General features: G+C 39.7%; 8 protein-coding genes across 10 annotated transcripts; 7 read left to right on the top strand and 1 right to left on the bottom strand.

The window, feature by feature from the left end:
* The first annotated feature begins 31,986 nt into the window (after positions 1–31,986).
* Positions 31,987–39,859, top strand: LOC144006684 (protocadherin-10-like). The gene is made up of 4 exons (XM_077505670.1): positions 31,987–34,662; positions 37,073–37,134; positions 37,226–37,335; positions 38,915–39,859. The coding sequence occupies exons 1-4, from the start codon at positions 32,146–32,148 to the stop codon at positions 39,223–39,225; spliced, it is 3,000 nt and encodes a 999-aa protein (XP_077361796.1). The 5' UTR covers positions 31,987–32,145; the 3' UTR covers positions 39,226–39,859.
* A 1,862-nt stretch (positions 39,860–41,721) lies between these two features.
* Positions 41,722–48,002, top strand: LOC144006768 (protocadherin alpha-C2-like). 2 transcript variants are annotated; one of them, XM_077505794.1, is made up of 3 exons: positions 41,722–44,340; positions 46,302–46,338; positions 47,439–48,002. In XM_077505794.1, the coding sequence occupies exons 1-2, from the start codon at positions 41,908–41,910 to the stop codon at positions 46,311–46,313; spliced, it is 2,445 nt and encodes an 814-aa protein (XP_077361920.1). In that variant the 5' UTR covers positions 41,722–41,907; the 3' UTR covers positions 46,314–46,338; positions 47,439–48,002. The 2 variants fall into 2 exon arrangements, with proteins under 2 accessions (XP_077361920.1, XP_077361919.1); XM_077505793.1 differs by having other exon boundaries at positions 41,723–44,340; positions 47,436–48,002.
* Positions 48,003–60,176: 12,174 nt separating this feature from the next.
* Positions 60,177–80,953, top strand: LOC144006465 (protocadherin alpha-C2-like). The gene is made up of 4 exons (XM_077505319.1): positions 60,177–62,950; positions 67,435–67,493; positions 73,134–73,219; positions 79,219–80,953. The coding sequence occupies exons 1-4, from the start codon at positions 60,401–60,403 to the stop codon at positions 79,527–79,529; spliced, it is 3,006 nt and encodes a 1,001-aa protein (XP_077361445.1). The 5' UTR covers positions 60,177–60,400; the 3' UTR covers positions 79,530–80,953.
* A 4,232-nt stretch (positions 80,954–85,185) lies between these two features.
* On the top strand, positions 85,186–94,142 carry LOC144006216 (uncharacterized). Its single transcript, XM_077504952.1, has 4 exons — positions 85,186–85,954; positions 88,891–91,831; positions 93,006–93,080; positions 93,692–94,142. The coding sequence occupies exons 2-4, from the start codon at positions 88,956–88,958 to the stop codon at positions 93,909–93,911; spliced, it is 3,171 nt and encodes a 1,056-aa protein (XP_077361078.1). The 5' UTR covers positions 85,186–85,954; positions 88,891–88,955; the 3' UTR covers positions 93,912–94,142.
* Positions 94,143–100,059: 5,917 nt separating this feature from the next.
* hrh2b (histamine receptor H2b) lies at positions 100,060–102,310 on the top strand. Its single transcript, XM_077505428.1, has 2 exons — positions 100,060–100,680; positions 101,761–102,310. Exons 1-2 carry the CDS (start codon positions 100,060–100,062, stop codon positions 102,205–102,207), a joined length of 1,068 nt encoding a protein of 355 aa, XP_077361554.1. The 3' UTR covers positions 102,208–102,310.
* A 3,340-nt stretch (positions 102,311–105,650) lies between these two features.
* Positions 105,651–126,829, top strand: kcnip1b (Kv channel interacting protein 1 b). 2 transcript variants are annotated; one of them, XM_077504232.1, is made up of 8 exons: positions 105,651–106,322; positions 122,631–122,755; positions 122,840–122,909; positions 122,980–123,050; positions 123,137–123,244; positions 125,118–125,222; positions 125,465–125,527; positions 125,645–126,829. In XM_077504232.1, exons 1-8 carry the CDS (start codon positions 106,235–106,237, stop codon positions 125,690–125,692), a joined length of 678 nt encoding a protein of 225 aa, XP_077360358.1. In that variant the 5' UTR covers positions 105,651–106,234; the 3' UTR covers positions 125,693–126,829. The 2 variants fall into 2 exon arrangements, with proteins under 2 accessions (XP_077360358.1, XP_077360359.1); XM_077504233.1 differs by lacking the exon at positions 105,651–106,322 and adding an exon at positions 118,744–119,055.
* Positions 126,830–127,130: 301 nt separating this feature from the next.
* On the top strand, positions 127,131–132,197 carry npm1a (nucleophosmin 1a). The gene is made up of 11 exons (XM_077504231.1): positions 127,131–127,339; positions 128,656–128,735; positions 128,817–128,936; positions 129,652–129,745; positions 129,854–129,975; positions 130,342–130,397; positions 130,505–130,580; positions 130,653–130,721; positions 131,224–131,331; positions 131,412–131,486; positions 131,568–132,197. Exons 1-11 carry the CDS (start codon positions 127,291–127,293, stop codon positions 131,616–131,618), a joined length of 900 nt encoding a protein of 299 aa, XP_077360357.1. The 5' UTR covers positions 127,131–127,290; the 3' UTR covers positions 131,619–132,197.
* A 1,568-nt stretch (positions 132,198–133,765) lies between these two features.
* LOC144005841 (claudin-7-B-like) lies at positions 133,766–136,580 on the bottom strand. The gene is made up of 4 exons (XM_077504234.1): positions 136,104–136,580; positions 134,943–135,107; positions 134,767–134,851; positions 133,766–134,671 (listed from the first exon to the last, which is right to left on the bottom strand). The coding sequence occupies exons 1-4, from the start codon at positions 136,324–136,326 to the stop codon at positions 134,518–134,520; spliced, it is 627 nt and encodes a 208-aa protein (XP_077360360.1). The 5' UTR covers positions 136,327–136,580; the 3' UTR covers positions 133,766–134,517.
* Positions 136,581–144,179: the final 7,599 nt, after the last annotated feature.

Raw genomic sequence — 144,179 nt, 5'->3', positions numbered from 1 at the left:
GTTTTGGGCTGATGTCAAAGTAACAAACAAACTTTATTAAACAAAGTAGCAAAGAAAAAGATGAGCAGATTGGATGCAACAATGGCTGTTAACTCATTAGCTCCCAAAAACGTATAAATACGTCATATTTTAAATGTTTTAAGTGTCCCAAAGACGTATTTATACGTTTTTTTTATAGTAATAGTAATAAATTAATAAATAATAAACTGTGTGAGGAGCCCATCCCTGGAAACAAAAACAAAGACAGGAAACCGAACTGTGACGATTTCAAAATATGAGAGAACCAAAAAAAAAGACTCACAACAGACTTAAGTGTCATAAAGCTTCTAAAATACTATGACTTTTGTACCTTGTAGAATAAAATCAGTTTACACACTCATTTTATTATTATTATTTTTTATTTCATGTTTTTTGTTTGGTTTTGTTTTGTTTTGTTTTTATTGCTGGGGATCAAATACAATCAGGAAACGAGAGAATAAAGATGAATGGAGTCCAAAACTGGTCCACGGCAGTATTGCGAAAGCATTGTTTGATGGTTAATCCTATAAAGTGTTTTTTTTTAACTCTAGAACTATGCCTCCTCATGTTACACTTGGACTTTATTTTATTTATTTATTTAAATATAGATAATACATGTAAAGCTCGAAACGGACCTCACATTGTGTTGTGCTGTTTTATCAGGCTCAGTGTCATAGAGATTTGGACAATAAAAAAAATAAATGGCCCATTATAACCTGTCAAAAAAGTTGACAACAAATTTGGAAGAAGAAAAGTAAGTAAGTAAGTTTTTCTGATAACAGTCTAATGGTACATTAACATAAAACGAACTACTCGTACTACAGAGAATTCCTTCCGGACCTCCCGATCTATGAGACATAGGTTGTGTTGTTGCTTGAAGCTACAACGCAAACTCCCACTGTCCTTCAATTTCTTGGAAATTCACATTGGAGGGGGAAAAAAAAAAAATGAATCACCATCATTGTCCCTTAGCTCGTTCTTTGAAAGGCTTAAAATGTTGCAAGAAAATAGAGACCAGCTATCATCGCAGGACCAAAACATCACTTCAGAGGAACTACACAGAGTGAGGTTTACCTTTATGTATGTACACTGTAGAATTGAGCCTATTCCCTTTAAATTTCCACATCTGGGTCATTTTCAATCAGTATCATTGCCGCAAGCTTTAGTATCAATTAGGGATGTAACGATATCCAAACATCACAATACGATATTATCACGGTATTGTGAGGGGGTTGGCGATATTTAAAAAAGATCACAATATTGTAAAAAAAAAAATAAAAAAAAGAGCTTATACTAAAAAAAAAAAAAACACACACAATATTGTGTTTTTGTACATAACAGCAATGCATGTAAACCACCTAAAATCTCTAATAACAATATTGAGGCACTTACTTGCGAATGCAAGCACACTTTGATCGCTTCACAAGCAAATTAGGTTCCCCTTCATCTGACAATTAGCATAGATTTTAAATACAGAAGGCCAAAACATCCTTAATGAAAATTAAATTGCACTAATAAACTAGCAATTGGAGGGTGCTACAACTGCACAAATTGAAATCAATCTGACTTTTTTTAACAGATGTTAACATGGCGACGACGATATTGTGGCAGTTTTAATATCACGATATCACGATATAGCCCTTATCGTTACATCCTTAGTATCAATATAGGTCTGACCCAAGGCCAATGAAAATGCAACTGATGCATCTCGGTAATATGCAGCATATATGATTTTTCACCAAGACTGAACCCGGAAGCCCCAAACGGGAACAAAAAAGAAAAAGGAAAAAAATCGCCCTTGGTAGCGCCCCATGGAACTGCCCCGAACACTGTTCGGATTCAAGCATCTCAGGGATTATTACGGAACCTGAAAACAAGGTCAAAGACTTGAAGAAGAGCACCAAGCAAGTTAAACTTAACTTCCCACTTTATCCCTGAGGCTCTGAAAATACTTAGAAGATAGTTGAGGCAGGCTCTATTGAAAGCTCCCCCGTTGGCATGCAAAGCTTTACTTTTGATGTTAATTCCTTGAAAGCTGTTTCTTTAGCTGGGGATTAGTGCATGAAGAGCCAGGCTTACCATACTCCGGCTAATAAAGATGAAACATCGACAACACAGGTACTCATACGTGCACTCGCCCAGAAACGCCGTCTATAAGGTTGCCTTAATTATAGGGAGCTCACCTCGCTTCACTAAGTATAAGAAGAGGACGACGACGGCGTTTGAATCCGCTGTCGCGTTAAATGAGGAGGTAAAATAATGGCCGTGCGACACATCACCTTCGTTCATGCGGTAAAGGCTACCTGGGATTGTCGGTACGCGCCAGTTCTTCCCGTCGGTGTCTCGCAACCAAAGCAGATTGACAGTTATGAACTGTGTCCATTTGTCAGGGCTCGGAAGCGTGGTGGTGGACCCAAGTGCAGGAGGTGGAACGAGTCAGGGAGGCAGAGGTGCTCAAAAGGAGTCAATTTAATCAAACAAAAAACTAAAGTGGCAAACAGGCTTGGTGACAAAGAATAACAAAATACCGACAGGAAAAACTATACAAGAGTAGACTTAACTATGGCAAGCAAGAACGTAGGGAAACAGGAAAAATGAACCGACAAGAACTGAAACGAAAACCGATGACTAAGTACACACACTAATTACACACGACGAGACACAGCTGGGCAAGACACAAGTGGAAGGGGGAGCTGATTGGTTGACACATGAGGAAGGGCAGGCAAACACAGGTGGACATGGCAAGGCTTAACGAGACTAGGGAAGACAAGAAAAGCAGAACATAAACATGACAAACTCAAAACCCAACAAAAACAAAGCAAAACCTACCCCAAACAGAACCAAAACATGACAGTACCCCCCCTTCAAGGGACAGCTCCCAGATGTCCCATAAGGTCCATAAACAACAAAAACAGGCGGGAGGGTGCGTGGCCCACTATCGAGGGCAGTCCAAAAAAAACCAAACAAAATGCCAAAAGCCTAGAGGTGGCCAGACGAGGAGTGCCCAGAGGGCCAGTCAGGTGGGCGTCCCGGACGCCAGACGAGGAGTGCCCAGCGGGGCCAGTCTGGTGGACGTCCCGGACGCCAAACGAGGAGTGCCCAGCGGGGCCAGTCTGGTGGACGTCCCGGACGCCAAACGAGGAGTGCCCAGCGGGGCCAGTCTGGTGGACGTCCCGGACGCCAAACGAGGAGTGCCCAGCGGGGCCAGTCAGGTGGGCGTCCCGGACGCCAAACGAGGAGTGCCCAGCGGGGCCAGTCAGGTGGGCGTCCCGGACGCCAAACGAGGAGTGCCCAGCGGGGCCAGTCTGGTGGACGTCCCGGACGCCAAACGAAGAGTGCCCAGCGGGGCCAGTCTGGTGGACGTCCCGGACGCCAAACGAAGAGTGCCCAGAGGGGCCAGTCTGGTGGGCGTCCCGGACGCCAGACGAGAAGGACCCGGCGGGGCCGGTCAGGAGGGCGTCCCTGACGCCCGACGAGGAGGGCCCGGCGGGGCCGGTCAGGAGGGCGTCCCTGACGCCCGACGAGGAGGGCCCGGCGGGGCCGGTCAGGAGGGCGTCCTCGACGCCCGACGAGGAGGGCCCGGCGGGGCCGGTCAGGAGGGCGTCCTCGACGCCCGACGAGGAGGGCCCGGCGGGGCCGGTCAGGAGGGCGTCCTCGACGCCCGACGAGGAGGGCCCGGCGGGGCCGGTCAGGAGGGCGTCCTCGACGCCCGACGAGTAGCAGAGGGGGCGGCGGGATGGTCGCCGCCAGACGAGGAGCTGGAGGCGGCCGCTGGCCGGACGCCGCCGGAACTGGTGCAGGCGATGGCGGCCGCTGGCCGGGCGCCGCCGGAACTGGTGCAGGCGATGACGACCGCTGGCCGGGCGCCGCCGGAACTGGTGCAGGCGATGGCGGCCGCTGGCCGGGCGCCGCCGGAACTGGTGCAGGCGATGGCGGCCGCTGCCCGGGCGCCGCCGGAACTGATGCTGGCGAAGGCGGCCGCTGGCCGGGCGCCGCCGGAACTGGTGGAGAAGGCGGCCGCTGACCGGGCGCCGCCGGAACTGGTGCAGGCGATGGCGGCCGCTGGCCGGGCGCCGCCGGAACTGGTGCAGGCGAAGGCGGCCGCTGGCCGGGCGCCGCCGGAACTGGTGCAGGCGAAGGCGGCCGCTGGCCGGGCGCCGCCAGAACTGGTGCAGGCGAAGGCGGCCGCTGGCCGGGCGCCGCCGGAACTGGTGCAAGCGAAGGCGGCCGCTGGCCAGGCGCCGCCGGTCGAGGAGCAGGAGGCGGCGGCCGCAATCCATGCGCCGCCGGACAAGGAACAGGAGGCGGCGGCCGCAATCCATGCGCCGCCGGACGAGGAACAGGAGGCGGCGGCCGCAATCCATGCGCCGCCGGACGAGGAACAGGAGGCGGCGGCCGCAATCCATGCGCCGCCGGACGAGGAACAGGAGGCGGCGGCCGCAATCCATGCGCCGCCGGACGAGGAACAGGAGGCGGCGGCCGCATTCCATGCGCCGCCGGACGAGGAACAGGAGGCGGCGGCCGCATTCCATGCGCTGCCTGACGAGGAACAGGAGGCGGCGGCCGCAATCCATGCGCCGCCGGACGAGGAACAGGAGGCGGCGGCCGCAATCCATGCGCCGCCGGACGAGGAACAGGAGGTGGCGGCCGCATTCCATGCGCCGCCTGACGAGGAACAGGAGGCGGCGGCCGCATTCCGTGCGCCGCCGGACGAGGAACAGGGGGCGGCGGCCGCATTCCGTGCGCCGCCGGACGAGGAACAGGAGGCGGCGGCCGCAATCCGTGCGCCGCCGGACGAGGAACAGGAGGCGGCGGCCGCATTCCGTGCGCCGCCGGACGAGGAACAGGGGGCGGCGGCCGCATTCCGTGCGCCGCCGGACGAGGAACAGGGGGCGGCGGCCGCATTCCGTGCGCCGCCGGACGAGGAACAGGGGGTGGCGGCCGCATTCCGTGCGCCGCCTGACGAGGAACAGAAGGTGGCGGCCGCATTCCATGCGCCGCCTGACGAGGAACAGAAGGTGGCGGACCGGGCGAAGCGGCCAGGGGCTGCGGCGGCAGCGGCACAGGCGAAGCGGCCAGGGGCTGCGGCGGCAGCGGCACAGGCGAAGCGGCCAGGGGCTGCGGCGGCAGCGGCACAGGCGAAGCGGCCAGGGGCTGCGGCGGCAGCGGCACAGGCGAAGCGGCCAGGGGCTGCGGCGGCAGCGGCACAGGCGAAGCGGCCAGGGGCTGCGGCGGCAGCGGCACAGGCGAAGCGGCCAGGGGCTGCGGCGGCAGCGGCACAGGCTGTGGCTTGGGTCGCCTCTGCCTCCTCCTCTGTCTGCGGGAAGCTGGGGCTGTAGTCACACCAGCCTGTTGACCAAGGGACCGGGGAACTCGAGACAACGGGGAACCAGGTGACGCGGAAACAGGTGCTACTTGACGTGACGGGGAACGTGCAAACAAAAAACTATAAAAGCTTTCACTCGCACTCAAACCAAACTTGGTGTGCTCACTCACTTCACAATCATCCTCTAACTCTGAATCAAAATCAAACTCGGGATCGTGGTCAACAAAAACGTGGGGTGACAAAATCGTGTCATAAGGAAGTGCCCGGGGAGACTCACTAGGTGAACAAAAACTGGTGTCAAAATCAGAAATGTTTAACTCTGTGTCTGTGAGTTCCAAATCAGAATCACTTAAATAACTGTAATGGGAATCATAAGGTGGTGAACTGGATAAATAGGTTTTAACAGGTGAGGGGAACACGGAGACACAAGTACCAGAAGAGAAAGCTGAACCCACATAGAGGGAACGGGGTTGGTCAACAGGCTGATGGCGTCTGGGAGCTGGCCGACGTCGTGCCGGTCGGCACCGGCTCCCTGCTGGGTCCTTTCGTGGTCGGTTCATTCTGTCAGGGCTCGGAAGCGTGGTGGTGGACCCAAGTGCAGGAGGTGGAACGAGTCAGGGAGGCAGAGGTGCTCAAAAGGAGTCAATTTAATCAAACAAAAAACTAAAGTGGCAAACAGGCTTGGTGACAAAGAATAACAAAATACCGACAGGAAAAACTATACAAGAGTAGACTTAACTATGGCAAGCAAGAACGTAGGGAAACAGGAAAAATGAACCGACAAGAACTGAAACGAAAACCGATGACTAAGTACACACACTAATTACACACGACGAGACACAGCTGGGCAAGACACAAGTGGAAGGGGGAGCTGATTGGTTGACACATGAGGAAGGGCAGGCAAACACAGGTGGACATGGCAAGGCTTAACGAGACTAGGGAAGACAAGAAAAGCAGAACATAAACATGACAAACTCAAAACCCAACAAAAACAAAGCAAAACCTACCCCAAACAGAACCAAAACATGACACCATTAGAGCTGCTGATTAGCCGCCATGTATGCTTCAGAGTGAGCGACGGTGGCGGCGGCTAATGATTCTTGTGGAATCGCGACGCTGCGATTCATCCACACAGCTAAAAAAAAAAATCACAGTGATTAACACTTTTACTGCCACACATTATCAAAAAAAAAATTCGATATGACAAAGGCTTTGATTATTCACGAAAAGAGTTAGAATGCTTCCATCTGCTGGCCATAGTTAGTGTTTTTGATCCCACAACGCATTGACCAGGCAGTGCTGCACTTAGACGTTGCACTGAGGAAAAAATAAAAACGAAAAAACTTAGTTGACGTCTTTTAACGTTTATGGCAGCATACGTCCTGATTTTACTAATCGTTATTAAACGTTTTTGGCAGTCAAAGAGTTAATAGGTTTTTCACAAGTACATTCACCCTTTTGAATATTTGAAACGGTTGGCCCCATCACTGAATCCTCTGCTTTGACACTTTAAGAAGTAAATTAATCAATCCAGTCGTTGCAGTCATCCTGCTTCCGTGCACAATGAAAGATTTTCCACTCTTCCCTCACTTGGCTATTTTCCAATAATCAACACCGGAAGGATTGTTTCCAGTAACCTTTATTTGCTGAAAGTACTGTGAAGGTATTATTGGACATGATTCCCAGCTAGCCCTGACTAACCCTTGCCATTTGTGTGCAGGAATATATCCTGTCGACAAGGTATGTTTCAAATGGAAAAAATATATATAAATCTATCTATCTTTATCATGCAATTGATTCAATTAAGAAAATATTGACAACTTGCATCCTGGTATAGCATAACAAGACATTGCATGTCAAACCAACGAGGTCTATAATGGGGTATATGCCACAGAAGAGGCGGGACTTCCGACTTCCGTGATCAGGTTTGGTTCCGGTTCGGTCCCGCCTCTTCCGTGGCATATACCCCATAGAGTAGAAAATTATTAGGGGTGGGAATATTTGACTGTCTCACGATTTGATTGGATTTTTTTTTTTTTTTTTTTTTTTTTTTTACAAGTATGTGCTGCTTTGAAGACCCTCTTTTTCTTTTATCTCTCAGTTCCTTAGACCCCAATATTAGATTTGGCAGAGACATATTTTATAGAATTACAGGTATAATTCTTTCATTTAAAAAATAAAGTATATGTTTCCTCCTTTAAACATTAAGCATATAACTTATACATGTATATAAGGCAAGTCTGAAATTTTCTTGTTTAACACATTTGAAACATCGTAAATCATGCGGTTTCTACTAAGTGCTGTCTCAAATGTTCTCCAGTTTCGATGCTGTAAATGATTAGGATCGTATGCCGAGAAACGTTTCTTGGGAGTGATTTAAATATGGCGGCCTCCCGGCTTCAAAGGTCTTGGACTATGAGCTAGCCAATAGGGCTGCGCCATATTGGAAAAACATGCGATATAGTTGCTGAATATAGCGATATCAATATTATTGTGATATTTAACATTAGGGATGTCACGATAAGGGCAATATCGTGATATCGTGATATTAAAACTGCCACAATATCGTCGTCGCCATGTTCACAATATTTAAAAGGAACACATCTTTTATAAAAGTCAGGTTGGTTTCCATTTGTGCAGTTCTAGCACCCTCTAGGGGCTATTAGTGCAATTTAATTTTCATTAGGGATGTTTTGGCCTTCTATGTTTAAAATCTATGTGTGCTTGCATTAGCAAGTAAGTGCCTCAATATTATTATAGATTGCAGGTGGTTTATATGCATTGTTGTTATTTGTTTTTATTGTTTTTCTTTTTTTACAATATTGTGATCTTTTTTAAATATCGCCAACGCCCCCACAATATCGTGATAATTATCGTATCGTGACCTTCATATCGTGATAATATCGTATCGTGATGTTTGGATATTGTTACATCCCTATTTAACATGTACCTAAAGAAATTACATTTTTTCTATCTAATGAAAGATTTTTTTATGCGGCAAAATAATCCAACTCAATGTATTCTTAATTAATTGTAATTACCTCTTGATTATGTTCAACTATTGGATGTCAGTGCACATTTTCGTTCGTGTTCCAACTATGTTTTACATTTGCATTATTAGGGTTGGAACATCCATGGAACTAGGGGCACGGAAACCAAATAAAACGAGAGGGTGTGGAGGGGATTATTTTCAGAGAGTCATGTTTCATAAAAGTCAAACAGGTAAACCTGACAATCTGACTGGTCAAATTCAGATCAAAGCATAAAATTCCATATCAAACATATTGCATGTCTTTGCGATAATGCATATTGCATGAGCCAATATCGCGATATCGATATTTTTCCGATATATTGTGCAGCCCTACTAGCCAATACAGATCAGTCGTTTCTTCACTCGATTCAGTCTCCCGACCCAAGCAACATGAACTCCTAACAATAGCCGTTTATTACTCCAGTTGAGGTTAACTGTAAATCTAAACACACAAAACAAAGAAAATTACACACTGTATACAATTAAATGCAAACACACTTTGTTTAACTTGTTTCCCGAACGTAGCTATAGCTCAAGGCTAACGCACAAGGGAAAGCGCCACTGAATCGCTCACGCTAATTAGCGTGCTACTCGAAGCACTTTTACCACTCAAGAGAATGGCTATTCATACAAAAAAAAAAAAAAAAAGCTTCAGGGATGTATACAAACAAGCATCTTAACATTACTCACTGACATATGTTCTTCCTACACTGCAAAAAAACAACTCTTACTGGCTCTAAAGTGGCTACAACTTAACAGTGTATCATAACGCGCGGAACCACACTGCCGCTAAGTGGCCAAATCATGTACGACATGAACCGCTTTCAGTTAAGGCACACACAAACAAGGGCAAGACAGTATAAAATAATTTAAATAAAATCGATTTGGGGACATTTTAAATCAGTTCTGAATCGTAGTAAATGAGGATCATGATTATTGTGAAAACTGATTTTATGGCACCCCAAAAAAATTACGTTTCTTTAGATGATGTGGCAACAAACTACATAACCACCTCATCATAGTCTGAATCTTTTTCCATCTTAAAAAGGGCATAATCCAGTTCTAAATCTGCCAAGGAAATTATTAATTCATAATTTTCTTGCTTTACCTGGAGATCAAGTAATCAGGAAGATTTTCTAAGTCTGTCATGATGGTGAGAAATGTGCAGAGGCAAAATCAGCCCAAAACTTTGTGACAAGTGGGTGTGACAATCAAATGAACGAATTTCTTCATTGTTTGTATTGTTCACAATGTAGCCTATCAATACTTTTTATGTAATGTGAGATCACATGACAGTGTATATTAAATGTATTAAGTCTCAACCAGATCTGTGAGCATGGTTCAACTGCTTCTTGGGATCAGCAGGGGAGCAATCAGTGAACGACACTCTCAAGAACATTATTATTTTTTAAGTGCAAAGTACATTAAAAAAAAAAAAAAAAACATTCAAGGGCGGCACAAAACTGCTGACCAGCAAACCAACATTATGTATTGATATAGATTATGCATCTATCACCATCCATAATTGATAATGAATTATTGGCCATACATAACGTATTATAAAACCTGAAGGAAAAAAAAAACAACTATTAGCAGAAGCAGTAAAATACTTCATTCTTTTTGCTGGACACCACACGTTTGCCCGGCCACTTATTGCAGAATTCATCATGCTCAGTCATTACTGCCCTACAGGCCAATTATGCACCCACCAAATAACTTGATCATTTACACAGATAAATACCCAAAAAATAGCAGTATGAGGACATGTCAATTTTCTACTACAATTACCATTCAGTTTTATAAATATAAAAACAATTCTCATTGGAAGCTGAAACACTTCATATATATTATGAAACTATGGATATTTTTTTTCCCTGTTTGCTACTTCTACCAGCTGTCAAGTTTACAAGTTCAATAACCTTCAAGCTATTTTACAGTCTATAACGAATGAACAGTTTCTGAAAGTCCATAAGGTGGTCTATATATCTATAGATGTCATTGAATCTGTTTTCTTTTTTTCACTTTCACAATTCAACCTACTGTTGACATAGGTTAGAAACTCAGAGCCACAGATAAGTTGAATAGACACGCCGATGGAAAAGTTCAATATGTTCCATTGAACGCATTTGTTCAAGGTGATGGTTTTATCATTTTTCGACACCTCTGGAGTCCAATGTCACCCATCTGAGAATAAGGCGCTCCATCACTACATATAAGCAAGCAAATCCAAATATACACAGGAATGCCGAAAGACTGGTCCACGATAATTACCACTTTAAAAAGCGCATATAGATGTTACATAATATCAACTTGTAGTAGAATTTATTATTAAATAATTATAAAATAAAATTAAATAATTATAAAATAATTATATTATAATAAAATTAATAATAAAAAATTATTAGAATAATTATAATAAAATTATAAAATATAATTTATTTAGCATAGACTTTTTTTCTTTTTCTTTTTTTCTTGAAGGTAAGGTCAAATAATATATTTTGAATGAGAAGAAAATTGTCCAGTTGTGACTTTTACCTGCTGTGGCTCCTTGCGATATTTCTTCTTTGTAATTGCATTTATCATATTGCTACAAATTGCATCATCATTTTAGATTAGAATGCATACTTGAGAAAAAAAAAAATGGGAGCCAGCCATTACTCTATGATGACATCAGATATGTCGGCGCTGAAAGGCTTTGTTCAATTGTGGAACGCACGTAGCCGACGCTAACTCGGGGGGGGCAGCGGTCTCATCGTTTTCCCATGACTTGCGCCGTTGAGTCATTTGATCTTGTAAATGGTGCCCATTGTGTCTGTTCAGGATCCAAATCACCATGTTTATGAGTTATAAAAATGTAAAGAGCAAGGCCAAGGCGTCCATTTGACATGAGAAAAATGTCTCTGGGACACGACCTAACAAAATACTTGAATGAAGGTGATCTCATCTCAATTTACTCACAAATGTACCGACTTCCCCGCGACCCTTGTGAGGAATAAGCGGTCAAGAAAATGGATGGATGGATGTACTGACTTGGTGTGAGTTCGAGGCCACAATACTCGCAGGAAGCCATGACACCTTTTATGTCAGGAGGTGTCCAAACTTTTTCATTTGAGGGCCACATCCAGAAAATCCGAAGGACGCAAGGGCCACATAATGCTATGAAGACAAATTGTGTTTAGTCCTAAAAAATGTACAAATAGTTTATTTGTGCTTTTGCATATTTAGAAAAATGCTACGGTGTATATAAACCAATTTATTTGAAATATGGCAGTAGGGTTATTATAGTTTTGGAATTTTTCATTTTAGTTTTTATTTCGTTTTGAGTTTTATTTTGTTTCAAATTAGTTAGTTTTAATTAGTTTTCAGGGTGGTTCTGTTAGTTTTTTATTAGTTTTATTTTTATTTATTTATTTTTTCTATTTGTATTACTCATGCACAATATTTAAAAAACACCATGGGCGTGACGTCATTATTACGGTTTATATCAAAATAAATCTACTAAAAGTCACATTTTAAATCATCCCCAAAGGCTCATGCATTAATTTAATTACCAAAGACATATTACACGTACATTTTTGCTACAATTATAGTTTTATTTTCGTTAGTTTTGTAAACATAAAATGTAGTTTCAGTTAGTTTTCTTAGTTTTTGTTTTATTTCGTTAACGAAATTGTTTTTTTAATTTTAGTTTTTTCGTTCGTTTTAGTTAACTGAAATAACCATTAATAGCACCTGTGTTTTTCGACACCCTCCCTTCTTACTTTGACCATCTCCAAACATTTTTGTTTTTATTTTAATTGAACAGAGTCAAATGGCATTTTTAGCATATGTCGCGGGCCACTAAAAAATGGACGGCGGGCCGCAAATGGCCCCCGGGCCATAGTTTGGACACCCCTGTTTTATGTGAATGGCAGGAAGTGGATAAACAGGTTTATTGTAACTTCTGCCATCTCATGGAAGAGCATTTAATTGTTCTACTTTCTCTATATATAAACAAACTTGTACAATATTTGTCATGAATAAATAATAATTCTCTGATAAATAAAGTGAAATTGGATAATTTCCTGCAATACCCCTGAGGATTTCTCATGGCATGCTCGGGTACTGTGGCACCCAGTTTGAGAACAGCTGAATAGTTTTTTTTGTGTGTTTTTTTTTTCTTTTTCGTGCCAATTTATTGGGCTCACCTTTCAACAAAGAATGGAGCATATTAGCCACCCGACAGCAAAGCTGACCTTCATAATAATAATTGAATTTTGTTTGCGAGAGGTGTATGTTCAGATATAATTCACACGATTCAAAGGGCAGCAGTCATATTAGCAAAGCATCGAACATGATCTTAACCTACAATGCATCCGGAATGTATTCGCAGCGCTTCATTATTTCCACATTTGGTTATGTTGCAGCTGTATTCGAAAAATTCATAAAAAACAGTATTTATACACAGCACAACCGGGAGTGGTTGGAGCGATATTGCTCGACTTGCACATGGCGTTTGACACTGTAAATTGCAATATTCTCCTTTGCAAATTAACACATTTTGTATGAGCGTAAATAGCAATGTGTCCTCTCTCAAAAAATGCTCAATGGGAGTGCCACAAGGCTCCATTCTTGGGCTCTTTTTAGTTTATACATTGTGGCATCACGAGAGGACATGTAGTGGAAGGACGCTACATTCCCTTTCACGAACCAGTGCCTCGCACCAAAATGGACCATCTGGACACGACATCACCCAGGATGCATCACAACAAAACCAGGTGTGCTCACTTAGAACCCTTGATCCTGATTGGAATAAAAACAGAACAAAAAAAGCAGAGGAAGACTAAAGGGACTCGAACTCGGAAACCCACCCGACGTGGAGAAAAGTTGTTTATTTTGAGTAACAAGGACTCCGTTATTTCTTACCTTAAGACAATCTTGTCTCACAAGTCTTCATAAAATGTTTTCACCTTCATGGTTGGCTTGCACTGTGACATGCGCAGTGGGATTTAATATAGACAGGTGTGTGCATCTCCAAGTCATCATGTCCAACCACTGGCAGACTCCAATTAAGCTGGAGAAACATCTCAAGATTGATCAGTGGAAACACTTACACTCTTTTTTTTTTTTTTAACCTCAAAGCTTTCAACATAGAGCCGGGTGATAAATCATTTGGTATCGTGAGAGACACATGATCATTATCAATAGAAAATAGTCAGAAACACTCTGTTTTTGAGAAATGTCATGTGTAATGTCAGGGCAATTAGTGAGGCTGTTTTAGGAATGCAAAGGATACTAATCTGCAACTTGTCGAGATATGTATTTGTCTTAAGTGTGGCACAATCAATGTGTTAATTTTGAGTAAATTCAAAGTTCCTTTAATGCCACTTTTTTTTTTTTTTTTTTTTTTTTAACTTCTAAAGCCTTTACTGGGGGAATTCCAGACAAAATTTAGCAGTAATTAATTTAATAATTTGTGGAGACTGGGGTCAGGTTGTATTTTGCAATTTTAAAAATGTTACTTCATGTCAAAGATTAGCTAGCTCTGAATATGAAAAGAAAAATGCACTGAGCTGTCACCTTCTTACAAATGCAATTATGCCATCTAGTGGCAGAAAAATTACCTCCAACACAAATCAGTATCACACTCGGTTTTTTTTTTACAGCACAGTACATCTTTTTAATTTTTATTCAATTTTATGAATTATGAAATTACTGTATCAATGGCTAAAAGATGCAGCCATATTTCTTTTAGCTTAATATTTTTTTTTTACACTTTTACGTTAACAAGAGTATGAAAACAAAAAACATTTTATTGTACATTTACAACAGATATAACATTTGCGATTAATCGCATGACATCAATAGTTAACTCACGATTAATTACAATTAAAAAATAATAATAATCACCTGACACCCTTAATTTGTATAGTTGGAAAAACGTTAAATAACTGGCATAATTAGCCCTTAATTACTGTAAGACTCGTGTGTTACATATTGGAAAAGCAGATCGTCAGCCATAAAAAAAAAATGCTTATTGATTTTCTCCAGCGGCTTCACGTCAGAACACGCATACATTTGCAACTGAAAGCTTCCACTTGAGAGAAAGAAAAAGAGAGTGAGGGAGTGTCCGTTGTTGTGAGTGTACATCAAGTTGAAAGGCGCAAGATTCATTGAGCTGCAGGTCTTTGAACGTTGCTAAATGCAGAACTCGACTTTTTATCGCGGACACGTGCCTGGCAAGAAGCTACAAATCACTGTTGCAAGCTTATGGCGCTCTGGATTCCAATCGCTTTGATTAAAACTATGGGGGGGGAAAAAACACGCGATGGGTCAGAACTGTACAGAACGGTTACAATCGCGATGCTTATTTGAGAGCAATTCACAATTCACAATTATGTTGACGTCGCTATGATTTTGCATCAAACATAAAGACGCAGTGGCAGCCGATTGAGAGCCCCCGTCGACCTTGTTTTTTTTTTGTTTCATACTGAACAACAAATTGACTTGTTGAGGAAGATGAATACTTTTTCATCTAACCTACTCCTCAGGCTGTTGTGCTTGAACAAAGTTAAAAATAGCTATGGCTATTGATGAGCTGTCAAATGTTCAACATTTAGCAAATGGACACAAATTACACTGCTCAAGGCCAGGGGCAATGTCCCTTTTAGTGCAAAAAAAAAGGCACGGCATTGTTCGTGCAATAATGTAGTTAGATTACGCTCATTTAAATGGACTAAATTGATATTTGACATGCTAAGTGTAAAAAGATGAATGTGCCTGAACTATACAATAATGCATGCAACCCCTTGTAAGTGCGATGTGTCATTTTGCGTCTCCTGAATGCATTTCTTTAACAAGCATTTCTTTTCTGAAAAGGAGACAACACAAAGGTGGAGGATAAAAGCGAGCTAACACCTTCTCGTTGTTTGTGGTTACTGTGCCCAATCAAAATAAGTGCTTCGTATTGATTCGGCAGTATTTTTCAGCCCCTGCCTTTTGATTCCACCCATTAGCTCAATGAGGAAGTTGAACCCATTATCAGCGTACTCCATGCTGATAACCACCATTTATTTTGTCTTCATTGATAAAGCCTGCTGATACGCCAGATTGTTTGTCTGCGCTTGTCGCACAATTCATTAGGTACATCTACATGATCTAATATAAGGATTGTGTCTGAATATCGTCTTTACCAAGACAGTAGTGGTATGCATCTCTCCATTGTCATGTTTCGGTTTTGGTTTCGTTTTGGGTGTTGATGTTGTCTTTTTGTCCGGTTTTGTCTCCCCTAGTCTCGTCATAGTTAACCTCATCCACCTGTGTGTGTCTCCCCTCCACGTATGTGTTGCTAATTGGTGCACTCTGTGTCTTGTTAGTGTCTCGTTAGTGTTGTATTTAGTGAGTGGTGTTTGTTCACGCGTCGTGGGAGCATTGTCTTGTCTTGTCTTGTCTTGTTTTGTCTTGTCTTGTCTTGTCTTGTCTTGTCTTGTCTTGTCTTGTCTTGTCTTGTCTTGTCTTGTTTTGTTCAGTTGAGGTGTGCTAAACCGTGTTAGTAGTCTCAACGTCTGGTCAAGTTTCTCAACGTCTGGTCAAGTTTCTCTACGTCTGGTCAAGTTTCTACTTCATCCCAAAGGACTTTGGTTTGGAATTGGAGGGTCATAACAATCAAGATGCCCTCGAGCAAGGCATCCAAACAAGCTAACCTCCCCTCCACCGAACGCTCAGCTCAAGAATGCTTGCGTGTGTTTTGCTTCTCTTATTGCGCGAAGAAAAATGTAGACTACAGTCAAAATTTAATCGACCCTTGAGGGACTCAAACTTGTACAATGATTTAGTAGGATAGCGGGTATTCCTGATGTTTTATTTTGACAGCTCTCCGTATGGTGCGCTTGAGCTCAAACTACTGCAACCACAACAATGGCCACATTGGAATTACCGTATTTTCCGCACTATAAGGCGCACCTAAAAGCCTTCAATTTTTTTCAAAAGCTGACCATGCGCCTTATAATCAGGTGCGTCTTATATATGGATCAATCTTGAGCCGCAACAGGTCTCGCTGTCAAGACGCTATCGGTGACCCTGCACGATCGTTGACACGCATGCGCAGAAGATCCCGCCATCTTGGATCGCTAGCTAATACTAATATTTTACCTCAGAGAAAATAATAAAACAGCTGTTTATTCATTTTGGGAGTGAATGGAGTTGTCAGAAATGTGGTTTGTAATCTATTAATAAAGTTTGACTGACCTATCTGACTGTTTTGTTGACGTTCCCTTTAGCGCAGCACCATCTAATGGATACATAATGTAACCCCAGCCTCTACTGTAGCGCCTTATATATGAAAAAAAGTTTTAAAATATGTCATTCATTGAAGGTGCGCCTTATAATGCGGTGTGCCTTATTTCAGTCAAACGTGAGCATGATTCCATCTCCAATTTGACGTGTTGCATTTCTTGGGATGTTCTATTACGCGTCCTTAAAGTCTTGGCGAGTCAGTGCATATTCACATTATTGTAGTATGTACAAGTAGGGGGATCACAGACCTTCAAAATGTGACATTTTGACAGCTGCTACATGAGCAAGAATTACGAATGGCCTAATCCATTTTTAATATTGAGTATTAATCCAGTAAACGTTCAAAACTAAACCCAAAGAAGTGTGAGAAGTTGAAAATGAGTACTGTTTTTTTTTTTTTTTTTTTTAAGAAGTTGCATCATAGGCTTAACCAGTGGAAAAGCCTCAATACAGTATGTCATATCATGTAATATTGAAGCTCCAAGATTTGGAGCATCTGTCAAACCCCAGTAGCTCAGTGCAGTCACAATACAGAAGAAAAAAAAAAAGTTTGACGTATTTTTTGACATTGTGTAAATTTTACACACCCCATTGAACATTCTCATTCCGTGCAGGATTATTTCTCTGAGGTATTTGCATATTAATACATCCATCTGGGTATAAATTCAACTGCAATTGGCAGACTGGGAATATAATATGCTCATGTATTTCTAATGTGTACAGCATATGCCTTATTGTGTTTTTAAATTTCTATTAAGGAAAATATATTTGTCTAGGTAGAACAGCAAATAGACTAAACAGAATTCATGGCTAATTGACAATAGCATTGAGAGGGTGATATTATGACGTATCTGAATTGATATGCAAGCAACGCTTCAACTCGAATAAAATATCTATATAATTGCATATGTAAAACAGGCAATAAACAGTCACACAAGGCCACGGGCGCATCCCTATTGTTTGTTCCACGATCCATTTTCTTGCAGCGGGGGGGAAAAACTGCAGTGTGTTTTCTGAATGACAGAGTTATTGTTTGCCAGTAGCTCTCCACTGAACAGTCACCTCACAGCAGAGTAAAGAGGTGGGCAGAAGGGATTGCCTCCAATGCTGCCCACCCAGGCAATCAACTGTTGGAGGACTTGTGGGAGGTGGAATTAGTCCTTCTTCACTGACTCTGCCGACTGCAGTTTCTATAGCCAATACTTGTCCGCCGACTCAGCCAGCCTCCCAAGCTGAAATACATCTTTCAACTGACTGATTCCATTCAAATCGTTTTATGCGCCGCACATAAAGAAGGTGGTCAAAAGTATTAAAACGGTTCTTTGGCTTTTGGCTTTAAATCTGCCACAGCGGTTACAGTGTCGATCAAAGTGTTGAATTTCAGTGGTTGTGGGCATTTAATGGAGTAAGAGAAGCAATCGTTTACTAATGCTGCTGGTGCTCTGTGATCTTAAACTATGATAAAATTGTACTTTTAATTGTAATTTAATTTCATTTTTTTTATTTTATTGTAATTTTTTTTATTTAATTTTAAATGTTTTTTTTATTTTAAAAATTTTATTTTTTATTTTTTTAATTTAGTTTTATTTTAAACGAGACATGAAGCAATCCGGGTTTTTGGGGTGGATCGCCGAACAAAAGGTAAAAAAAAAAAAAATGCCACTCGAGCAGCAATTCAATGACTCAAATTTCTGGTTTGTTCGTACAAAACAAACCTCAAAGTTTCATGCTAAATTATTTGATTTATCTGTACTGCTCACTAGTCGACTTGTGGCTGTTGTGATGGTAAATCGTGTAATTTCTTCATTATTTTAACTCAAAAGAAAGTGGTCTGACGAATATGTGCAATATGAATTAACATGTATGGTGTTCCACAGGGTTCAGTTCTGGAGCTTCTGCTGTTTTCATTTTCTTAATTCAGAAAACTGTGGTGGTTGTTTTAAAGTGCTCTATAAATATAGATTTTTTTTTTTTTTTCAATTGAATGATACCAGTCAGTGTCCTTACTGCATGATTTCCAAAGCAAAGTTGAGCAACTCTAGTCCAGCTCAACTATATATATTCAAACTAACACTAATAGTGGCATTCACCGACATTATTTGGCCCAAATTAGTTTTTTTTTTTTTTTTTTTTTTTTTTTAGCCAAACGTTTTTACCTATTCCATACTGACCAACGGCAATTGTGAATATCAACTTGTTTGCTTTAGATCTATTGTTAATGGAATACTACAGTACATAAGGTTTTGGTGACATGCTGTTGGATCAACGCGCAACACGTTCCTAAAATTCTGCACTGTCATCATCACTTCTGTCATCTGTCAAAATGATAGGTTTTTTTTTTTGGTTTTTTTTTGTTTTTTAAGGTTTAAAACCAAAACACTGTCATTGTGCAGCATGTTCTAAACTGATTTATTCTGCAATTTGTTTGGCTTGCTGATCTGAAAACGGGTGAGTCATTTAGTTATTATTGGAGCCTTGGAAAAAACAAAAAAAACAAAAAAAACTTGGCATTCAGCCACCTAAATATGACCCATTCTGTTGGAAATTAATTTGCAAATTAAATTAGAAAGATTTGATTTATATGTTATAGACTTAACCTGAGGCATTGAGCAGTTATAAATTTAGTCAATAATCCATTTTGGCATGTTGTGACATTGAGGGATTCCAGCTAATTATAATTGGCAAGATAAAGCACTCCCAGAACCTCTCTGAGTGTGGGGGTAGAATTTAAAGAGGAAATAGATTCTCCAAAATAGCATTAATATATACAATTTTTAAAAAAAAATGCATGAGGCCACTGTACAATCAATTTAATCTGGTTATACAAAAGGTGAACTCAGTTTCAAAATGGCAGAATCGCAGAGAGCTCCTGAAATTGAAAGAGTATGTTGTTAAGAAATTCACGATGATGGATGCCCCCATCTCATTTTTCTGACAAACAGTTATATGTATGATTTAACTGCATGTATACACAGTATTATGCTCTGTACCATTTGGTGTTTTAAATCTCTCCATGGCAAACAGCAATGAATGTTATAATGAGAACTGTCATAATTTGACTTTTCATGAGTTTTGAATTATTAACTAGGGTGGATTATTGATTCCTATAATGTGAAGATTTTAAATGACCGTGTTCTGAAATAAGGGAAATGATAAATGGGCAAGGTCACAAAATAAATATGTATTATTTTAGCTTGCAGCAATAAGGCGGGAAAAAAAAAAAAAAAAAAGAAATATGTTAACAGCATTCCGCAATTAGCATTTTAGTCGCAAATACTTCACTAATTCAGGTTATCACTTTTATTTCATCTGAATGTGATGTTTGAATACACTATTCATGCGTCAAATTGATTATTGTGTTTGATTTTTCTCAAGAAGAAAGCAAATAAACGGATGTTTATTATGCTGCACAAAAACATCGCTTCCAGCGCCACACATGTGCTTAAGTATTTCCATTCTGGGTTAGGCAGTGTCAAGCATAATGAGCTTTCTGAATCGACATAATGTAAACAATGACATGTTATGCGGGATTTTCCCAATCACACGCGAGTGAGAGTAGTTGATCGGCTTATTTTAGACAAATAACGTTTTAAAAGGTGCTAATGACGAGGGATCCATTTAAGAATAAGACTGAGACCAGCCTAAGCATTCAATTCAGAGATTCTTGTTTTGTGTGTTGTTTTTATGTATGGTAAGCAAATTGTAATCATGAATAATAATGATATTTAATTTATTCATTTGCTCATTATTATGGGTCGCCGTTTCCTGAGTAAAAAGATGGAGAGTGAATATAGGTTGTCTATACACTATCAATGTTCCATCTTTAAAAAAAAAAGATTAGACATATGCTGACCTCTACAGGTGCATTTCTGCCTTGCATTCATGACAGGAAGCACATCCCAGTGTCTTTTTGAAATGGAAAGATAATATGAAACTCTGCAACGGAAATTCCATCCGCACATGTTTTCACTACAGCACATCTACGGTAAAGCAAATAATAACTTATGGGGTGCAGCTCACATCTAGTTGCTCCCTGGTCGGATGAGTGTCAAACTCATTCGAATGCAGGGGCCACTTTCACCCAAATTTGATCTCAAGTGGGAAGGACCAGTACGTCTGTGACCCGATAATTTATAAATAACAGATCAAAAATATTCGTTTATTTTTTTTTTTTTTTTTTTTTTTTTTTTTCATTCACTCCCAGCCATTTTCACATTTCGTAATCCCGTTCGCTCCCGGCTGTTTTACTAGATTTTGACTGATTTTGCAAGGCCCACAGAATATTGTATTCAATTGCTATAAAAACATGGAACCTATCAAAAGAAAGATTAAAGTCTCTTATTTCATCAGGAAAAAAAAAAGGGCACACAACCAAACAAAAATATCACAAAACGTATAAATACTGAAATAATGCTGACCTTGGTTCAATTAATTGACAAATCTAGTTACACTGACCGATGTACAGTATATAATTTAATAATAATTATTCTTACTATTGCTTGTGAGTCAGTCCCACTTCTGACACTTGGCGCCAATGCAAGTCCATTAAGCTGCATTCTAGCTAACGACCAGCAGGGAGAGACACTTTCACACTGCTACACTATGTAAATTGATGGCCAGCATGTGATACCTCAACAGAGCTCAAATAAATCTTCCTTCTATCTTCCAAAAAGTAAATAATATTTGTTTAGAGCAGATCTTTGCCACCAGTAAATTGACTGTTTTTTTTTTCATTGCTCCATAACAGAGGGAGTATTTACGTTCTATTGTATTCTCACAAACCAAACCTGTGGTTTATAAATGGACACGAGACTTTTAGTGAACAGGATATTGCCAACCACAGCAGAGCGAAGCGGAGCAAAAATGAAAGTACTTGGCTATGCTTGGTTAACAATTGGTTGATGATTATCAAATTTCTGTCCTAGGGGAGTGCTATTTTAATTGGGTGGAAATAATTATAGGTTTCGGTTTAGCGGGTGGAGAGGAGATGCTGAAGGAATTATAGATTTTGATCAAAATCGGACGTTATTAAGATGATCTAGTATATTAAAAACACATAAGCGCACATTGAAATGGTGAAAAAGAATTTAACGCGACAGCTCAACAATTCAAAACTAAAAATAAATAAATAATGTATTTAGAAATAAGTCTCTAAATCCACCGTCCTATACAGGGTTTTTAAGCTAATTTGCGATGGCACCTTGTTTCTATTCTCGAATTGGAAATAATTGTGATTGCATCAGCAGACTCTAAATGACAAACGTTTTATATTTGCAAGCTGTCTGCTAAGGATTGAGGGTTAAAACCGCAGCAAAACGACATTTTCATATGTGCCTCAATCTCAGATTGTACATCACCTTTCCACTGTAGCTACACTAGCAAAGACTATTCAAGGTGACTCAACAAAACATGTGACTATCTCCGTATTTCTTGCTAAATGCTGTTGTTCTTTTTGTTTTGGATTTGGAAAGCTGCGGCAAAATTACCGTTATTCTTCACTTTTACTTATTTTGCATGCGCTAGTTTAATCCTCATTGGACAGCATCTCCTTCAAAAATGTTTATTGTTTAAAATGCACAGTACATAATTGAAATTGTGCATACATACAGTAACTAGACTAAGTGCAATTTCTGGTGAAATTGCGTGGGAATGCTGAAAGCTGAATGCTAAGATTTGAATGCATGTGGAATGCTTACAAACAAAATTGAGAGAGCCATCCGTCCATTTTCTGAACCGCTTGCTCCTCACAAGGGTCGTGGGGGGTGCTGGAGCCTATCCCAGCTGGCTTCGGGCAGTAGGCGGGGTACACCCTGAACTGATTGCCAGCCAATCGCAGGTAAATTGAGAGCTAAAATATGAAATTGTGTTACTGGACAATGTACTTTACCAACTGCGCCACCGAGCAGTGTAAGACACCTGGTAATGATGATAAATTATACGTATGGAAGTGGGCGTGGAAAATGATACTACAATGTCTGTCCCATTGGAAATGAATGGGGAAAAGTTGATATTAAACGTTAAATTGTGCAAATACTGTAAGCAATGTGGAATCAGACAATATATAGCCCCCGGGAGGCGTGAATTTTTGAAGCGAGTTGAAATTTAAACAGTGTAAATTGTAAGTATTATGTGGGAGTAGTTACGCGGAAAAAAAGTAATGCTCCAGCATTCCCACAATAACATGATGAGGTGATTTTACTTGTACATGGTTTTCAGTCATAACGAAAAACCATCATTACATATGTGGGCTGCTACAAAAATGAGTTTGACACCCTGCCTTAGAGTTTCGTCATATCTTAGCTAACTCATTTGCATACATGACAGGGACGGATATATTAAATGCAAACAGCGCAAGTCCTTCCTGCACCACTCTGACCTCATTAATATATCCATCCATCCGTTTTCTAACACGCTTGTTCTCATTACGATCACCAGTGTGCTAACAGCCTCTTCTAGATGAATTTAGGTGAGACAGGCCAACACCCTGGACCGATCAGGGCACAACCAACCAAACACATTGAGTAACCAATAAGCAAGGCAGCTTTATTTATATTACCGTATATGTTTCTTTTTGCTTGATTGCTTTTTTTTACCCTCTTTTTTTCACAAGTGTCGGCTACTCATAATACATTTTCCCCATATTATTTGAGGAATGTTAGAAATGAACTTCTAAAAAGAATTAAAAACAATATATTCCTCATTATTTTATAAATGTTTGAAAAAAATCTAAACAAAAATTAAAATAAAGTAAATAATGACAATGAAAAATCACAGAATATATGCATATCTGTTTTTAGATAATCAGGAAAAATAGTTTCCCAATCAATATGGCTACTATGTTTACGTGGCGGCCATATTGAATGGGGCTCGGCCAGGCTTCTGCAGAGTATCTAGTTTTGTCTTTATTATTCAACTCAGTCAAATCACTACAACTAGGGATGGGCGAGTACCGATACCAGGTATCGGTATTGGGCCGATACCAGCCTTTTTCAAGTACTCGAGTACTCGTAACGCAGACGAGTACAAGCGACCGATGGCAGAGGGGGAAGACGTTAAGTGAGCCCTCCTTGCCTGTAAGTGGCGCTAGCTAGCAGTTTTTCACCAAAACTTTACCGGTTTGGAAATACTTCAAAATTGTGAATCTTAAACTAAAAGAGCATTTTTGTGTTTTATTTTGAGCATTAAGACTATTGAAGAATGACTGTGCGGGTTTTTTTTGTTGTTGTCAAAATTAAAGGAAATATATTTGTTTAAAATGATCTTTTAGTGATTTTTTTTATTTGTCAAAATGTACTACTGGTATCGGCAGTTGGTATCGGTATCGGTGAGTACTGAGGGTCTGAGTATCGGTATCGGTGTGGAAAAAAAAGTGGTATCGAACATCCCTAACTACAACATATTTCAAGAGGAGAACATGGAGCCCAAATTCTAAAAATTCCAGTAGTCGCCTTCGATTTAGGTAGTCTTTTTATTTTTATAGTATACTTTAATTTCATATTATGCACTTTTAATTCCAGTATATTCTGTCTTTAACATCACAACATACTGACATCATACATTATGTCTGAAAAATTGTAAACATTTAGCATAGGGCTAAATCAGAAAAAAAAAAAAAAAAAAAGGAACTCCCTTTTGTGCAGATGGGATCCTCAAGCAAGAGAGGAGAACTTGACAGGCTATAAAGCACTGAAGATCGCCTTAAACTGATACATTTGGCTGGTGTGCCGTATCGCCGAGACATCTGCTTGTCAGCGAGTTAATTGTTTAGCCCCTGCACATCTGCCAGTGACCTCAATTGTGCTGTAATCTCCAAGCAAAGAGCGACTATCATGTGTAAGTGCGTTTTGCATTATCTGCTCTTTATGCGCCGCGCTGCATACTACTACAATTTCAATTCAACTTAACAGGCAAAGCAAACCGGGCATGGATGCGCTGAAACGCTTGTTGAATAGCCAAGAAGATTAAAGGCACATTGTTTTATCTCCTTATAAGGAAATTGTTTTCATGGTAGAGACTGCAAATGCATAAAAACATGGCAGGCAAGAATGGTGAGCGAAGGAGATCGGAACACAAGGACAAACAAGAGAGACTAATAATGAGACAAGTCATGCACAAACTAAGTGGAGCAGCCTAACCAGGAATCAAATAAACATATTGAAGTATTAAAACTTGCAAAATTGAGTCCTTGTCAAAAAGGCAGCAAAGGAAAGTACTGTAAACTTGTTTTTTCAACTTCCACAGATTACATCACAACACCCGAGGGTGACAGTGAAAACAGGGACAAACTTGGAGGAACGTGAACCAGAGAGCGACAAAAAAAAATAAAAAATATTCCCCATCCGTCGCCTGATTGAAGAGAATTGTTGTCGGCAAGAATGATTTATGGCTAATGCATTCTGTCTGGTGCCTGCTTAAAAGCCATCAGCATCTGGCATTCAGAAATTCTCCTTTTAAACTGAAAAAAAAACCACAAAATCCCCAGTTTGTCTACAAGTAAAATGTATTTACTCATTTTTTTTGTATCATTAGCTAATTTTGCATTGTTACTCTGTTCGCAAAATTATGAAAGCTATGGGAAACTTGTTTTGACAGCATACATGTCAAGTTGAATTAGTACTTTAGACTTAGACTTAGACTTAGACTTGACTTTATTGATCCCTTTGGGATGGCTCCCTTCTGGGAAATTTAAATGTCCAGCAGCAATGAGAACAGATAATAAAATAAAAAATAATTCAATCAATCAATAAATAAGGTTATTACACCAGAGATTGAATTAATAATAATATAAGAAGAAGAAGAAGAAGAAGTATACAGCATCTGTGATGGAGTGACACCCTCTAGTGGCAAAATGATGCACGCTCAACCAGTTGGAGCTCACAAATTTTTTTTTAGTAAAACTTGATTTCTTCATTATTTATACGTCCCCATGCCCAAAAACAGGGCATGAGTAAGATGTGTTCTGCTTACCTGTGAAGTCAGGCTGTTTTGGGATATTGGTTGTGATACATTAAAATATTTAATAAAAAAAAAAAAAAAAAAAAAGTAATGATGATAATCATCATGACGTTGAATCGGTAAGACGACCGAATGAACAATTCAGAGCTCTAAAAAAAATAAAAAAAATAAATAAAAAAAAAAAATAATAATAATAATAATAATAATAATAATAATAATAATAAAATGAGAAATAAAAATTCAATCAATCAATCAATAAATAAGGTTATTACACCAAAGATTGAATTAATAATAATAATAATAATAAGAAGAAGAAGAAGAAAAATCAAATAAAAAATAAAAATTCAATCAATCAATAAATAAGGTTTTACACCGGAGATTGAATTAATAATAATAATATAATAATAACAATAAAATGAAAAATAAAAATTCAATCAATCAATAAATAAGGTTATTACACTAGAGATTGAATTAATAATAATAATAATAAGAAGAAGAAGAAGAAGAAGAAAAATAAAAATAAAATAAAAATTCAATCAATCAATAAATAAGGTTATTGCACCGGAGATTGAATTAAATAAATTAAAATACAGTAAAGTGCCATATTTATGAAGTGAAGTGCATGCTCCACCCTTTGACTTCAGTGTAATTTTGTGCACAAGCATCTGTACTTCGACAGTAATTTTGCAACTTCATCATTTGGGGCTCTGTTAAAATATGACTACAAATTCCACTTTAACTTCTGACCAATGTGTTTTCCCCTTCCCTACAAAGAATTCCTGCAATGTTTACTTCCTCAGTGCTCGAAAAAAAAAAAAAGGTTAAGAGTCGCTTGCCCCTGCTCACAATGCGCTGAGCATACAACAATTACTGGTCAAAGATGGGCTGGAGCAGCCTCCTGGCTCTGTGTGAATTCTTTTCAAATTCTTTTCAATTCTGTTTCAAAGACATGAATGAGAAGTTAAGTGATGATGAAGCTGCGGGGGATTGTATAAGCTTTAATAAGCTTAGCATTGTAATGTATGAGTTTTGTATGTATAGTCATACCACAGATCAAACAGAGAAGCCATTCAAAATAAAATTATTATTATTATTAGTATTATTATTTATTTATTTGTATTTTTATTTTTTATATATATTTATGGGGTTTACAATTTGTAATTTTTGGGGGGGCATTTTTTATCCCACCCAAAATGTGAATGTAAACTGTGAGACGACATCAATAAGCGGCATGCAATTTCAAATGGGCAAGTTCATAATAAAACAAAGCATGTTCTTCCAACCATCAGTTTCCCTTCATGGGAAGTAGGAAGGTCAGGATTGTTTACAATGCGCCTGCCGGCAGTGACAAATCACAACGTCATGTTTCACTGACATTGCCTCCAGTGCTTGTGGATTTGCAAATGATAAAAAAAAAAAAAAAGGAAAAGAGAAGAAAAATCGGTGTATTGTATATTCTCATTCTTGACCAGGAAATGAAAAGGAAATAAAAATTCAAGGTAAACTCATTATAGCGATCCTGCGGCTGCAGTTTCGTCAGAGAAGCAGGCAAGGTGAAAGACTCTGGAGGTTATAATAAACGTGCCCCTGAAGGTCCCACAATATGGCAGCTCCGATGATAGATTTACAGCATGAATTTTTTGACAACTTTCATTTGAATTAGATTTCTCTTATGTTGTGTTGCATCAATGTAAAATCATATCATTGCAACTAATAAACAAGAAGGAGTGGTCAGTAGTGGCAATTGTTATTAACCCCAGTCAATCATGTGAAAAGTAACGTTTTGCTTTGTTCCAAGAAGGGAGTGCAGAAAATCTGAACTGTTTTTCCCCTGTGAGGTTAAACCAGGGGTGTCCAAACTTTTTCATTTGAGGGCCACATCCAGAAAATCCGAAGGATGCAAGGGCCAATTATTATGAAGAGAAATTGTGTTTAGTCCTAAAAAATTGTAAAAATAATTTATTTGGGCTTTTGCATATTTAAAAAAAAATGCCACAGTATATAAACAAATTTCTTTGTAATATGGCAGTAGGGTTATTATAGTTTTGGAATTTCCCATTTTAGTTTTTATTTTGTTTTGAGTTTTGTTTTTTTAAATTTAGTTAGTTTTAATTATTTTTTCAGGGTGGTTCTGTTAGTCATTTTTATTAGTTTTAGTCCTTTAATAAATGCTTAGTTTTAGTTTAGCTAGTTTCAGTATTAGTTTTAGGCTTTTGGGGTTTTTTTTTGTTTTTTTTTAATGTGTATTACTCATGCGCAACATAAAAAAAAAAACATGGGTGCGACATCATTATTCTGGTTTGTATTAAAATAAATCTACTAATAATCACATTTCAAATCATCCCCAAAGACTCATGCATTAAATTAATTACCAAAGACTAAAATGAAGGACATTTTTGTTATAATTATAGTTTTATTTTGGTTAGTTTTGTAAACATAAAATGTAGTTTCAGTTAGTTTTCTTTTTTTTTTAAAAAGCATCTTCGTTTTTGTTTTATTTCGTTAACGAAATTGTTTTTTAAATTTTTGTTTTTTTCGTTAGTTTTAGTTAACTAAAATAACCTTTAATAGCACCTGTGTTTTTCGACACCCTCCCTTCTTACTTTGACCATCTCCAAACATTTTTGTTTTTGTTTTATTTGAACCGAGTCAAATGCCAATTTTAGCATATGTCGCGGGCCACTAAAAAAAAATGGACGGCGGGCCGCAAATGGCCCCCGGGCCGTAGTTTGGACACCTCTGGGTTAAACCATCGTTCAAAATAATTAGTAGATCTCAAAACACATGACATGCTTTTTTTTTTAAACCATTTTCGCATAATACACGTCAAACTTTGTTTCATACTAAAAACCGATTAAGACGCTAATGCGGTTTTTAAAGGTTTTAAAGCTGAAAAGCAGTTAAAGACAAAAGGATTGATATTCTGCTTTTGTCCTTGACTGAGCGAAAGGGGGGAGATTGCCAGCGTGCGTTGGAGAGCGAGCGAGAGCGACGGGGAGTTAATCTCTTTTGTATTTTTGATCCCGAAATGTGGCGTTTGTGTCCCCTTATCCTGGCTACTTACTCGTGCAAGTGGGTAAGCGATGCCATGCACTTAGGCTGTTGAAAAGCAGGTCAATATGACCACGGAGAGGAAACCACATGTGCATTACACGGATAGCCTTGGGATTATTTCTCACAAAATGTCTTAATTCCTCTGTTCGCTAATGATCCAGGGAAAATGCCCTCTAATCTCCATTCCATTAATTAAAAAGAGCATGAGCCCGTGGAAAAACCTCGCCATCTGCTGCGGTTTCACTGCTGCAGACAGATTGTGTTTTCAGCTTTCAGCCAGGGTAACTGGGTTTTTTTTGGGTTTTTTTGGAGCAAATGGGTCGAGCGTGCATTGAGTAGATGGTAAACAGATAAAACTGCTCTGTTGAAGTGATAATACTCTCAGAATGTGTTGGAATGTTCTAGATCTTCTCCTTCACTCACAGGACACTCCAAAATGGAGTTTCAATGAAGTTCCGATGAATGCATGTATTTTAAAAAAAAAAATGGTGCCTTTAACTCATTCACTCCCAGCCATTTTCACTGAAGCTCGTTTTACAAGGATTTTGACTGAATGCTTCCTTATATTGCTACCAAAAGAAAGATTTGAATCTCTTCTTATATTATAAAAAAAAAAAAAGGATATTTATATCCATTTCCATTTTGCAGCAATTATTAGAATATAGCTCAATGTCATCCATATTCAACACTGACTGGCTGATCTCTTATAGTCTGCTGCCACCTGCTGTCTTGTTTTTCTTAATAGCTATCATTGCTTTAAGCCACCTCTTCATGTCAGAAGCTGCATCAAAGCCGTCTGTATGCTCTTTAAAAAAAAAAAAAAAACAATAATGTGTAAACACGTTTTTGGGAGTGAAGGACAGTATTAAAAAAAACGTTTTTATATGTTTTTGGGATTGAATTAGTTTTTTTTTTTTTAATAGCACCATCACTCATATAGCAACAAATGTTGAAAATAGTGGTGTCAAAATGAGTGTGTTGATTTTGAGTTAATTCAAAGTTCCTTTAAAGCCACTTCCTGTAACGCATGATTAATGACCGCCCCTTACTTGGAAAGGTCGTACTGGGAGAATTCCAGTCACAACGCAGCAGACACATCCACGTCAAAATTTAGCAGTAATAATAATACATGTTTTTGTGGCGACTGGGGTCAAGTTGTATTTTACAATATTAAATATGTGCAGAATTCACGATAAAGATTAGCTGGCTCTTAATATGAAAAAGAAAAATGCACTGAGCTGTCACCAATGTCTTACAAATGCAATTATGCCATCTAGTGGCATTAAAATGACCTCAACAAAAATCAATATTGCACTAGTTTTTTTTTAACTCAATTTTATGAATTATTATGAAATTACTGTATAAACGACTACAAAAAAATGCAGCTATATTTTTTCCCACTTTTGTTTTAACAAGAGTATGAAAACTTAACATTTTATTGTACATTTAGAACAGATATAAAATGTGTGAATCATCGCGAGTTAACCATTGAAGTCATGCGATGATTTACGATTGATAATTTTGAGTTTGAGTTTGTCATGTTTCTGTTTTTGCTTTCTGGTTTGTCTCCCCTGGCCTCGTTATTGTTAACCTTGTCCACCTGCATGTTTCTTCCCTTCCCAGTGTATCGACCAATCAGCTTCCCCTGCCACTTGTGTCTTGCCCAGCTGTGTCTAATCACTGTCAATTAGCGTGTTTATTTAGTCACCTGTGTTCCGTTCCGTTCTTCTTGGTTCATTGTCGTTGTCTTCTTCCTGTTCATGCTGCTGTTTTTTTTTTTTGTCCTGATTCTTGCCCTGTTTTGTATTTTGTATCTTATGTTTGCACTTCGTTTTTGGTTCAATTAAAACTTATTTAAGAGCACCCCTGCCACGCCTCGTTTGCCTCCCTGCACTTGGGTCCATCTCCACCACACCGAATCTGACACCCCTAGTTAAAATATGAGTAACACTTATCAGAAAAATACTCTTCTACTAGCACAATGATCAACATGTTTTCCCGTTTCTCATCTAATAAATTCGGTGCGCTGATTAGTGAGCCACCAGGCTTCCCGTTCCGTCTCCTTTTGTTAGTCATTGTTATTTTTCATGTTTCTTCAAGCAGGTTGCGACTGTAAAGACAAATTGCTTGTGCGTTTTTATATACATGGGCCAATAAATATGATTCCGATATGTTCCATTAATATTTCTCTGAGTTATTATCTTTCTGAATTGCAGAATGGTTCAAAAGATTCCGATAGTGCAGGTCTGATTTATTTTCACTTGAAGCCTTCTCAAGAGACGTTTCCTTTTTGATACGTCCAACACTTCAAACACAAATTCAAAGAACGACGAAGTCTTTGTAGCACAATTTTGATGTCCCCATGTGTTCTTAAAAAATAACGACAAAGCTGTATAAACATGAACCAAGCCTTCTTTTTGTGTTGAAAGTGAAATGAATGAATGAAAGCCATCACTCCATTATTTATACAATATTGTATTGTTCATTTCAATATCTTGCACTATTGTGATATTATGCAGGGACATCACAATTTTTCCATCTCATAATCAGGATGATTAAAAACTCATTCACTGCCAGTCATTTTAGAAAATTTTAAAATTGTCAATACTCACGTGATATTACATTCAATAATTACATTTCAACCGAATCTACCAAATGACAGAATCGACTCCCTACGTTTTGTCCCGTCCCATTCTTTTATAATTGACAGCAGAAAAATGTAGGTTTGCCAAAATACAGCCATTTCTCCCAATGGACTCTGAAACTGTGTTTATTCCGTATAAAATGGGGCAATGATGTCATCTACCGGTGGTTGGGCATCAGTAAAGTTGTTTCCAAGTTTGATATTTCCAGTGGAGCATGCTCAGATTCGCCCCCATTTAGCACCGCTCTAAAAAATACAATTGACAAGTATACTTGTCAAAGGCAGTGAATGAGTTAAGGTGTTAAAGTTAGACGTTTTGTTGAATATTTTTTCATCAAAAATGGATGTTAAAAAATAGATTCGGCTGCCTATTGAATCGATTCGAGAATTGCGTGCTGTAGTATCGCGATATATTGACAAATTGATATTTTTTTTAACACCCCTAGTAAATACACTTCTTTTTATTTTTTTTATTTTATTTTTTTTTTTTTATAAAATAAAATAACATTAAAAAAAAAATAGTAAATACACTTCAAACCTTGGGACTGTGGCATGAATCGGATCGGGCCAGGCAGCAAAGAGATGCAAGCAGATGTCGTTTTTGTCTCCACACACTAATCTGTGATAGCCCTCATGTGATCCCCCCCCCACCCCCCAAACACACACACACCCTCCTCTTTTCTTTCTCCTTTCTCTCAGGCACACAGGAGCTGCATCAGTCTCACCAATGTCAAGTTTTTTTTTTGTTTTTTTTATTGTTTGCCCTCCAAACTGCATCGTGCGCAATTTTGACCTCTATAAGCGGTCTCAAGTTTTGATGGGGAGTTGAGAGACAGCCTCCAAATGGGCACACAAGGAGCGAAGAGACGAAAAGCGTGCGTAAAATGCTCCACATTTTGCGCTTTGGCGTTGATTGTCTGCTTTTCGGACTCGGCATGTGGACAGATCCGCTACTCCATCCCAGAGGAGCTGGAACATGGCGCCTTCGTGGGCAACATAGCAGAGGACTTGGGTTTGGATTTGGGGGAACTCTCAGCGCGAAGGTTCCGCATCGTTTCCGGCACCAGGAGACAGTACGTGGAGGTCAATTTGGAAAACGGAGTTTTATTTGTAAACGAGAGGCTGGATCGCGAGGAATTGTGCGAGCAGAGTTTGGCGTGCTCTTTCCATTTGCAAGTGGTCATCGAAACCCCTCTGGAGCTGTACAGAGTTGAGGTGGAGATTGTGGACGTGAACGACAACTCCCCGAGCTTCCCTTGGACCGAATTCAATCTGGACATTTCGGAATCTGCAGCACCGGCGTCCCGCTTCCCACTCGAGAGCGCGCAAGATTTGGACGTGGGTTCCAATTCGCTGCGCACTTATTTGCTGAGCGTCAACGAGCATTTCACTTTGGACGTCCAAACGAGGAGCGACGGCAGTAAATTCGCCGAACTCGTCCTGCAAAACCCGTTGGACCGGGAGCGGCAGAGCGCGCACCAAATGGTTCTGACGGCGGTGGATGGAGGTTCTCCGGAGAGGTCCGGAACTGCGCAAATCGACATCACCGTTTTGGACGCCAACGATAACGCGCCGGTGTTCGACCAATCTTTCTATCGAGTCAGGCTGGCGGAAAACGCAGCGAAGGGCGCAGTTGTCATCAAACTCAACGCGTCCGACTCGGACGAGGGCACCAACGCGGACATCACTTACTCGTTCAGCGGGCACGCGCCCCTCCGAGTGCGCCAGCTTTTCCTCGTGGACGCGCGCACGGGGGAAATCAAAGTGAAGGGGCTGATCGATTATGAAAAAGCAAGGATGCATGAAATTTACATCCAGGCGAAGGACAAAGGTCCTTCCGCTGTCGCGGTGCACTGCAAGGTGCTGGTGAACGTCCTGGATCGAAATGACAACCTGCCGGAGGTCATTCTGACCTCCGTGTCCACACCTGTGCACGAGGACGCGCCCCCGGGCACCGTCATTGCTGTCATCAGCGTGACGGACAAAGACTCCGGGGAAAACGGCAACGTCGACTGCGAGATCCCTCATCTGATCCCTTTCCAGCTTCACTCCTCGTTTAAAAACTACTACACGTTGGTGACGAGTGATTTTTTGGACAGGGAGACAGTGGTGGAGTATAACATTACACTCACCGCAAGAGATATGGGTTCCCCGCCTTTATTTACAAGGAAAACGATTGTTGTCCAAGTGTCTGATGTGAATGATAATGCGCCGCTATTCAAACAACCTGCTTATAGTGTGTACTTGACCGAGAATAATGCACCGGGGGCCTCCATCTGCTCCGTGACAGCGCATGACCCGGACTACGGCCAAAATGCTTACATCTCATATTCCATAATGGAAGCTGACATCCGAGAGATGCCTGCCTCGACATACGTCTCCATAAATTCGGACAACGGCAATATTTACGCCCTCAGGTCGTTTGACCACGAGCAGTTGAAAAACTTCCAAATCACAGTGCAGGCCCAAGATGCCGGATTCCCGCCGTTAATGGGCAACGTCACCGTGACGATATTCATCTTGGATCAGAATGACAACGCGCCCGTCATCGTGTCGCCTCTCCCTCGAAACGGGACGCCCCCGATTGAGGCGGTGCCGAGGTCCGTGGACGCCGGCTACCTGGTCGCCAAAATACGAGCGGCGGATGCCGACGCGGGTCAGAACTCGCGCCTTTTCTACCAGATGCTCCAAGCGACTGACCCGAGTTTGTTCAGCGTGGCTTTATACACGGGGGAAATTAGGACGATACGACGGTTGGTCGAGAAAGACCCCACGAGGCACAGATTGGTCGTTCTGGTGAAGGACAACGGCCAACTGCCCCTCTCGGCCACGGTTTCCATCATCCTGTCAGTGGTTGACAGCCTGCCAGAATCTCAGCCCGATTCGGGTGACCTGTCACCGAGCCCCCGTCACAGCTCCAACTTTAGCCTCTACTTAATCGTGTCTCTAGGCGCGATCTCCTTAACCTTCCTCGTGGCCATCATCGTCATTGTTACTGTGAGGAGGCTGAAGGACAGAGCGTCCAACAAAGAGTCCAACTTCCCCTCCGCCACCATGTGCTGCTGCTGCTGCTGTCGCTCGGTTTCGCCCGGCGGCGCCGACGTCTTCAAAAAGTCCAATTTGAACGTCAGGATGTCGACGGACGAGGCGAGCGGCAACGGCGCCGTGCCGCAAGCTTACTGCTACAAAATGTGTCTGACGCCGGAATCCTCCAAAAGCGACTTCATGTTCCTCAAGCCCTGCAGCCCGGTGCTGTCCGTTCGACAGAATAACGCTAAAAGCACCGACTACCTGACGTCCGGTTGGAGCGCGCTGGACCGTAATGAGCTGGCCAACAACATAACTTCAACACAGAAAGAGGTAACAACTGCAGCGCACAAAATGCACTCACTTCATCCAGTAACACAGAATACAAGACATTTTCTACACTGCTTATTCTGTTCAGAGTTATGGTAATGGCTGGTAACTGGTCACCAGTCAGCCTGTGTGTTGAGCAGTGTTGCCACAGTTACCTTGAAAAAGTAACTTAGTTACTTTACTGATTACTTGGTTTTAAAAGTAACTAAATTGCGTTACTGATTACTTGATTTGAAAAGTCACTAAGTTAGATTAAAAGTTACTTTTTTAGTTACTTTCAGCAGCTGCCGATAACACCATCTCAACATAAAACAATGCGATAGAAACGGAGTTCCAAATACTTTATTGAAAGTGCATTTTTAACATGAAAATGATTTTTTTTTTTTATGAAAAACAAAATAGGCAGTCTCTCTTGACTTCTTGTAACATACTTTTTATAAAACAAACAATAAAAATCTATCCAGGTTGAAAATGAAAATCCCCTTAATTCCTCCCTTGTTTGTTCCGCTATTCCAAGTGTGTCCACTTGAGTGGACTCGTGCATGCTGAAAACGTGACTTGTGTGACGTCACTCCCCCTGGCGAGAGGGCAGAGACGACCTCATCCCAGAATGCTTCACGGACCAGTTGAGGATGGAAATAAAAAATTTTTTACCACTTTTATGGTCCATAATGTACACTTTTTTTGTTGCCTGTTGGTTAATAAAACTAGTAGTAAAAGTATCATCACTTTTGTTTTGAATGTGCAAACCATTCACGACCAGACCATGGCTGAATTCAGTGTGGTGATCAATGACTTCCGCCTCATCTTCGTAGTTAGCCGCAGTTGTTTGTGACTGTTACAACAGTGAGATATTTTTGCCTTCTTCAGGAAAATGTGGAGTAACGCATTGACAGTAACTTTAATCAACTACTTTGTAGAATAAAGTAACGCATTAGACTACTAGTTACTTTGAAAAGCAAATTTTTTTGAGTAACGCGTTACTTAGTTACTTAGTAGCGCCGGCAACACTGGTGTTGAGTGGGTATACCAAAACCAAAGTCGCCTATTTTGCCTATTTTGTAACAATACACTACAGCTACCGTATTTTTCGGATTATAAGTCGAACCAGCCAAAAAATGCATAATTAAGAAGGAAAAAACACGTATAAGTCGCACTGGAGTATAAGTCGCATTTTTGGGGGAAATTTATTTGGTAAAATCCAACACCAAAAACATACATGTCATCTTGAAAGGCAATTTAAAATAAAAATAAAAGAGAGAACAACAGGCTGAATAAGTGTACGGTATACTAACGTTACATGACTGACATGCCTGGTAATGTCAGCAACGACGTAACATATTAAGAGTTTGTAGCGAGCAGTGACGGGAGTCGGAGGCGGAGTGTTGAAGCTCGGAGCGTTTTATTGACATCAGCTTCTGAGGTCTTAACAGCAACTCCCCACTCAGCTAGAAGCTAACAGGCTAACTCCCCTTTTCAACATAACGAAACCTTCCCACCCGGAACTCTCCCTTCGTCCCAACGTTCCGTGGGGGAATTAAAGTTAAATACAATTTCTTGTATTTAATATATGTTTTGGTGACACAGGGTTAATTAGAAAATTGTGTTTAGACTAGTGGGGTCACATGCAATATATTATTTTAAATGGTATTTCACTTGTATAAAACTACATAGTGTGCAGCAGCATTACAAAATACAGTATGACTCACACGTGACTGAGAAAACAAAAACAAAAAAGCAGGGCGGAAAAAAATACTTCCTAATTCTTGTTAGATCTGCACGTAACTCACATAAAAAAAAAACTGTGCATGATGAACTGTCATGTGTGTAAATGGCATCAGCAGGATGCATCACATTGTTGAGTTGTCCCTGATTAGCTGCTAACTGCTAAATTTGCAGCAACATTCATTATTCATTCCATTAGTCATTTCATGCACCCCGAGTAGTGTGATACTTCACACTGAATCAATTTGTCCCTCATTACCTCATGATGATCTCATTAGGGTTTGTTTTTTTCCTGACTCCTCAGGCGTCTATGGCAAATTATAAACCTGGAAAAAAGTTTGGGCTTTTTTTTTTTTTTTTTCTCCCCTACCAACTCTGCTGCAGAGCAGATTGCTCAAATTGTAATTTACATATTTGTAGTGGGGAATGCAGCTACAGAATTAATGTTTTTATGATTTAGAAATTCACAATATCATCAACTGAGTATTGAATAATTTCAATTCAATATATTATAGTATTGCATTTGATTGTGCAGGTTGAACGCCATGCAATAAGATACAGACCCACGTAAGCTATTGAATGTCAATATAAACAAAGGAGAAAAAAGTGCTCACCAGTCAAGCAGAAAACACATTTGTTTTACATGAGCAAGTTATTGATTTGCATTCGGTTTGTTTCAATCGTGCAGCTTAAGTGCTCCAGCAAGGACTGGACTTGGACCAAGAATCAACGGAATTCGGCATACAAGAGGTGAATAGGGCGACAGAAAATAAAATAAATAAATAAATCGACATGCCAGCATGTATAAATGTACACTGAATTTGCATTTTTAACTCTTCAGGTACAGTTCTGGAAACATGGAAGGCACGCTATCACGTCCACAGTACGACGCTGATGAGTATTTCTGCTCGGTGGCGCCGCAGTATTGGACCTGGGGAAACCATATGAGTGGTGAGTGTCATTTCTATATGTTATATGTGACCTCACGAGTATAAACATGACATTCTGATTAATATCACATTTGTGGAATATCAAAATCCAGCCGTTTTTACCCATCTCAGGGGTGGCCATTTTGCCACTTGCTGTCGACTGAAGATGACATCACAGTTGCTCAGGCACCGACCAATCACAGCTCACTTGTTTTCTTTTTTTTTTTTTTTTCTTTATTTTTTTTTTTTAGAAAAAGCTCACTTGTTTTCTGAAGCTGGGCTGTGATCGGTTGTTACCCGAGTCCTGAGCAACATTTGTGTCATATTCAGTCGACAGCAAGTGCCAAAATGGCCGCCACCCTGAGTCTTGTGTGCTGAAGGGTTGGATCCCAAGGCGCAGACACAAATAAGATTTTATCTGTTTATTCACATTGAGAGGTACAGAAACTCAGAGAAGCTGTACACAGGAACAGATGGACAATAATCCGGCAACCACATACGTTTCTCAGAAAGCTTATAAAGACAGTAAATCTCATTGGTTAGCCACGTGGGCACCAGTACTGACATGGAATCATCTGATTGGCTGTTGTCTGCTTTCTAACCATATAGAGAGATTAAAGAGTCTTGACATCATCTAGTTTCAAGCCGATTGCATCAGTTCAAATAAAACAAACATTAGACAAATCATCAGTTCACATAAAGTCAACTGTCAAGACATTTGCCGCAAACAAAACAGTCATGTTAGTTTAACCCAGGCGTGACCCCAGACATGAGACAAGACCCAAACGTTACTCCTGCATGACTCGAGTCATGACACTGAGATGGATAAAAACAGCTGGATTTTGCTTCATAACTCATATTCTGTGAGCACAATAGTAACCAGAATGCCATATTTAGAAGGGCTGCATAGAATATAACATTGTCGAAAAAATAATTTCGGGGTTGACTTCCGCTTTAACTCTTTGACTGAACATTATCCAAAAAAAAACAACCCCAACAGTGCGAGCCGATTTCGAGCATTTTCATTCATCTTTCAAGGCAAACAAAATATTGTGCGCTACGACTACATAAACATAAAAAAAAAGTATGTTTCTACCTTATTCCGTTCTTTAATAATCACCATTCGAGAATAGGTAATTTGAGTGACATTGAAAAGATACATTTTTTTGCACAACTGTGACTTAGACAATTTTTTTTTTAGTTTATTGACGCTCTGTGAATTAGATTTAATGTGACAAAGGCTTTGATCATTTCACGTCATCCTTGAAAACGTTCCATTTCATCACATCGGTCGTGTTTCATTGTAAATTCATAGACCGTGAGCCCATTGAAAAGAGATACAATGCTGCCATCTGCTGGACATAGTTAGTGGGTGTTTTGATTCCACAACCCATTGAGCAGGAAGTGCTGCACAAGACATTGCACTGCCTATTGAGAGAGAGAATAAAAAAATTAAATAAAAAACCTTAGTAAACGTTTATGGCGGCATTTATTAGGATTTTAGCATACGTCATGAAACGTTTTTAGTTAAGTCTGTTCCCTCCTGTAAGTGTATATTTGGAGGTCATCGGTGTGAAAACACTCAGTGCCCATTTTTGCAGACTGCAAGATGTCTCTTCAAGACGAAAGCGCCCCGAACTTGGTTTGGACTCCAAAGTACGCACAGCCTCAGTCTGAGGCCCCCGACTACCAGCACAACGTGTACATTCCCTCCGAGGCGGCAGACTACCAGCACAACGTGTACATTCCCGGCACCACGTCTGGCTACAGCACACTCAAGCTCGCGCCTCGAGGTGACCTGGACGTCTACAACACCTTTTCAACTTTCGGCAAGAAAAAGAAATTGATTTCCAAATATGAGCAGCCGTACGACAAAGATGATGGCCTGATAAGCGGCGGTATTTTTACATAAAGATGACGAGCATTCCGTTCGCACTGTGTATGTTGTACAGGATGAGATATTTGTCATTAAAAAGTCCGTTATTGAGAACTTTGTATGGCGCTTCAAAAAGCAGTTAGTGGAAAATAGGCTTATATTGGGGGTTACTTCAAATGTGTTGTTTTCCCAATTAGTATCCAAAATCCTACAGCCCTAATTTCATTGATATTTTGGTCAAATACGTTTATAGTACTTCCACTTTTTTGCATGATTTCCTACTCATTTCTCATGACACATTTATCAACTAAGTCATTCGTTAGTTACTGTTAATTCCTGTGGTAGAAAGGTTGTTTCGTAATTTCGGAGTAGTTTTGACTGTTATTATTTTTATTATTATTTTATATCACATATGGAACTAATGACACATTTCAGATGGACAACAAAGCTTTTAGGCTCGCTAGATTAAATGTGATGATTTAATACAATACAATACATCATTTCTTAAATGTGTTATCAAATCCAGATTTTAATGTGATCTGTACTTATCCATGAGTCATCGTTATTTTAGTACATGTTCATACATGGTAGAAATATTCACTTTGTAAAGTATGTATGTATAGTATATATATATTATATAATAAAATACACATTAAACCTGTTAAACATGTTTTTAGTATTTTATGTTGTTTTCTTTAGACACCAATATGAAGAGTGCAGTGTGTTTTCCGAGGTAAGAATGACAGTATGAGTAGTAGGGATGTCACGATAAGGGCAATATCGTGATATCGTGATATTAAAACTGCCACAATATCGTCGTCGTCATGTTCACAATATTTAAAAGGAACACATTTGTTCAAAAAGTCAGGTTGATTTCCATTTGTGCAGTTCTAGCACCCTCTAGTGGCTAGTTTGTAAGTGCTATTTAATTTTCATTAGGGATGTTTTGGCCTTCTATGTTTAAAATCTATGCTAATTGTCAGATTTAGGGGAATGTAATTTGCTTGTGAAGCGATCAATGTGTGCTTGCATTAAGCCAAGCGCACACGTAACTGCAAAATGCATATTGGCATATCCCGTTTATCCTAAAGTGGCTGAAATTCCTACAGCATTTAATGGCAACTGGAATAACCTCTCACAAATGTTGATGCATTGCAAACATGTACCCTGCCAAATCTTACAGCGAAACGAGGCAAAATTATTATTATTATTATTATTATTATTTATTTTTATTTTTTTTATTTTTAAAAAAAAAAAATTTTAGAGCTCTGAATTGTTCATTCGGTCGTCTTACCGATTCAATGTCTTATCATCATTGCTTTTTTTTTTTTTTTTTTTTTTTTTAATTAAATATTTTAATGTATCACAACCGATATCCCAAAACAGCCTGACTTCACAGGTAAGCAGAACACATCTTACTCATGCCCTGTTTTTGGGCATGGGGACGTATAAATAATGAAGAAATCAAGTTTTACTAAAAAAAAATTTGTGAGCTCCAACTGGTTGAGCGTGCATCATTTTGCCACTAGAGGGTGTCACTCCATCACAGATGCTGTATACTTCTGTTTAACCAAATAGACTGAATAGAAAAACTTTTTGGTGCTTTGTTTTTGCACCAACATACAAGTGCAAATTCCTTGCTTGTGTTGGCAATACAAGTTATTCTGATTCTATTAATTTCAATACAATTTAGCTTCACAGGTCTCCGTGTGATGTGCTGTGGCACAAATTTGCATATATTGTTATAATTGTTATTGTGCTTCCCTGTGGAGCAAGACTATTTTATTTCCTACAACAGATTTGATCTCATTGAAATGTGCAGCAATAGCCTATCGAATGCAGTTCCATATAATTCTGTTGACTTAAACTCACTAATTAATGAGAGAGGAGTGGATAAAGCACATGAGGACAATTGCTCCTTGGGGACTATAAGACTCTAGTACATCAAAGGTGGTACTCCGTGCGCATGTAAAGTAAGTGAGTGAGGAGACAACCGGTTTGATTGAGGACTACGTAACACAGGATGGTCCTGTAATTCTTAAATGTGTCACTAGATGGCGGTAAAATACAGACTAATGGAGGCACAAGCACCCAGAACCTCTCACAAACCATCCCCGTAGTTGCACTCAGTCACTCGTGCATGTACGCTCCACGACAAAGAAATAACGGTTGCTATGGTTACCTCAACAGAAAAATCTATATATTAATTTGTGTGTAATGAGGGGCTACATTTGAGCACTTTTAATACGAAAACAGGCTTTGTAAGAGATGAAACTGTGCAGTTTTGTTGAATTTTTTTTGTTTTTTTTTTCTTACTGTTTTATGCTGGAGTCCTTACAATTTAAGTAATATTTTATTAAATGACTATATCCCCTTTACTTGTCATTTCATAGTTTTTTTAATTTTATTTTATGTATTTTTTGTCATTATTTTTATTTTTTTATTTTTTTATTTTTTTATTTATTTATGGGGGTGTAGAAACTGCCCCCCCCCCCCCCCCCCCCCCCTCATGCGAGCCGGGCCACCCGAGGCCAGCCTACACAGTTGTGCTGCACACGCCCCTGCAGGAAACGGCGCTGCTGCGCGTGCATGGACCGCTTGCTGCAGCTCCCACGCGTGGATGCAAGAATGACACCGGTGCTTCCTCTCATCAAGACAGCCTGAACACTCGGACGCATTTGCTCGATTGCTCTATTTAAAAAAAAAAAAAGCGGCACAATGGCTTCCCTCGTGGCGCATTTACGGACACATCTGCCGATCGCTGCTTTTGCATTCGTTGCATTGTGGAGCTCCGCGCTTTCCATCACCCGCTACTCTATTCCGGAGGAGATGGAAGAGGGTTCCTTTGTCGCCAACCTTGCCACCGATTTGGGTCTTGATGTTCGAAGCATGGTGGAGCGGAAAGCAAAGCTGGACGTCATTCACAGCAAAAATTATCTCGACATCAACAAAGAAACCGGCGAGCTCATCATCCGCGAGAAGATGGACCGCGAAAGCGTCTGCATGACTAAAACAGCCTCATGCTTTCTGAAAATGGACGTCATACTCGAAAACCCGATTCGTATTTTTAACATCGAGTTGGAGATCATGGACATTAATGACAACGCGCCCGTGTTCCGGAGGAAGACCATTTATTTGGATGTTTCCGAGGCAACCCCTCCCGGTGAGCGCTTCTCATTAACGAATGCTGTCGATGCGGATGTCGGTGCTAATTCAATCAAGACTTACTATCTAAGTGAGAGCAAATACTTCAACATTGACATCCAAACTGGCAGCGATGGCTCCAAATACGTCGACTTGGTCCTTAATGGCAATTTGGACCGGGAGACAGATGCGGTGCATCATCTGATTTTAACCGCGGTTGATGGGGGGGTTCCACCCCGATCAGGCACGGCCAGTATTATCATCAACGTCCTGGATATCAACGACAACGCCCCCCAGTTCACTCAGCCGGTATTCGAAGTCAACGTTTCCGAGAATTCAGGCGCAGGGACTGTCGTCATGGTCTTAAACGCAACCGATTTGGATGAAGGCGCAAACGCGCGGCTCTTATATTCGTATACTCTCTACACTTCCGAGAAGACGCAAGAGCTCTTTTCCCTCGACCGACATTCGGGTGAGATCAAGGTGAAGGGTGCGGTTGATTTTGAGGAGAATCGGATTTTTGAGATGCACGTACAAGCTCAGGATGAAGGGGCGACCCCTCTGTTAGGACACTGCAAAGTGATGGTGTCCGTCGCGGATTTGAACGACAACTACCCCGAGCTGACCATCAAGTCCCTGAAAAGCGCCGTGGCCGAGAACACGGCCGTGGGGACGCTGATCGCGGTGGTCAGCGTCGGCGACCGGGATTCCGGAGTCAACGGGGAAGTTGAGCTCACGTTAAGTCAGCAGGAACGCCTCCCCTTCGTCCTCAATCGATCCTCCGAGGGTTACTTTGAGCTCTTGGTTTCAAAGCCACTGGACAGAGAGATCAAGAGCAAATATGAAATCACGCTGAAGGTGACGGACAAAGGGACGCCGCCGTTAACTGAAAGCGAGACCTTCACTTTGGAGATTCACGATCTCAACGACAATGCGCCCACGTTCCCTCAGTCCTTTTACACGATCCACGTTCTCGAGAATAATCTGCCGGGAGCGTTGCTGACGTCTCTCAGTGCGTTTGACCCGGATTTGAACGAAAACCAGTACTTGGTGTACTTCATAATGGAGAAAGAGATCGCCAACACGTCCATGTCAATGCTGTTCTCCATCAACCCGGAAAATGGCGCCCTGTACGCTTTGAAAACGTTTGATTTTGAGCGAGAGAGGGAGTATCTTTTCCACATTGAGGCGAGGGACTCCGGTGTCCCGCCGCTGAGCAGCAACGTCACCGTTCACATCATCATTCTGGACCAAAACGACAACACCCCGGTCATCGTGTCGCCGTGGCGGGCGCAAGGCTCCGTCGTCGAGCAGGTGATCCCGAGGTCAACGGATAAGGGACACCTAGTGGCCAAAGTGATCGCCATCGACGCCGATTCCGAGCAGAACGGCAGGGTCACGTATCAGCTCTTGCAAATCAGCGACAACACCCTCTTCAGTCTCGATCAGTACAACGGCGAGATCCGGACCACCAGGATGTTCAGCTACAGGGACCCGCGGCAGCAGCGTCTCGTCATCGTCGCGAAGGACAACGGCAACCCCGCGCTCTCCACCACCGTCACCATCAAGATATCCACCGTCGAACACGCCATGGCCTTTTCGGAGACGACAGAGTTGCCGCTGGAGTATGACGTCTTCACAGACCTGAACTTATACTTAGTCGTCGGTTTAGGGGCCGTTTCCTTCATGCTGCTCATTACCATATTGGTGATTATCGTGCTCAAGTGTCAAAACCCCAAGCCGAAGCCCCTCAAGATTCCCCCGGCCAATCGGAACAGCGTGATCAGCAGGAATAGCGTGATCAGCCAGCGGAGCTCCACCATCGCAGATTCCACCTTGATCTCCAGCGATGCCTACTGGTACAGTCTCTTCCTGGCAGAAACCAGGAAAGGCAAAGTGGTCGTGAGGCAGCCCATCATCCCCAAAGGTGCCGGCTACTTTGTGTCCAGTATACCCAGGAGCATCGGGCCGAGCGAGACCACAGAGTCCAGAGCATCCACGCTGGAGGTATGTGGTGTGCAAAAGTGTACACAGTCAAATGGCAGATAACTAACATTACGAATAAAAATCATCAACAATAAATGCAGTTTTAATTCATGCTCAAAAGTGACTACAGCAATAAATGCCGTTTTGTTTACTCATTCACTCCCAGACATTTTTACAGAAGCCTTCACTCCCAACTGTTTTACTGGATTTTGACTGATTTTGCAAGGCCCACAGAATATTGTGTTAGATTGCTATGAAAACATGGAAACTACCAAAAGAAAGGGTAGTCTCTTCTTTAATCAGGAAAAAATATATATGTATATATTTCTATCTGTTTCGTTTTGCAGCAATTTGCATTCGAATACAGCTAAGTTTCATCATTATTCACAAATCTATTTAGAATTTTGATTCATTGAGATTTTTTTCAACATGGTCCTGGTTGATCTCCTTTACTCTGCTCCCACCTGCTGGCCGTTTGCGTAATAACTACCATTTCTTCTGTATGCTCTAGCATTAAAAACAAAACAAAAAAACAAACCAAAAAAACGTGTATATACGTCTTTGGGACACTTAAAACATTTGAAATAGAACGTATTTATACGTTTTTGGGAGTAACTATTCCAGCTCAAGATCTATATTAACAGTCCAGCTTTAGTTTTGTAATAATAGCTCATAATAATTCTATATAAGAATATATGGTGCACTGAATCGAGATTTGACATAATTGATAAACAAAGAATGGCAAATTAAAGCCCCAGTTTTGTGATTTTTCGCCAAATTTCCAGCTAAAATACATTTGTGACCATGGAAAAGCAGAGGAAGAAAAAATTCACAAATGATGCAGTGATTTCTTAGTAAATGACGATTAACTAACAGACCTGGCGAGGATTTTAATTATTAGAGTGCTGAAAGAGCCAACAAGCAATCACATTGAATAATTAGGTCAAACAAATACACCAACCCCCTCCCCATCTCGCACATGTTCCACTGTTCGATGTCTCATGTAGTATGTAGGTCATTTATCCCAGATGCATATCACAATAGTGGGTGGCAGAAACGCGGGAATACTTCAAAGAGCGCAAGCACACTTCAAGGACAAGATGAGCCAAATGAGCTGGATCATACCGGGATACGGTTCATGCATATATGTGGAATGGAACTTCGAAGGTCAAACACCACACCTTTCGGAAATTAGAAAAAAATCTTTTTTAACGTATGGATATTTTTATTAGATTAACTCATTTACTCCCAAAGACGTACAAATACGTTCTATTTTAAATATTACCATGCTCCCAAAGATGTAATTATACGTTTTGGCTTTGATGCAACCTCTGAACTGAAGAGAATGCTTGAAGCAATGGTAGTTATTACAAAAACGGCCAGCAGATGGCAGCAGAGTATAAGAGATCAAAAAGCTCTTTTCCCCACTATTTTAAACAGATTTGTGAATAATGATGAAACTTAGCCGTGTTCTAATGCTAATTGATGCAAAATGGAAACAGCTAGAAATACACTTTTTTCTTTCCTGATGAAAGAAGAGACTTTAATCTATCTTTTGGTAGGTTCCATGTTTTTATAGCAATAGGACATAATATGCTATGGGCCTTGCAAAATCAGTCAAAATCCAGTAAAACAGCGAAAATGTCCTGGGAGTGAATGAGTTAATATTTAACATTCATAAGTTTAGTGTGTTGTTAATGATCAACACAAACTCCTTTACTGTATAATTTACATTTGTATAATCTAACTAAAACCCATTGCAAAAAATAAATAAATAAATAATCACCCGTACAACAAAATAAAGCGAAACATATTACCAGAATTAATCTGACAGCTTGCAGACTAAACTAAAGAAATGAACAGGTGAAATATATATATATTGCTATAAATACATACGTGCAGTAAATGTATGGACAGTATTCATGTTTGTGTATTACGTTTGACCTTCACACTAATTGTGCAACTCTTTGTTCTTTATTAAGTTCTCAAAATGAAAAGAAGTCCATTCTACAACTGGAGGTATGTTGGTTGCTATGAATTACATATATATGTCATAAATTTGTTTCAACATTTCTTTATATATGATTCTTTTTTTTTTCACATGTATATTTTGAATGCAAAATTCATTTTCAATTTACTGATTTATTTCGGTTTGGTTTAAAATCCTATGAGTGACATTTTCCTGGACGAACCGTTGCCCATGTTTGTACACATGGGCACAACACTGTGCCAGTTTAAATGCTACATTCAAATTGGCCAGGCTCTGAAGTAAGAAAAAAAAAAAAAAAAAAAAAAAAAAAAACTGTCAGCTTACTGAGAGCACAGATTAGAATGAAATTGGCTGCTGGTCAGGGTCATGTTGTGCACATCTGGCTGCCCTAAATTCTGGCCAAGCCTATGTAATTGCCAAAATTCACATTATCATGCCTGCTTATGCATGCTTGGTCAACAATTATGAGTCTTTTTTTTTTCCATATATATATATATATATATATAGCAGCATAACAAAGTTTTACGAATTCTGAAATGACTGTATCAATGACGCAAAGATGCAGCCATATTTCTATTATCGTTTAACATATTTCCATTGTTTATGTTAAGAGTATGAAAAAATTTTCCTACCCCTCCTAATTTGTCAACCAATCAGCACCCTCTCTGCCACTTGTGTCTTGCCCAGCTGTGTCTCGTTGTGTCAATTAGTGCGTATGTATTTAGTCTCTTGTCTCCTCTCTGACTGCGTCGATTCATTGTCATTTTCCTCCTTTGCTCCACAGCTTGTCTCGTTTTACTTGTTTGGACTTTGTTTTTGTTTCTTAGTTTGTAGCTCATTTTTGCCTCCTCGTTTTTGTTTACAAAACATTTTTTTGACCTCATTCTTTGCCTCCTCGCCCCGCTTCCCTGCATTTGGGTCAATCCTGACAATTCTATTGTACATTTAGAACGATTAATTATGATTAAAAAAAAATTGTAATCACCTGACACCCCTAATGATTTCAATTTTGCCACGTTGACATTGGCACGAACCAGGCAGTCACGGCCCACTGTTGCCTGAGTGAGGACTTTCTGTAATCTTCAGCATGTTCGTGTCAGGACTAATTCTGTGTTCCGTCTCTCAGCAGGCAACCAGAAGAGAACTGCCGTGATCTAATCATCTCTTCCTGGCAGTCATTGACTCGTACGCAGATGTAAAACAGTTTCCTTGAGTCCCTCCAAGCCAACTCTTCTATCCTTCAATCCTCCAAACATTGCCATTAGCTAGATAGGCAGATAGATAACTGTACACTTTATTAATCTCGACCTCGGTTGAATTTAAGCTTCATTCTCCCAGACTTTCTATTTTCAGCATGAATCTGCATGATTCTAAAATGAATCTCATTCGGACAAAGAATTGCCAACATTGTTTTAAACATGAGTTAAGTAGCCTCATGCCATTTCCCTTTCAATGCAACTCAGCGGGTTCCGTAACACGCCTAATCAATAAGAGTCAGGGTGAACGTGATTCTTCCATCGGACTGATTTGCATACAAAAATGTATCAGGTGATCTGTTTCATTCATTTAAATGCTGTGTGGTTGGTTTCCTTTCCTAAATGACATTTTGACTGTTTTATGGGCGGAGCTGTTGTTGGAATAAGGCTGTCACCTGCTAATTGTACTCAATAGTGACAAGTGTGTAAAAATGAACGATCACGGGTGAGGGGGGGGGGGGTTAAGGTTTTGTTGGGGGGGGGGGGGGGGGGGGGTTGTGTCTGTAGTCTACTGTACTTGATAATATTTTGAAAGCTTTGAGTATCGAGTGGATCATTTATTGCAATCGGTTCTGTTCCGGCCATGTGGTAGTTAGTATTCATCTGTATTTAAGGGACAATTTACAATTAGGTTTTAGAAATACTTGGAATGTGGTATTAGGGCACATAACACCTTATAATGTAATAATTTCCTGAAAATGTAATAATACATATTATTATGTATGTTCATTTTCAATACAGTTCTATATTTTGTGTTTTGTTAATCTATGACCGTTATATACATTCATAGTGAACATTTGAGTGTTAAAATGTTTCAGAGTTGATTTTAACCACAAAAAATGTATTTTTAACTCATTCACTCCCAGCAATTTTGACGGACGCAATCCCCTTCTTCGCTGCCGGCTGCTTTGCTGGATTTTTGACTGATTTTGCAAGGCCCACAGAATATTGTTTTCTTTTGCTATAACAACATGGAACCTACCAAAACAAAGATTAGAGTCTCTTCTTTTATCACGAAAAAAAAAAGTAATTTCTATCTGTTTCCGTTTTGCAGCAATTGGCAACATGGCCCTGGTTGATCTCTTATGCTCTTCTGCCACCTGCTGGCCGTTTTTGAAATTACTACAATTTTTTCACCCGTTCTGTCGTTGAGAGGCTGCATCAAAGCCTTCTGTCTAGCATAAAAATAAAAATAAAAAAAAACGTATAAATACGTCTTTGGGAGACTTAATATATTTAAAATAGAATGTATTTATACGTTTGTGGGAGCAAATGAGTTAACATTGTCTAATTTAAATTGAGGTCAGTGGTGGAGTTAATTGACAGAGTTGATTTATTTAGCGTTAAACCAACTCTGCAAAGAGTTAGTCAAGGCAAGCTCCGCCTACTTGATTAGAACTGTTTTGCCGCAAAAACTTCTGAGATGTTATATATCTAATAACGTAATACATTAAAAGGATATCACAAGCAAGATTTTTTTTTTATTATTATTACATTACTGGTGAAATTATTACATTATTGAGTTTTGCTACATTTTTGGTTGAGATAAATGCCAATGTTATTATATTTGCAGGAAATCATTATATTATATGGTACGATAGAAAGCATAGGAAATACGACATTGGGAACTTCAATGTGGTGAAAATGAATTGTACATTCAAACATGCTGACACATACCACTGCTTTAAAAAAAAAAAATGGCTGTTCATCTTTTTTCTATTAAAAATATAAGCTGACAAAACTGGCAATAAAAATGTGATCTAAAAAAATAAATTTAAAATACAGCAAGAAAAAAAAATCTATATTAATATTTCAATTTTAATAATAAAGCTATCAATTTATGTCAAATGAATATTGAAATGTTTTAATCTCAGTCATGATTGAACTGAAGTTCGTACAAGGTTGATTATTTTTCGTTTTATTGCTAGTTTGTGTCTTCAACTTTCAATGCTGCTTCTGTGGGCTTTTTTCAAGGGCATTTTGTGTTGCATATGTGTAGTTTTAGTGGATTTGATGTGTTGATATTCTGTCATTTTTAACTTGACATTCGAAGATGCTGTCCTTTTCTCGACCTTTTTTTTTTTTTCACCTCCAAAATAGCGCTCTCGCGCTCCAGCAAGGCACACGAATTTCATTTCACGGAAACAAGTGACTCATTAAAAGCAACTTATTTGGGTGCTCCGTAATAAGCTAGTTCGAGGATGTGGTTCAAATTGCAGCGCTCAAGTACTCAATTTAATGCACGCACAAATGAGTATTGAGCTAAATACTGCGACGTTTTCAAATATGCACTCTCAACAATGCAACGAAGAGGATGATTTATCCAGAATGATGCTGAGCAAGGCAGCAAAGCCGAAAATGTTTGTTACGTTTGCTTCTATTACAAATTATAGGTGACTATTTGCTGTGGACAACACACATATGTGCAATCAATTTTTAAACCAGTCAAGCGTATAATTGAACATCGAATACGCTTTTTGTGTGCCTTCTGCATTATTACAAATGAAAAAAAAAAGATTTTGCATGTGACATTCTGATCAGTATTGTACACAAAAAGTTGGAAATGGTGTCACTGTGCATCATAAGCACATGGAAAATATGCTGTGAACATTCAACAAAAATTAAAGTGTTATAATTGACCAAAGAAAAGTTTTAGAAATATTATTATGATCGGACTAAATGGTTGTTGGAATTTACTTAGCAAAATTACAGTTCAATTAAGTCAGCCGTTTGTTTTGCAGAACGAGTAGATGCATTTACTGTAAATTGAAACACTTTCTACATGTGTGTTTTTTTTGTTTTTTTTTATATAAATAAAGTTTTGTAAGTTCACTGTGATCTAATAATGGCACAGGGGGTGCTCGTTCTCGCTTGGTGTTGTCGTCCATTTCTCATTTGTGAATCAACTGTAATCACCAGACCGATTGTACAGTATACTTGAGAGTTACATCAGATGTATTCAACTTAATTTTCCACTTTCGTGGATCAAAGAGCGAATGGGAGAGAATGGCCTTGCTTTCTTTTTCAAGTCGGGTTATTTGTCGGGTTTTGATGTTGCTTATTTGGCTTTATTGTGCTGCTTGATCATGATAATTTGAATAAACTTTTTTTTTTTTTATATAATCAGTCTCGCTGTTGTGCCTCTTGATGGATGAGAAAGAAGAAAATCTGAAGCTCGTCGGGTGTCAAAGACATGCACTCTCTGAACTCCCTCTCACGCTCGCATCCTGACCCAGTTTCTCCGTTAAACGCCGCGCGCTCATTCTTAGGAACCGAATAATGGAGTTGTGCTTCCACTTTGACTCGCAGGGGCGCAAATAGATGCTTTGTCAGGTTGGATTAAAGCCGAAAGAGCTGCATATTTGCATAGTTTGATCCTTCATTAACTCATTCACTCCCAGCTATTTTCACTGAAGCAAGTGGATTTTAACTGATTTTGCAAGATCCACAGAATATTGTGTTCTATTGCTATAAAAAAAAATGGAACATACCAAAAGAAAGATTAGAGTCTCTTATTTCATCAGTAAAAAAAAAAAAAAAAAAAAAAAAAGATATATTTTTATCTGTTTCTGTTTTGCAGCAATTAGCATTCGAATATAGCTAAGTTTTATCATTATTCACAAACCTGTTGAAAACACTGGCAAAAACGGCTTATTGCAACATGGCCCTTGCTGATCTCTTATACTCTGCTGTCACCTGATAGCCTTTTTTTGTAATAACGACCATTGCTTTAAGTGACCTCTTCAGGTCAGAAGCTGCATCAAAGTCTTCTGTGTGCTCTTGTATAAAAAACGCAACAAAAAAACTAAACAAAATAAAACGTATAAATACGTTTTTGGGTTTGAATGAGTTAACATACATTAATTTATGTCTTGTCTTGCACAAAAGTGATGCGGGAGGTCTTTCACGTTTTCTGCTATAATTGAGTTCTATAAATTAAACACTAATATGTATTTAAAACCCCGCCTACTGCCCGAAGCCGGCTGGGATTAGTACCTTTACAAACACATTTTGCAAATTGCTGTCGACTGAAAATGACATCACAAGGGCTCAGGTAACCAATCACAGCTCAGCTTGTGAATGTCACATGACCAAACCTAGAAAACAGATCAGCTGTGATTGGTTACCTGAACCCCTGTGATGTCATTTTCAGTCGACAGCAAGTTGCAAAATGCGATTTTAAAGGTGCTAATTGTACGTGAAAAATAATGAAAGTATCAAATTACCGTATTTTCCGCACTATAAGGCGCACCTTCAATGAATGACATATTTTAAAACTTTTTCCATATATAAGGCGCTACAGTAGAGGCTGGGGTTACGTTATGCATCCATTAGATGGTGCTGCGCTAAAGGGAATGTCAACAAAACAGTCAGATAGGTCAGTCAAACTTTATTAATAGATTAAAACCACATTTCTGACAACTCCATTCACTCCCAAAATGAATAAACAGCTGTTTTATTATTTTCTCTGAGGTAAATTATTAGTATTAGCTAGCGATCCAAGATGGCGGGATCTTCTGCGCATGCGCGTCACCGATCGTGCAGGGTCACCGATAGCGTCTTGACAGCGAGACCTGTTGCGGCTCAATATTGATCCATATATAAGGCGCACTGGATTATAAGGCGCATGGTTGAAGGCTTTTAGGTGCGCCTTATAGTGCGGAAAATATGGTAATTATAGACAAAATATTAACTTTTTATTGCTATATTGGGCTCAATAAGTGAAGCATCCCTTGAATACTGCCTAAAACAATCCCTTAAAAATCAAGGAATGACAAAAATGAAATATGAACGACTCTGTTACATGACAAGACTGGGCAGGTATCAAACTTGAAAACGAGAATGTGCCGCGCAAATGGTGAGTAAAACGTTACAGCCCTCAGCTGTACTTTGCTTCCATTCCATCCCCATTTTCTGATCTCGAGTGGGCTGATTTTGTAACCCAGCTGTGAGGAGCCAAGCCACTGACTTTGTCTCGCATGCCAGCCTGGTAGCAAATCCTCAGATGACCCTGCAAGGAGACTCTTTGCTGATCAAACATTAACAAGTAATGTTTAGGATGTACTGTAACCATGTTAGATGGGGGAAGACTTTGGATAAAACTGCTTTGTACTCCTCGTTTGAGGAATTGGCGCAATCACGATGATAAATTCACATTTGTTTATCAGTTGTGGAATAAGGGCATAACTGATCCACTACTAACAAAATGATCAGTGAGACACATCGCGACTTGGCTTCAGTATCGGTTTCACTGTGTTCTCCCCCCCCACACACATGTGGATTAGTTTATTAAAAGATGTAGCTTTTCAGATTTGGATACAAGCGGTTTAGGGGATTTTGAACAGATTATATTTAGTTGCCAAGCTTTTTTTTTTTTTTTTTTTTTTTTTTTTTTTTATTAACAACTATTCGAAAGTGAACAGAGCTATTTCGTCACTAAACGCAATAGTGATTCTTTGTAAAATTGAATTGCACCTCTTACCATATTATATATAAAACTGTTATGAAGTTTACAATTGTCCAGAGTGTCTAGAGCAAGATGTGTCCAAACTACGGCCCGGGGGCCATTTGCGGCCCGCCATCCATTTTTTCAGCGGCCCGCGACGTATGCTAAAAATGGCGTTTGACTCAGTTCAAATCAAATAAAAACAAAAATGTTTGGAGATGGTCAAATTAAGACGGGAGGGTGTTGAAAAAATACAGGTGCTATTAAACATTATTTTAGTTAACTAAAACTAACGAAATAAACTAAAAATCCCAAAACTATTTCGAAAAAAAATGAAAATGCTTTTGAAAAAGATGAAAACTAACTGAAATTCATTTTATGTTTACAAAACTAACTAAAACTATAATTATAGCAAAAATGTTTTTTAAATATTGCGCACAAGTAATACACATTAAAAAAAATAATACTAATACTGAAACTAACTAAAACTAAACTAAAACTAACCATTTATTAAAGAACTAAAACTAATAAAAACAGAACCCTGAAAACTAATAAAAACTAACTAAAATGAAAAATTCCCAAACTATAATAACACTACTGCCATATTACAAATAAAATGCTCGTAGCATTTTTCTAAATATGCAAAAGCACAAATCAATTATTTGTACAATATTTAGGACTAAACACAATTTCTCTTCATAACATTATGTGGCCCTTGCGTCCTTAAATTTTCTGTATGTGGCCCTTCGATGAAAAAGTTTGGACACCCCTGGTGGAGAGAAACACTCCCTTAAGGGTGTAGATGGCATCAAACCATTCAAGCCTTTGCACTGGCTGGCTTTTGAGCGGAAACGTGCTCTCTGGCGCCATCTGTCGGTGTCATTAAACCCTGAGCGTCTGAGATCAGGGTGTTCGTCATTCATCCTCTCGTGTAAGCAAAGAGAGTCTGGCGCCTTCAAATTTAATGCTATTATTACACACGTCAAATATTTAACAATGGGAGGTAAAGATTACATATAATTATGAAAGATCAATTGAGCTGTTTGAAAATAGTTGCAATAATGCGAACTGCTTTGTATTTTATTTTTATTTATTTATTAATTTTACACATTTGTCCTTTATCTAGTGTAAAACAAAACAAAATCATCTGGTTGAGCTGTATTAAGAATAAAGTGTAAAGCAGGACTTGGACATGTGACTCAATTGTACGAGGAAGAACAGCAGGGAGCCCACGCACAATGGGGGCACGAGTTTTTTTTTTTTTTTTTTTAACCTAAAGCCTCGGTTTCCATCATCACTGGAAGGGGCAGTGAAGAGGAATCCAGTTCAGTTCAGCTCTGTGATGCGTTAGCTCGGCCTTAACTCGTAGGAAGAGTGAGTATTTTTTATTTTTTATTTTTTTTCCCCCCCACCTCCCTTTCTTTTGAGGAGGGTCTGTGCGAAGAGATAAGTCAGTGAGTGCAAAGCTGCAGAAACAGATATGAACAGATTGTCACTCCGATTTGAAAACACACAGAGAAGCGAGGCAGGAATACAAATGCGTTAGTGCGTCTGTAAAAAAAAAGAAATGTCATGTGAAACGCCAGACAAATTCTGTCATGTTGCGTTTACGATACGTCAGCAAAAAAAAAAAAAAAAAAAAAAAAGAAGGAATGAGATTAGAGAGAATTTCTATTGTAATTATTGGATTATTCATAAACCCAAGTTTATATTTCAATAAGGAAGATGCCTGATGTTCTCAAAGGAACAAGTGACTGAAGTCGTGTGTTGATCTTGCGGTCAGCCTGATGGAGCACGATGATAGAACTAAGTGCAGTGCAGCTTGGACTCCATCTTGAGTGATGCCTGTGGCAGATTATTTATATATGTCTGCCCTTGCCAAGGGGTCAGTGTTGCATTATGATGTTGGCCATGATGTTTTGTTTTGGGTTTTTTTACCCCCTCAAATAGCCACATCAAAACTAAAATTCAAAGAACATGTCACGTACGCTACCTGCACATTTCACACAGGTATAGATGCGCTGTCATGAAATATTTTAGAAGCTTTCATTTTATTTTTGTTTTTTTTCTTTTGCATTTATTGATATTTTAATTTGAATTATGCACATAATTCTCACCCACAATGGGATACACACAGAGACTCTATTCTGACCAGGTTTTGTATTTTCCCTCATTGTTATTTTTGCAATCACCAGTTGTTTTAATAATTTTTTTTAGAGCACATTTATTTATTTATTTATTTTTGCTTTTTCAAGAGCTCAATATTGTGCATTCGGCAGGCTTACCTATTCAACATGTCATCATCATTGCTGTCTTTTTGTGTGTGGGTGCGTGTGCGTGCAAGCGTGCGGGTGTGTGAGTTTGCGCTCATTAATTCATCTGAAACCCAATTAAAATCCCTCACCCTTCACCTTAACCGGATACTTCAGAGTCTCGACAGAGTCGTGAAGTTCAGAACGTCAGGAGACCAGAAGAAAGATCAAAGGAAAGAAAGATGAAGCAAAGTGAAATCCAGCACCAACCAGACACCACCTGCCACCCACATGGCTGCAAAACCAGAATCTTTCACCAACCCCAGAAACTTCTAAATTCCAACAGATTAGGGAGATCTCGAGAGACCAGAGGAAAAACTAAAGAAAGGAAGTAAGGAAGGAAGGAGGTGAAGCAGTGTGAAGAGTTAAGCTGAAGCTTCCAAATGTCCAGTTTAAAAGGGAAGTCAATAATAATAATAATAATAATAATAATAATAATAATAATAATAATAATAATAATAATAATAATAACCATTGACGTTATATCCAAAAGCACGATATTGTGCTTTTTTTTTTTTTTTTTTTTTACAGTATTGTGACATTTTTTAAATATCGCCAACATCCCCACGATATCGTGATAATTATCGTATCGCGAACTTCATATCGTAATAATATCGTATTGTGACGTTTAGATATCGTTACATCCCTAATACTTAAACAGTGAGGTGCAAAGGTATTTGACACGGTTATATTTGCAACAGAAAATATGCATAAATCTCAAAACATTATGTAAATGTGCTCAGTAACAGGAAGAAATAAAAAGCAATATTGATTCATTAGCCACGCAAGCAACATTGGTGCAGTACCATCGCTCACAATGTAGGAAATAACATGTTGACAGTTCTATGTGGGGGGATGTACGTCAAATTTAGGACAGTGATCACAACTGGCACTGCAACATGCAGCAAACTGCGGTTGTCATGGAAACACAATGTTCTGATCTTATGCAGCCGATCCTAAAATTATTTCTACCGGCAGGAAGGAACACTTAACAATGCACCTTTGAACAGGAGACGACTTACAGCTATTTGAACAACGGCAAGAATGGACGTAATGTGGCTCCCATTTTTTTTTTTTTAGAGTAACGCTGTCCTACTTTGAGTGACATTGCTGATGCTCTAATTGTGATGTGAAATGAACTGGCCCACATCTGCTTATGATCAATTCAAACATTGCACAGTTCATTGACTAATTTTGAAAAAAAAAAAATGTATTTGTTTTTTTTAAGCATTTCTATCCATACATTCAATCAAGTAAGCAAACATTGTTTATTTGTCATTTTCACGATTTATTGCATGATTTCTGTTACTTCACTTATTTAGCCCATTATAGCAATAAAAAGTTAATATTTCGTCTGTAATTAATTTGATACTTTCATTATTTTCCACGTACAATTAGTACATTTAAAAACACATTTTGCAACTTGCTGGCGACTGATGATGACATCACAAGGGCTCAGGTAACCAATCACAGCTGATCTGTTTTCTAGGTTTGGTCATGTGACATTCACAAGCTGAGCTGTGATTGGTTACCTGAGCCCCTGTGATGTCATTTTCAGTCGACAGCAAGTTGCAAAATGTGTTTTTAAAGGCACTGATTGGACACGAAAAATAATGAAAATATCAAATTTATTATAGGCAAAATATTCATGTTTGACTGCCAAAAATGGCTAAATAAATAAAGTATCCCTTTAAAGGTAAAAAAAAGAAAATGTCATCCCAACGTACTTAAATATGCAAATTTATTTAATCGTATTTGCAAATACGTTTGAACGTATGTGCACGTTTTATCGTCTTTGCCAGTCAAAAATGTTTACTCCACTTTGGCAGTGCACTTCCACACAATGTTGCCCTGTTAAAGATACAAACATGTAACAGTCACTACCGGACGGAAGCTGTCCATGGTGCTGAAGGGAATTTTGCCTCCTACTTCCATTCAAGCAGTTCTTCTCAATTATTTTCTGTCATGCCCCCCCCATGTAAAGTAGAAAACATCTCGCGCCAACCCTCCTCCCCGCACCACAATAAATTTAAAGTGCATCTGAAATTAAAAAATACAAATAAATCCTTAATTAATGTCATAATCCTGCTCTCAGTATGTGTTTGGTGTTTTTTCCAGTGGGTGAGTGAAGGGGGCGTGTCCACCTGCGCCACACCTGAGGCCCATTGCCGCAATCAAGAGGTCTTTAACACATTCATTGCCAGACCAGCAAAAAAATGCATCATTTGACGTCTTTTTCCGTCAATGGCAGTGAATGAGTTAAACGTGGTGAAAATCAATGAAGCAATTATAAATTGTTGATATAATGTACAGCAGGGGTGTCCAAACTTTTTCCTCTGAGGGCCACATACAGAAAAATAGAAAGCTGCAAGGGCCACTTTTATTTATTTTTTTAGTTATTTATTAACACATTCATTGCCAGACCAGAAAAAAAAAATGCATCATTTGACATCTTTTTCCGTCAATGGCAGTGAATGAGTTAAAAGGACTCCCGGAGCGACAGATCACTGTCGGATTATTTCTTGCACGCAGCCCTTGCTCAAGACGTTCTCTAGACCTTTTGTTTATGAATCTTAGTCTAGCGTTCTAGTGTAGTCTTGTTTTGATTTGATAAGTTAGTATTTTTCCACGTGTATCTGCCACGCCGCTTTCTGTTTTGTATATAGTTAGATTGTAGTGTGTGTTATTGTGAATAGATATAACTAGCTTGCGTTGTAAGTATTTTTTGTTAACCCCTGTTTTTTTGTTATTAACTTTTCCGAGTATTGTACTCGCGCTTTATGTTTTTTTTTTTTTCCTCCTGGCATCTGAGCCAGCGTTTTGGTGGGTTTGTGAATAAACCTCATCTAAATTGTGTTTTCCTGTCTGGGCCTCCATTTTTTTGGGATCCACTTTTCCACCGACAGCAGTAAGTACGTTACAATTAAACTATAAACATTTTTTGACTGACCATGTCAAACCATATGCTACGGAAAAAAAAAATTACATAAAATCGATAAATAATAATGCATTCAAACTGATCGGCAACATTAACTCAGGATCACAATATTAAAAAAAACAAAAAAAAACTTTAACCTGCAAAACAAAAATAAATAAAATAATTTGTGCTGATTTTTTTTTTGATTTTTTTTGTTTTTTTTGTTTTTGCTGTGGGTAAAGCGCGCATGCTCAGTGCAAACAAAACCCCTACACCACCGAGCGAATTCTCCCTGCGCACACTCTGCCGATAATGAGAGCGCCACTGCCCCCTAATGTAGTGGAGGTGCAATTGCACGTAATTCTTGGACTGTAAAAAAAAATATAAAAATAAAAAATCATGTTCCGAGGTCAAACGCGTCCCCCGGGGGGGGGGGGGGTACAGATTCTACTAAACACTCACTGGCCATAAGATTAAGTACACTTGCACAAACTAATGAAAACCAATTGTTTTTTGCAATATGTTTAATGATTAAAAAAAAAAAGCGACATAGACAACGTAAGCAGAGTTGTCAAAATATCATCTAAAATTCATACTGTACTGCTTTGTGCTTTGAAAATGAAGACGTTTTCAAACAAGTCTCGTAATTGTTATAATTGGAATGTGCCCACTCTTGTGGTGGTTAGTCAATCAGAGTATACATCACTTTCACTTCCAATAGCTGCCTATCTGAACTTACATAATCTTTTTTATTTTTGCAGCAGCAGAGCATCAGACAAAGAAACTCTGTCAGGTTATGATGTAACACAGATAGACAAGCCCATTCACACCTGTAGGCAAGATAAGCAGTCTAACGCATCTCTTTGCACAATGTGATATCCCAGTTTCATTTGAATCTTTTATGATGACAATTTTTTTCTCGCATCTAGTATGCAAATGAGCTCTATCAATTGATGAAGCATTTCATTGCCTTTGGTGACATTTTTCTTTAACCCGTATGCTACCTAATTAGGCTGTTTACGAAATGAGCAGCCAGTCTCGGTATATGTTCAACATATCTCGTTGTTTCCTCCCTGGCAAATGGACCGGAGGGAACATGATGCTTTCTGCTTTCCGGGGGTCCACCACGGGCGTTTTCCAATGCGATGATGTGACCTGACAGTCTGGGGTCTACCACTGACAGTGATCCATGTGGAGGGAAGGTTGTGATTGTCAGTGCAATGTTTTTTCTCCCTTGCTGCGCCTTGCCCAAAATGATCGTCATGCGGTGGGCTGCACCGCACAATCGCTACCGGCAAATGAAGCATATCCTTGTGACTCCGGTGCAGACAATGGGAGGCAAACATAAGCAATGGGAGGCAAACATTCATCACTGTCATTTCTCTTCCACGGACAACACCCCATAACGATCAAATGCACTCAGTCCATTTTGACGTGGTGCTTGTGCGACATTCCGTGTTTACGATTGGACATAATTGTCATTAATATGACTGTAAAGTGAAGATATTTGTTATTTAATAATTGGCCGCGTGCAAAGCAAGAACCCACCCCAGAACCGACATCGCATTGGGTCTTTTGTTGCGCGCAAGGGTGGGATGGAGCACTACAAAAGTCAAGCTAGCTGTAATCTTTACGCTGTCTTCCGGTTATTGTTTTCAAAATAAAACCACATTAGCGTATGTCACACTCTAAGTACACGTTGATGTGACACAAATTAGTCGAACTCTTCCCATTCCAAACAAAATTTACTAGTTTTGATCGTACAACACCTGATCATATTTTTGCGACTTACACAAACAGTGGCGTAATTTTTATTTCGAAAGGATACTTGGGGGGGCATTGCGGCTGCTTTGACAGATCCTCACAGCTCCAGTGGCGAGGAAACACACCCGTCAGCAGCGCGCATTGGAGACAGGAGGAGAAAAAAAAAAAAAAAAAAAAAAAAAAAATAAAAAAAAAAGAGCGCATCACGGACAAAGGAAATATGGGTGAGCTGGAGAGGATTTGCCACCGCCGGGTCCAACAATGGATGAGCGACGTGTGTTTCCTTCAGCCGGAGACCATTTAGCCCACCTTAATGAGGTGCTGGGACGCGTGGTACTGCAAGCTAAAAAGGCGGAAGGCTGCGTTTAATCCGTCTGCGGATCCTATGAGTTTGCGATGGCTGTTGCGGGGATACGCAACCGGCTCGGGAGCAATGTGCCTTTTTATTATTTCGTCATATTCTCCTTATTTTGTGGCCTTTCGTATGGACAGTTGCGCTATTCTGTGACGGAAGAACTGGAAAATGGGGCACTGGTCGGTGATCTGGCGCATGACTTGGGGCTGGATATTCGAAAGCTGCCCAGCCGAAAAATCAAGGTAACCTCCAGCAGCAGCAGTAAACGCTACGTGATTGTCAACCCTAAAAATGGCAAATTGCTTGTTAATGAAAGGATCGACAGGGAGGCGCTGTGCGATCTATCCAGCAGCTGCCTCATCAATCTGGAGGTCCTGGTGGAAAATCCTACCGAGGTGCACCATATTGTGGTGGAGATAGTGGATGTCAATGATAATGCACCACAGTTCCCTCGGGATGAGTATCAAGTTGAGATCACGGAATCGGCGTTACCGGGGTCTCGCTATCCGATTGAGAATGCCCAGGACCCGGACATTGGGTCCAATTCTGTTCGTATATATCAGCTGAGCACAAATGACCACTTTGCGCTGGTATCCAACAAACCCTCTTTAAATACCAAGCACATCGAGCTGGTGCTCAAGAAGCCTCTTGATAGGGAGCAAACGCCTTACCACCAGTTAATTCTAAGTGCTGTTGATGGCGGGACACCTGAGAAAACAGGCACGGCTATTATTAACGTGCGAGTCCTGGACTCGAATGACAACGTTCCCATGTTCGACAACTCTGTGTACAAGGTGAAACTGTTGGAGAATTCGCCCAAAAACACCCTGGTCATCAAACTGAATGCGACGGATTTGGATGAGGGCACCAATGGGGAGGTATATTACTCTTTTAGCAGCTACACCCCTGAGAGAGTGAGACAGATGTTCAGCATGGACACCAACACGGGCGAAATACGAGTAAGCAGCAATGTTGACTACGAAGAGACCAACTCCTATGAGATGTACATCCAAGCAATGGACAAAGGCCCCGGGGCGGTGGCAGCCCACTGCAAGGTGGTGGTCGAAGTGGTGGACGTGAATGACAACGTCCCTCAAATTGTGCTGTCGTCCCTGTCCAGCCCCGTGAGGGAGGACGCCCGCGCCGACACGGTGGTGGCCCTCATTAGCGTCACCGATCGGGACTCGGGCACCAACAAGCAGGTGACTTTAGAGATCCCGGCGGGCCTTCCCTTCAAGATCAAATCCTTCCGGAACTACTACACCCTGGTTACCTCAGCCTTCCTGGACCGCGAGACCACCGATGCCTACAATGTCACTCTGAGTGCCACGGACGGAGGAAAGCCGCCTCTTTCCTCTCAGAAGACCATCCAGGTGGACGTGGCCGACGTCAACGACAACCCGCCGCGATTTGAGCAGACGTCGTATACGGTCTACGTGACCGAGAACAACGCCCCCGGCGCCTCGTTGTGTACCGTGAAAGCTCAAGACGCAGACATCAAGGAAAACGCGCGCATCACCTACACCGTGCTCAACGACAACAACCACGGCATCCCCGTCACGTCGTATGTGTCTGTGAAGGCCGACACCGGGGAGGCTTATGCCCTGCGAGCCTTCGACTATGAGTCACTCCGAGAGTTTCACTTCCAGGTCAAAGCCCAAGACGGGGGCATCCCTCCGCTTAGTCGCGTCGCCACCGTCTACATCTACATAATGGATCAGAATGACCACGCGCCGCTCATCGTCAACCCTCCGGGTAACGGCACCCGCTCCTTGGAGACGGTTCAAAAGAACGCCGACCCCGGCGCTTTGGTGACCAAAGTGGTGGCGTACGACGCGGACGCCGGTCCAAACGCCTGGCTGGTGTACGTACTGGAGACTGCTACGGACCTGGACTTGTTCAAGGTGCACGAACACACGGGTGAGATCAGGACCACTCGGAGGATCCTGGAGGACAACTCCACCTCGTTCGCGCTAACGGTCTTGGTGAAAGACCACGGGCAGCCCGCGCTCTCCTCCACCGCCACCATCAACGTGGCCGTCATGGAGGTGCCCCCCAAGGTCGTGCCGGACCCCAAGAGGATCATCAGACCCCACAGTGCGCTGCTTTTCTCAAACGTCACCCTCTACTTGATCGTCGCTCTGAGCGCCACCACTTTCGTGTTCCTGGTCACGGTGGTGGTGCTGGCCATCGTCCGTTGCCATGCCTACTGCACACAACCCGGCTCCTGCTCCCCTTGCTGCGGGTCACAGAAGCCCCCTCCAGATGGGGGGAACAGTAGCGTGAGTGCCGGCGGAGGCGGGGCCGTTGGCGGAGCCGCGGGGCAACCCAATAACAACGTGGTACTCCGGAGGGACCTAAAAGTTGAGCCTCACTACATTGAAGTGCGCGGGAACGGCTCGCTAACAAAGACTTACTGCTACAAGACCTGCTTGACGGCCACCTCGGGCAGCGACACCTTCATGTTCTACAACACGGGAAGGCCCATCAGTGGCACCTGGGGCAGCGGTGCTGACCGCTTCTTCACGAGCGGAAGCGGATTTGTGCGCAGGCTGAGCATGCCGGATGCCTCGCTTCAAATCTGCCCAGAGGTATGTTTGATTTATATCTATAAATTAGGGGTATCAAAATTATTGTGTTAATTTTTGAGTTCATTTAAAGTTCCTTTAATGCCACTATTTTTTTTTGAGCGCACAATTAAATCAATGACCACCCCTTGGAAAGCCTGTCCCAGAAAAGACATGTCCACGTCAAAATTTAGCATTCAAAAATTGAATAATAATGCATATATTTGTGGAGACTCGGGTCAAGTTGTATTGCACAATTTTAAAAATGTGCAAAATTTCACAAGTTACTTCATGTTAAAGATTAGATAGCTCTTAATATGAAAATGAAAATGCACTGAGCTGTCACCAATGTCTTACTAATGCAATTATGCCATCTAGTGGCAGCAAATTGACCTCAACACAACTCAATATCACACTTGTTTTTTTACAGTATAGTAGATCTTTTTTTTTTTTTACTTTTACTTTTTCAACTCAATTTTATGAATTATTATGAAATTACAGTATCAACGACTAAAAGATGCAGCCACATTTCAATTATTTTCATGTTAACAAGAGCATGAAAAACTTGAGAAAAAAAATATTGTACATTTAGAACAGATATAAAATGTGCGGTTAATTGTGAGTTAACTTACGATTAAACACATTTTAATAGCCTGACACCGCTACTATAAATATATACTACAAACCTTGTATTACATTAGAGCTGTCAAAATGAATCGAGTAATCGACTATTTTAATAATCAAGTAATCGTTTGGAGACATTTTTTTATTTAAAATTGTTCAAATCCTCTGATTTCAGCATATCAACGGTAATTTTTCACTGATTTCTGTAGTCATTGATGAAGGATGACTGATTATCTTGTTTGTTAAATCAAAATAAGACATTTGCAAACATCTGTTTTTACTTTGGAAAAACAATGACTGAACCGGGAACAGTACAACATCAATCTCCCCCTTTTTTTTTTAATCACTATATAAATACAAAGTACAAAACAAACACCGAACACTACAGTACCGAACAGTAATAAAGGAAAAAATGTTTTTGTAATACACGTTAATGGAAAATTGAAAAGAATCATATGAGTCGATTAATCGATTGAATAATCGATTCTAAAAATATTGGATAGTGACAGCACTACTCATTAAGTACGTAGTCAACTTTAGTCCCGATGAAGGCGCAACCGTCCATGACTGGTAAAGCGGCTGTTACGAGTTATTTCATTTTCAATGGCTACTACTACTTCCCTAATTTGAGACACATTCATATTGCTCCCCTCCGGCCTGGAAGCCAACAACCGAATCAGCGCTGGGCGTCGTTGGCTTTGGTTCAGTTCGCCTTTTATACCGTGCAGTCTCTCAGCCGAGCCCAGCTCAGCACTCACACCGCATTAACGTCAGTCCCGATGCTTTTCTCCATCCCTGTGTGATTTCTGATGATTCAGAGATTTGTGTCTCCGTTTGAGGTTGTCATCACATCCACTCTCAGAGCGGGTCATGACGTCTTTTACCTCTTTGCTCTTGATATCTGACCGAGCGGGCTTGAACTAAGCGTGCATGTGTGCGTCTGAATGAGACTTAAAGATTTTACAGTTGGATTGGTACAGTTGATTGACTCAGTAAAAGTTACTGCAAGGCGAGTTGTCAAGCAAAGTTAACGTCAAGCCTTCGGGTTGGGCTAATTTGCACTAAGGATGGAAGAGGCAATTTAAAAACTAATCATGATTACAACAGGCACGTTTTGAAGTTCTGTTTCCGCTGAAAAATTGCATCAACTTTTTCAATTTGATTATGATTAGGGCTGCACAATATTGGAAAAACATGCGATATACTTGCTGAACATAGCGATATCAATATTATTGCGATATTTAACATTTACCTAAAGAAATGACATTTTTATTACCTAATGAAAGAAAATTTTTTTTCATGGGGCAAAATAAGCAACCTTAATGTAATCTTAGTTAATTAATTGTAATTATGTCTTGATAATTTTCAAATATTGGATGGCGATGCACATTTTAGTTAGCATCTGACTCGTCAAAATCATATAAAAAGCATAAAATTCCATATAAAACTTATTGCATGCCTTTGCGATATGCATATTGCAAGGGCCAATATCGCGATATCGATATTTTTTCGATATATTGTGCAGCCCTAATTATGATAATTTACAATTCCTGTAGTCTTTTATGATGTTCATTGTGTTTAGGACAAAATCACCACCAAAGATTAACATAAACCCAGATGTGTAGACTGAGAGAAAGTGAAAGTGTGTACATCCTGTATTTCAAAAGTGCATTTTCCTGAGTGAAACCGGCATACTGGGCCTTTAATGAGATGTTATAAATAGATGTATCATGAATATCCGTATATAAAACAGCTTCCATTTTGGACATTTGGGGTGGTTCAGTTTTTTTAATCTTTTGGCTCGCCATAAAGTTCCATTTCCTTCCCATTTGTGACAAGTTGAGGAAACGTTTCACAGAGTCAAGCGAAGCAAAGGAAATTTGATTAACCCACAACCTCTGTTGCTCAGCCCTGCAAATTAGATTTAGGCGAAGAGGCTGTGTCTATGAGCGCAGAAACACTCCCCTATGAATTGTAGTGACAGAACATTATGGGCCGTCTTTATCTGGGACACTTGCTACTTCCTGAGTAGTGGTATCGCGAAACAATGTGTTCTGTTGCTTAGGGATGTAACGATACCCAAACATCACGATACGGTATGATCACGTTATGAAGCGCACGATACGATAATTATCACGATATTGTGGGGAGGTTTGCGATATTTAACATAGGTCACGTTATTGTAAAAAAAAAAAAAAAAAAAAACTCCAAACACTATATAAAACCACAATATTGTGCTTTTGTACATAACAGCAATGCATAAACAACATAAACATAAACGGGCCAAAACATCACTACTGAAAAATAAATTGCATTAAAAAAAAACTAGCCACCAGAGGGTGCTAGAACTGCACAAATGGAAGTCAACCTGACTTTTTTTAAATAGTGTTGTTCCGATACCGATACTGGTATCGGCAGAGGTGCCAATACTGCATTCAAACAGTGGTATCGGTATCGGTGAGTACTCACAAGTAACATGCCGATACCAATAATTCCAACACATATAGGATTTTGGATGCAGCATCTTGTGTTTTGCTTGTGCACGACATTCACTGATATGTGACATGTTCACTGCATGCCGATCTAAGATATCCTATTGGCCATTGAATGCTCTGAACCAATGGCAGGACAGCTTTTTCATGTTGAGAAAAAAAAAAAAACTTAGGTATCGGTATGGTATCGTATCGGCCGATACTGTATCGGTATCGGTCGACAAAAAACAGTATCGGAACAACACTACTTTTAACTCATTCACTCCCAGCCATTTTCACAGAAGTAGTCCCGTTCGCTCCCGGCTGTTTTACTGGCTTTTGACTGATTTTGCAAGGCCCACAGAATATTGTGTTTTATGGCTATAAAAGCATGGAACCTATCAAAAGAAAGATTAAAGATTCTTTCATCAGGAAAAAAAAAGTATGTTTCTATCTGTTTCCGTTTTGCAGCAATTAGCATTAGAAGAGAGCTAAGTTTCATCAGTTTTCACAAATCTATTTCAAATTGTAAGTAATTGAGCTTTTTTTCGACATGGCCCTGGTTGATCTCCTTTGCTCTGCTGCCACCTGCTGGCCGTTTGTGTAATAACTACCATTTCTGCAACCATTCTTTGCAGTTGAGAGGCTGAATCAAAGTCTTCTCTATGCTCTAGCATTAAAAAAAAAAACAACAAAAAAACGTATAAATACGTCTTTGGGACACTTAGAACATTAAAAAAAAACGTATTTACACATTATTGGGAGCAAATGAGTTAAATATCGTGAACGTGACGACGACGATATTGCGGCAGTTTTGATAGCACAATATCACGATATTTCCCTTATCGTTACATCCCTACTGTTGCTACCACCCTTAATTATCCGTGAAGACAACTTGATAAGTGGCATACAGTCATGAATGTGTACAAGTTCTCACACACAGCTGAAGCACTCTCTTCAGATTAGAGGCAAAAGGGGTGTGGTTACCAGAGCAATAATGGCGCTCGCTTATTAGTTTTATGGGCGATAATTTACCGCAAGTCTGCTGGGAGCTTGACATACTCACAAAAAAAACTGCGAGAGCAGAGCAAGCCCGTCTCTCATTTGTACACTTTGGAGTGGGGAAAATCAAAAACTCCAAACGTCAATCACTAAACTTATTTAGCACATGCGCGCGCGTTAGCGTCTGCGCTCTCGTGGATATCAATATATACGTGTGGCGTGCGCGTGTCTGTATGTGCGCCCCGATCACATCCACAGCAGGGATGCGTATCGTTATTAATTGATGAGGCTGTAGCCTGGCCTGGCTCTGCACTGTATGAGATTCAACTCAACTCTCTTTGGTGTTCTCTCTCTCTCTCCATGTCTCTCGACCGCCTCATCTGCTTTCCCACTCACCTCTTGCACGCTCAGCCAAAAGCCCCGAACGCTGACTGGCGATATTCTGCGTCTTTGAGGGCCGGGGTGCAGAGGTAAGTAACTGTTTTGCAACTTTAGTCAAGACACCTTATATAAGAAGCAGATTTACACAGTTCTCAATAAAATCATCCAATGTGAGTAGATTGTTCCAAAATGACAACAAAGCGTCTATGCCAGGGGATGTCCAAACTTTTTCGTTTGAGGGCCACATAGAGAAAATTAGAAGGATGCAAGGGCCACATAATGTTATGAAGAGAAATTGTGTTTAGTCCTAAAAATTGTACAAATAATTTTTGCATATTTAGAAAAATGCTACACTATATAAACCAATTTATTTGTAATATGGCAGTAGCGTTATTTTGGAATTTTTCATTTTAGTTTTTTTTTTTTTCTTTTTTTTTTCTTAGTTTTAAATAGTTTTCAGGGTGGTTCTGTTTTAAAAAAAAATAGTTTTAGTTCCTTAATAAATGCTTAGTTTTAGTTTCAGTATTAGTTTTTTTTTAGTTTTTTTTTTAGTTTTAAATAGTTTTCAGGGTGGTTCTGTTTTTTTTTAATTAGTTTTAGTTCCTTAATAAATGCTTAGTTTTAGTTTCAGTATTAGTTTTAGTTTTTTTTTTTATGTGTATTACTAGTGCGCAATATTTAAAACACACCATGGGCATGACGTCGTTATTCTGGTTTATATCAAAATAAATTGCAAAAAATGACATTTAAAATAATCCAAAAATGGCTCATGCATTAAATTAAGTACTAAAGACTTAAACGAAGGACATTTTTGCTATAATTATACTTAGTTTTATTTTAGTTAGTTGTGTAAACATAAAATGTAGTTGCAGTTAGTTTTCTCTTTTGTAAAGCATCTTCGTTTTTATTTCATTTTGTTAACGAAATTTTTTTTTAATTTTAGTTTTTCGTTAGTTTTAGTGAACTAAAATAACCTTTAATAGCATCTGTGTTTTTCGACACCTTCCCTTCTTACTTTGACCATCTCCAAACATTTTTGTTTTTATTTTATTTGAACTGAGTCAAATGCCATTTTTAGCATATGTCGCGGGCCACTAAAAAATGGACGGTGGGCCGCAAATGGCCCCCGGGCCGTAGTTTGGACACCACTGGTCTATGCTCACCCAATGCAGTGAATCTTCTCTGCAGTGTAACACTATATAGGCCATTTACATTCTGAGGGTCACATCCCCCACTTTCGGTCTTTAAGCAGGAAGCATGAAGGACAAATGAGTTATGACCTTTTCGCAGATTAGCTGATGTACGCACACATCAGTGTCCGCGCGTACAACTGCCCCGCACGCACCGCGTTTATTTATACACGTTTTTGTCAGGAGGTGTGAAGTTGTTAACGCAGACGACATAGGACGTTTGGGAGTACAGTTATATTTGGTAATTCATTGTATGGACACTTCACCTAAAGGAAGTAAAAAGTGAACAACACAGGATTTCAATTTAAAAAGATTAATTTCAGTGAAATTTCTTAATTCAAGCGAAGATTCAAGTATGTTAAAATAACAAAAATTGAACCACTGTTGTGAGAAAATCATTTGTTGTAGGTCTGACGGCATTTGTTTATTTTGAGTACTCGTATTTGGGAAAATAATAATTATTCACTATGAAAACAGTTGGGTCAAAAATATCCCAAAATGGACTGTTGGAGCCAAATTTCGGTGTTCTTTGTTTTCTTTTTTTTTTTTCTTTTTTTTTTTTTGTGCGGTTGCTGGTGCTGGGTTCTGCCACATGGTGGCACGTGTGCCCCCAGGAATTAATTAAATGGAATTTATGATAATGACGGGCAGGTGTGGGTGGAAAGGTGGAAGGCAAACAGTTTTTTGACCGTTGTCGTTGGACGTGGACGTTGAAAGGTTCGTGTGTTTTTTTGGAACATTGGACTATTGGCATTAAATTGTGTTGATACCGATAACGACACGCGTCCGGAGAGTTGTAGCCGGTTCACCCGACACAAATATAGCGTCTTATAGGAAAGAGACTCTATAGGGACTAACCAAACTTTTTCAGTTTTTCATTTACCCCAAAAAGTTGTGTCAAATGAAGGAAATCTGAACAACCCACCAAAAATCGGTTGTTTTGTACAAAATAAGCTCTGTCAAATGTGTCTGTTTTGTATAAAAACTCGAAAAATTTGGAATGTTTTGTACAAAACCACCCAGAAAATTGGCTTGTTGTGTGGGTTATTCTTTTTCTTACGACTTTTTGTGTTAAATAAACAACCTTAAAAGTTGGGTTGGTTCCTTTTTGATCCAACTGTTTATAGAGTGGGCACCAATAAAACGTCTCGATTCAACTCAACTCAACTTTTTATTATAAAGCGCTTTAAAAACAGGCATTGTTGTGTGCAGAAAACAGAAATCGGTTATGCGGTAAAGAATAAGGTAACAAAACAAGAACAAAGCAAACATTTTGAAGTGCGTATACAAGTTTTTTTTTGTAAATAAATTGTGTGTAAACAAATTTTACATCAATAAATTAATAACAAGTAGGCGAGTGAATAAAGAAATGGATAAATAAATAGAAAAAACATCAAATTCGTACACACCACAAAACACCAAAAACATTAAGTCTCATAGTGTGCCAAAAGCCAAAAAAATACAGATGAGTTTTAAGACATGTTTTAAAAGATGATAAAGAAGTCAAAAATTATGCTGACCTACTAACCTCAATTAATTTAGGGTCAATTTTACCCAATGTTGAATTGTTTTGTACAAAACATTTTGTTTTGGACATTTTTTTTTTTTTTTTTTTTTTTTGTACAAACACCACCTTGCTAGCCCCAAATTTGTTTTTTTTGTTTTTTGTTTTTTTAGTTTGTTGTCGAAAAAATATTGGGTTGTTTTGTACCAAACATGACCCAAAATTTGGTTGTTTTATGGGTTAAATAAACAGCCCCAAAAAAACTTGGGTTGACCCATTTTTAACCCAGGTTGGTTGTTTTTCACCCAACTAATGTTTTTTGGCGTGTACAAACCTAAAACTAGCAATCCAAAATTATACTGACCCACTAAGCTAGATCAATTTTACCCAATTTTGGATCATTTTGTACAAAATAACCCAAGTTTTAGGTTGTTTTGCATACACACGTTAAGTTGTTTTGTACAATAAAAAAAAAAAAAAAAAATGTTGTTTTGTACTAACCTAGTTATTCATTTGACCTTTTTTAGGTTATATCAAAAAGTTGGAGTCACTTGTTTTGACCCAATTTTGGTTTGGGTTACAGCGCGTGTCCTCAATGTTTTGTTTTGTTATGTTTAGTTTTTTCTTATCATGCTTCAGAACTTAAATTCTGGGAGAATTAAGGAACATAGACGAGATTGATGACATGATTGCATCTCAATACTAATTGTTGTCTGCAACAGACATGCTTGTACGCAATTTGATTTTAAAAAAATGTTCTTAGTTTTGCTTTGGAACCTCAACAAATCCCAACACGAGATTAATTAAATACAAGTAGACAAAAAACACTGAGTAGGGCGCAACATCATCAAAATATCTCAACTTAATTAGGCGGTCTTATTTTGAAATAATTTCCACAAACATGATCCCAAGACTGTTGCTATGAGTTTATATAAGGTCTGAATTTAGAACAGGAAATTTTTTTCATCTTTGTCTGAGTAATGAAGGAATTTTCATGGAAGCATGGATCTCATTAGCATTGAACCAAAGCATTTGGAATACAATTCAAGTTGTTTTCATCCGCTGTCTGGCCCTCGAATTTTGTAATAATCAGGTTACAAAAAGATGCCAAAAAAATATACGTAATCAAATGCTGCTCTAGGACAGCTGGAACTTCAGACTAATGAGTTCCTTTCCTCTCCTTTGTACGGAATTTTCATAATTTCACGCTCACAACGCTGACTGCTCTTTTTGCGCGCTCTTCTGCTCCATCCAAGTTTACTTTAATTGGAAATTAGTGTTAATTTCTATGGCGTGGAAGCATCCTAATGTGCATCATGTCACCAGTGACTGTAACATGATGTGGATTAACAGAAAGCATCGCCGCAATTTGCCGCCGCCGTCTGGAAAATGTCACGGCCTGTAATGTTTGCGGACAGAGGAGACGCTCTCATTAACACTTAACCCCGACACAGGCGAACTGTAATCTTCTACTCTTTTACACATTTTGCATGGAGCACCAAATTCACTGACCCACATTCCTGGAATAATCATTAGGGGGGAAAAATACACCAGTTTTGTTGGTGCCATACCCTGACACGGTAAAAGCAGCATTTTAGCAAGTGAAAGAGTCAACGTAGCCATTTTGTATTCATGCCACATCCATCTCCGACATAAGTGTTGCACTTAAGATATACTGCATTGCAGCGGGCCCTGAAAGAGAAGGTCCACTTTACTGATAACTTTACTAATTGTGTCGATGTGGAAGAAAATGTTATTGTTTCATTATGTTTTGACCCCTTTTATCACAGTAAACCTCCTCAACACCGAGTTTGAGCTATTTTATAAAAAAAAAAAAAAAAATCAACAAAACCGATTTTACTGTAAGAACTAGGGGTGTGCTTGAAAAATCGATACGGCAATATATCGATACGCAGGCGTCAGAATCGATATTGCTCGTTAACTTTAAATAGGCAGTTAACGTTTGCCTTTGCTTGCATTGTACCTATAAAAAAAAAAAACAGTTGAAGTTAATTGCCTTCAATTAATGCAAAAATAGCTCACCAGTGATTGGACGCTGTGTCTTGCTAAGAAAAATGAAAGCACAGGAAGAATATCAACATTTATTTACTTATAAACTGAACGTGGCACGTGTCTTAATGTACCAATTTTCGTATATTTTGTTTCAAAACGAAATAGAATGTGTTACATGGGAAAAAAAATGCTGTTTTTATTTCCCCAAATATTTCAAATAAGCACATTTTAGAGCTGTAATTTCAATATTTTTGATATTTTTGCTCATATTGGCTCATGCCTTATTAACTCAAAAGAGATTTCTTTCACAGATCATTTTACTAATGTACAACCGTCAATTTTTTTTTCTTTTTTTTTTGACAGTTTTAACAACGACAAAAAATGATTTTATTTAAAGGTAGTGTCCAACGGACTTCCGTTGTTTGTAAACACAACATTCAAAAGTGATGGTCGAGCAAGCCAAAGACAGCAGCCAACCAGGAACGAGGGTGAAACCAGTCCACCAATCAGGAGCGGGGGTTTCGCACAGCCAAATTTGCATATGCCAGTGATAGCAGCTTGCCTCTGCAGTTCGGCTGGAGGGAAAACGTTGAGTCTCCGCCCACAAACGTCGCAGACAGGCCAAAACAAATCCGTCCGACAGTATTTTTAACATACAAACATCTCCTTTAAATTGTGATTAATTAAAGGAAGTTAAATACAAATGATTCCGAAATACTCTTGAATGCAATTCTCTTGTAGTTAAAAATTAAATACAGCTCTACCATACTTAACAAATGTACTGTGCTGTTTTCAAAAGTAGGTTCAAGTCTGTAGATTTTTTTTTTTTTTTTTTTTTTTTTTTTTTTTGCCATTCCGATTAAAGATCAGTCGGTCAAATGTTTACACGTGACGTGTTCAATTACAACCTTACATGCACCACTGCAATAATCAGAACCACCGTTTCACAACATACAACACAAATATCAAACAAATATCTTCAATATCCGCATGCCTCTCACTTAATGTGTTCTGCTTTTCAGTTCGGTCCACATGGAGGAGGCCTCCGTGATGCAGGGAGCCCAAGGAATGCTGGTCCAGAACTGGCCCACCGTTTCCAGTGCTGCAGGTGTGAAACAATTTAGCATTTATTTAAGTTGTGATGGAAAAACATTGAAAAGTGGCAGGAAATTAGTGGTTACATTTGCATGGAAAACAAAAGACTTGTTAAAACTGACCTGAAATTGAATACATTTTGGGGCATTTGTTGCAGTAGCAATTTCTCAAATGAACTCCCAAAGAATTTTAATTGTTGGGGTAAAGGGTTAAATTAATATAGAAAATTGAAACAAAACATCAATTGAGTGAAACCTTTCAATAGAATCAATGTCATTACGTTTATTTTGTAAAACGCTGCTTTTGCACACAAATGAATGGTATTTGTAATTTCATGTTTTCTTGTTTAAGTCTTACAACGTAGACATTTACATTAACTCTTTGACCGCCAAAAACGTGTAATGACGTTTAGTAAAATCACGATGTAAGCCGCCAAAAACGATAAGTGACGTCAACTACTTTTTTTTTTTTTTTTTGTAATATATCAGTGGTCAGTGCAACGTCCAAGTGCAGCAATGCAGCTCAATGAGATGTGAAATCAAAAACATCCACTAACTATGGCCAGCAGATGGCAGCATTGTATCTCTTTTCAATGGGCTGCCGGTGTATGGAATTACTCAATTCAACTCAAGTTTATTTAACCTCTCAGCGGTAGCTGCTCGGGCCCTAACTAGAGCTGCGAATATCAATGAAACATGACACAATCTGATGAAATAGAACGTTTTCAAGGCTGACGTGAATGATCAAAGCTTTTGTAACATTAAACCTAATTTGACGGAGTGTCACTAAACAAAAAATATTACTATCAAAGTCACTGTTGTGGAGAAAATGTATCTTTTCTTTTCAATTCTCGCTTAATGTCACTCAAATGACCTATTTTCAAATGGTGATTACTAAAGAACGGAAAAAGGTAGAAACATACTTTTTTTTTCTAATGAAGAATGGGATGCGATCTTTCATGTGGTAGCCATGATGTATATGTAGCAAAAGAACACAATATTGTGCTTGCTTCGAAAAATGCTCGAAATCCGATGGCATTGGGGGTTGTTTTTTGAGAACGTGTGGCAGTAAAAGAGTTACAAAAAAATAATAATTTTATTGTGCTAAAAATGTTTCTGCAAGCCTGCATTATAACAACTTATTAAAAGTAGTAGTAGTGCCTCATAAAAAAAAAAAAAAAAACTTCATTAAATTCCATTTGATCGTAAATAATATTCAGGGTTAGCTTAGCATCCAAAATGGTAAACCCGAGGGACTTGTTCTGCTGCATTGATATTTGCAAACTGACACAGATGTTTTTGCTTTTTTTTTTTTTTTTTTTTTTTTTTTTTTTTTTTTAATCCAAATAGGAAATGATGTGCACTGCGTGGGTGGTAAAGTTGGAACATCTGTGGCAACACAAGCAATGTAAATAATGCTGACCCCAAACATGACCTGTGCTTCATTATTTACACACACTGGCTCAGCGCTAATGACCGAGAAACTGCTTTTGTTGGCTCAAAAATGGATTTTTGAGGCTTTTTTTTTGTGCACTGTGATCTGTTTTCACTTCTTCCTTCAGCCTATTACACATTGATTTTCTGCTAGGAATTTGAGCATAGGTACAGACTCCAGAGTGAGACGTTTTCAAAGTCACTCAATCTGCCTTGCTCATTAAACGCATACTTATTTAAGTGTATTTATTTGTTAAATTTGCTTCTGTTCATTCAAATCCTTAAATATTGTCTTCAAGAATAGTGCACAGTTTGCGTATCAGGAGTGCACTGTTGCATGAGGGAGCCTATTTGGTTAGTGGTGGTTCAGTGCGGAGGCATATTCATGCACCGGCTTTGCAGGTTGATCCTTTTTAATATGCATCAAAAGGCAAAGCTTTTTTTTTCTTCTTTTTTTCTTTTTTTTTTGTATGAAAAGTCTGCAGTGAATTGTTATCGTGATGAATTTGTCCAACGTGGTGTGATGAATTTTAATTGCAGCCTCCTTCAGAACCGTGTTTATGTAACTGGCCCAGTGGCCCAAAAGAGGAGACATTTGTCTAATGTCATGAAGACGATGACAAAAGCTATTATCGGTAATAAGAGACTGCAGTGGGAAAAAAACAAAAAAAACAGACCCCTTAATATCGGAAGTAATTTGGGAGCGGAAGAGCTAAGGAGAGGTACAAAAGAGAGGTGGTGGAGGGGGGGTGCTGGTGGGACGGAGAATGAGAAAGGTTAAGAGGATTGGCAAGTTCCTGCAGTAGTGTTGTTGCTAGGGAACACCATGTGACTTGTTGCCTGGCAACACTGTCTAACGGAGAGATTGCTGCATGCAGCAGCCGCACCCTCCATCAGCGGGGAGTGGGTGAAGGCTGTTCCCATGGCAACCAGCCATACCTCTGAATGGAAGAATTAGAGCCCTAAAATGAGGAGGATGGAGCGGTGACAAGGGCAGGAGAAGAAAATGCAGAATATACATCTGGCGTGACACCTTATATTAGTAACACAATCGATGCTGTTCGATTTGGAAAGGAATGCGTGATGGATTGGGGGAGAAACCTAACGGCTCATTTCAAATGTAGGACATCAGGTTACAAATCTACCGCTCATCAACATCAGGTGTCATGGCAACCACCTCACGGACTCATAGCTGCAGCATCTTCTTAATCCATTCCTGATTTTCTGTGAAATATAGGCAGTGGCAGGATGACAAACACTCGCTTTACACAGGCCGCGCACACGCACGGCAAGATCTCTTATTCGCACCTGTGCCTGGATCCTGACAAGATTTGTTCCGGCCACCACTGGGAAGCACAGTGACGTCTCAAGTCACTTGGACAACATTCACTTGATTAAACTCAGCCACTTGACATTTTGCCTCCGTTGGTCAAGCGTTAGAATATAAATTGCTGCAGCAGACGCGTCAGAGGAAAATTGCTGAAAGAGCTGCAGGAACTGAAGAATTACAGTGTTGGGGTGGTTGCTCGTGTTACGACGCAGCAAAGTCAGCACACTAAATATAAAGTATAACGTTTTTAACACGGAGATGGAGTTAAAAGAACTCTGATGGTAGTCAATCCTGGTTGGTGTTGATTTGACAATACTCTAGTCTGTAGTTTTAAAATATTGCACCGTTATATGAAAAGTCATGCTATAATTAGAAAATATTAGACCTTAAACATCTCTTCAAGGGGAGATTAAATTATTCATTTGCCAAAATCAGCAGTATTAATGCCTATAGAGTTGAATTAACACTTCAAAAGTGTCTATATTGGTCCACACTAATTATAGTTAAAGTAACAATATTTAATGTGTTCATTTTTTTTATACTGAAATGGCATTAAAACAACTCTGACGGCAGTTGAAATTTAACGCTAGTCAACTAAGGTCAGTGTTGATTTTACATTACACTAGTGTGTAGTGTTAAAATATTACACTGCCATATAAAAAGCATACATTCTAGACTAAGTGCAATTTCTGCATAAATTGCGTGGGAATGCTGAAAGCTAAACGCTAATACCTGAATGCTAAGATTTGAATGCATGTGGAATGCTTATGAAGTAAATCGAGAGATAAATTATTAAATTGTAACCTCCTGGTTACTGGACAATGCACTTTATCAACTGTGCCAATGAGCAGTTTCAAACAATGGAAGCGGGCGTGGAAAGTGACACTTAGAAATAGTTCAATGTCTATCCAATTGAAAATGAATGGGGAAAAGTTGATATTTAACGTTAAATTGTGCGAATACTCTAAGTAATGTGGAATCAGAAAATATATATATACCCCGGGAGGCGTGAAGTTTTGAGGCAAGTTGAAATTTGAGCAGTGTAAATCTGAAGTATTTTGTGGGAGTTGTTACATGGCAAAAAGAATGCTTCAGCATTCCCACAATTAGAAAACAGCAGTTTTTGTTTTTTGTTTTTTAAACATTTCTTTTCAAGGGCAGAGGAAATTCTCCTTTGGCCTTTGAATATCAGTTGAACAAGACCTACAATGTTTTAGTGCCTCCTCCGTGGATTAATAGCTGGATTAAAGGCATACCGTCAAATGTCATAATCCTCAAAAACAGAGCAGCATTACAGTATTACGGGACTTACTCGACTAATGGTGAGATAAAATCATCTAATCTGACACTGATGTATCATTAACAAGATCGTTTACATGGCGTAATTAACTTACTTGATCTTCTTTTTCGCACATTGTGAACAATAAAACCAAATGCTCATGCTGTGTTTTTCTTTCTTTTCAATTTTCATAACTTTTATTTTCAGATTTTGAATTATTCCGGTATTGTACTCAATATCTTACTTACTTGTGTAAAATTCAATTCAATTTTTTGTTCACATATTCCTGTCTTAAAGTTTTTATAACTGACACTTCCTATTTCATCATAAATATCAGCAAAACATGTTTACGTGAATAGTGAGTGGGTACAAATTGGTGTCTACTATTGTTAGGGTGCTTTTTGCAACAACGTTTTGACTGGTCAACAATGCCAAGTTGTCCCCTGTTAGCCGTTGGGACGAGTGCATGCACGTAATTGACTTGATGAACTCGTTAAAAATGTGGACCGAGATTTGTACCAGACCATGTGTAACAGCATACTTCCCAGAGGGAGAGTAGTTGAAACCATTTCAGCATTCCAGTAATGTCATAAATAGCCTACAAAGAAAAATCAAAAAGAATCTTTTGGCAAGGGCCTGTTTGATCTAAATAAAATCCTGCCGGAAAGTAGGTCAGAGCAGAGAGAGAACTGGTGTGGGCCTGAGAGCACCGCAATGCCGCCCCCCGCCCCCATCTTCCTTACCGCTTTGCTTCTCGCCGTCTACATCTCACTGGATCTCATCAAACATTCCCTTTCCTTTTTCAGTTGTGCTTTTGTGACCTTTTGACCTCGCTATCTTATTCGTTGTGTATGATCCTTTCTATTTTGGATGTGCGTGTCTGTTATAGCTCCATCTGATCATCCCAGTCATTTGAACACACTTCCAAGCAAAAATGGTGGTCTTGTTTTTATGCAGGGATGGATGTAGTGCTGTTACTAGCGAATATTTGGGTTATTCAATCGATTAATCGACTAATCAGATTCATTTGAATTTCGCATTAAAATATATTACAAAAGCATTTTTCCCCCGAATACTGTTTATTAACCGGTGATTGGTGTTTATTTTGTTATTTGTATAGTGATTAAAAAAAAAGGTAATAAGTAATAACAGGTGTTTGCAAATGTCATATTTTGATTAAACACAGAAGATAATCACTCTTCGTTCATGGAGGACTACAGAAATCAGGGAACAATTACTGTTGATATGATGAAAATCAAAGGATTTGGGCAATTTTAAATTAAAAATGGTTCCAAACAATTACTCGATTATTACAATAGTGGATGGATGCAAGATGGATGGATGGATGGATGGATGGATGGATGGATGCATGATGGATGAATGGAGGATGGATGGATGGATGGATGGATGGATGGATGGATGCATGATGGATGGATGGATGGATGGATGCATGATGGATGGATGGATGGATGGATGCATGCATGATGGATGGATGCATTCATGGATGGATGGATGCTAGATGGAAGGATGGATGCAAAGTGGATGGATGGATGATAGATGGATGAAAAATGAATGGGTGGAAACTGGATAGTTGGATGCAAGATGGTAGGATGGATGCAAGATGGATGGATGGATGGATGGATCGATGGACGCATGCATGATGGATGGATGCTAGATGGAAGGATGGATGCTAGATGGAAGATGGATGGATGGATGGATGGATGGATGGATCAAAGGCTATCGAGAAAAATAACACTAACACTGTCCCATGCTATAACTATTAAACACCAGGTAGGGTTAAAAGGTCGCCATTTCAATAAAAGAGATTCCAGCAAACCATCCAAATGATTTTGAAGCAAATCTTTATTTATTTATTTATTTATTTTAATAAAATCACTAGATCGTAGCATGCAATGAATATGATATTGCAAATACAACTGCATTAAAATCTTACATTTGTACTTGTATAGATGGAGAGGGCGGCGGCGAGCTCTCCCCTCCGGTCGGCGCCGGCGTCAACAGCAACAGCTGGCACTTCCGCTACGGCGCCGGACAAAGCTACTGCCCGCCGCAGGGCCTGAAGCCTGGCGAGATTCCTCCCGAAGCCTTCATCATCCCCGGATCGCCGGCCATCATTTCCATCCGCCATGACCCCGGCCCTGTCGACGATAAAGGGGACTTCATAAGCTTCGGCAAGAAGGAGGACGCCAAGAAGAAGAAAAAGAAGAAGAAAGATAAGAAAGAAAAGAAGGATAAAGGAAAGGATGATGGAGATGATTAAAGAGGGGGTGAATTAAAGCTATTAAGATGCCATCCTGATTACAGGGCCAGAAAAAAAAAAAAAAAGGCCAACTCAATATGAATGAGTGCAGCATATGCATTACAGCGCATACTATATTTACATTGTACAGTTGCCAATCGCTTAATAGGCCGAGTGGGGCTCTCTGCACAAAGCAAACCTGCTCAACAAATGCTCCTCTCATCCGATGGCTCATTTGGCCTTCAACTTTGACCCGCAGTAGTTAATTCTGTTCAAACGTACTTTCGAAAGGCATTTTATGGGATTGGTTTTAGCTTGTGAATTTCATCACCCCACAAGTTTGTATAATGAAAACCAAAATGCCATTTAAAAAAAAAAAAAGTGATTTGTATCCAACTATGATCAGCAAAGGATGCCTGTGCTGGCACCTCAGAAATAACGTACCTCACCTTCTTCATACCGTCTCATCTAGATAGGTACAAAGTGAAAGCCAAACTGAAAAATGTGACCTTTTTTTTCCCCCCCTTCGGGATTACAATAAGTAGGTATCGTAGAGATTCAGCAAATGTGAACTTTTCTATACAAAAAAGAAAGTCATGAAAACATGAAAAAGAAATAATTGAGATGCAGACAGTGCGATTATTGTCATAGGAGGATAAGGTGGCTGAGGCAAGCAGGACATCAACAAAGAAATACGTGCATCACATTGCTAACGTTAAGGCTGACACTGGTATGCACCAACTCCATCAGGTTTGTCCCGGGTTAACGTCACAACTTTCTACGAATTGTACTATTGTATATTTATTAAGTGACATTATGTTTTACCATTACAATATTAACTTCAAACAACAAAGGATAAATTTAAGATTTATTATTAAATTATTATTATTATTAAATTCACATTCATTCGATGAGTCAATTTCCATTTGTGACATTGGCTATAGCAAAACAAACCGTAATATACGTTTTTTACGGTTATTTTTTCCCCCTCAATCCACCATGAATGAATCTCAACTCCAATGACCTTTGGCCTAAAGCAGGGGTGTCAAACTCATGTTAGCTCAGGGGCTGCATGGAGGAAAATATATTACCAAGTGGGCCGCATCGGTAAAATAACGGTATATAACTTAAAAACGATTATACGCAGATTTTCGCTATTTGTGTGCCAGCCCTAAATTACGGAGCTCAACTGTAATCATATTGATCCAAAAAATAATACAAATGCAAGTGGAATGGAGTCCTGGACGTGTTAAAACTACCTGTTTGCATATATATTGTTCCCAGAATGCATTGCGTGCCACAGTTAATGACGTTATAAGGACGCTAATCCTTGTCATATCTATTTGTGTGACCAGTAATTGAATTTGTGTCGTATTTAACACGTTTGTTGGTCTATGATTTAAAATAATAATAATAATAATAATAATAATAATAATAATAATAATATTTTTGACACCCCTGGCCGAAACCATTGTATAATAATTCATGTTCATACTATCAAAGTTAACTTGGGATTTGTTCCATTGGCTTTTTAAGTCACACAATTTGATAATATGGGTAAATGTACAGCCATTAAAATAACACTTTTAAATTAAGATGAATTTGGAAAAACTAAATATTGGTTGAACTGAATGTGAACTTTACCAGTTTGCTGAAATGGGTTGAAAACATTCAAAATGACCATCCGTCATTTTGAAATACGGTATAATGTACATTAAAAATCGCATACTTTCATTTTGGTGAGTGCGATTAATCATGTGACTCGATATCATTTGCACCAGCTTTCGTGTTGGCTGAACTATTTTGTTGTTGCCTCTTGTACTCTCGTGACGCAGTGTAACATAAGTGCAGCATAATTAGATGCAGGCCGCCCACCTGACCTTTGCCTCTTTTTCATAGAATACAGCACAACCTTAATCCAGTTGACGTCTGAAACGCACATTATTATTATTATAAACACCGACTCCCCGGCATAAACTGTTTTTCTTCTCAGTGCTGCATATACAAACCGTAAAAAAAATAATAAAAAAATAGAAAATATGCGCCCTATTCTTGAAGTGTGAGGGTCAAATGGCATTCTTAATGGTGAGAGTATCTTCGAAAAGTGATAAAGTTCAAGCCGGATCCCTCTTCTTCTGTCTTTGAATGTTAAGTAGATGTTCTTCAAGCTCATCACCATCTGCTTCGACTGCTTCAGTGCTTGTAGGACGTGCTTGCCCGCTCCTTGTTTCCCCTCCCCCTTCCGCCCGTCCACCCCAGTCGGCATAAACATCTGTAAAGTCATCCCCCCCTTAAATGGACTGTGCAGTCGTGTCATGTTGTTGCATATTCATAAACAGAGGACACTGTGCTACCTAATGTCAAACATTCACATATTCCCCCCCCCCACCCCCCAAGTACGTCATCGGAGGAAGTTGTGTCGAATGCTTGCGTCGAATCCATTGCAACGTGTTACTAGAACATCGGAGAAGTTTCGAGTTGGAAGATATTTACAAGAGTTTTACATTTTGCTCGATTACTGCAAATAAGCAGTAGTTGTTTTTTTTTTGTATTATTATTATTAGCTGTTTTGCTAGTGTATAAAACATGTATAAAAAAAAAGATTAACTTTATTTTGCCCTTACGTGAGGATTCTAGCATGGGGAGAAAAAATGTGGAGTTTGAGCTGAAGGCAATGCAAATTGGAAGTGTTTCATCTCTGCTAGCGTTACTTTTCTGGAACCTTCCGATATCCAGTCAGAGCTGTAGGCGATGCCATCATGCTCAAAACCAACCATGCTCACGTTTCCTTGACACCCCCCCGTCCGTCAGGTGTACTTCTGTGCTGTCAGATCACCAAGTGTTTGCATGTTATAAACAAAGGAAAGATATTAAAAAAAAACTATATATAACTATACCTTTTTTTTTCCCACTGGGAAATGTGTATTGCAAACCACAAAGCTGAATACACATCAATGCACACAACACAATTACAAACAGTACTGCAAATTGTGGCAAAACCTAAAAGTATCACTTTTTTTTTTTTTTTATCCTGTAAAAATAGCATTGGATCGTCTATATACAGTATTCATGATGCTATTGTGTTATGCTATGAATTTTTATTTATTTTTTGCATATGGTTTTCATTGGTAAGAAATTTGACCCTTAAACTTGTGTTAACCTTTGAAATGATCAAACACTGTTGTGAACTCATGTACACACCCTCCATAACTATTCCTTGCTTAATGAAGACAAAAAGGTTGAAAAAAGTGGACCAAAAAAAAAAAAAAAAAACTAAAATAGATAAAATGCAAAAACAAAAAAAAAGTTGATGTATTCTCTGCTCGTGTATAGTGAATATTTGTCAGTCACTGGGTGTGACAGTGGTTGGCACATGCTAGTCGACTGTGACAGTGCAGATCTGTTCATAAACTTATTTTGTACACCTGCTTATTGTTAAGGTGATAATAGTGGTTCTAATGAGTTCATCAACCTGGTAATGTGTTTTGTTAATAAGTCACAAATAAAGTTTTTCTTAAATATCTCAAACTTTGTTTTGACTTTGAATTTTGATTCGGTTTTCTGTCCAGTTTGTTGTCCTTGTGTGACTCCCTCGTCATGTCAAGCATTATGTCCACCTGTGTTTTGGCCCGCCCTTCCTAATGTGCCGACCAATCAGCACCCTCTGCCACTTGTGCCTTGCCCAGCTGTGTCTCGTTGGTCAATTGGTGTGTGTGTGTGTATTTAGTCTCTTGTCTCCCCTCTGTCTGTTTGGATTCTTGTTGTTTTCTCACTGTCATGCTGCTGGTTTTCTGCCTTGTTGTTCCCCTGTCTTGCATTGCTTACCTTTTGGAGTTTGTTTTTTGTTTGGTTAATTAAATTACCTTTTTACTTCACCTCTGGCTCCTCCCCCTGCTTCACAACCACACCTAAAAGCTGACAATTATGCCACACTGTGTATGTGAAGAAGGGAGAATGCAGTTTCATTTTTTTTGGCCAGTAGTGATTTGAAATTCAATTTTCTGCATTCAGTTTGAACATTTAATTCAGTGCCACCGGAGTAAACCATCAAAACGATACCAATAGTTGAAAGTTAGCTGTTATGATTCTTGATGTTTGCCACTTTTTGTTTTTTGCCGTGATTAATTGATTGCTGGGATTTTGCCACAATGGCAAATGGCGTGGTAGCCCATCAGATCCAACAAATGGCACTGACAACAAAAACAGCTACATAATCATATAATTGACATACCTCTTGCCCCCAGAATAGTGTTTATAATATAGTTCCTTGGTAACATAAAGCCACAAAGATGACTTAGTAGCTATTAGAAAAAGCTAGATGTTTATTTTCATAGCAAAATGTTTAAAATATAGTCAATGCAATTATGTCCAAACCCTTCTAACAATACGCCACTCATTGAAAAAGAATCAATTGCAAAAGTGTGTCGTTAAAATATAGTATCAGTGTGTGTGTATATTAGTACAAGCTGGTGGGTATTCAAGGACGCATGTGGTCACATGGGAGGCTAATCTGCTTCTCCATTTCAACAATGAGGTTTCATGTTAATTACTGTCTGTGAGGGGGCGTCAACCACTGTATATGTGTGTGTTGTGGGCGCCATCTGTATGTAGACTGGAGAACATTCTCACCATTCATTTTAATGCATTGTTTACCCCAAATGTAATCCTCCTAGTCCATTTCTCCTACAATGCTGACATCTACTGGTGTTAAGTATATTACTATTGGTAGTTGACTAATTGCCATATACAGTATATATATATATATATATATATATATATATATATATATATATATATATATATATATTAGGGGTGTGAATTGCCTAGTACCTGATGATTCGATTCGTATCACAATTCATAGGTCATGATTCGATACCGATTAATCCCGATACGCCTTTATGAGTCGATTGTTGCACTTTTTTTTTTTTTACTCAAATTTAGAAAATACTAATCAGTAAACTTGTACCCGTACACTGTAAGATTTGTATGAAAATGTATTATTTATCTGAAACTTCAGTCTTATAACTGTGAGCCACTGCATTTAATGTTTTTCATGTTTGAACAGCATTGAAATAAACTATTAAGGCTTCATGTTCCATTAATATAACATTTTCCATGATTAAGGTGTGAACACTAACCCTAACTAAGACGTTTTGCTGAATATTTTTCCATAAAAAAAAAAATCGATTCAGCCGCCTTTTGAATCGATTCAAGAATTGCGGGCTGTAGTATCGCGATATATTGCCGAATTGATTTTTTTAACACCCCTAATATATATATATATATATATATATATATATATATATATATATATATATATATATATATATATATATATATATATATATATATATATATATATATATATATATATATATATATATATATACATACAATTATGTTTAAATGAAAGTTAGCTCTTTTGTAGGAGATTACTTTACAGTTCAACTTGTATGTCAATCATTAAATCCTGGTGTAATATATCAGAAAGAACATAAACATAAAAACAAAAGCTGAACATATAGCCTTACTTCTCTCAGAGAGAACAAGCTATTAGGATGATTAATTGTGAACCACATAAACAATTACAGACAGTACAACATTTACAGCACACAGTTGTATCCGAGAAAATATGCCTGGCTAAACATTTTCAGTGTTACATTATTACTGTATGTGTTCACCTTGGGGCTAAGGAACAATCTTCTACGAACAAAGGAAGCTTCATTGTGCCCCCACATTGGTAGTAATATAATATGAGGGAGCTCTAATGAAGACAACACTCAAAGGTGTCTTATAAAATCTGGTTTAATCATTTTGGTGACAGGAGAAGTAACGTGCTAGCAACGGCTAGCTAATTAGGCGGGTGCAGAGCTGACGTGTGGGCTACATCAGTTGAGGGACAAAAATGAGGGATTTAACCCCCCATATTTACTTTTATAAGTGGGCTCTTTTCAAATCTATGTGCTTGTTTATATTTGTTTGTTGTGAAGACATTTTGCATCTTTTACACATGGCAATTTAGACACGGTCCCTACCCCACTGATGCAAGTCACTTCCCTCCCCCTTCTCTCTCTCTCTCGCTCCTTTCTCTTTTTCTCTCTCTCTCTCCCTCTTAATCTCCACCCAGCTGTAGATCAGGATGCTGAGAGGTGAGAGGACTGTGATGGAAATAATAGCGAGGGAGTGAAAGAGAGGGAAGACACAATTAAGCCACTGGAGAACAGGAGGGATCGAGATTATGACGCGAGCATAGCGTTGTGCCACCATCAAGTCAGGGAAGAACTGGAATGTTTGAAAACAGGGTTCACGTTGTCGATGTGGACTGTAGCCAAAACTCCTTTGAGTTGGAATTGTTTTAAGCTTTAAGCTGCTCCACACCTCGGGGACTCTGGAGGACACCGAAGTGAAAGTGTAAACTTAGTTCTTCATAGATGGACGTCAATCAGGTATGATAGTAAAGCCGAATTCGCTAAGCTTTATAAAGTGATTCTGTATTGCATGAACTTGGTTCTTGACTCTGGTTTACAGTTCGATAACTTTTCTTTAGTTATTTAATGACAACAACACATACATGTCACATCAGTGAGTTCAAGTAACGGCCACCCAAATTAATAGTCCCTACAGGGATAACTGACTACATGTTCTTCCTGCAGTTTTGACATGTCTGGATGGCAGTCAGTGATGAGGATGAAGAGGAGGGTGAGGGTGAGAGGAGCCTTGTCAGAATGTATTTATGTTAAAGTTATGACACGTGTATCGACTCATGCAAGGCAACGTTCTGTTTACACGTTATATTTCACAGACAAATCCACGTTTGTATGTAAACAGTTGTGAAAGGTTGTCATCTTGAAGGCTGTACCAGTACTTGGGTTGTCTGGACAGCTGCAGTTCACAGATGTTTTGGAAACTAGCATGTGTACATGCCAGGAATTATATATTATTTTAACGTTTTAGTCTAAATATTCAGATTGTCTCAACTTAATCGGTAGCTGTTGCATGGGGTTTATCACTTTTTGTCATATTTAAATGTTTATCCATCGTCATTAGCTTGAAATGATTCAAGCCAAGTGATAGTCAAGTATATTGACTGATGAAGGGATGACAGATTTTAATTATTGGTCATAATCATATCAGAGCTTTGAATTGGCCCAAAGCTAATTGGTTTAATCGGTTTTGTTTTTATTAGTACATCAGTCCCATATGTAGTTATGGACTTATTGAAAATTATTTTGTGAACCATGTTTGAGAATCCCTTTTCTAGCGACACCATTAAAATAACATATCGGATATGATGGCATTGGGGAACGCAATTTTTGTTGAGGTCTGACAGCTGTTTTTCACTCATTTTTGGTACAGAATCAAAATATGATCTCAGTTTTTCCTCATTTTTTTTGTACTGTATCACAGTTTTTTTTAAAGGTAAACATTATGCTTGACAGATATGTTCTTATTCTATTTAAAAAAAAATGAAAAAATGAAATATGAAAGAAACAGGCATGACTGCAATGTTTATTGAACACTTTTTTGTTGTTTTTTTTTACAAAAAAATGATATGGCTACTAATGTAGCTCTTAATAACTACTAAGTTTTCTGCTTCAAGATATTGATAATATTGACATAATGGGAGATGCACACCCCTCTCAAATGTAACTGCACAAAAAGAATTGCCACATTACTGCAGATGAGTCCAATTGTATAATCAGCACTGGATTATTTCTTATCTAGTGGGTAAGCTGTGGAGAGAAAAAAAACATCACATGCTAGAAAAAAAAGACAGCAATTTTGGAATCAGCATATCAACTTTAGTTTTAATCAGTATAAAAATTTAACTCAACAGATTTTTTTTTTCAAAGTGTTCCCCAGACGTCATGCACTGCAGACAAAAAACTGCTGAATATCTGTGAAATGTTACTTCCTATTAAATTCTCACTGAGTTTAAACTGTTGGCATCACTGTGGGCCCCTTTCCAAGATTAACTGGATGTTGCATGCAAGCCGCCAACCATGAAGTGTTGAGTTCTCCATAAGGGCTACGTGAGTGCCAGTAGTAATTTTGCCAATAAATTATTCCGTTTGGTGTCAGACACAAAATCGAGATCTGCGCATTAGTCTGAAATGCTAATATAGCATTAAGCTAGTTTATTCTGTAAGCAGTTTCATTAGATTAACATGTTGTTTATGATTTCTGATTTTTTTTTTTTTTTTACCTCATAGGGATAATAATTCTATAATATACAAAAATTGCACTTGATTATCAGTCGGTCAGAATCAGTATTTTTTTGCTGCTGACAAGCGCAAAAGGTGCAAATTGATGCAGCTTTCCATCGAAGGGGTAGGAAATATGCAGAAATCTGTTAAATGTTGGTGAATGCTATCATTGTCAATAAATCAATGCACTCACCATTATCCAACAGTTTTTTGGGGGTTTTTCTCAGTCTCGGTAGCTATAGGATGCGGCTATGCCATTTTCCACATTGTAACTTGAGGAAAAACTCAGTTTTGTGTTGGGTCTGACCGGCAGCCGCAGCATTAAGCTAGTAGGACTACTTTCCCCATGATTCTTAGACCCGGAAGCAGGAAGTAGTTCTAGTTCCGTTCCGGATGAAAACAACATTCCTGCTAGTGATTAGATGTGGATGAGAACGACAACGCAAACATAAATATGAACTTAATTAGGAAGGAATTGAATTGGTTTATTGTATGAATTGCTATGACAACCGTGTGATTGACGTACACATGGCCCAAACGGCGTGCTTACTGGACACAAACAAAACAGGAAGCCATGGAGGGGCCTGCATAAAAGTGGAACAAAACGGAAATCCACCGGCACAAGGGTCAAAACTCCCCCTTTAAACCGGGACATCTGGTCACCTTAAGTATGGTAGATTGGTCGTCTACCATCCATGAGGTTGTAGGCTCAATCCTCACCCCTAGTGACCTTTTTGAAGTGTCTTTGAGCAAGACACTGGATCCTGATTTGCTCTCAGTGGACCTGGCATGGCAGAAGCTGACCACTGGTGTGTGAATGTGAGGCATTGTAAAGTGCTTTGGACACCATATGGTGTAGAAAAAGTGTTATATAAAAAGCAGTCCATTTACCAGTGAAGGATTGCAGAATCTTAGTCATATTTTGTGAAGTTTTTCAACTGGCCGTGAGCACGCTTTAGAGCTTTGTCTTTTGTGTTTGTGTGTTGCTAAAAGGCCATTTATTCCCAAAAGTCAAAGCGAATCAAATTCATTGTCAAATGTTCAGTTCATTTGTACAACTCTACACAAAAGTTTCACTGCCTTGGATGACTTTGTTCATAATAGTTCTCTCGCATTGTGCAATCCTTCACAGTCACGTCTTCAGAACTGTAAGTGTCTTCCTCTTGTACTTCCAGATGTATTAGGCGGCCCGGAAACGATCCCTTTGAATTGCGAAACGTTGGAAGCAATCAGCCTGAGGATGGGGAGACGAGCGGCTGACCTGACCACGCCCGTACCAGTTTTGGGCGTCCCAGCCCTGGTTGGAGCGCGTAGCTGGAGGACAACTGGAGGCGACGCAACCGGAGGAGCGCAGCTGCAAACGTGGGGTCTTCAGAGCAGCAGCGTTGGCGTGCAAACATCCCCAGGGATCGCGAGAGCACCTTCCGAGCAGTGCGCACAGCTCGTGTATAAACTCCACACGCGATCAGATCGTAGTGCCCACATGACCAACAGCTACATTACCAAAGAGTACAAAGAGATACTGCTGCTAACAAACAGTGATAAGCAAAACGGGGCAAAGAGTGGCGACTTGAAGAGTAAAAAGGAAGTGACTTTTCAAGAGCTTGTAGGTGAGACTTTAGGGGATGTTGTGTGCAGTCAGGATCACAGTTACAGCACTCCTAGAGTAATCAAGACAACCCCATGTTTTGGAAGAACTGTAACCAAAGTGGGCCCACGAATAAAACCTACTGTCCGCTATGCTAACGGTAGTGTGGTTGACTCAGAGGCAATGGGTGGCATTAGCATTGATAATGGTGAAACGACCCCAACTCACAGAGGACACCAAAAAAGACTGCACACACATTACGCCGAGTCACAGAATCTGTTGCTGCTTGGATCACGAAAAATATGCAATCAGTGTGGAGGCACACAATCAGCGGGAGTGGAGATTTTAGGGAAGAAAAATCTTACTGCTCCTGCTTGCCAAACAGAGACACTATTTAATTCAGCCCATGACTCGCTCTACTCCAGCAAACATCTTCAGTTGCCCCATAATGAGACCGATATCCAACCAAGCAACCATCAACTGCCTGAGAATTCCCTTAACAGAGAAAAAGAGACAAGCCCTCAACAAGGATCACATCTTCAAGAAGCAGCAAGACGTGGAATAACACGACACCCTGCATGTCCAGTCCATTCAATTAAAGGACAGTTTTTCACACATGGACATGCTGCCGCCTCAACCCAATCTCAGACCATCTGCACTAATGCAATCACTACCACTAAAGCCACCATTGAGACAAAAAATGGTGATAGTTTAGACACTTTCGCAAACATGCCCCTTGACAATAAAACCCCCCAAACGGGAAGTCTCCCATCGACTCCTCTTATGGCCACAGCTACCAAATCAAACAATCCACACACAGAGACCCATTCGAAATCCCAACATAAATCCCTGCAAAAGGTGTGCGTATCAGTGCATGCCACACAAGAAAACTCTCCATCTCATTTGTACACAACATCCAAAGGAAACACATCCGGCATCATCCCTGTGACCGTCCAAACGTTCAAAAATGCACTCATGTCCACAAAAAGTACGCTAACCAGCACGGTGTTTCCGCACCATGGAACCATACCGCAGAATTCGACACAACAAATAAAAGCAAAAGATGCCTGGCAAGATCACCTGAAATCCGGAACACATCCCACACCGTTAAATCCGACTCGTACGTCGGTTGATGTAGCTCGGACGCGGCAAGGAAAAACAAGCACATTCAGCAGTGTCGTCGTAAGTAGCCCTGTCAAACGTTATGCTAACTTAAAAGGAAATACCAACACAAGTGACAAACATAATTCCAAATCTCTGGGTGCAAAAAAACAGCCGGCGTCCTCAGATTCTGAATTAACACATTGTGGAAAGACAGCCTCTCTAAATGCATCGTGTGCAACCCTTGATTCTAAATTGGGGATGTCAGCTCCCATCTCCACAACTACTAATTATGCTTTGTACAGAAACGCAGCCCTGAGGAGCTCTTCAAATATTCACCCTTCATCTACTTTAAAAGAAAACCAAAAGAACGCTAGCGTGTCGTACAATTCCTTGCTTAAAACAAGCAACGTGTCACACGAACACAACAAATCAATTAATCATAATACATTCCCCAGTACTAACAAGCTTTGTCAAGCACAAACAACTGACATCACATGTGAGCCTACTCATGAACCCGCTGTTCCAAACGTATCGAAAACAGCTTCGACTTCAGTGCTTGGGCAAAAAGTGTCCGACTGCGGTTACGTATCAGATGTGATACAAACCATTCCAAACAGAACTAACAATTCGAGAAAGCTTGATAGTGAATTGTATGCAGATGCAAAGCTAAAGCTAATCAATGATTTACTGTGGAATGAGTCCAAGCGCCATTCAGCTCTCTCACAGGGCACAACCCCTCAAAATAGTTCTTGTCTGCGGGGTTGCATGAACGCAAAACAACAAACGGGTGAACATTATCAAGGAAGCACAGTAATCGAACACGAGGGACAACGCGCTACATGCCTAAAAGGAATAACAGCCCAGCAGATGGATTCAAATACAGAAGAGTTTGCCTTAGGCAAATCACCCATGCACGCAAACAGTAAGACTGAATCAAATGCAGATAAACAGACGCATCCAACGGCCTCTGTCACAGCGAAAGGAAAATATGAGCCCATTATCTCAACGCCGGCAAACAGAAATGTACGTTATCATCTCAAGTCAAACAAATCACCCGTTCGACAATCTCTCAAAGGCCCAGCGTCGTCTTTAATTGCGCCAGCACTACGCTGCAGCGAGGGAGAACTTTGTACGCATTGCAATTCCGCATCCCTCCGACGCCTCGGGTCCGCCGAGGCTGAGGCAATCGTCAGCCGGGATTCCAAACTCGCCCCCGGGCAGCGAGCGGCGGACCTCATCCTGTCCCATTCCCACCCTACTGAAGCAGCGCCGCTTCTGCCATCTTCCCCTCAGTGCTGTAAATCAGCAACCGTACGACGCAGGCTTGAGAGTGTGGAGGCCAGTTTGGCAGCCAACAAGGACAGAATCACTACTCTGCTGAACATCATCCATGACCTGGAGGCGAGCCACGCTCCTGCCGCTGGGTAAGAGTATGCGCGTGTGCGTCATGGTGGCATGGTTTATTTCTGATAAATAATTCATGGGAATTTATCACAATATTAACGTCTAATATAATATGCAGATTCAAATCTGCCAGGTACACTTTGAGTCTAACAAATATTTTGAGAATGTCCTACAGTGCTGCTCTTGTCAAATGAGTCATCATTTCCACTTGGCCTGAATTCTGAAGAAGCTCTTCTTCATTCAAATGCCCGACAATATCTTCCTCCAGTTGAAGAAATGTTTGTGAGCTGTGTATGTGATGGCCAAATTCAACTGAAATGATCAACATAATCGACGTGGATAAGAATACGCGAGTTACATTTTAAAATTGTTCACGCTAATTCCAAACTTGCAGCCAGATGTGTTTTTTTTCTCTCCACAGCATACCCTCCATATAATCAAAATTCCATTGATTAGCTGTAGAAAGACTGTAGTAAGAAAGGCTGATTCGGATTGGACTCGTGTACGTCTACATGGCCACTTGTTTGCGCACTCATAATAAAGACGGTGTAGCGAGAGGTCTGTCAGTACAATCAATGTCTGCAACCAGAAAGCTAGCATAGACTAGCATAGCTAGCTAGCATAGATGAGTGCTTGTACTTCTCTTAACCTTGTAAGCAAGTCATTGTAAGTTAAATTTTGTTCTTTTTTTTTAGTTTTCAAACCATGTAACTATTCTATCTTAGTGATTTATTTACATGCATAAACCCGGAACCTCAAATCTGTGCAACAGATATGCTAACAGTATCCTAGCGGCTGTGAAATCCTATAAAAACAATATTTTCTTATAGGAAGAAACAGAATCATGTCATTTAAAAAATGGCATGAAAATTTTTTTTCCTGTGTTTGGACCTAAGTACAGTAGAGCAAAAAGCAATTTCAGAAACATTTTCATACAGTCTCCTTCGAAATTCATTTGGTCATGTTTCTTAATTATTTAGCTAGGTCATAACAAAGCTTAAAATGAGCTTCCAGCAATGTGTCTCTGTCAATCATTCTCGTCCAACATGGAGTAGTAATATGTTGTGACTGTCTAAGGTCATGTTTTAGACGAGAGTTGGTTTTATGTCCGGCATAATGCGTGTTTGAGCATTCTTTGTTAGCACTTCTTACCAGATAAAATTGTCCCAAAATCTTCTTCCCCCCCTTTCACAGTTATCAATGCTGCAAAACAGGACAGGACCTCAAAAACTGTTCGACCTGCCAAAAGACTGCTTGTATTGTTTACAGGTTGGTGATGTTTTGCATTTTAGCTGACTTGCTAAATGGGGTACTTTTTGAAAATATCACATATGACCAATATAAAATACATGTTAGATTAGATTACAGTAAATTACAGATTAGATTAATTTCACCCTCACGATGTAAAATTGCATCAGGTGGAGGCAATAGGATGATAAATTGTAATCCCCTGAGCCAGCTATTCTGTTTTTGGAAAGGAAGTTAAGAAAGGCTTGGAAGTCAAAAATTCTTCTGATCTCTTAAAAAAAAAAAAAAAAAAAAATGCCGGGTGCTTTACAAAGCAAAGTCTGAGACACCTTCATGATGATGAAGATGAAAAGGCTGTCTATTTCTCTTGATCTGCTGTCTTCAAAATGAAGATGTTGAAGTTGCTTAAAGGGTGAGTTTGCAATAAAAAAAATTAATAAATACAAAAAATAAACAAATAATATTAGTCACATTGGTTAAAACTATTATTATGTGATGTCACGTCATAATGACTGTTTTAAAAAATATGGGGGGAAAGTGTTGCAAATGCAATTTTTTTTTTTTTTTTTTACTGGATTGTGTCCATTGTATTTATTTACTATGTATCTTGTTCAACATGTGTGTCTCTTCAGCGTGGAGTACGACTTCAGACAGCAAGAAAGACGCTTCTTGGAGGTTCTTAATCTACACTCAGCTAAGAGAAATAATGCCAATCATTCGTCCCCATCTTTTGCACTGAACTTCAGTCTGCTCAGAAAAGCCGTCAAGAATGTCAAGAAGTCAAAGAAGAAAAGCAAAGAGCTCTACAAAGTTCTTTTAAAGTGGCTGCCCAGCAAAATGCAGCAGGTTTAGAACAAACCCAAATACTGGTAATGGACAGATGACTTGCAGAACTTTCGACTAACTGAAATAATTTTCCCCCATTTTGTCTCTGTTATGTCTAAATTGGAGTTTGTAACTGAATTTATTTCTGAACTTTATGACTTTCATTTGGATATATTGAATAAGTTTTCTTTAAAGTACAAATTAATGCTGTATGTAATAGTTTCATAAAACATAACAATAAATAAGACAATATGAAAATGTGACACATACAATATGAGCTCTTAACTCTTTGACCGCCAAAAACGTTTAATAACGATCAGTAAAATCACAACGTATGGCGCCATAAACGTTAAATGACGTCAACTAAGTTTTTTATTTATTTATTTTTTCTCAGTGCAACATCTAAGTGCAGTGCTGCCTGGTCAATGCGTTGTGGAATCAATAACACCCACTAACTATGGCCAGCAAAGGCCTTCGACCTAAACAGCTACTTTCTTTTTTTTTTTTTTTTTTTGGTAAACATTGCAGTACATTGTGTCGAAATCTTCCTAAAACTCCAAGACAGGCTTATTCTTTACGGCATAATGTATGAAAATATAAGTTAAGCTAGAATTCAAACAGATGAAAGCTACATTGAAGAAGAGCGCAGCAGAGCAGTAGCTACTGACAACATAAAAAGGCCTCTCAGCATTTAGATTTTTTTTCTTTTCCTAGCAGCTCAAAAAAAAAAAAAAAAAAAGAGTGAGAATCCTTTTGTGGTCCAACTACACAGTTGTAGGCATAACCCAACTCAATTTATGCTCACATTACACATTTGCAGTTCATATGTGAAAAGTAAAATGACGATAGGGAACTTCCAACTATGACAACAGCAATAAAAAGAATAGTCATTGCTTAAAATCTCTTTGCTTTTCATGTGCATGTCAGCACTTTTTGCTCAGGCTTTTGAACTTTTTTTTTTTTTAATGCACCCCAATTAAATACAAATTAAAAAGCAAACTGAAGGAAGTTTACCCTTTTACTCCCTCTATTTATGGGAACGCTGCTGCCGGTTTGATTCGTCGACGCGACTAATGAGTCATTTTGACGTAGAGACTCACTGGCAGTGTTCCCTGGGGACGGCGAAGGATGGAGGAAGGCAAAGAAGGGCAGTTGGGGTTTACTGTCACTCCTCCTCCCAGGGTCAAGTGTCCTCTAGGGGGGGCTTTGGAGGAGCAGTAATCCACTGGAGATGTGAGAGATCAGCTTCTGTGGGATGAAAATGTGATATGACAGGCCACAAAAGAAGAGACACGATGGTGGAATTTTCAGACAGAGAAAGTGCTTGCCTTGGGCTTTTTTTTTGTTAGACTATAAACTTGCTTAATTTTGTTGTAACGTGTTGGATGAATAATACAATCACAGATTTAGTCATGAACATCTTTATTATCTTTATTATTGGGGGTTCAGTGTGTTGTTGCCTCATTCTATTGTTTGTAATTGTGGGAATGCTGAAGCATTCCCACATATGTTATTGTGATTTTTATTCTCCACAATTTTTTGTCCCGTAGCAACTCCCACATAATACTTCCAATTTACACTGTTCAAATTTCAACTTTAGCTTAAAAAATTCACCCCTCCCAGAGTATATATCGTGTGATTCCACATGACTTACAGTATTTGCACAATTTAATATTCAATATCAACTTTTGCCTATTCATTTTCAATGGGACCGACATTGAAGTATCACTTTCCACGCCCACTTCCATACGCACAACTTAGCATCACCATTAACAGGTGATAATGCTCGGGAGCACAGGTTATCATTTCATAATTTATCTCTCAATTTACTTCATAAGCACTCCACATGCATTCAAATTTTAGCATTCAGCTTTCAGCATTCCCACACAATTTCTCCAGAAATTGCACTTAATCTAGTATAGCAACGTATGTATATTACGAATAGTCAGCTGGAATAAAGTATGTCAAGGCAAAAATTTTCCTTACAATATGTTCTTTCTGATTTATTGCATTTGTGGAAAATGAATTCAGCAGCAAAACCTGTTTTATCTAGCTCAGTGGGCAGCCATTTTGCCACTTACTGGTGGCTCAACATGACATCACAGTTGCTCAGGGCCTCAGGTAACAACCAATCATGACTCACCTGTTTTGGAAGTGTGGTCATGTGACAAGTTGAGCCGTCGTTACCTGAGCCTCGAGCAAGCTGTGATTTAATTGGCTGCCCCTGAAGATAGATAAGAACTGGTAGATTTGGCTGCTTTATTCATATTCCACAAACACAATATTAATTTGAAGACTGTGTTTAGAAAATATTATTGTCAAGAAAAAAATTAGCTTGATTTACCCTTGAAAAGGTAAACTTCATTATTACATATTACCATGACGCACATATGAAAATATTCTGCAAAGCCTAATTTAATATAATAATATTTTTTTAATTTTAATTATTTTTTTTAATATAATAAAAATCCATTTGATTTTTTTTCTGTAATCTAATATCTGGAGATGGGAGTTTTGAAGCTTTCATATAGCTACAAATATATAAATATATTAACAAAATAAATATTAAATAATAAAAAATATATTTAACTAAATGTTAGTGTTGTTCCGATACCGTTTTTTGGATACCGATACCCAGCTTCGCAGTATCGGCCGATACCGATACCATACCGATACTACTCCTTAACATGAAAAAGCTGTCCTGCCATTGGTTCAGAGCATTCAAGGGCCAATAGGATATCTTAGATCGGCATGCAGTTAACATGTCATATAAGAGTGAATGTTGTGCACGAGCAAGACACAAGATGCTGCATCCAAAATCTTATATTAGCGTTGGAATTAAAGGTATCGGCATGTTACTTGTGAGTAGTCACCGATACCGATGCCACTCTTTTTATGCAGTATCGGCACCTCTGCCGATACCAGTATCGGTATCGGAACAACACTACTAAATATAATAAATAAAGTTGTATTTTTCTCTGGGTGTAGTGAATCTATAGTGTCACTTTTGAAGCAAAACTACTTAATTTAATTAGTTGTTTTTTTTTATTCTAATGTACTGAAATGAACTTAGAGATGTTTTTTTTGTTGTTGTTGTTGTTTTAATCCCTTCATTTACAGTAGAGTTTGCATACATGTGAAAATGCCTGTCCGGTTTTAGGGAAACATGAGCACTTTTCATCCTTTTTTTTTTTCTCCCCCAACTCTGCTAATTCACTTTTATTTGATTGTGATGTTCAAGGCACAATTGCTGATGAAAGGCCGCTTAAATGCTGAAGTGCAGCCAAAAACATCATGCGGCTCGGGCCAGCATCCTTGAAAGGCTGAGAATTAGCTTGTTAGTCACAAACATCACCTGAGGCGCTCTCACGTCTCTCTCGACAGCGTGTAAGAGGATGACTGGCAGTCAACACAGCTTGGAGGCTCCTTTAATTACTGTTGTTGGCTTATAATCAGCTATAGTCCGCAACCACAACAACTTTAATAATCATGATAAGCAATTTTAATGAAGTGTCATTAACAGCAGAATAGAGAGGTTTCAAAACGCGTGTTATATAAAGTAGTTTAATTTAAACTGATCCCAATATTTGGCTGGGGCCACATTAATATAAATGTGCATAGTTGCATCACATTGTTAGTCATCCCTCCAACCCTCCTTTTAATGAACTTGTCCTCATTAGGGTCGCCGGTGAGATGCCTCATCCTACACTACACCCACGCAGTACTCACTCATGTCCAGCAGGGGGAGTAGTCGCTTGAGATGCAATGACCACAGAACCTTGAGCAAAAAACGGGTTCCGGTTAACAGAAATCAAAGTTCTTCTGGGGTAAACATGTTAATTTTATGGCTTCCTCTTGGACAAAGGTTCAACATCTCAAGTTTGTGTTCTTTTTAAAACACATTTCAATCATTTATCATCCATTATAACTTGGGATGAATGTGTACAAAGTGTGCGTTGTTATGCCACATGCCCAAATTTGGATTGGGATGAGGACTTCATCCCACATTCGTACAAACTGCAGGTTAGGTATTGTATTGTTTATACATTATCCATTTCATATTTTTGGAAGTTTTGGTTCACTGCTATGCCAGTCAACAAGCCTGAAGAAAATATAAATAAATACATAGCGGTTGAGGGTGAGGGTCAGAAACGGAACGAAAGTGAGGGTGAAGGAAGAGAGAGATCAAAAAGAGCACAAGAACTGCATTTGGACGATATCAGACATTATTTATGATCTGGGAAGAAGTTTTCAGAACAATATGAGGTGAGTCATCCCTTTTTTTTTTGTAGATTTGGATGTGGAGAATGAGGATAAACCAAGTAGCCTACCACCAGACAACAACAAACATTTTAGTAACGCATGTGCTGGTTACATTTTGACCTCGTATAGAAGCAGATGTTTACTTTCTTTGAATTATTTATTTACATCTCTGCTAGTTTTTCAAAGTACCAAGTTGCGTGTGTTTTCATTTCTGTTTTCAATTTACTGTACATGATAAATTTCTTTATTGTGGGTTTCATCAATGTGGAAAATGTCAGACTGAAAGACTAAAGAAGTTTTCAGTATGTGACCAAATTAAAAAAAAAGAGAGAAAACAGTCACGAGCATCTGTAGTCACAGTAGAAACTCTTGAGGAGTCATTGACATTAATTTAAAAAAAAAAAAGAAAGAAAAAACAAGAGAGCATTTTACTTTAATTTTACTGTATAGCTGGAGGATGTCTATTTATTCTAATGTGCATTTTACATTTAAAAAGGATATAATATGAAAATTAACATTTGCTTTTACACTCTGATCTAATTAAAATAGACAAATGAACTCATGTAAAATTACATTTACTGAAGCTAAAGTTAATAAATAGCATTTTCGGTGCAGCGACAGTGTTTCACGTTCCATAAAAATCACATTTTAGCTTCCAAAATTCACCCATTCAGTTATTTTAAAAGCATGGGATTGCACTGACAAATCCCTCCATTTTTTTTTTTCCATGTATTTCTTTTCCTGGTAGGTTGTGTGGGGACTTTTGAATCAGGATGTCCTTAAACAGCTTGAGTATATTTATTTTACTCCTCAGGCTTTGACTGGATGTTTTATGGTTGTTGTTTTTTTTATGCATAGAACACGCCCACCCACGCTCAGCAAATGCATTTGAGCTCTTGTAAAAAAAAAAAAAAAAAATAAAATAAAAAATCCATCATGAGGTTGCTGATTTCAATCCTCAGTGAATATACAAACATTACATATACATACGAGTTTGTTTCTGACGGTCATCATATCTTACATGTACAATAAAGTAAAGTTTCCCCATTTTGGTGTTTGATTTTTAAAATCATCAAACAAATTACACATAAAATGCAGTTTTTAAAATGTGTTTTCATTTATTAAGGGAAAAAAAAATACAGAGTAGTACACAGCTAATTGGCCCTGTATTATGCCCCATGCAAAATGGCTAATCACATTTTTTTGTAAGCTGAGTTAATTTTCACTCGACCCGAGCCTCATTATCTCCATATCTATTTAATCACAAAGTCGCTTAAATAAAACATGGAGAAAAAATTAATTATTAATAATAATAATAATATAAAAAAATAAAGACAAAAATGGCATCCATGGCAGAGTTTCAAGACTAAAACCTATCCTGACTAAAAAGAATATAAAGAATATAATACATTTGAATGATTTCAAAAACATGTGGGTGAATATTCTATGGACTGAAGAGACAAACGTTGGAAATTTTGGAAGGTGAATATTGTTTAAAAAAAAAAAAAAAAGTTGGATTAAATGTAGCTCAGCATTTCAGAAAAAAAGACTATCAGTCAAGCATGGCGGCGGTAGAGTGACAGTTTTGGGGCTGCTTTGTGTCTTCAGGACCTGGACGACATGCAGTGATTGATGGAACAATGATGCTGTGAATGAATGAATAAAAGTTGCATTGTATCAGTTGTTCCATTCTTGGTGCTTTCTGTTGCAAGTGCAATGTTAATAAAAGTTGTTGTTTACTTCCTTCATCAGGGACTTGTTGACCTCAGAGAGTCTTAGCAAGGAAAAGAAAGAAAAAAATGCCCGTGCCTGGGAAGATTTTTCCATTCTGTGACCTATGAACTTGACACACAAGCGCAAGCGACGCCAAGACTTCGTCCTTGTTTTCAGTGACTCAGCGCAGGACCGCATGATGTTTTCCACAGCTCTTCAATGGCTTCTTCTGGTGTCATTCATCATCCTAACCATTGTCGGGAACGTGCTGGTATGTTTGGCCGTGGGCCTCAGCCGCCGACTGTGGCGCATCGCTAACTGCTTTGTGGTGTCACTGGCGGTGACAGATCTCCTGTTGGGCCTGCTGGTGCTGCCCTTTTCCGCCACTCTGGAGATACGCAGCGGCAAGTGGCCCCTCGGGGGCACCATGTGTAACATGTACGTGTCGTTGGATGTCATGCTGTGCGCCGCCTCCATCCTCAGCCTGTTGGCCATCAGCGTGGACCGATACCTCGCCATCTCGGCACCCCTCAGTTACTCGTCGAGAATCACGCCTCCGAGGGTGACGCTGGCCATCATCGCCATCTGGGCCCTGTCCCTCGCTGTGTCTTTTGTGCCCATCCACCTGGGCTGGAACACGGTGGACTACAGGGTGCAGCACTTGGACTGGCACATGGGGCAAGACCACAAGGACGGACGCTATTGCCAGTTTGAGTGGAATAACAACTATATTATTTTCTATGTCTTGTGCTCATTTTACCTTCCTCTGCTGATTATGTGTGGGATGTACCTGTGCATATTCAGAGTGGCACGACAACAGGTGAGTATGTACAGCAGAGGTGTCCAAACTGCGGCCCGGGGGCCATTTGCGGCCCGCCGTCCATTTTTCAGTGGCCCGCGACATATGCTAAAAATGGCATTTGACTCAGTTTAAATAAAATAAACAAAACAAAAATGTTTGGAGATGGTCAAAGTAAGAAGGGAGGGTATTGAAAAAAAAAGGTTATTTTAGTTAACTAAAACTAATAAAAAAGAACTAAACCTAAAATTCAAAAAACAATATTGTTACCGAAGTAATATAAAAACGAAAATGCTTTGTAAAAAAAACGAAAACTAACTGAAACTACATTTTATGTTTACAAAACTAACTAAAACTAACTATAATTATAGCAAAAATGTCCTTCGTTTTAGTCTTTGGTAATTAATTTAATGCATGAGTCTTTGGAGATGATTTTAAATGTGATTTTTAGTAGATTTATTTTGATATAAACCGGAATAATGACGTTTGAAAGCATGTCACGCGGAAGTGACGTCATCTAGCAGCAGCCAATCGAAAAGCACCTTCAGATGACGTTGCGCCCATGGTGTTTTTTTTTTGTTTTTTTTTGTTTTTTTTTAATCTTACGCACAAGTAATACACATTTTAAAAAACAAAAAACGAAACTCACACATTTATACTACAATATTGTCATTTTGAGCATTTTTACTATTATTATTAATTTATTTGTTTATTTATTTATTTATTTTTAGTTTGTTTTTGTTTTTTGTTTTTCAAAAAAAAAAATGACAATAGTCAAAATATCCTTCCCCCCAAAAAAGTCTACTCTTGGGTTTGATTTTCGTTTTTTGTTTTTGTTTTTTTTGTCTCTTCATTTTTTCTGGCATTTATTGGTTTGTTGTCCTTATAACACAGCTGTAGTTGTATGAAGGGAATATGATAAAACAAGAGAGGTCATGGCGCCGTGTGAATACGGATCAACACTCAACCTTTTCTTGCTGGGGTGTCTCATTAAAAAATTAAAAAAAAAACAACAACACAAAATCTGTCGGGTTTACAGTGTGATGTTACCAGGTGATTTTATCAGCTGAAATTGAAATCTAATCTTGATTGATTCCTCAGGTGCAACGAATCCGTGCTGCCACGCCTTCATTCGCCCGCGTCCCATCGACGGCGGCCATCGCCAAAGAGCACAAAGCCACCATCACGCTGGCCGCTGTGCTGGGGGCCTTTGTCATCTGCTGGTTCCCCTACTTCACTTACTTCACCCGGACGGGAATCAAGGAACAGATGAACCCGCCATCGACGCTCCACTCGGTACTCCTCTGGCTAGGATACTTTAACTCTGTCCTGAATCCCATCCTGTATCCCGCTTTGAACAGGGACTTTAGAAAGGCCTATGCGGAGCTGCTTCTCTGCAGGGGATCGTCAAGACGAAAACTTCAAGTGCACAAAAGATCAACCCTCTCTAATGGGCAAAGGCATTCCCAAGTGTCCGATCACACAGTTAAAGAAAATGAGATGAAGTACTTGAATATCCATAACAAAAATGGGCTCCAGATTTGCTAGCCGGTATCAGTTTATATCATTTGCCAAACAAGGCCTTGGTCTTTTTATTAACTCATTTGCTCCCAATAACGTATAAATATGTATTTTTTTTTAAATGTTATAAGTGTCCCAAAGACATATTTATACGTTTTTTGTTTTTTTTGTTTTTTTTTGTTTTTTTAAATGCTCGAGCATACATAAGGCTTTGATGCAGCCTCTCAACTGCAAAGAACGGTTGCAGAAATGGTAGTTATTACACAAACGGCCAGCAGATGGCAGCAGAGCAAAGGAGATCAAACGGGGTCATCTCGAAAAAAAGCTCAATTACTTACAATTTTAAATAGATTTGTGAAAACTGATGAAACTTGGCTCTCTTCTAATGCTAATTGCTGCAAAACGGAAACAGATAGAAACATACTTTTTTTTCCTGATGAAAGAAGAGACTTTATTCTTTCTTTTGATAGGTTCCATGCTTTTATAGCAATAGAACACAATATTCTGTGGGCCTTGCAAAATCAGTCAAAATCCAGTAAAACAGCCGGGAGCGAACGGGATTGCGAAATGTGAAAATGGCGGCGAGTGAATGAGTTAACAATGTGTGGACCAAACTTCATAACAATCTAATTATTTACAAGTTCACAACACAATTATTCCGTACGTAAAATTCACAGTGATGCTCAACCTCAAAATCACAACAGCAAAAAAAAAAAAAAAACGGAAATTAATTTATAACTGTATTTGTTCCCCCAAGCAGGCTTCTTGGAGAGGTGAGCAGTTCAAAGTTTGCAACTTTGTTCTCTTCTCTCCTCAACTGTGCCAGCGATTGTGAATGAGTGACCAACAAGTTGTTTTTTTATGCATGGTATATTCACGTCAATTTCACATAGACAGAAAAAGTTTCAATGACTGAAGGGATTTACTGCAGATTGCAAGTAGTTAAAGATTCCATTATTTATTCACCACAGTAGAGTAAGTGAATCATCAAATATTCAGCTTATCGCTAACTGCTGTGATTACATCGTAACATAGAAACAATTCATAATGCAAAATACTGTAATAACTTTCTGGTACAGAATAAAATTCGATTTTTTTTTTTTTTATTCAGTAATAGACAATGGCTGCTGGTGACTCACAAAATGACCACAAATGTAGCCACTTTCGGATTCCTATTTAATATTAATGATTAATTTATGAATATTTCCGTCTTCGAGAGACAAATAAGGAAGCAAAATGAAGACTGACAAACACGGTCCATATCTGTCCACTAGATGGCAGTAACACGTAGTTAACCCTGAGTAAAAGCGGTTGTGCGGTTCATCTCATCACTTGAATGTTTCAGACATTCAGCAAAAATATTTACAACACAATCCAGAACACATTTTCAAAACAAGATTTTTGTTATTACTATTACGTGAACAGTGCTATATGGCAAAAAAAAAATTAAAAGAAAAAAAATAACAAAGTAAAAATATTCCATTCAATAAAATATCGTTTTTTGGTTAAAAAAAAATTTGAATATTGCATAAAGATTTTTTTTTTAATAGCTGAGTTCATACCACCTTAGTTAGTTTGCATGTATGCAGTGCAAATAGTGTTATAGTGTTAAAATGCATTCACATATTATGCAACCATTTACAGTAGGTGTGTTTGTGTAGGTGGTGTAGGAGAGAGAAAAAAAATGTTTTTAATTTCCCTACAGCTTTTTAGGTTGCAAAAGGAGAGTGCAAATACTTACCAACCAATTTTGTGCTTGTAAAGCCCAAACAGACAGTAATGCAAAGGATGACAAATTCCTTCTTGATGTGTATAATGAAGACAGAATGCGGCCAGCAAGAAACCAATATTAACATTAAACACCAGAAGTCATTTAAGTCGGCTGTGCATGTCTGTGAGATTTCATCCAACACAGTATGAAATCATATAAAATGTTTCTCTGCACCAATGCTGTTTGCCAGAAAATTGCACATCCTGACATCACACACCATAAAAATGGCAGAGAATTTTTCACACTATATAAAAAAAAAAAATGGAAATGTAACTAAGGCTCACAATACTGTACTGTACTGTACATGTTTTTTTGTATGAAGAATTATATTATTATTATTATTATTATTATTTGAATGAACGACATTATTGTTATTATTATTATTATTATTATTATTATTATTATTATTATTATTATTATTATTATTATTATTATTATTATTATTAGAGTCAGTTTGGATTTTTTAAAGGGCCAGCTAGCTGTTTTGACGCTAGCTTGAACTCAATAAAGTTGACTTGGTGTTGAAAAGTTCCTCCATTTCACAATGGTATCTACATCTAATCAAAATCAAAAATATTATCTATATCGCCGCTGACTAAAAAGAAGTGAGCGAAATAGAGGGAGTTTTGCATCCATCTCTCCCCCAAGCGTTTCTCACTTCATTGGAGAGAGAGAGAGAAAAAAACAAAAACAAAAAAAAACTCTCCTGTCTCCACAAGCAACCTGCAAGATTACGTAACCTGTTTTGGAATCTCTCTCTGATAGAACAGACTGTGTTTGTGGTCACTTGAATATAGCACTTTACCAGTCACACCTTTAGGTACACCTACGCATCTAATGCAAGAGAAAAAAAAATAGTTTTTTATACTGCAAATGCTCAGTTTGGTTGAACACTGTTCACAGTTTCTTTTCGTTTATTTTCAACGTCTTCATGTTGGTGTCTTTTTGCATTTGATACGTTTATTGCAATTGCCTGCGATTGGCTGGCAACCAGTCCAGGGTGTCCCCCGCCTACTGCCCAGAGCCAGCTGAGATAGGCTCCAGCACCCCCCCTCGACCCTTGTGAGGAATAAGAAGTCAAGAAAATGTTTTTAACCTGGATTTAAAAGCATTTACACTCTGGGCTGACTTCACTTCTGTTGGCAGCCTGTTCCATCTGTGTGCAGCATAATACCGAAATGCAGCTTCACCATGTTTGCTTCGGACTCTGGTTTCCACTAGTTGGCCCAAGTCTGTCGATCTCAGAGCCCTGCTGGGTTTGTACTCAATCAGCATTTCTTGGATATATTCAGGACCCAAACCATTTAGTGATTTATAGACGAGTAGCAGAACTTTGAAATCGATTCTACACCTGATCTGGGAGCCAGTGTAAATCCTTAAGTACTGGAGTAATATGTTCTGATCTTTTTGTTTTGGTCAGAACTCGAGCTGCAGCGTTCTGTCCAGTCAGAAGACCGTTAAAAGCATGGATAAGCTTCTCTTGGTCTGCATGCAGTCCTTCAGTCTGGATATATATAAATGGATTTTACAGGAACGAATTTGAGTGTTAAGCCGCAGTGATCAACATTAGCTTGCATATATGAAACCATTAACAGATACTGGATATTATATAAAAAAAAAAACAGACCTTAAAGATCAGACATGACCAAACGGAGGAAGGGAGCTCAGATGTACTGGAAGAGAGGAGGAGGGGGCGGTTAAGTGCTGTTGGCACTCTGAAGTCCGAATCTGTTACATGCACCAGAGGAGAGAGATCTTCCGCAGACCTCTTCCAAGCTCCACGCTGCAGTTCAAATAGCCTGGACATAAACAAGAACCTCAAGACAGAAAACGGAAGGAATAAAAGTGGTAGTTTTATTTTTTTAGTCAGAGAGGAGAACTGACTGATGGTAACTTTTTTTTTTTTTTTTTTTACCTGCAGTTGCTGAGGACATTGAAGTGATTTTTCATCATATCTTCCAAGCAATTATTTTCCCTCCAGTTTTGTCTTCTTAACTTTATCCGCAACTTAATCGTGCACAGTTTGTTTGGGTGACCTTGTTTTTCTAGCAGTGGATTTCATAGATGGAACTTCAAGAAGAAAACTGCATGCCTGCATTTTCAAGTGTTGTTGAATTTGCAAAGTAACCGTATTGGTAACCGTTATTTATTTTATTTTTTAACAAAAAAAAACAAAAAAACAAAAACTGCGCCAGCCCAAATCCCTTTTTTGAGATACAGTGGAGGAAGCGGATCTTTTCCCAGGCAATCCTCAAGTCCGTCTGCTCGTTCTTCTATCCGAGGATGGCTGGTTGTACCACCCGTTGTCGACAGGGGGTGCTCAAGTTGATCCAGTCTGTCCAGAGATTGCTTTCAGGAAGCCTCGCAAAAGGTACTGCCAACTATCAAAACACGATGTGACGCTTAAAACATTCCGTACGTGTATCTGTGAATTTGATTAAATGTGCATAGTTTACCCCTCGTAAACTAAATCTTAAAGTGGTGGGGAAACAAATGTAAAATTCACAAGAGCAAGAAATTTTTATGTTTGATTTTAAAATATGTATATTTTGTTTTTCTAATATAATAACAGTATGCCTACATATTTGTTGTTTGTGGTCCTGTTCCACAACTTTGAACAATCCACCCGTGCAGATAATCTCTCAATGCAAGCCTCTGCATTTCTACTAGAACAGGCGTGTCCAAACTTTTTCATTTGAGGGCCACATCCAGAAAATCCGAAGGACGCAAGGGCCACATAATGTTATGAAGAGAAATTGTGTTTAGTCCTAAAAATTGTACGAATAATTTATTTGTACTTTTGCATATTTAAAAAAAAATGCTACAGTATATAAACATTTTTTTTGTAATATGGCAGGAGGGTTATTATAGTTTTGGAATTTTCCTTTTTTTTTTTTTTTTTTTTTTTTTTTTTAGTTTTGTTTATTAAATTTAATTAGTTGTAATTATTTTTCAGGGTGGTTCTTTAATAAATGCTTAGTTTTAGTTTAGTTAGTTTCAGTATTAGTTTTAGTTTTTTTTTGTGTATTACTCATGCGCAACATTTAAAAAAAACAACATGGGTGCGACATCATTATTCTGGTTTATATTAAAATAAATCTACTAAAAAGTCACATTTAAAATCATCCCCAAAGACTCATGCATTAAATTTATTACTAAAGACGAAAACGAATGACATTTTAGCTATAATTATAGTTTTATTTTAGTTAGTTTTGTAAACATAAAATGTAGTTTCAGTTTGTTTTCTTTTTTTAAAAGCATCTTCATTTTTGTTTTATTTCCTTAACGAAATTGTTTTCTGAATTTTAGTTTTTTCGTTAGTTTTAGTTAACTAAAATTGTCACGCCGCCACCAGGCGTGGCGGTTCATGCTTTTATTTTTGTGTCTGTTTCCCGTTTTACTTTGAAATCCTTACTCTCCTCTCACCCCAGGTCACTTGCTCTTCCTGCAGCTTGCTAATTACCGGTCCCCGCCCATGATTACCACCACCTGCCACCAATCAAGCCACAATAAAAGCCACCTGCATTCTCCCCTCCGTTGCAGAAGTGTCACACACACCGTCAGTGCATGGAAGCGTCCCACAGTCCTTATGTCCTTGTTCATGTTGCCTAGCGTTGTTGCCTTGTTTTTGTGCCTTTTCCTCCCTTTTGGAGCGCCTTTAGTTACCCCTTTTGCCTTGTGCCCTTTTTCCTCCCTAGCGGAGCGCTTTCTGTTGTCCCCAGTACCTTTTGCCTGTTTTTTCCTCCCTAGTGGAGCGCTTTTTGTTCTCCACTTTTTCCCCTCCCTGTTCTCCTCTCAGTTTGAGAGGAGACCTTTGTTGGCCGGAAATAAACCTGCTGCCTTGGTGGCCTACCTTACGCCTGCGTCTGAGTCCTACTTGACCTCGTCTTGTCAGTACACTTCGGCCAGCATGGACCCAGCAGGCACGGTCAAGGCCGCACTGCAGAGCCAGGAGGCCCGGCTCAACAACCAGGACCGGATCCAACAGACCATGCTGTCCCGGATGGAGGAATTGACCAGCCAGGTCCACGAGCTGGTAAGCCTTTCACGGCGTCGAGCGCCAGCTCCCACTGGACAGATTCCTCACCCTGAGTTCTCTGTACCGACCACGCCTTTCACCGGGGTAGGATTGAGACTGGCCTCCCCAGAACGATACTCCGGTGAACCCGGACGCTGTCAGACTTTCCTCACGGAATGCGACATTCATTTTGAACAGTTACCACAGGCATTTCCCACAGCCCGATCCCGAGTGGCCTTCATGTTGTCTCACCTGACGGGACGGGCCAAAACCTGGGCGACCGCGGAATGGGCCAGGGGTTCCTCGGTCTGCCAAAGCGTACAGGACTTTCAAATCGCTTTGCGCCAAGTCTTTGATCCAGAAAACAATGACCGAGAGAAGGCACGAGCACTGAGCCGACTTCAGCAAGGCAACGAATCTGTCAGCGACTATGCAGTTCGCTTTCGAACGTTGGCAACGAACAGTGGCTGGAACGCCATCGCACTTCACGACCATTTTTTGAAAGGACTCTCACCTGCCATTCAAGAGCTTCTGGTTCCCGTAGATCTCCCCGCGGACTTGGACGCCTTGATTTCCCTCGCCATCCGGACCGATCATCGTCGCCAGGAGCTGGCCAAGATCGGCGGACCGCGAAGGAGGGAGGAACCCATCCCCTGGACGCGGACACCGGAGGCCAGAAGGCCGCGATTCATCGCTCCTTCCCGACCGGAACCAGGAGAGGTGGACCTCGCTAGCGACGAACCCATGCAACTGGGAAGGGCTCGGCTTTCGCCGGAGGAGAGGCAGCGCCGACGCCGAGAGGGCCGCTGCTACTATTGTGGTGGTCTTGGGCACTTGGTGGAATCCTGCACCACAAAGGGCCACTCTCCAGTGAGTCCTCCGTCACCCCGACCCGCCAAGAATCACAGACTTACGCCAATTCAGATAATCCACCACAATGTCACCATAGATCTGTCAGCCCTCATCGACTCCGGATCCGACGAAAGTCTCATGGACTGGGAGCTCGTAAAGCAAATACGAGCCTCCACCGAACCCCTTTCTTTGACCATCCAGGCTCGAGCGCTGAATGGCAAGGAGCTCTTCAAAATCACCCACATTACTGAACCTCTGGAAGTCCGAATCGGACCTCACTTCGAGACTCTCCGTTTCCATGTTTTCCACGCTGCTTCCCCCACTTTGGTTCTGGGACACCCTTGGCTGTGTCTACATAGCCCCAGAATCGACTGGAACACTGGAGTTGTTCTGGAGTGGGGAAAGGACTGCAGCTCTCACGGGTCGGAACAACCCGCACTCCGAAACTCCACAGCCCAGGTTCACCAGGTGACTCTCGTTCCACCGGCTCAAGAAGAGTACCCGAACTTGCACACTGTTCCCTCCTGCTACCACCATCTGCGGGAGGTCTTCAGCAAGACCAAAGCCATGACTCTCCCTCCACACCGCCCATATGACTGCCCGATCAATCTGATTCCCGGTTCAACCATTCCCAAGGGGAGACTGTACTCAGTCTCAGGACCCGAACGCCAGGCCATGAACAACTACATTGATGACTCCTTGAAAGCCGGCCTCATCCGACCGTCTTCCTCGCCTGCAGGAGCGGGCTTTTTCTTTGTGAGTAAAAAGGATGGATCCCTACGCCCCTGCATTGATTACAGTCCTTTGAACGACATCACTGTCAAGAACCGGTACCCATTGCCCTTGATGTCCTCGGTGTTCGATCAGCTGCAACAAGCCAAGATCTTCACGAAGCTCGATCTGCGGAACGCCTACCACCTCATTCGGATCCGTGAGGGGGACGAATGGAAGACAGGCTTCAACACTCCTCGGGGACATTATGAATACCTGGTCATGCCATTTGGCCTCACGAATGCTCCCGCCGTCTTCCAGGCAATGATAAATGAGGTACTCAAGGACTTCATAGATCACTTCGTGTACGTTTACTTGGATGACATTCTGATCTACTCACCTGACCTAATGAGCCATCGAGACCACGTAAACCGAGTACTCCAACGTCTTTTGGATCACCATCTGTATGTGAAAGCTGAAAAGAGCCTATTTCATGTTAACACCATCTCCTTCCTGGGATTCATCGTGTCACCAGGGAAGGTGGAAATGGACGCGGACAAGGTCAGCGCCGTACGAGAGTGGCCCACGCCAGACTCCCGGAAGAAAGTTCAACAGTTCCTCGGATTCGCCAACTTCTACCGCAGATTCATAAGAAGCTTCAGCACCATTGCCGCCCCTCTACACGCCTTGACCTCCCCACAAGTCCGTTTTTCATGGAACCCGGAAGCCGAAAAGGCATTCAAAGACTTAAAAGCACGCTTCACCAATGCCCCAATTCTCAGAGTCCCAGACCCCAAACGCCAGTTCGTGGTGGAAGTAGACGCTTCCAGTGTTGGAATTGGGGCGGTGCTGTCCCAGCGTTGTCAAGAGGACGGCAAGACACATCCCTGCGCATTTCTTTCACGTAAATTATCCAAGGCTGAGTGCAATTACTCAGTCGGAGATCGGGAGCTTCTCGCTGTAAAAGTGGCCCTAGAAGAATGGAGACACTGGCTGGAAGGCGCTGAAATGCCTTTTGTGATCTGGACCGATCACCGAAATTTGGAGTACCTACGCCAGGCCAAAAGACTCAATCCCCGACAGGCCAGGTGGTCCTTGTTTTTTAACCGCTTTGTATTTTCTTTAACTTACAGACCAGGCAGCAAAAACGTCAAAGCAGACGCATTGTCAAGAATCCGAGCTATTGGAGGCCGAGCCTGAGACCATCCTGCCCCGGGATTGCATTGTTGGGGCCATGAGATGGCAAATTGAGGACGATGTCAAGGAGGCATTGCGCAACGTCACTCCCCCCACGTCTTGTCCACCACGTCGACTCTTCGTGCCTGAGGAACTACGATCTCAGGTGATACACTGGGCTCACACTTCACAGCTGTTTTGTCATCCTGGAGTCCGCAGGACCATGTATGCTGTTGCCAGGAGATTCTGGTGGCCGGCAATGGAAACCACCGTAAAAGAGTACGTCGCTGCCTGTCCCACTTGTGCCCGCAACAAGTCCTCGACTCAGTCCCGGATGGGCCTTCTTCAGCCACTACCAATCCCATCCAGACCATGGGCAGAAATCTCATTGGACTTTGTGACCGGACTGCCCCTATCCCATGGTAAAACCACAATTCTCACCGTTGTCGACAGGTTCTCCAAAATGGTTCACTTTATTCCACTATCCAAGCTCCCATCCGCCAAAGTTACAGCCGACATCATGATCCACCACATATTCCGATTTTATGGTTTTCCCTTGCACATCGTCTCCGACCGTGGACCACAGTTCGTCTCCCGATTCTGGACAGTTCTGCAAAGCCCTAGGAGCCAAAGCCAATCTTACTTCTGGATACCACCCTGAGGCCAATGGACAGGCAGAACGACTGAACCAACAGCTTGAAACCGGTCTCCGATGCCTTGTCTCCCAGAACCCGACCGCCTGGAGCAAGTATCTGGTATGGGTCGAACTCGCACACAACTCATTGCCCACATCTGCCACAGGTCTTACCCCGTTTAAATGCGTCCACGGCTACGATCCACCGTTTTTCGCTGAACTGGAGGAGGAGGCAACGGTTCCCTCGGTCCAGGCCATGGTTCGTCGGTGCCACAAAGTCTGGTCGGCGGCCCGGACGGCGCTTCAACGCCAGGGAGACCGGGTGAAGAGGGCCGCCGACCGGAAAAGGAGACCGGCACCTGAATACAGCCCAGGCCAGCGAGTTTGGCTATCAGCCAAGCACCTCAGACTCAAGGTACCATGTTCAAAGCTGGCCCCGCGATTTGTGGGGCCTTTCCCAGTAACCAAGTCCATAGGTCCCGCCGCCGTTCGACTCCGCCTGCCAAGATCCCTCAGAGTTCATCCAACATTCCATGTCAGTCAAGTCAAGCCGGTCCACGAAAGCCCACTTGTGCCCTCCGAACCCGACCCACCCCCCCCAGAGATGGTTGAAGGCGGCCCCGTTTACAAGGTCAGGAAACTCTTAGATGTGCGTAATCGGGGCCGCGGAAGACAATACCTAGTCGACTGGGAGGGGTACGGCCCGGAGGAGAGACAATGGGTCCCCTCCCGGTTCATCGTTGATCCCTCTTTAATTGATGATTTTTATGCTGAACACCCTGACATTCCTGGGCCGTCGAGAGCCGGCCGTTGAGGGGGGGGTACTGTCACGCCGCCACCAGGCGTGGCGGTTCATGCTTTTATTTTTGTGTCTGTTTCCCGTTTTACTTTGAAATCCTTACTCTCCTCTCACCCCAGGTCACTTGCTCTTCCTGCAGCTTGCTAATTACCGGTCCCCGCCCATGATTACCACCACCTGCCACAATAAAAGCCACCTGCATTCTCCCCTCCGTTGCCGAAGTGTCACACACACCGTCAGTGCATGGAAGCGTCCCACAGTCCTTATGTCCTTGTTCATGTTGCCTAGCGTTGTTGCCTTGTTTTTGTGCCTTTTCCTCCCTTTTGGAGCGCCTTTAGTTACCCCTTTTGCCTTGTGCCCTTTTTCCTCCCTAGCGGAGCGCTTTCTGTTGTCCCCAGTACCTTTTGCCTGTTTTTTCCTCCCTAGTGGAGCGCTTTTTGTTCTCCACTTTTTCCCCTCCCTGTTCTCCTCTCAGTTTGAGAGGAGACCTTTGTTGGCCGGAAATAAACCTGCTGCCTTGGTGGCCTACCTTACGCCTGCGTCTGAGTCCTACTTGACCTCGTCTTGTCAAAAATAACCTTTAATCGCACTTGTGTTTTTCGATACCTTCCCTTCTTACTTTGACCATCTCCAAACATTTTTGTTTTTATTTTATTTGAACTGAGTCAAATGCCAATTTTAGCATGTGTCGCGGGCCACTAAAAATTGGACGGCGGTCCGCAATTGGCCCCCGGGCCGTAGTTTGGACACCTCTGTACTAGAATATGCATGGAGGGAAAAACATGAATACATTGCCTACGCAAATTTATCGTCACGCACGCAAGCATAAACTGTGAAGACTTCTCTCCCACACATCGAGTTCATTTCATTTTTTTTTTTTTTTTCTTCCCCTTGGGCCCTTCCACATACTGAACATGCGGTGAGGTGAACCATAAAACTCGGCTTAGTCACCTTTAAAATGCTCCACTTGCAAATGCAGCAGCATCCATATTCATCTTCATCATTTAAACATTCGCGGCTAAAAAGAGCCGGGCTGGGGGAGACCGTCTCACTGATATACTTCATGACCCTGAAAGCCTCATCTCCATTTTACACCCTTCTTTTCAATGTTGCTCCGTTTGGGGTTGGGCTACAGTAACGATTTCAAAGTGTTGCAGTTAATAGATTAAATATTTATATTTAAACATGTATTTCAATGGTAAATATATAATTTGTTATTAATTTGATGTAGTAAAATATTATACCACTTATTGCAACACATATGTATTTACAATATGCTGTAGTTTGTGTCACAACAAACTCCATGTTTTTTTTTAATTTCTTATTCATTTATGCGAAACTCAAAACAGAGCATAAAAGAATGTTGAGGGGAAAAAAAGAGCACGTGTTCACAAGGAGCTAACTATTCAGGCCTAGCACAAGTCAGACAGAAGATGTTGTTTGTGCCGTTTTGGGATGGAACACTCCTCCCTGACTCCTGACCGATCGAAGTGGCTGCCCTCATTCTCTCTAAAATCAGGGTTTCACATTTTTTTCAATGAATTTATTTCTGCATTAAGTCAGAGGGATTGTGCGATGCTGTTGTCATCAATATGTCTGCCTGTGCAAATCTACTATAATCCTGATACAACATCTGCGCCACCACTTAGACTTGCTTTTTACGAGTCTAAAAACAAACCTACTTTTCTCTGTCTCCCCAAAAAAATAAAAAAATAAATAAATAAAAACAGGGAATGGTGCCTGAATATGAAAATAGGGCCCTGAATGTGTGCAGACTTGGAATTTAGTTTGTAGGGATTACTTGGCCTGTGTACAAAATACAGTTTATAAAACCCACCAAAACCAAGTGACGCTATTCCGAATGCACTACCAACAAATTTAGGCCTCAGTAATTTTTTTTTTTTGGGGGGGGGGGGGGGGGGGTGGAACTGTACCTGGTTGCCTGTGTTTTGTAACAGACCCTTTTCAATAACAAGACGAGAGCATATATGGCTGAGCTCACACAATAATAAACTCCAACAGTGGTGAGTCATGCAGAAGCATCACACTCCTCAAACATGGTGAACAATAATGAGCTGAAACACACAAATGGCACGTTGCCATAAAATTGGATTGGTTTGGTATTTGGAATACGGCAGACATGCTTACAACATTTATTTTTTTGATATTGTCAAATCTCTAGTGATTAAATAACATTGTCGTTCATGTCACTGATATTTTCTCATTCCATATCATTGCACCTGCAGAATTCAAATCTCCTTTAATGATGAAAGACCATTTATGTAGAATTTGTGTTGTCTTGTGTGCACTGTAGCTCGATTCTCGAGTCTTAGCAAACATCAACACACCACCATCACACATTTATAATAATAATTTACATTTATAAAGGGACCCAAGGACACTAAAATTGAAATGGGAAACATCATTCAAAATGAAGGTTGTAAAAAAAAAAAAAAAAGCTATCTGGCCTGTTTTTTTGCACTAAGCATCAACTACGCCGAAGGTTATTTAAGAGCCTGTAATGCAGTCTTTATCATTTTATTATTGCTCTTTTTTTTTTTTTCCTGGCTCTGGTTGTGAAGGCAGTGAACTGGAGTTGTGAGACACAGCTTTGAATTTTTTACATCACCTCTCAGCCTACTTTTATGTAACTGCCATCATTGAGATTTATTTTTATCTTCTCTCGCTCTATTCTTCGCAACACTGCATCCTCGTTCTCTATTTGGAAGTGTGCATATGGATTTGTTGCATGTTAGTCTTATTGCCATATTGCACACCAGCAGCCATAACTTTAGCTTCACATCCGAATGAGGCGTACTCCTTTTCAATGATCGTTTTTATTTTCTGGTTTTGCAGTAAAACGGTGCTACGTCATATGGTGAACTGCTTTTAATTTGTTATTTTACCTTTAGCTGCAGTGCAGTATTACACTACAGTTGTATCTTACAGTATTGACATGTACAGTATGCACACCTCAAAGTATAATGCTGTGATCTGCTGCCACCCCCTGGTCATACAGTAACACCACATCTTTGCTTGTACAGTACATGGAAAACGTTTCAGTGGCTATGAAAAAATAAAAAAATAAAAAAATAAATAAAAATCATATTTGTCCAATGCACTGCATTGTGAAATACATATGTTGGTTGTAGTTTGCAGTGAACTCCTCATTTACAGCATATTTACAATATTAGTAGCGAAACAAGGTAAATAATAATAATAATAATAATAATAATAAAATAAAATAAAATAAGTGCAATCTGGCCCCCATTTACTTTAGTAAGTGCTGGCATACTATCTTATTAGAATTTGCATTTATAGTATAATGACTGCATTGGCAAAACATACGGAACCAGAAACTTTATTTATTTATTTATTTATTTATTTATTTATTTATTTATTTATTCATCCTGGTGTCATTTAGGTTTAGTTTTACTCGTTGAATTAATTTACAATTTATATTGTCGCTGCTATGTGAAAAACACTTATGTACATTTTCTTAAGGTTTTTGGGATGTCTGCACTCCATTTAATCCCAAAAACATTAAAAAAAAAAAAAAAAAAATGGGGGGAAAAAATTGTCTTGTGTTTTTCCCATAGCAGCGACAATATGAATAATAAGCGAAGTGCGCATCTCGAATTCAAGGTGCATTATGGGTAGCGGGCGTGGTGCATTGTGGGTAGACGAAACTACCAAACGGTAATTGAAAATGAATTGAATCCGATGGAATCGGCTCTGATCGAAACGTTTCAACGGCTGGAAAGTTGCTGTTTTTTGTATTAACATGCATAGCATGTGATTTATTGATATCGGGGAAGTTGACTTGCGAGCTTTAAAGTGTACAGTTAGGCAAAGATTGTCACCACTCTAATCTCCGCCATTCAAATTGATAGGGTAGTAAGTAGCCTCGTTTTTTTCCCCTCGCGCATGCGCAAACTTAATGCGCGCTTCGCTTATTTACTAAAAGATGACATTATATAAATACATTATGTTGAAACTAGTCCTGTGTGCATATACCGGCATTAAATTAACTGTCTTTCGTTCTCTTTTTTTTTTTTTAGTTTAAATTGAGGCACAAAAACACACGCACACACATATGAACGCACTTCCGGTATTTATGTGTCATGTGGACTGCGGGAGTTATTCACCCGCCCCCACCCCCCCCACCCCCCTTCCACTATAGGTCACGTTTCATTGCCGCTTTGGGTACATTACGATAAGTTCTGGTCATTAGGAAAATCCAGCCGCTTTTCATGGGACACTTTGCTCGCTAACTTTGCTGGCGTGAACCACATAATGGTGGTCATGACGAATCCCCGGTGTCAATTAAGCCGCTAATAAAGTGCTACTTTTAATCATCAGTGGAGCACTACAGAGCTTTTATTCTTCTTTTTTTTTCTTTTTCTTTTTTTTTTATAACTCTGGCTCCATTGTGTTTTCCTTTTGTGTGGTGTTGAGTGAAGTGCCTTGCTAGCTATAGTGTCCATGTTCTCATATTCTTTATCACTCGTGTCAATAACTCTTCACTCTTTCCAAAATCTTGAATTAAGTCTTTATTTTTAATGGCTAAGTCTCATACTGAACTGTACACAACCCTAGTGGACACATATCGCAAGAAGTCCCCACCATTTTGCTGCCCAAAAAGTAGGTTCAAAGCGTCCCTATGAGTGACAGTGGAAACAGATCAATGCTCTCAAAACGTGATGAATACAAACACACATGCACACCCAGTCAAGTACGTAAAAATAATCCAAGCATATTACAAAAATATTAAGTCGAAAGTGCGCAATCTTGATCTCCTTATCGAGATTCTCATGCACAATCCGGCCTCGTCTACTTAGCGCTCATGAAGAAGGGTTGGGGTGAGTTAAGTGGTGCCGAGGTCGCCTGTGCGTTGCTGCTGTGTTGCAGCTCATGAGCTGTTGAGAAGCTAATGAAAAGATAATGAAGTTATAGACTGCAGTGCAGCAACCTTGGCACATCCCCGTGCAGGGTGTAATGCAGTTGGAGACGGCAAACATCTGTCAAGGGAATTGCGTCGCTCTCGGCTAGTCTTCTGAATACAGAACTTGATTTCCCTCCAGAGCTGAGCTATTAAAAAAAAAAAAAATGGAGAGACAACAATGTCATGCTAACACAATGGATGTGATTCTTATCGCAGGTCTGCTTTCTATTGCTGGGGGCCTTCGGCTAAACGCACCCACAGTGGCATCACTTTGTGTTTTGCCTTCCTTAAATAAGGCACGTCTCAAGGCTTAAATAGGAAATGAGATTGCGTGTTCCTTTCATGTGGTGACAATTTTGCTCTTTTCAAGGCTCACAAGGAAGTGCAATGCATACTTTTGAAGAAATAGAAAAGCTAAAACATCCAAGAATGAAAAAAAAAAAAACATGTCGGCATGTTTTGTTTTTTTAAACTAAGGGAGGTTTTCTGAAGACGTCATTCACTCACACATAACAGGTAGTGTCAATTGAAAATGACATCACAGTTGCTCAGGGCTTGGTAATGACCAATCACAGCTCTGCTTCGTCATCCGTCCATCCATCCATCCATCCATCCATCCATCCATCCATCCATCCATCCATCCATCCATCCATCCATCCATCCATCCATCCATCCGTCCATCCGTCCATCCATCCATCCATCCGTCCATCCGTCCATCCATCCACATCCATCCATCCGTCCATCCATCCATCCATCCATCCATCCATCCATCCATCCGTCCGTCCATCCATCCATCTGTCCGTCCATCCATCCACATCCATCCAGCCATCTATCCATCCATCCATCCACATCCATCCATCCATCCATCCACATCAATCCATCCATCCATCCGTCCATCCGTCCATCCATCCACATCCATCCATCCATCCATCCATCCATCCATCCGTCCATCCATCCATCTGTCCGTCCATCCATCCACATCCATCCATCCATCCATCCATCCATCCATCCATCCATCCACATCCATCCATCCATCCACATCCGTCCATCCATCCACATCCATCCATCCATCCGTCCATCCATCCATCTGTCCGTCCATCCATCCACATCCATCCAGCCATCCATCCATCCATCCATCCATCCATCCATCCATCCATCCATCCATCCGTCCATCCATCCATCCATTTTCTTGACCGCTTATTCCTCACAAGGGTCGCAGGTGGTGCTGGAGCCTATCCCAGCTGGCTCTGGGCAGTAGGCGGGGGACACCCTGGACTGGTTGCCAGCCATTTAATTTAAGAAAATTGAAAATGGATAGATTATAGAAAGATCAGGATCAGTCACAACTTTCCTTCCCTCAAAGCAGTTAAAATGTTAATCAAATGAACAATCTGTATGAATATTATTAATAGCCCTCTAATCCTGTGTGCGACAACATGCAGCGCCAAAACAAATGCATTCATTTCTCTTGCACACATACGAATGTAGCAAAAAGAGTTGTGATGACTTGCACCCTTTACATACAAATTTGTGTGAGTTCAGCCGTCCTTCACCTGCTGCCATTCACTTAGCAGCGATGTTATTAGTGCGGACTGCATCAGTGTAGCAGCGCGTCACAACAACATGAGGAAGGCAGGGAACTGGAAAGAGGGAGAAGAGGGAGTGGCGCAGGGAGGCAGGAGCAGCTCATGTGTGCGTTTGAGAATGAGCTCAGAAATCCAAGAGAATCATCACTTAGACGAGAGTCGACTCTCAGTGGAAAAACTGTGAGAGGAAATCCCCTATGAGAGATGTATCTGTGAAAGGAGACAAAGGGGAGCCACGGACTGACACTGTGGGAAGACAAAAAAACAAATAAAAGGACTATTACAATCTGGGCTGTTTGGCCAGGCTGGTTACCACGGTGACAACATGGGTGCAGTGGTGGGAACTTTGACCATGCAAACCAAGCAGAGAAGACCGGCGAGAGGTACGTCAACATTGGGCAAAAAGAGAACTGAGAGAGGGAAATTTATGGAAGTCACGCTGTTGTTTTTTGCCGCACGAGTGCAACATGTGCTTACGGACCGGAGCAGCAACAATTTACGCTTAACTCATTTACTGCCATTGACGGATATACATGTCAATGGAACGGGATTGACTTAACTCATTCACTGCCATTGACGGATATACATGTCAATGGCAGTGAATGAGTTAATGTGCTTCCGTGTGGGGAGAACTAAAAATACAAAACAGCAACAGAATTTTGTAAATGTATGTGGTCAAAACATTTTTGCATAGAAAATAATAGCACCCTTTTTTCTTGTACAGGAAAAGCAAGACATGTGAAGTCAAATGAATATAATATAATAAATTGATGCTTCAGTATGAGCCACCCTTGCTGATTCTGTAACGAGAGTCATATCTCATGCACCGTGGTTATGATGGAGAGATTACAGTGTGCCATCAAGTAGGCTGTCCTTGTAGATAAGTAGAGAGCAAAATCACTGTCCCTGACTTTTTAATGATACGCGCGCGGGGGGGCACGTGTATGCGTGGACACCTCCGTTTAAAAGAGAGAAGCAAGCGAATTAACACCCAGCTCACATATCATACCTCTCTCTGCAGCCTCATGCTTGAGAAGCCTGTTGTCATGGAGACTAGGTTGAAGGGGCATGAGAGAGTGAACGATAATGTGACATGATTAGTAGCAGTTACACCAGAGAGATATTGTAAAAATGCACAATGACAACGTGTGTGATTAAAAGTCTGACACATGCAGTTAGTTTGTTTACATTGAAGACGTTTGTAGAGTTTATTGTGAAAATGCTTCTGAAAAAAAAAAAAAAAGTTCAGTCAGCAATTTGTCTAGAATAAAGTTGCATCAAACCAAAGTCAATATCAGTCTACTGCGATTGGCTGGCACCAGTCCAGGGTGTACCCTGCCTACTGCCCAAAGGCAGCTGAGATAGGCTCCAGCAACCCCCCCGCGACCCTTGTGAGGAATAAGCGGTCAAGAAAATGGATGGATCGAATATCAATCTAATACTTACAAAAGAGATCGGTTTAAAAATTAACTTATCTAAAAATGTATTTACAATAATATTTCTATGTGGCCCCACTCGTCTAAACATGGTATTTTGATTAATATTGTGTTTGTGGAATATGAGTTAAGTGGCAAAATCCATCCATTTTTTATCCATCTCAGGGGCAGCCATTTTAGTGTCGAATAAAAATGACTTTGCAGTTGTTCAGGGCTCAGATAACGACCAAACATGGCTCACCTGTTTTCTGAGTTTGGTCATGTGACGAAGCAGAGCTGTGATTGGTCATTACCAAGCCCTGAGCAACTGTGATGTCATTTTCAATCGACAGAAAGTGGTAAAATGGCTGCCTCCCGAGATGGCTAAAAATAGGTGGATATTTTTGTTAAAATAGCTAGTTTGGCTGCATATAATATATTACTGTAAAGAAATGTTTTCGGTTGGCTTCCGCTTTAAAAATATTATTGCCGTTTAGTGCTACACATATTGTACTTTGGAGCCCCCGTTGACCATCAATATTAAAGCAGTGCAGTACACTACTATATTACATTATGTTATGAGATCAAAAATAATGCAGAGCTAAGTTAGGGTCAGGGTGTACCCAAGGTCAGCTGGGATAGGCTCCAGCACACCCGTGACGCTTGTGAGGATAACCCGTACATGATTTTTTCGTATGAATTTCCACTATACTTACGAAAACGCAATTACTATGACTTTGCTACCTTTCTAACAGCAGAGGTGCCCAAGTCCGGTCCTATTCATCCTGTTTTCCATGTCTCCCTCCTCCATCACAGCTGAATCCAGTGATCAGCTCATCAGCAAGCTTTGCAGAAGCCTAATAACGATGCTGATCATGAATCAGGTGGAGAGAAACATAGAACGTGCGCAACCCTGATCTACTATATTGTAGAGAAAAAATCGTTTTCTTGCAGGGTTTGTCTCAAAGGACGGTTCGCCACCTGTTTCATGTGGCTGCAGGTGGTATCAGTCAGGAGACAACAGAAACAGACGCGTTGCTCACTAGAGCCAACAATTTTAACCTCCATAGCTGGACCAAAGGGAGCAGACAAACACTCGCTCATATTGTTTGTGCAAACAGTGCAAGCTGGTGCCATTAACAAGTGATGTCGTTTCCTCTGGGCCTTTATCACCACCTGACACATCTCTAATTATCTCCATCACTTTCCTCCAAGCACACGCTCCATGAGCAACATTTCACAGTCAGACTCTTTCTATAAAGAACCACTGATTATGATTGCTAATTGCATTTTTTTTTTTTTGTCACAGCTTTTGGCAAAAGAAGTTATTTCAAGACGTAATCTCCTCCAGGCAGTGTGACAGGAAATAACTCATCATGCTTCTGACATCAGTACAGGGGTTTGTCACATGACCTCCAAGCTGCTTTGTGTTTCCCTCACGCTCCTTTGCTCTATCACACCCTCGTCTAATCAACACCTGCCAATTTCAATTCTCACTGTTTTTAAAAATCACGACGTGGTTGTGTTAGCATTAGCATGAGTGAACTTCCTTGGTGAAGATTATTGTTAAGAATTCTTCAAGTTGTTCTGTCTGTTTTGTTTAAGATTGTCTTATTTTGAAACGTATGCTTTTAATTTGAGATGTCGCGCTTTATTTTTATTTCCGCTTCCTGTTTTCCGTCCTCCGTGCCTCTTTCATATCGCAGCGTGCAGTAGTAAATGACGATGTGAGTGTCCATTCTGATTCGTTCCAATTCTAATTTGTGCTGATACATTTATTTGTGTTTAGTAAGAAAGTATGAGTGTTAGTGTCCCTTATGTGTTCGTTTTTTGGCAAATGTTTGCATTTTGTTATCAGTAGCTGATAGCTAACTGCTAATGTGTGGCTGTAACTTGCTAATATGAGTAATGTAGACCAACAATACAGTACGTTTTCATTTAAAATAGCCTAGAAACATTTATATATATATATATATATATATATATATATATATATATATGAGTTAATTTGCATTAAAAGTGTAATTTGATTTTGAACGATAGACAGTTGTTTTAAATGTGATTATTTTCTTTACTTTATTTCTCCAGATACTGTAAATCTGCACATGCAAATAAGGCTGCATTTTGAGTTGATTAAATGTTCAAGTTCAACTGAAGACTCTGCATTCTCTCTTACCGGAGCGCCCCATAGTGGTTAATCAATCCTAAATAAGGTTGAATCCTAAACAAGTATATAACCCTAATATAAACCTATAACCCTACTGACATTTACCCACAGGCCAGCATGAGCCAACTTGTCTTCATAATATTAACCACCGTCTTTCTCAACAGTAGCAGAGACTGAGAACCTTTTTACCGTTAATAAATTCCGTCAACTCCGAGGAGCGAATCAAATTTGTCAGTTAGCAATGTCTTCTGAGATTTAATGTGCGTTCACTGAGCCATAGCTGCACCGTGTATTACAATTTCCGCGGTCCTACAAATTCTTTAATTAAAGCGTATCATGGAGACAAGTTTGTCCCGCATTGTGTTATTCTCTGCAGACAAAACTGACGATGAGCTGGAGATGACGACAGTGTGTCACAGGCCGGAGGCTCTCGAACAACTGGAATCCCAAACTAACTTCTGCAAGCAGGAGCTTCAGATTCTCTATCGTGGTTTCAAGAATGTAATCACACCACTTATTTTCATAAATTCGGATGTATCTTCGCATGTGTCTTTTAAAACAATCGTCTCAACTGCTTCTTGACAGGAATGTCCGAGCGGAGTCGTAAATGAGGAGACATTTAAACATATATACGCACAGTTTTTCCCCCATGGAGGTAAATTTCTGCATCATCGCTCGTGTTTTGTCAGAACACGTCTCACATGGATTTGTTTCTTGTGTCGCAGATGCAAGTATGTACGCACATTACCTTTTTAACGCTTTTGACACAACTAACAACGGCTCCATTAAGTTTAAGGTAACAGCTGCGAAAGAGATGCAATTACACAGGGTGCAAGGTTTGGCTGTTGCATGTGCAATGACACTTTGTTGTTTCGCTGTCAGGATTTTGTGATGGGCTTGTCTATCCTGCTGAGGGGAACCTTGAGGGAAAAACTTGAATGGACGTTTCACCTTTATGACATCAACAGGGATGGCTATATAAACAGGGAGGTGAGTAGTGTACAACTTTGTGGTTATAGAACAAATAATAGTTCAAATTAGGGGTGTCAAAATTAGCGTGTTATTTTGAGTTCATTTAAAGTTCCTTTAACACCACTATTTATTTGTTTTTTTAAACACGTGATTAATGACCACCCCTTATTTGGAAAGCATGTGCTGGGGGAATTCCAGTTGCAATGCAGCAGTTGCATCACCTCAAAATTGAGCAGTAATAAATTGAAGAATGCATATATTTGTGGAGACGGGTCAAGTTTTGTTTTGTACGGAAGCATAGAGCTGCCAATGAGGAGTAAACATTTTTGGCTGGCGAATATGTTCGAACATACTCGCAAATATGTTCGAACGTACTTGCAAATATGTTCGAACATATTTGCAAATACGTTCGAACAAACTCGCAAATATGTTCGAACATACTCGCAAATATGTTCGAACATAGTCGCAAAAATGTTCGAACATACTCGGAATACGTTCGAACATAATCGCAAATATGTTCGAACATACTCGCAAATACGTTCGAACATACTCGCAAATATGTTCGAACATAGTCGCAAAAATGTTCGAACATACTCGCAATACGTTCGAACATACTCGCAAATACGTTCGAACATACTCGCAAATACGTTCAAACATACTCGCAAATACGTTCGAACATACTCGCAAATACGTTCAAACATACTCGCAAATACGTTCGAACATACTCGCAAATACGTTCGAACATACTCGCAAATACGTTCGAACATACTCGCAAATACGTTTGAACATACTCGCGAGTATGTTCTAACGTACATGTAGGCTACATGCTACAAAGTTAGCATACCTTCCCATAATGCCACGGGGTATTATTTGCGCATGCGCGAGTGAAAACAAAACCCCATTTTTGCAGTTTGCTATTTATATTGCATTGTATTGCAGAGTCCTTCTAAATTGTGTCCCGTTTCTCATCGGGTAAAACAGAGGAAACCCACTGGTGATGACATTTGTTAGATTTTATCAACAAACACATACACCTTCAGCAAGAACCTCCAAAAAATTATTTACCAACACTTGTTTAATTAAATGTCTCTATTGTCATGGCCAGCCTCGGATGGCTGCTCACCCGGGAAAAGCAAAGTCTCTCTTCTAAGAGTTGTATGTCATCAGCTTGTGTGTGTCCTTTCCTGGACTGACCTTGTTATGTTATATAGTCCCGACAGGTATTTTATTTTCATACCTCTATCATATCGCCATGGGGATGACAGTAGGTCAGAGAGAGAGCAAGCATCTTCATGGGCGGTCTGTTATGACATGTCATTGAATCCAGCTAGTAGCTTAGCATCTCTTCTCTGGATTGCTTTGGTATGCTTTAATATTAAACAGGTGGTGTGGGGTTTATGGCCATATTCCAGTGGTGATTGGCCTATAGTCAATTGTATGGGTATGAGTGTTACCGTAGCTCCTACTGACGAGTTTATTTCTAATCCTGTCCATCCTGGTGACTCCTCTAACTCTGCTTCCTGTCGTTTCTTCAGTGCCAATGTTTCAAATCCGTACATCTCTTTTGTTTCTCCTTCATCCAAGCAGACTCTTCTATCAAATAACACACCTGACACTTTCCTCCATCTGTTCCAAGCTGCTTGAATCTATTTCTTCACCTCATTATCACACTTACACTTACTCGAGCATTATGTTTTGTCTTATGTGGGGACATTTGTGTTAGTTGGCTGAGTGGAGTATCCTGAGTGCAGGTTGTCTTATGGGTTGCAGTAACATCAGGTGTTGTGGATCAAAATTTTCACACAAAAAAAAACAAAAAAACAGCCACCAATGGGGAGAAATCCTGTTAATCAGATTCAAAGTCCTATTTGTGCATCATCTATCCTTGTAGGAAATGACAGAGATTGTGAAGGCCATTTATGACATGATGGGCAAGTACACGCACCCTGCGCTGAAGGGAGATGTGCCACAGCAGCACGTGGATGCTTTTTTCCAGGTGAGTTCGGCAATGCATTTGCTATGAGAAGAGTTTATAGTATAGGAAAAACAGGATTTTGAATGTTTCTCATCACAATAGCCAACCAAATTTGATATCTATCAAGCTTTTATTTTATTATCATATAAATACTGAAGTGACTAGTTTTTGTTATTATGACCTTATTAAGTTTTGTAGTGTATAAAATGGATGGCGACACAAGCTTACGTTTACTGAGCCTCATTTTGTACTTTTTGCCACAGAAAATGGACAAAAACAAAGATGGAGTGGTAACTTTAGATGAGTTTGTAATAGCCTGCCAGGAGGTATGTGTTCTCCCAGTAGGGATTTTCTTTTCTTTTCTAATACATTTGTACATTTTGACATTTAATTTTGATATTTCATGACGTGACAATGGTCATATGTTCTCTCTCTCCTCCCAGGATGAAATCATGATGAGATCCATGCAGCTCTTTGAGAACGTGATGTAGTGCAGGAGGAGATGAAAATGTCATGCTATAAATCAGAGGGCTATGTGTGAGTTAATGTGTGCGGATGCACGTGTGCGGTGGATCCAGTCTCTCCTCTTGCCCTTGTATCCAGCTGTGGGCTGAATACAGACGGACTCCCTGCAAAGACTTGGATAACGGGAACTGACTTGAATTCTTGTTGCCGAGTTTTCCGTGTCCCAAAGTAACCCCTGAGAAAGGCATGGGAGTTACAGATGGATCAGTCAAAGATAATGACATGAGTAACTGCTTGTGTTTATTTATTCTTTTTTGCCCAAAGATGATCTTGAAATGTAAAAGATCTTGATTTATCTGCAAATACTTTTTAAAAGGTTTCATTGTCCTGCATATGTCTGGCTGTAATGTGTTTGTTGAATATGTTGTATGATTTTTGTTGGTCAATGTAAAGCTTGCACTTAAAAAAAAAAAAAAGTGAAACAATATTGGAATAGTATGTGGGTCTTTGAGTCATGTTAGTTGTTTTTTTATGTGCTTGTCTTTATGTCTATTTGTGAATTATATTATTTAAATACTGTATTTTTATGCTTGGGTTTTCGTGTGTTTTGAAAATGTAAAAAAAAACAACGTATTGTGGAACATACAAATCATGAATAATGAAGCTGATGCTCTATATTGAAAAGACAATTTTATCTTTATTTGCACAATAATTTGATCTGTGTGTGTACGTCAACACTGGTATGAAACCCTTCAATGGTGAATCTTAAACTATACAACTGAATGGCAGCTTTGGGATGGATCATTTTAATCCAACGTGACTGGTAAATGTCGGCACTGCCTCCTCCATCGAAAATGTAACCTGTGATGTAACGCTAATGCAGATGTATGAGCGAGTAGGCTATGATGATTTCTCTACTTGCCTGCAATTTTAGTTTGTTGCGGTGTTAAAAGTGTCAATTTTATCGAAAACGCACAGGCCATATAGTGGGTGGAGCACTAAAATATTTTAATCATGCTTGTTTTTGCAGGCAAAGCAGCTTTTTGCTCCTTGTTGTACAGTATAAATGGGATGTTATAGCCTCAGGTCTTAGTTTAAAATTGAGTTGTCTCATCATCGCAAATCGAATTTAAGCCATACAAATAAATATGTACATTCCTAAATTGAGTGTGTTTTATTTCATATGAAGTATTGTGTATCATTGTGAATAGCGAAGCAAAACATCTTGATTCAAAGGAACAACTTTATGAACAAAGGAAAATGGGAAAATGACTCTTAAGTCCCAAAAGGGAATAAATATGTTTTTTTTATGTATTTATTTACGAGTTAGTGTTTGGGCTGCAGTTTTTATTTATTTGGTAAAACTGAAAAAACTAATCTAAACTTTATTGTAAACAAAAACCGTTATTAATACCGATCTGTAGGTGGCGGTAATGCGCTAATTCAGTATGTAAGCCGCCGTTCAATACTAAAAGAAGAAGAAGAGGCAAGGGGCGGAGTTAACACGCCAGTTAGCTCACTCGTGAGTGCGAAAGTGTAGCGTTTTCTCTGTCTGTCTATAGTTAGTATCTACCTTCTTTTAAATTCCTCAATTCCCACGGTTATCGTCTCTTAATTAAACAAAATGAACGGTTTAGATGAAATACCGATGCCTCCACAGACCTTTCTTTACGGTGAGTTACTTTCCTTGATGTGAATGGGAACAATGTCGAATATTGGCATGCGTTTGTAGGAAACGACATTAAATGTGTAAAGACAATGAAGTAATAAATGGCTTTAATACGTAGAGTTGTGTTGCGTTTTGATCATGTATTCAAGTCGCACGTTTAAGCACATGGTTGAAAGTGTGTGTGCTACTTCTGCTCCAGTGCTGCTACACACGTGTTTGGCCCAAAGCATGGCGTCTCTCATATTTCGGCGAGCAGTATTGATATTAAAACGTGACTTTTCTGGATTTTTGTTGTTGTTTTTTTTAATTTAGCGTCTTCTTCAGATCGTCTTACAATAACTTGGACTGTATTTTTTTTTTTTACTTTAGTGGCGAGGGGTTAATTCGGTTGTTTTTGGTAGTTGTAGCCTCCACGTCGACTCTCACATGTGGTCCACGGTGCATTTTTGTTCACAGTCGAGTTATCGTTTTCCTTGATGATGGGCGATTTCGTTGTACAACTCTCTCACCCGTTTATTGTAACAATAACGACATTGTTTTTTTTTTGTTTTTTAAAACACGTTTCGCAGTGGTCCACTCATCATAAAGGAGTACTCGAATTGTCGTTTTGTTCTTGCCAACATAGTTTGTACGATGCATTAAAGTATTCTTATTGATACTTCTCTGATTTTTTTCCAGTTGGATAGCGCTTTACAGAAACACACACAAAAACAGCCATAACATAAAACATTAACACCAATACAATACAATCACAACAAAACATTATTCCATTGCTACATACACTTTGATGTTTTGAAGCAGTTCTAGATTAAAGAGGACAGAAATCTTTCAAATCAATCTCAGAAATCTTTCAGCAGCAGGGACGCGATCGCAACATGTATGACGTCTCACACGTTTGTTTGCTACAAGCTGTTTTCTTATAAGCAAACAGCTGCTGCGTTCGTGATGAGCACCATACATACAAAAAGACTGCCGGTAAAGGTTAGGTAGGGCCATGTGGAAATATCCACGTTGGTTCTGCGCCCCCATGTGTTCCTGCGAGGAAGTACAGATTAAGTCATGGTGGTGTGTGTCATGGCGCACATTATCAAACAAAACAAGGGCGAGCATGGTCCGGCCAGTAGCGCGGTGGTCCGCAAGTCTCGAAAGTCACAACAGTCTTTTTTTTTTTTTTTATAGATGTTAGAGCAGTTAAGAAAATTGTATTGCTCAAAAATACAATTTACTCGAGTGGAGCTCCACTGCAACTTCGACCAGTATTTCTTTATATTGACTGCAGGTTGAAATGATAACGTTATATTTAACTTTTGTCTTCATCAGGTTGTGTGCTTCAATCTGGAAAGGACGTGTTGTTCAATCCTGACGACGATGGTTATGACCATCAGCTGGATCTTCGGATGGTAATCATTTGTGCATTTTGTTTACATCTAACTTGCAAGGTGTTCTAAAAAGTAACTGAACTGTATTTTCGCTCCGTACAGGCATGTACTGACCCTGCCACAAAAGATGAGCTTCATCTTGTTGAGGTGGAAGGACGCGACGCCCATGGTGAGAAGGTGGCAGCAGTACTGGTTTCTCTGAAGCCCTCCACCCTGCCAAGTGTGAGTGTCCATCCTGGGGCGGATGCAGTTTTTAGTCAGAAATGCCAACTGTCAGGGATTGGCTGTTAACTCATTCGCTCCCAGCCATTTTCACATTTCGCAATCCCGTTCACTCCCGGCTGTTTTACTGGATTTTGACTGATTTTGCAAGGCCCACAGAATATTACGTTCTATTGCTATAAAAGCATGGGACCTATCAAAAGAAAGATTAAAGTCTCTTCTTTCATCAGGAAAAAAAAGTATGTTTCTATCTGTTACCGTTTTGCAGCAATTAGCATTAGAAGAGAGCTAAGTTTCATCAGTTTTTGCAAATCTATTTAAAATTCCAAGTAATTTAGCTTTTTTTCGACATGGCCCTGGTTGATCTCATTTGCTCTGCTGCCACCTGCTGGCCGTTTGTGTAATAACTACCATTTCTGCAACCATTCTTTGCAGTTGAGAGGCTGCATCAAGCCTTCTGTATGCTCTAGCATAAAAAAAAAAAACATAAATGCGTCTTTGGGACACTTAAAACATAAACAAAAAAAACGTATTTACACGTTATTGGGAGCAAATGAGGATATGGGAGATTTTTTTTAAAAGTACAGAATATAAAAATACTATATAGATGTGTTGCAAAAGAAGTTTGCTAAAAGGATGTGCTAACTGGGAAGAACATCCACAAGTGCCAACACAACACGCACGGTGTTTTAACTGATTGTGCTCTTTTTCGCAGGTGTGTCTCGGCGGTTTCACCATTACACCCCCTGTAATTTTCCGTCTGAAATCTGGCTCTGGTCCTATCCACATCAGCGGGCAGCATCTACTCAGTAAGTGCATTTTGCACGCGTTGCTGGAATAAAATGGCCTAAATGAAATTGGTATTTTGTTAATTTAAATACTGCATAGATGCTAACTCTTCTGAATTCCCGCTAAAGTGATGGAATCCGATCAGTCGTTTGAAGATGATGACGACGAAGAAGATGAGGAGGAGGAAGAAGAGGAAGAGGTGAAAGTGTCGAAGAAAAGACCGGCCGTCTCTCCTGCTTCCAAGTCTGAGGTTTGTTAATAATGGCATTGACTATGCCACGTGCTCCCATTGTATGGACTCGGACTTGATTATTAACCATGAGCAAAATTACTGCTGAAAATTTGGCTTAACTAGAGTTGTATCACGACATCCATCCACGTCAACTGTCTGGAATACTGGCTGACACAAAATTGGTTATAGATTTCTTTTACAACAGGATGCAAAATATTTTTGTTTTAAGGCAGCCATTTTGGGTGAAATCAGTGCTTAAACTTCGACCAATTTTTACTAGGAATTCTGAATCGGTTATACGAGAGGATCAAATTTGCTACCTTTTTTTAATGTTCAATGCTTTTATGGTTTGTTGTTGACTGAAATGTGCTGTTGGGTGTGCAGAAAAAAATAAAGCTGGAAGTTGATGCGGATGAAGATGATGACGACGAAGATGACGAGTGCGTATTCGGCAAATTCATGTTACATTACTAACTTTTATTCTTTGAGTGGAATTGAAATATCACATAATTGACATTTCCTGAGGAATTATATGTGTTTAATTTAGGGATGACGACGACTATGACGACGACGATGATGATGATGATGAGGAGGAGGAGCAGGCGGGGAAAAAACCTGTCAAGGTGAGCGAATATCCAGTTGAGCTTGGTCTGATCTTGGTTCCGTTTTTTCACTAGCTGCTGCATATTTAACAGGCAAAGCCCGCACCAAAATCCAGGCAGAATGGCAAAAGCGTAAAAGCCAGCACTCCAGCCTCAAAGAAGGTAACTGACACGATCCCCACCACGACTCGCTCTTTGTTCTCTTTTCCAAACTGTTATTAACTTAACAGCATTAGCATAGATTTGTTTATGGTCTGATTCATTTTATTTATCACTTGTCCTCTGAATATCATAAACTGATAAATGCTAATGTATAGCTTTTTTTCCAACATGGCCCTGGTTGATCGCCTTTGCTCTGCTGCCACTTGCTGGCCGTTTGTGTAATTACCATTTCTGCAACCGTTCTTTGCTGTTGAGGCTGCATCAAAGCCTTCTGTATGCTCTAGCATTTTAAAAACAAAAAAAACGTATAAATACGTCTTTGGGACACTTAAAACATAAAAAAAAACGTATTTACACGTCATTGGGAGCAAATGAGTTAGTAAAAGTACAGTATACCTTTTAAGTTATTCGAGCAGTTGAATCCTTTGAAAATCAACAGAATCCAACAAGATTATTAAATTTACAATTAAACTATCATTTCATCATCTCCTGCTCTTTGAAGGTGAAGCCTCCCGCAAAAAAAGAAAGATCACCAAAAAGCCCAACAACTCCCAAGGAAACTTTGACGCTTCCTGAGATCCAGGCAAAAATGACTGAGACAGTGAAAAAGGTTGGTGATGTCACACTCATGTTTGTTTTTCTACTATGCCATTAGTCTTGTACGGTATGTGAATTTTGATTCTGTTTTAGGGTGTAATGCTGCCCAAAGCTCAGCCCAAATTTGAGAACTTCGTGAAAAATTCGTATAAAGTCTCTGATGCCAAGGTAGGGTGTGCATATTTGGCACATTTATGTTTATTGTTAATGCGGCGTTTAAGTCAGAAGTTTTTTCCCGTCATCTTTTAGGTTATTGCTGAGCTGTGGAAGTGGAGACAAGCTGTGGCAGACCCAAAATAAACTGCAGTTTTATTCGATTTTTTTTTTTTTTTTTTTTTTTAAATACTTGTACCCAAAACCCCGCCGTGCCTCACACCGTCTAATACATGACTATAAAGAGGTTACAGTTGTCATGCCCACCTTTTTGCACATTCATACTGAAACTGTTGAATAAAGTCGTTAAGGACTGGCTGTTAGCATATATGTATAAGAACCTGTAGATTGACACTTGAAGCTGTGTGATAGATATCAAGGAGTTGATCTTCTTTCCAGAACAATAACGCGCATTGAAACCAAGGCTAAAGTCTACATTGGTGTTGGCGCTCACAAAAATTGAGGGCTTTTGCAATACCGAGTCGTCATGTTTTTGGGTTGTTGTAACTTAAATTGCTTTTTGTGCTTTTTCTGGCCGTCCATTAGCAATAGTTTCATTTACTTCCAAGGACAAACACACGTCAGGAAAGCATATTAGCTTACGCACATGATCAGTCATGGGACAATTTTTCCACAATTAAAGGTTTGAAAGGTAATGTAACATCTGAATTAGACCTGTTCGAGTGAAGACCATTCCAAGCATTCAATAAAAAGGGTTAACTAACATGCAGATGTTGATTTTTTTTGCTGATTTTATTAGTTTGTGGTTGTGAATTGCAGTTTTATAAGTAAATATCACGTTGTGGTTGTAATTAAAACTGGTGAATGTGATGCCTATTTTGACCCATGTTATCACGTAGCCACTGTTATAAATCAACTTGATCTATTCTGCAAACAGAGAGTTGACTAACATAATTTTGTGTATCCCAATGGAACATAATGTAGTTTAAGATTTGATTGACACTGGCAGCATGTTATTTTGATGCGTTGTAAAACTGCATAAAATTTTTTTTCGAATCGTAATTCCCCTCATGTCAAAAGGTTACATTATTTACGTCCCACACCGTCTTATTTTGCTTTACTTTAAAAGTGCCTTATTTCATCTGGTGACATTTTTTTCCCCCCCTTTGACGTTCTGTCATGAATAATTCACAAGTCACTCAGGTGCATGCTGGGATATGGCCCAAATTTAATGCAATGACAAGGCAATGTACCCCGAGCCAATATACATTAGAATACTGAATAGCAGTAGAAATAGTGACATTTAAAAAAAAAAAAAAAAAAATCCCCATTTTTGTTTATCTAAACCGAGCCCCGTGGTTCCAAAACGTGATAACTGACTTGAGTTGAAAACAAGCACATTGGGGGTCACTTGGGGTGATCACTTTGAAAACCTTGTCATTTATTACTTTCATGGTCGGCCTGAGGGGAGGAAGAAAGAATAACAGAGAGTCAACCAGAATCAGGGCAGAGGAAGAAAAAATGAGAAGCGTTGACTCGTTTCATAAAATCCCACGACACTCAATGACAAACTGAAGAAATGATTGGACAGCGCAAATACATCATGGAATCATTGAAGAGAAATGTGCTAAAAACGCTCCGTTCTAGTGACTCTCCCATGTTATACTAAAAAATATCCTATGTTAACTGGCTTTATTTTATTGAAGCATGAAAGATTCAGTGCGGTTTATCAGCAGTCGAACACATACATTGACTAAGAGTTCATTTATTGTACCACAAGGTGGCAGTAAAATCAAAGCTACTGACTTTTTGTTTGTAATGCGATGCAGTGAGAAAAGTGCCTCTGAATTTGAAAGTGAGGCCTTGAACATCCACAGCCCCATGCGGAAATACCATGTTAGTCTGAAAAGGAGTAAGGATAAATTAAAAGTTGTTTACACCGAAGATCCTAGCCCTTCATTACTAAATGATTCATCAAGAACTACCCTACATTATGTGGACCTTTTTTTTTTTTTTAAACAGATTTGTTTGGACATTGCTTTAATTCCGCATCATGTTCCAGTTTTATGCCACAAAACGACACATTGTTTCCCAGTTGTGCATGTTTAATACTTTAATGTTGTGTCAACCCTTCAAACGGTGCTGTTTTTACTTCCCCCATTTTGAATGACTGGTAGTTAAACATGGAAACTATATTCAACTTCCCATCCCAACATTACGAGGTGTACTTTTACATTGAGGACTTCTATTTGTGAACAGATGTGAGGAAATTGTGTGTTGAATTTAAGCGGTTTTCATTAATCTCCGATTGTCAATTAACAGTTAAGAGACAATTGTGTTTGTTATTTCCACTTTATGTACAACAAACTTTATCACAAATACAAAAGACATTAAAAAAAAAAAAAAAGAGGGAGTGCAACATCCATGACTAAAACAGGAGTACAAGTATAAGCCATTAACATATAACAGTAATTAGCTCACTGAAGAGCTTCACTGATGTGCTGTTATGACGGAGAAATAACATTGGAAATCTTGCTGAAATAAATCAATTTTGTAAAAGTAATCATTTCACTCTGGCACTTGATTAAAGGAGACAACTGTGTTAATCATTTGTCTTCATATAAATTAAAAGGCACAAAAAAAAAAGAAAAAAGTTAGTAATCTTGCTTCTCAGGTGCCAGATGATTGATTGTACGCATTCAGCCTGAAAGTTGTGAAAGGTTTTAAATGTTTCCTGCTTTTATGCGGTCCTCAGTCCAGTGCATTTATATTACTATCACGAACACCGTACATTCTAAAGCACTGGTCGAATTCCACAGTAGTTTTAAGCATGTCCAATGGTACAACATGGGTTTTCACGTTCATATAAAAGATTTGACTGCATAATTTCAGACAGTACAATGTCGATGTGGTCTCTTGAGTAGCTAACAACTTTTAACGTGGGTTAAAATGTTACTGTAACATTTGAACATTGCCCTGAATAAAACGAAAACACGGGTATTGCCTTCTTGACCATTCCCGAGATGAATTACTTGCTGCATGCGAAAAGGTTCCTAAAGCCGTTATCTTTCATCTGTCGTCCTGCTCAAACGTATTCCTTGGTGCTGCTAGGAGGTCTGGAGATGGGATACTTTGGCGAAGGTTTGCCTCTCGGGCAAGAAGCCGCCAGCATGCCGCCGCCAATCACAACCAGGAAGGCTCCAGCCCAGGCGATGAAGATGGCCGACCCAAACTCATACCTTCAGAAAGACAAACCGGTCAGAAAAGGCGCATTTATATCATTTAGAATAGATAGAAGTTAAAAATATATGATTCTAAATTGGCAAGTACTCACTTGGTATTGACTGGAGTGAAAGGGTTGTAGAAAGCCTGGATGATGTCATGAGCGTACCATGAGCAGGCAATAATGGCGCACAAAGCTGTGGGTAACCAAATAAAAGGTTAAAAAAAAAAAAAAAAGGTTATACACGTTTACGTGTGTCTGAGCTGGAGTACGAGTAACCCCCTTACCTCCAATCAGTAAGATAATGCCCCCCGTCATGGCAATGCGAGACTTGCGCGTTTTGTCATCACCGCCACAGTTGGTGCACTTCATCCCCATGCAGGCCGCGCCCAAGCCGGCCACCGTGACGATAATGCTCACAATCATGAGGGCACGAGTTGCCTGGAGGGCACCTGAGTAAAAACGGCAAACATAAAAAGTGTAGTCGTTAATTGATTGATTCATTCCTGTGGAAAAAAAGGAATTATTTTTATTTTATTTTATTTTTCGGGGGGTGTTATTCAAGCAAGCCAGACTTGTGGTCTTCACCCTCTACAACACATTTATAGAAACGTGGGACTTCAAGTGTTCGAGTATGAGCCACTCAAACAGGTCTGACCGGGTTTCAGGTTGCATCATGGAGGACACTCCTAATTTCACATGCTGGCTACAGGTTAACATTTTACAGCTAAGTGACCTCTAGCCACAAACAAAGAGATTCTCTGTGCATTCAGACATGCAGTCCTCTTTGTGTTAGCATTTTTTTGAACACCAAAGCATTAGCGACTCAACACTCGATTTCCGAGCTGAACTTTAGTCGACAAATATTTATCAAAGGCGGGCGCACATATTTGTAAAGATTGGGGAAATATGTCTGAAGTTGAATTTGATCAGATCGAGGGAGTCATAATAAAACTAACCCATTTATCCTCCGCTTTTAAAACAACCTCAGACTGATAAGAATCATAAAAGGCAGTTAATAGAGTCAACTTAAATGCACCAGTTTCAGCCACTTCCTTGAATGTCCTGAAAGTCATTTTTTAATTTCAATGAAATGATATTGGAGCCATTTTACAACATAGGGTGGGTTTAAGAAATGAAGGGGGGGGGGGGGGGTGTTTAACATTCAGACATCCTCTGCTTGTTTTTTGTCAGGGAAAATTAATAGTCAATAAGTGACTAAACCGGTTCGGTTGAGCAACAGGAATCCGAGTGCAGTTTACAGTTGCAAATGTATGGGCAGGTATAACGGTGGCTTAAAGAGTCGGTTGGTAACTTCCCCATTACAGGTGTGGTTCATTTGCTTGTCTGTTTTTACTCGCAAGGGGGCATATTTAAAAACAAATTAGAAAGCCAGTAAAGGGAGATTTTTTTTTCACTTAAAAAAATAATAATAACGAGTTACTTACTGTTGAGCTGGAGGATGGAGTCGTAAACCTTGCATTGGATCTGGCCTGTGCTTTGGAAGGCACAGGACATCCAAAGGCCTTCGTACATGGCCACTGCTGTGATGATGTTGTCCCCGACATACGCCGACATCTTCCACTGGGGTAGAATTGTGCCCACTACCAAGCCGATTAAGCCCAGAAGCGCCAGGACGAATCCGAACATCTGCAAACCCGAGTTGGCCATTTTGTCTTCTTCCTCTTCGACGATGAGTTGACTTAAAAAAAAAAAAATAGGGAGCCGACGTCCACCTGCTCAAATATCCTCAAATCGAAAGGTAAACAAACTAAAACAAACTATTTTTAAATTGTTTGTGGAAACAATTCCAGTCCTTCGAAAGTGTAAAGAAATAAATGATTTTTAATAGCGGTACTTTCTGTGGCCGACGATGTCACCTTGCGCACCTGTTGCTTTGCCGCACCTTGAATGGGGAGGGGACAACGGGAGCGAGCTTTTTAGGCGGTTTCAGTTGCAGGTGGGCGGGAACGCGCACGTAGTTTCGACGCGTGCGCCGCTTGAAGAAATGCCTCAGGTTTCATGACGTAAGCACTTCCGGAAAAAAAAAAAAATCCTGCTGTACCGCGACAAGACAAACGCAGGTGATACTGTTATTCAGGGCTCGGCTTTTTTGGGGAATTTCTTTCGAATTTTTCATGTAATTGTGTTCGAGACTATTAATAGTCGTCCTTTTTTGACATCCGCTAATCATGTTATTATGCGTGTGCCTGCCAAATGTTCATGTGTGGTCACGTCAGGTAATATACACGCTGAAGTTCCGAAATCACACACACACAAAAAATTCCCCCCCACCCAAACGCAAGCTTCACTTATTTATTAACATTTTTAGCATTACTACTTTATATATCTTGTTTTTGTTTCCAATAAGTACACATTCTAATTATTAATAGAAGTAATTAATACGAACATTCTTTGAATATCCTGCTTCAAAACATTTGTTTTTCATTTACAACAATTATAAAAAATACATTTAAACCTTTCATTTAATTAATAGGAGATGTCATTTTACATATTCACGTTTTGACAACAATGTCATTTACTTATTTCCCTAGTACTGTATACTCGTGTTATTGAATCTATGTCAAAGTTAAATACAATACCGATAAAACTGTGTTGACATTTTGGCATATTCTCTATACAATGATACTGACTAGACTTTGCCCACTGGCTCTATGAGTCACACTGCAGAGGCGGGCTGTAATTTAGTTTTTTAACTGTCACAGCTACGATGACCAAAAGTATTACTCACTTGAAGAGAAACAATTGAAACTATTACAAAATGTATCAATGTGTTTACTACTACAGTGGTTGTGTCTATTCTGGGTCTACTGTCTGAGTGCTTCTGCTTCCTGGTTGGTGACAATTAACGCTCCCAAGCTTAATGTGCGCTGGATCTTTCATTATGAAGTGAGTCAGCCGCTTTGACATGTAATTTAAATATCAAAGCGTTTCCTCGAAATTCAAAATAATGACATGAATTAGCTAAGTATTCTTAAGATAATTCTGCTAATACTGGCAAACGTTTTGTAATTAAGATTCAACCTTGTCATCTGACAAATATGATAGGAGTTGATGAGTCATCACCTTGAAGAAACTTCGTAGCTGAGGTTGTGTCTATACCAGAGCGAGAGCAAAAGGCTCTTAAGTACATCTAGTGGCAAGTAAAGTGGCCTACCAAGTGCTGGACTTAAAATCAACCAGAAAAACTATCAGACAAATGACCAAGGTAAAATCTGAATCTAAAAACGACATCTCAGCATAGCTCAAAAAAAGTTTTCCAAATGTTTGTTGAAAATCATAGTCACAGACACACTCTGAAGTTATTTTGCCAATGTGAGAGCTATATTTGGCCAAATGCGTTAATCCTTATGAAAAGCTGTATTCTGTTTGAGCTCAGACTGTTTTGCTTTGCATCCTTTAAACTGTGAATTATCTCATCTTTGTACTGTAGAACCACAGACATGTTTTTTTTAGATGCTCTGGCTTGACGGATTAGAGTCATAAAGAGAAATTGTGTACGTGTTTATGAATTATGATTATTTTTACACTCTCTCTTAGGTCACAGCCAAAAGGGGAACGGAGTTGTGAAAGTGAGTGTCAGCCTGGAACACATGCACAGGAATCTAGCGGATCGGATGCTGCTCAGCTTGATCACGACTATGAGTGGTAAGTTAATTACCCTAATCCGTGCTACATGAGCTATCCATTTACCATGGTAATCATTCTGACATTGTACTGTCTAATTGACTGCTGGGCTGTGAACTAGTTGTAATTGCATCTATTCATCCATCTGATATATTCTGGGTTAATCCCGGCTCTTTACAAAAACAGTTGACTTCACCATTGATCGTACAGAGGAATATTTTGGAAGCAGGGATTTGATTTTATGGTTTCCCCTTTTCAACATACCAGTACACTCATTTCATGCCATACTATAGTTGCTACATATTTTTAACGAATGCAATATATGACTAAGCTATCATGACACTCTATGGAGTTGTATTAGAAAATATGGAAGATGATCAAGGTGCCCATTTTGCACAGTACCGAGTTATTTGTCAGTCATGTTGGACCTGATAGAGAGCCTGATGGCTCACCAGCTCTGTTCGAGTTGATCCCAAAGGTGTCTCATGGTCTTGGTGTCAAGGTTCTGTGCAGGTTCTGTCACACCAAACTCATCCAAGCATGCCGTTATGTACTTTGCGCAGGGACACAGTCGAGCTAAAATGAAAAATGGCCTTCTCCAAACTGTTCCCACAAAGTTGGAAGGTTATCCAGAAAGTCTTGATAAACACTGAATCAAATTTCAATAGAAATACGGCGTCTAATCAAGTTCCTTATTGATCAGTTAATTTGTGATTATTAAGAAGTGTGTCTTGAAATATACATAATAGACCAGCATAAACAAAAGAGTGGAATAGCACAATTCAGAACAAGTGTGCATTGAGAACAAATGCAGGTTGTGCAATCAGTGAAGGTCAAATTAAATTTGAGTGCATTTTATTCATCCTGAAGGTTCACACAAAAGCTGCAGATCGTGAACGTATTTGTGACTAGTGTATGTCAGCTCTCGTTTGACTTCTGTGGAGAAATATCAGTGACCTTGCCTGTCATTGAGATATCTTCCAGATTCCTCAAATGCTTTGCATCGTTCAGGGCAACGTATTCAAATTCCTTCAGGCTTTCCCAGGCTATTCCAACAACATTTTTTTTGTTCAATGGACAACCGTTGTCCAATTTTTGTGCTACAATTCACATGATATAAAATTAAATTACATTAAATCATATCAAATTAAATAAACAACACATCATTGTACTTTGTTGTTGTTTTAAGCGGTTGTAAATTACCCTCTAGCATTTGTGATTTTCACAAACTATTTTTGATTAATTCTTAACACATTAATGGGTGTTTTTTTTTACTGCCACCTTGTGGAAGTTGACACAAATTGCAGTCCTTGGGTAAACATGATGGCTGACATCTTGGCTAAGTTTGAACTATCCTGGTTGGCTACATTGCTTATTATTGCTATTGCGCCTCTACATTTTACTCTGAGTTGCATGATTGGCTAATTTGTTGACTTCACCATTGATCGTAGTAGTTATAAATGTGAAAACATTGTACAGTTTTCGTTTATTTTTAGATTTTGTCGTGCATTTGCTAACAATCTAGTGTTAGCGCACCAGTGTTTCAATCAACTTGTGAAACATTGTTGATCTGGTAACAAAGGTGTTGGGTGGTAAAAAAATAAATAAAATAAAATATTGTCAAAGTGAGGATCAATGTTCTTCCATTATATTCCCTTCGTATAGTATTTGTGCATGTGTTTGGGGGGGGATGACAAAACAACAACAGCACTGCTTACAACGATACAAATATATGCAGTTTTATTGAATAATATTCCACAATAGCACATCTCCTTTTCAATTCAGTTATAGGAGTTGTTGTAGAAATATACACCGGTATGATGGAACATCAGGTTACTCGAGAGGGTAAATCGAGGGCTTGTGTCTGTAGATACTGAGAGGGAGTCATCCCCAAAGAGTCAAACCACAGAGACATACATTGCAGAGAGAAAAGAGAAAAAAAAACAAAACAACTTTTGTCAGTCTAGACATGTAATACTTATTATTGCAGATCAAAGATTGCCATAGCAAATCCGTTGCAGTTCAATCCCCTGTTGAATATTCACATCCTTGATGTCAAACGGGTAAAAAGTTCCATTGCATATTGCTGGTTTTCATTCCAATGGAATTGTAAAAAAGAAAAAGAAAAAAAAAGTCAGTTTTTGTTGCTTTATTTTGGCTCTTTTGGAGTCCACCACGTGTGTAAATCCGTCGGGGCCTGCACATCCAGACCAGCTCTCTTTGGCCAATCAATGCCAATGCCCATGTTCCTTTATGGCTTTAAATCAGCTCTCTTCTTTTTCTGAAAACGTCCATTTTTTTTTTTTTGGAAGACAAGAAGATTGTGAGATTGACGTACCCAGAGTCCAGAAAAAGAGACAACAAGAAAGAGTTTAAGGAAACTTTTTGGAAGACGTGCGTGACCAGAACTCTGAGCCCACAAAGGTCATTGTTGGTTTTGACAGGACACATGCGAGCTTTGGTAGTTTTTCTTCTCTCTGTTTTCACTTGAGTACATCTTTCACAAACATATAACTTAGTCACACAGTAGGATTCAGCTGGGATGAAGGTCACACAATTGAGGGGGGGGGGACACGTTTGTAAAGATGCATCAGTGCAAACAAAAGAAATAAAAACGGACCAGAAAGGGATCATATTTGAAGAGGAAGAACTATTCTGCCTTTGCATTGGAAATTATTAAACACGACTAACCAAACAAAAACAGACAACATATATTGAGAGCTATAAAAACAATAAAAAGGACTTGACATAGTACACTACTCATACGCTATACTAAATGTATAATCGACATAGCATACACTTAATATGATATAACTGACACAGTCACGTTTTTAGAATAAAGCACACTACTAAATAGCTTATAAAAACAGACCACTGAGAATCTTTCCATTTGTTGTCAGAAATACTCAATTTAAAGCAAAATCAGCAAAACTGCAAGCATGAGATAAAGTAAAGGGCTGCTGAGCAGTTTTCTTTATAAAGACGGTTAATTTCAAGATATGAAGCTTGTGAAAATTATAGAGTAGTTTTTACTATCATCGGTCATAATCCGTGCTCATATTCGCTTTTCCCCACTGGAGTGAATAGAATTAGTGACTCATTCTTCCCATTTGCATAAATTAGGAAGACAAAATGGAGCGACACTTCTGGGTGGAACCTTGAACTACAAATCAATCAAAAATAAATCAACATCTTCCACAAAGAGAATTGTTGCATTCTCAGATGGATGATTCATTGAATTTTTCATCCCAGTCAGTGCTTCTAAAATTGTGAGTTTGTATGCACATAACTTCAATGTACTGTAGAACATTGTCAAGTGCAAGTAAATAACCTTTATGTTGTAATTGACAATTATTCAGTGGGGGTGTAACAGCGAAACTCATTTGGAGTATTGCAAAAGCACATTTGATCAAAGATGAGTACATCACATCATAATCTTATTGGATTAATTCAACAGAAACTGAAAATGGTGGCGTTTTAAACAAACAATTATTTCCTATAGAGGGAGCTACTTGTACACAGATGTTCCATAATCTGGTTACTTGTATGTTCACTTTACAATATGCATATGTTGCAAAAAAAAAAAAAAAAAAAAAAGAACATGGAAATACTGCAATGCTGGCAATTATGTACTGAAGCAAAACAGACATTTTGTGTTTTGGAGAGCGATAGCGAGAGCTGTTGTTGCATTTATGTTACTGGGAAAAAAAAACAAAAAAAAAACCCCCCCAAAAAACAATCATTTTACATTGTAATGGATTTAATCTTTTCCGCAAATTTTAAACATTATGATTAGTTACAGCAATCCGGATCCCCTAGTGTTTTGTTGAAGTGCTTATTTCAAGATTGAACGAGTTTTATTAGAGTCTCTTTGTTAGTGGAAAATGTAGCGATGATTTCTATTTACCACAGCCGTTTAAAAGTCCATCAACTCAATTGTTCCTCACTGCTACTTTTACAGCACTTTAATATTCTTTATTGTCTGTAAGCATCGCCAATGCTTTGTGGGTTGTCGTCCTTTGGGACAGGAAGGTAATGTTTTAATGTTTCAAGCAATGTCCAGGGCTTGCATAGTCAATTACTCTACACGGTATCCTAGTGGCGTGGGTGGTTTGTTCGAGGAATCCAGTCTCAACTTAAACGTATAGCATAAAAAGAAAGTCTCTTCTCAAGCTGTTTTTACCAGTTTGTCAGGACAGGAGAATATTTATAATTACTCTGCAGAAACAAGAAAATCTGTTTTCCAGTTCCACACACCTGGCCTCTTGAGTTCTTGGAGAACAAATGGATTTTGCTGTCTCTGCCAGACCTTCAAGTAATTTTTGCAACCGTCACAAGTCTCTTGTTTGTGTTTCATTGAATCTATCGATCATTGTTTCCCATGCCCTTTGTTTCTCTCCTCCGCTCCGTCTTGTCTTGCCCAACTCTTAATCAATGGCGCACGTGCACGCTTTAGACATTTCTTGAATTCTTCCACGTATTGCAACTTACTGTTTTCTTTCTTTCTTTTTTTTGTAACTTCTAAACAAGTCCATTCTTTACTTCACATTCAATAGCAGTCATTTTTTTTAACATTCTTTTTTTTCCTGTCTGTCTACATGTTGTATTGCTGTCTTGACAACTTGCGGGGGCATTCTTCAGCATTATGAGCACTCGGGGCTTTTTTTCAGTGCTTCATAAAGAGCATAGGGATATGAATGTCTGATATTTTTAAATATAAACTCATAAAATGTACAATCTTTGTCAGGCTGACAGCTAAACAAATCCATTAAAGAGACATTATGGAATAGTCCCTATTCTCACTTGGATATTATACAATATTGCTATGCAGGGACCGAGTAGGGATCATTGGCTTTTTTTTCCCCCTTTTCCATCTGCAGATATGTCAATGACGACCCATTTGGGGACACAATTTACCCTTGAAACTCACAGAAAAACAGAGGACTTTGTTAAAATATGTAATTTCATCCATAAACTCCCTCTATTAACTCACAGTGCCAAACGTGCTCTTTGACTTGTGTTCATTATCGTACCTACATGCCTCATATATCCTTGACAAACATCTTGCATACCTGACTGAAAAAAAGTCTTTATCAAGATTCCATGTGACCTATTTCTTCACAAACAACTTCCTTTCATGCAACCCTTGTATGTATGCATATTTTCTTCTTCTTCTTTACAATGTAACATTCAATTTTTGACTCCTCCAATTCTCTTTCACTTTTTGTTAAGAATATTTGCCCTAATTTCAACAAAAGCCTAGTAGACAATTGCACAACATCAATGTCAAGTCCTGCCACAGCCCAGTCTGAAAATGTATTGAACATATTACTGTAGTGCACAAAATATCTATTGCCACAGAAATCTATTGCCATTATTTCCAAGCGGTTAGCAGGCTAATGCAAACACAATCCGCTGCTTTTTTATATAAAACCCAACTTAATTGTTGTTAGGATGAGCGCGAAAAGTATTTATTTTTTGTGGCCACAATTATGATATCATCATTCATATACCAGTACATCTCTCAGCATTCCAGTTTACGTTTGCTGGTGGTAGAATTAGAGCTGTCAAATGATGAAATGTTTTAATTAGATTAATCACATCTTAGAATTTTGATTAATCAAGATTAATTACTTAATTAAAAAGGCTTTTTATTAACATTTTTTTTTTTTGCCCGCCAAATTAGAAGAGCACCTGTTATGCGTTAATTCTTTCGACATTTAATGTTATGAGGACGTCGTCAACATTTTTTTGATCCACTACACACGCTCATCCTCCTCTTTTTCTAATCAGTTAATTACTTTGATGTACATTGTACAAAGTTTTGGCATTGAATAAATGCATAATTAGACATTTTCCTTTTTATGGGCATTTGT

The sequence above is a fragment of the Festucalex cinctus genome, chromosome 18 (assembly GCF_051991245.1).
Source record: "Festucalex cinctus isolate MCC-2025b chromosome 18, RoL_Fcin_1.0, whole genome shotgun sequence".
Taxonomy (NCBI): domain Eukaryota; kingdom Metazoa; phylum Chordata; class Actinopteri; order Syngnathiformes; family Syngnathidae; genus Festucalex; species Festucalex cinctus.
This window is presented reverse-complemented; position numbering and strand designations above follow the sequence as displayed.

Bases quoted from the DNA above. Each gene is read 5' to 3' on its own strand.
- LOC144006684 (XM_077505670.1), top strand. From the start codon at position 32,146: ATGGGCACACAAGGAGCGAAGAGACGAAAAGCGTGCGTAAAATGCTCC. The intron at 34,663-37,072 runs GTAACAACTGCA...TCAATCGTGCAG, and splicing joins TAACTTCAACACAGAAAGAG to CTTAAGTGCTCCAGCAAGGA. The intron at 37,135-37,225 runs GTGAATAGGGCG...TTAACTCTTCAG, and splicing joins CGGAATTCGGCATACAAGAG to GTACAGTTCTGGAAACATGG.
- LOC144006768 (XM_077505794.1), top strand. From the start codon at position 41,908: ATGGCTTCCCTCGTGGCGCATTTACGGACACATCTGCCGATCGCTGCT.
- LOC144006465 (XM_077505319.1), top strand. From the start codon at position 60,401: ATGGCTGTTGCGGGGATACGCAACCGGCTCGGGAGCAATGTGCCTTTT. The intron at 62,951-67,434 runs GTATGTTTGATT...TTGCACGCTCAG, and splicing joins CGCTTCAAATCTGCCCAGAG to CCAAAAGCCCCGAACGCTGA. The intron at 73,220-79,218 runs GTGTGAAACAAT...GTACTTGTATAG, and splicing joins CACCGTTTCCAGTGCTGCAG to ATGGAGAGGGCGGCGGCGAG.
- LOC144006216 (XM_077504952.1), top strand. From the start codon at position 88,956: ATGGGGAGACGAGCGGCTGACCTGACCACGCCCGTACCAGTTTTGGGC. The intron at 91,832-93,005 runs GTAAGAGTATGC...CCCCTTTCACAG, and splicing joins AGCCACGCTCCTGCCGCTGG to TTATCAATGCTGCAAAACAG. The intron at 93,081-93,691 runs GTTGGTGATGTT...GTGTCTCTTCAG, and splicing joins ACTGCTTGTATTGTTTACAG to CGTGGAGTACGACTTCAGAC.
- hrh2b (XM_077505428.1), top strand. From the start codon at position 100,060: ATGTTTTCCACAGCTCTTCAATGGCTTCTTCTGGTGTCATTCATCATC. The intron at 100,681-101,760 runs GTGAGTATGTAC...TTGATTCCTCAG, and splicing joins TCAGAGTGGCACGACAACAG to GTGCAACGAATCCGTGCTGC.
- kcnip1b (XM_077504232.1), top strand. From the start codon at position 106,235: ATGGCTGGTTGTACCACCCGTTGTCGACAGGGGGTGCTCAAGTTGATC. The intron at 106,323-122,630 runs GTACTGCCAACT...TATTCTCTGCAG, and splicing joins TTCAGGAAGCCTCGCAAAAG to ACAAAACTGACGATGAGCTG. The intron at 122,756-122,839 runs GTAATCACACCA...GCTTCTTGACAG, and splicing joins TCTATCGTGGTTTCAAGAAT to GAATGTCCGAGCGGAGTCGT.
- npm1a (XM_077504231.1), top strand. From the start codon at position 127,291: ATGAACGGTTTAGATGAAATACCGATGCCTCCACAGACCTTTCTTTAC. The intron at 130,398-130,504 runs GTGCGTATTCGG...TGTTTAATTTAG, and splicing joins GATGACGACGAAGATGACGA to GGATGACGACGACTATGACG. The intron at 131,487-131,567 runs GTAGGGTGTGCA...GTCATCTTTTAG, and splicing joins ATAAAGTCTCTGATGCCAAG to GTTATTGCTGAGCTGTGGAA.
- LOC144005841 (XM_077504234.1), bottom strand. From the start codon at position 136,326: ATGGCCAACTCGGGTTTGCAGATGTTCGGATTCGTCCTGGCGCTTCTG. The intron at 135,108-136,103 runs GTAAGTAACTCG...GTTTTTACTCAG, and splicing joins CTCCATCCTCCAGCTCAACA to GTGCCCTCCAGGCAACTCGT. The intron at 134,852-134,942 runs GTAAGGGGGTTA...GGTTACCCACAG, and splicing joins CATTATCTTACTGATTGGAG to CTTTGTGCGCCATTATTGCC.